General features: G+C 43.7%; 3 protein-coding genes across 7 annotated transcripts; 1 reads left to right on the top strand and 2 right to left on the bottom strand.

Moving 5' to 3' along the window:
* The first annotated feature begins 49,485 nt into the window (after positions 1-49,485).
* Positions 49,486-97,209, top strand: ELF5 (E74 like ETS transcription factor 5). Of its 5 annotated transcripts, none has more exons than XM_043909091.1 (8): positions 49,486-49,564; positions 50,194-50,560; positions 72,137-72,261; positions 83,488-83,721; positions 87,487-87,537; positions 93,985-94,053; positions 95,000-95,195; positions 95,851-97,209. In XM_043909091.1, the coding sequence occupies exons 2-8, from the start codon at positions 50,505-50,507 to the stop codon at positions 95,945-95,947; spliced, it is 828 nt and encodes a 275-aa protein (XP_043765026.1). In that variant the 5' UTR covers positions 49,486-49,564; positions 50,194-50,504; the 3' UTR covers positions 95,948-97,209. The 5 variants fall into 5 exon arrangements, with proteins under 5 accessions (XP_043765026.1, XP_043765015.1, XP_043765056.1 ...); XM_043909112.1 differs by lacking the exons at positions 49,486-49,564; positions 50,194-50,560 and adding exons at positions 64,950-65,047; positions 67,282-67,397; XM_043909102.1 differs by lacking the exons at positions 49,486-49,564; positions 50,194-50,560 and adding exons at positions 64,976-65,047; positions 67,207-67,397.
* Positions 97,210-102,076: 4,867 nt separating this feature from the next.
* LOC122698303 (sterile alpha motif domain-containing protein 12-like) lies at positions 102,077-104,818 on the bottom strand. The gene has a single exon (XM_043909133.1). The coding sequence runs from the start codon at positions 104,389-104,391 to the stop codon at positions 103,906-103,908; it is 486 nt and encodes a 161-aa protein (XP_043765068.1). The 5' UTR covers positions 104,392-104,818; the 3' UTR covers positions 102,077-103,905.
* Positions 104,819-104,970: 152 nt separating this feature from the next.
* On the bottom strand, positions 104,971-140,938 carry CAT (catalase). Its single transcript, XM_043909065.1, has 13 exons — positions 140,781-140,938; positions 127,468-127,639; positions 126,153-126,263; positions 124,962-125,092; positions 124,404-124,508; positions 123,695-123,820; positions 119,245-119,436; positions 118,629-118,781; positions 114,904-115,042; positions 112,108-112,238; positions 108,722-108,829; positions 106,904-106,987; positions 104,971-105,677 (listed from the first exon to the last, which is right to left on the bottom strand). The coding sequence occupies exons 1-13, from the start codon at positions 140,844-140,846 to the stop codon at positions 105,612-105,614; spliced, it is 1,584 nt and encodes a 527-aa protein (XP_043765000.1). The 5' UTR covers positions 140,847-140,938; the 3' UTR covers positions 104,971-105,611.
* Positions 140,939-144,179: the final 3,241 nt, after the last annotated feature.

Raw genomic sequence — 144,179 nt, 5'->3', positions numbered from 1 at the left:
GCTTACTCCTGTTGGTGGTGATGGCTCCAATAGAAGGAAATTCCTGAATCTGAAGAAAGGAGGAATTCATGTTTCCACTGCCTGATCCCCCCAGCCCTAACTCTGACTTTCTTCCTCTGTTATGACCAAAACCACAAAGATCTCTCTCACAAAATCTGGAGGCACTGGGTAGAGAATCCCATAATCTAGAGGAGCCTAAGGAGAAGCATCACACTGGACCCAGAGAGGAGTCAGTCGTGTCTGACTCTTTGCCACCCTGTGGGCTGCAGCCCATCAGGCCCCTCTGTCCATGGGATTCTCCAGGCAAGAATACTGGAGTGGGTTGCTGTGCCCTCCTTCAGGGCATCTTCCCAACCCAGGGATCGAACCCTCATCTCTTGTGTATCCTGAATTGGTGGAAGGGTTCTTTACCACTAGCGCCACCTAGGAAGCTAGATAGAAGTCAGTTCAGTTCAGTTCAGTCACTCAGTCGTGTCCAACTCTTTGCGACCCCATGGACTGTGGCATGCCAGGCCTCCCTGTCCATCACCAACTCCCGGAGTTTACTCAAACTCATGTCCATTGAGTCGGTGATGCCATCCAACTATCACATCCTCTGTCGTCCCCTTCTCCTCCCCACTTCAATCTTTCCCAGAATCAGGGTCTTTTCAAATGAATCAGCTCTTCGCATCAGGTGGCCAAAGCATTGGAGTTTCAATTTCAGCATCAGTCCTTCTAATGAATATTCAGGACTGATTGCCTTTAAGATGGACTGGTTGGATCTTCTTGCTGTCCAAGGAACTTTCAAGAGCCTTCTCCAACACCACAGTTCAAAAGCATCAATTCTTCGTGCTCAGCTTTCTTTACAGTCCAACTCTCACAAGTGGTCTTTTTTTCTGGATTATTGCCTTCCTCCTAGAAGTTACAGCTGATTCATCTAAACAGTCCTTTCTCTCCCCTCCACCGGACCTGGGTTCCTGGTGTCAATAAAGATGGAAGGACAGAGGAGACTCAAAAAATGGAATAAGAATAAACTCTGTAGCCAAAACATAGATAGCCACCCTCCGAAGGTTTTCCACTTGTGTTTCAGTTGGCTTCGTCCCACATAGAGAGATACCCCTCAAAACCTCTCTTCTTCCTCAAAGTGCCAAGGATTGTTATTTCAGAGCAGCTGGCACTGGGTCTCTGTAAGCCCTGTTCAGGTCTCAGAAGCCACTGGGGATGGGAGAAAGGAGACACAGCAGGAGAGGTGGGGGACGGACAGCCAGAGGCCATCTTTCTTCCTTCATCAGGGTAAAAGCTTGGACAAAAGGCAGAAGAACTTAGACAAGGCTTTCTCCTTTTCATGTCCAGGGTAGCACCAAGTCAGGTCCCAAGGGTGAGACTCGGGCTCATAGCTATGAAAACTAGATCCAGCAGAGTGAACTCATGGGAGGAGAGCTCCATCTCTGGTCTTGCCACGCATGCTCACTTTACTCAGGAAACTGAGCGAAGGGTCCTGGATGGTAGTTTACCCTCCCCTTTCTGAACCAAAGGAGTTTATAGGCTGCCCTTACAAACCTCTAGGTCTCTGGACCTACCTCTCTGCTCTCCAAGATAAGCTAAGACATCTAGTAAGTGATGAATAAATCGATGAATCAATAGTTGACTCTGGGTCTTTCAGGCTGCATGGTCCACCCAAGGTTAGGCTTTTCTGAGTAAGTCCCCAGCTGGTGAGGATAAAACGCTGTTCCCCTCAACCATTCCGTGGAGGCAGCTGATCTTACCAAGCCTTATAGCTAAGTCAGCCTCATCTAGGGACACTCTGTAACCCCTGAGCCGATCCTAGTCCACCCAGTCAGGACATGTTTCCTCTACTGGGCCATCTGACCCAGCCCTGCCCTTCCCAGCCTGGTTACCCCTTCACCCCTATACCCCCTGGCACATACTCAGCATGGGTGAATTGCAAGGACTGTAGGTCAGGTCAACTCTAGTATAAATCATAGCTCAGTCATTTTTGGCTGAAAAACTCAGCAGGTTACTTAACCCCTCTGTGTCTCAAACTGTAATAGAAGAATAATAACACTTCACTGGTATTCTATTACCTCCACTAACGGCAGGACTGCCAGGATGCTCAATGCCAGGGCACTCTGTTTGCAAAGTGGCCTATGCATATGGCACCCCCTGGAGTTGTGCTTGGTTAACTGCATGTAACAGCCCTGCAGTGGAGACAGGGGTCTCATCTGTCCTGTCCCTTGATCTGCCGTAAGTGCCCAGAGTAGCACCTGACTCAAAGTAGGAACTCACTGAGTGTATTAATAGGACATTTGTAAGGACTCCATCGCTGATTCAATAGACATTAGTTTGAACAAACTCTGGGAGATTGTGAAGGATAGGGAAGCCTGGTGTGCTATAATACATGGGGTATCAAAGAGTCGGACATGGCTGAGCGATTGAACAACAACAAAGGACTTCAAAAAATGATTTATGTGAAGATTCTGGTTTTGGAATAGATGCTCAGTAAATGGAAGTAGTGACTACTGTTCTTGATGATGTTACTGAGTATAAAAAAAAGTGAAAGCCTCCAGGCCTGGCTTTTACAAGTTCATGGGGTGCTGGGTGTAAATGTGGAGGGCTGTTCTCCGTCAAGCCCTCAGCTCCTGATGAAAGCTGCTTTTCTTACATCCTTCCAAATGGTTGTTGGAGACTTTGCCCTGCTCTCCTGCTTGGCCTAGTCTGTCCTCTTCCTATCCCAGCCCAGCTCTGGCCCAAGGCTGACCCCTAAACCACTGCAGGACGGCAGAGCTGCCATCTGGCTGCCACGAGGATTGCTATCTCACCTTCGGGTAAAAGTCAGAACTTTCCTCTCCTTTGGCTCTTCTTGGCTCCTTCATTTGGCATCAAGACCACTATTCAGTAGCCAGTCCTACTCAAAGGCCACGACTCCTTCTTGGAAACAGCACAGAGCTGAAAACAAGGGGCCCAAACATCTCTGCCAAGAGGGACATTGCACAACAGCAGTGCCATGTTCCGGGTGAAGGGAACCCAGCTTTAGAGAGGAGGGCATGCATTCTCCCCTAATCTTGGTGGTGGTGGAGGGGTGGGGGGTGGTGACGGATGTTTAAGTGCCTCTCATTTAAAGGGCCATTTTGGTTTTGTAAGTCAGATGACTCTGGTTTCACCCTAGATGTGCCTCTCCATATTCACTATCACCACACCCACGGAGATAATCTTTTTTCAAGGGACAATAGGTGGCTGCCACCTTTGTATAATATGAACAATGTCAGGAAGGAACCCACCCCAGAAATATGATCTCCCTGGATGACTGGAATTCCACCATTAATGATTCACTCTTTTGGGGTGAGCACACCCACTGTCTGGCTGTGCTGAAAACACAAATTCTCCTGGGAGAGGTAACACATTAAGTTCCTAACAGCTGGAGTGAATAACTTCATCACTCTCCTATCAGGACTAATATCCTCCTGATAGGAGAGATATGGAGGTGCTGGGCCCATGCGGTTGGGACGAGTCTCGTAGGAATCAGAGAAGAGGGAAGGTTTTGCAGTCAAACTACGTTCTCATCATCCGGTGTCCTGGAGCAGACCTGCCTGCTCCACTAAGGCAGCTGGCTCTGGAGATGTTGATCTTCATGAGTTGTTAGCCAAAGGATTCAAAAAGACAACATACACAAAGGACTAACTCTGTACCCCTACATGTAACTGGTATTCAACTCACGTGGGTCTGTCCTATCCCTACCATGAATGGAAAAATGTATTTGCCTTGGGAGGAGAGGGTTGGTCCTCATCTTCCCCCTCATCTTCTGGGAAAGACAGGTCAAAGAAATCAGGTTTCTCCTCTACTCCTTATTAGAGCAAGGGCTTCCTCTGCCTCACCAACCCATCTGACCCATGGATATTTCACTGCTGTTGTGGGAGAGAAAAGGGGTTGAGTACAGGTGTTTGTTCAGTTCAGTTCAGTCACTCAGTCGTGTCCAATTCTCTGCAACCCCATGGACTTCAGCACGCCAGGCCTCCCTGTCCATCACCAGCTCCCGGAGTTTACTCAAACTCATGTCCCTTGAATCAGTGAACTGCTCAATGGGGACCTGGTTTCTTGGTCCCAAGGCTGTGCGAGTTGGAAGAGCCTCTTGCTTGGTATTGATTCTGCTGTCCTTCCCAGCTCTGTGAATTCTCTCCTGCAGACCAGGCCCTCCTGGGCCTCAAGAGGCCAAGCTCCAAGGACTGCATTGCCAGCCTCCTTTGTCCTCTGCCTTCAAGTTACAGTTGGCCAATGGGAGGTGCCAGAGGAGACTGGGAAGCATGAGGAGAGAGACACAAGTGATTAATTTCTCCCACTCCCTCCTCGCTGGCCAGGGTTGTGGCAATAGCTGAACCCCCAAGCTATGGTCACAGATCCCATGAGGCAGCCCCTCTCACGTGCTTGCAGTGCCCATGGGGATCATCTCCCCAAGAGTGGAAGAGATTGCTGGCTTTTGTTGGTCCCTGGGTGCACTGCCATCTCTACTGGCCATCATTCCTTTACTTGCCATCTACCAGGATAGCTGGAAGGACCACGTGGGATTTCAGATGCTGTTTCTTCACCAGTACTTGCTGAAAGATGACATGCCCAAGAGAAGACGCTCCCCTTTAGGAGAAGCCATGATTATGATAAAAACCAACCTATTGCTCAGCCAGTCCATTCCCAAGACCCCTGGGCTCACCCTGGATGCCCAGATTCACTTTCTCCATCAGCAGAAACACTTTCTCCATTTGGGGCATGGATTTTAAGGAAGATTTCTTTTCCTTTTGGTTTCTCACAATCATTTTCATCACTTCTTTGGTTAGTGGCAATTTTTCCTAAAAGTCTCCTTGGTTGAGCCAAGGAGTTGTCAACCAAAGATGTTAAACTTTCTCAAAGAAAAACAAAACATTACACGGATGCAGGTTTGTCCTCTTTAACCTCTTTCTTTATTGAAATTGTCCAATTCACACTTTAAACCAGAATGTTGGTTGTTCCCCAGTTCTAAAATCTCTACATGACCAAAAAAAAAAATTTGTAAGTGCTATAAGGGCCCATAAAGTTCATCTCATTTCTAAAAGTTGGAAGGGATCTGCCTAAGGTTACATCAATGGCAGAACACGGGCCAAAACCCTAAGATTCCTGAAGCCTAGGATCAGTAGACTTCCTACTAGTCCACATATGTGGGCAGCCCACCTACTGAATCAGAGCCCTTATAGACTATTGAATTGACTTAATTGGTTCCCCAGTAAGACTGTGAGCTCTATGACCCAATCAGAGCCCTCACCCAACTGAATTTACATATCTGTTCCACTTAAAAGACTGAAAGCTCAATAAGGAGGGAGCCAAGCCATGTTCACTATCTTACCTGCAGTCCCTGCTCCTGTGTCTAGAACATTAATTCCAACTTGAATGCATGACATTCTGTGTGCAGATCTCTGCACTTTCAGGCATCAGATGTTCTCAGACACACTCCCCCCAGCTCTCATGAGTGAGCACTGATGAAGAGACCATTGAGAGTCACCAGCCCCTTATAGCAGCTCCTCAAGGCTATCCTCATGCAAATTCCATGACCCTCACTCTTAATATTTGTGCACAGGAGAAATCTAGGTCAAGTGAACATCCAGAGAAGCCTTGGAAAGAAATAAGTGGAAGAGATGGCTTCAAAGAGCATGGTGGGTCTGTTTTCACAGAAGGCAGCCCACTGTTCAGTGACTACTAGCTATTAGCAGCTCCTATTATTGAGTGTTTAATACCTACCAGGCCCAATTTGCATCTCCATGTGTATGTGTGTGTACACATGCTCAGTTGCTCAATCACGTGTGACTCTTTGTGACCCCATGGACTGTAGCCCACCATGTTCCTCTGTCCATGGGATTCTCCAGGCAAGATTACTGGAGGGGGTTGCCATTTTGTATCTCCATATATGCTCTCAGTTGATCCTTATAACTGTCCTATAAGTAAAGTATTATGTTCCTTGGTTTTTAGCTGAGGAAATCCGATTCAGAGAGGTTAAGCCACTTACCAAAAATCACATCACTTCCATGTCTACATCCATCCCTCTTGACCATGATGCTTCTTCCAAGAGAACCCCGGATTTTCTTAAAACACTAGTTCATAACATCACCTGACTACCCCTTTCCCTCGTTCATTACAATCCAGTTCCAAAATTGAAATTCAGGGAAATGTGTTATGCATGTGTGCTTAGTCGCATCTGACTCTGTGACTGTTTGAACTATAGCTCGACAGGCTCCTCTGTCCATGGGATTTTTCAAGCAAGAATACTGGAATGGGTTGCCATTTTCTCCTCCAGGGGAAAGGTGAGGATACTGACAAAGTGGAGGGTTCAAGACAATCCGTCTGGTTTGCTCTGAGAAATGGCTTTGAGCCAAGAGAGGTGCTGGTGTCTAGGGGGCTGTTAGCAAAGTCTAGCCCTCAGTATCATTTTCCCATTCCCACCTCCCACTATAGGATACTATCTGGACTCATCATAGCAGAGCATATTAAAGGTTTTCAATTCATTATATCATTTGCGCTGCTCAACAACCCTGAGGTAAGAAAAGATTACTATCACCATTTTAAGATGAGGAAATATCAGCTCAGGGAGGTTGTTACTTGTCCAAATTTCCACAGCTAGTAAGAGGAGGAGACAAGCTCCAGGACAAGCCTTCTCGCACCAGGATTAGTTCACCTCTCGCTGCCTCTATCCTTGTAGAGAGGAATGTGAGGGATGTGAATTAGATGAAGCCAAAGTAGCCTTGGCATTGACCCAGCCTGCTCCGAACCACAACTTCAGACTCCACCACTGAGTTCCGTGGATGACTTAATTACTCTTTAACACCAGCCAAGATGGCTGCCAAGCTCAAGACACAGCAGGTTGTTCTCTGCCTCTGGTGCCCAGGGGCATCCTGGGAATGCAGGCAGGCTTTGGTGGCAGGGTCTGGGAGGACAGCAGGGCTCCCTTCTGACAACAGAAAGCTGCGAGGCACACGGACTGGCCACAGGACAGAGTTGGGGCACCTATGTTAACTCAAGGAGCTTACCGTGCGGTGACCAATACTGTAGAATCCCATTTGTGCTATATGTCCAGAGAACACAGGGAAAGAAAAAGATAGGGAAATAGAGGCGACAGGTAAATCCCACTTTACAACTCCTTTAGCACTCAGACTAGTTAATATGAAGGGTGATGTTTGGGTTCAAACCCCAGCAACATCATTTTCCAGTTCTTACCTGAGTCTGTTTCCACATCGTCATAGAGTTCCTGGGCAGACCTGAGATGCTGTATGTGGACATAGCTCTGAGCACTTACTATATTCCAGGTACTCAGTACTAGATATTGATTGCACCTTTCGTCTTAAGGGCTCTGTGAGATGGAAACTCTTCTATCGCTTTTTATGATGAGGACAGTGTCTCAAAGAAGGTGAATAATTTGCCCAAGACACATAGCCAAAAAGTAATGGGGCTGGGGTGATGAATGTCAGCTAGTTGCAACAATTCTAATTCTAACTTATGAACTCCTTGAAAGCAGACATCAAAACTTGGATTCAGTTTTTTTAACTATGAAATATTTCCAACAAAGAGGAGTAGTGTAATATTACAAATGTTTGGGTAGCAAAAACTCAGGCTAAGACATAAAATGTTAAAATTGAAGTCTCTGCACATATCCCTAATCCTTTACTCCTCACCCTCCCCAGAGAGAATGAGTCATTCATTCATCCAGCATTGTTTGTTAACTACTTGCTCCATGCCATGACTGGCTTCTAGATGTTGAATTGTTTTCAGCATTTTCCTGAATTAGGAATTCATCATTTCCATCCCTGTTCTATACTTTTACCATAATTCAGATATACGTCTATGTGTGTGTGTATGTGTGTGTGTTAGTCACTCAGTCGTGTCTGACTCTTCATGACCCCATGGACTATAGCCTGCCAGGCTCCTCTGTCCATGGAATTCTCCAGGCAAGAATGCTGGAGTGGGTTGCCATGCCCTTTTCCAGGGGATCTTCCCAAACCAGGGATCAAACCCAGGTGTCCTGAATAGCAGGCAGATTCTTTACTGTTTGAGCTACCCAGGAAGCTCAATTCAGTTATCCATTAGCAATATTTAATATTTGTTTCACGGTCTGAAACTTTGTATAAATAGTAAAGCATTTCTAAATCCTTCAAAAATATCAGTTCAGTTCAGTCACTCAGTCATGTCCGACTCTTTGCAACCCCATAGACTGCAGTATATCAGGACTCCCTGTCCATCACCGACTCCCGGAGTTTACTCAAACTCAAGTCTATTGAGTCGGTGATGCCATCTAACTTTCTAAGATGAAAGAGACAGAAACAGAGAGGGAGCATCCAATATATTAATCATATGTATCATAGCAGTAACAATAAATGCATAAAGTTGAACTGAAAAAATATACTCCTTCTTAAGAAAAGAAAAAACAGGAGCATCTCACTTTATCTTGAGCAATCTCACTTCAAATGACTCAAGACCATCCCCAAGAAAAAGAAAGGCAAAATGGTTGTCTGAGGAGGCCTTACAAATAGCTAAGAAAAGAAGAGAAGCAAAAGGTAAAGGAGAAAAGGAAAGATATACCCATTTGAATGCAGAGTTCTAAAGAATAGCAAGGAGAGATAAGAAAGCCTTCCTCAGTAATCAATGCAAAGAAATAGAGGAAAATAATAGAATGGAAAAGACTAGAGATCTAAGAAAATTAGAGATACCAAGGGAACATTTCATGCAAAAATGGGCACAATAAAGGACAGAAATGGTATGGACCTAACAGAAGCAGAAGATATTAAGAAGATGTGGCAATAATACACAGAACTATATAAAAGAGATCTTCATGACCCAGATAACCACGATGGTGTGATCACTCACCTAGACCCAGACATCCTGGAATGTGAAGTCAAGTGGGCCATAGAAAGCATCACTATGAACAAAGCTAGTGGAGGTGATGGAATTCCAGTTGAGCTATTTCAAATCCTAAAAAATGATGCTGTGAAAGTGCCACACTCAATACAGCAAATTCAGAAAACTCAGCAGTGGCCACAGGACTGGAAAAGGTCAGTTTTCATTCCAATCCCAAAGAAAGGCAATGCCAAAGAATTTTCAAACTACCACACAATTGCACTCATCTCACATGCTAGCAAAGTGATGCTCAAAATCCTCCAAGCAAGGCTTCAACAGTACATGAACCATAAACTTCCAGATGTTCAAGCTGGATTTAGAAAAGGCAAAAGAACCAGAGACAAATTGCCAAAATCCACTGGATCATCAAAAAAGCAAGAGAGTTTCAGAAAAACATCTAATTCTACTTTATTGACTACGCCAAAGACCTTGTGTGGATCACAACAAACTATGGAAAATCCTTAAAAAAATGGGACTAGCAGACCACCTGACCTGCCTCCTGAGAAATCTGAATGCAGGTCAAGAAGCAACAGTTAGAACTGGACATGGAACAATAAACTGGTTCCAAATTAGGGAAGGAGGGCGTCAAGGCTGTATATTGTCACTCTGCTTATTTAACTTATATGCAAAGTACATCATGCAAAATGCCGGGCTGGATGAAGCACAAGCTGAAATCAAGATTGCTGGGAGGAATATCAATAACCTCAGATATACAGATGACACTACCCTTATGGCAGAAAGTGATGAGGAACTAAAGAGCTTCTTGATGATAGTGAAAGAGGAAAGAGAAAAAGTTGGTTTAAAACTCAACATTCAGAAAACAAATGTCATGGCATCCGGTCCCATCACTTCATGGCAAATAGATAGGGAAACAATGGAAACAGTGAGGGCCTTTATTTTCTTGGGCTCCAAAATCACTGCAGATGGTGACTGCAGCCATGAAATTAAAAGACGCTTGCTCCGTGGAAGAAAAGCTATGACCAACCTAGACAGCATATTAAAACACAGAGACATTACATTGCCAGCAAAAGTCTGTCTAGTCAAAGCTATTGTTTCTCCAGTAGTCACGTATGGATGTGAGAGTTGGAGTATAAAGAAAGCTGAGCGCATAAGAATTGATGCTTTTGAACTGTGGTGTTAGAGAAGACTCTTGAGAGTCCCTTGGACTGCAAGGAGATCCAACCAGTCCATCCTAAAGGAAATCAGTCCTGAGTGTTCATTGGAAGGACTGTTGCTGAAACTGCAACACCTTGGCCACCCAATGTGAAGAACTGACCCTGATGCTGGGAAAGATTGAGGGCAGGAGGAGAAGGGGACAACAGAGGATGAGATGGTTGGATGGCATCACCGACTCAATGGACATGAGTTTGAGTAAACTCCGGGAGTTGGTGATGGACAGGGAAGCCTGGTGTGTTGCAGTCCATGGGGTCACAGAGTCAGACACAACTGAGCAACTGATCTGACGGGGGTTATGGAAGCTGATATTGCAATCTATTCTAACCAAATTCTAAACTAAGATCAAATCGGAAAGAGAGACTGATAATAATACAGCATTACGTTTGTATAGTGTGTTGTCATTTTTAAGGTATTTTCAGAAACATTACTCTCCGGATTATAACATGTTAGAAGGAAGAGACTGCAGGAATCCCCTAGTCCACAGAGTTTCAGAGTTCATTTTACCAGTAGAATACATTTTTTCCGAACTAAATCTTACCTAGTATGGCTCTAGCTTAAAATTAGAGTGGATGAACTTTCCCGGTGGTTCAGTGGTTAAGACTTTTTGCCTTCCAATGCAGGGGATATAGGTTCAATCAGGGAACTAAGATTCCACATGCCTCAGGGCAAAACCAAAACATAAAACAGAAGCAATATTACAACAAATCAATAAAAAGAAAGAAAGAAAGTGAAGTCACTCAGTCGTGTCTGACTCTTTGCAACCCCATGGATACCAGGCTCGTCGATCCATGGGATTTTCTAGGCAAGAATACTGGAGTAGGCTGCCATTTTACAGACTTTAAAAATGGTCCACATCAAAAAAAGAATTTTTTTAATAAACAAACAAAATGAGGCTGAAAAGTCCAGAAGATTCCTCCCAATTCAGCCTTCTCCTCACCTCCTCAGATCCTTGAGATGACTGTGGAGACCTAGAGCTCCAGAGAGAGGTCTTGTATACACACTTTATTCTACAGATAGAGAGACCAACATGACCCACAGGGAGGAACACATGGTTCTCTGCTATATGCCTAACATGCATTCCTCATTTAATCCTGCCAGCAGAGGTGCAAAAACATAACTAGCCCATTGCAACATAACATAGTTACATTTTTTTTTAGGTGCCTTTTAAAAGTCCACAGGAGTGACAATAAGTTAAGAGAGTTTAGATTTAAAGTCAATCTTGGGGTGCCAATCCCAGCAGGTCTAGATTTGGAGGCAAAGACCCCATTGCATCCTCACTTGTCTTCACTACAGTCTAGCTGAACAGATCCTCCTGAGTTTATCTTACAAAAGTAGGCTTGGTCCAAAGACATCTTTGTGACCTTATTGGATGTAGCTGGGTGAAGATGTGACCACCCTGAAGGCCGAAATAGGCCAGGCCCTTGGAAAAGGTGTGATATGAATAATCTGCCTAAAACCCCCTTCTACCCTTCCTTGGGGAGCCCAGTCCACTTCCTCCCAGCCCCCTGCCCTGCACCTCCAAGACCCTCTTGCTGATCTGTGGGATTCGCTGATGCCAGTTTTCCTCTCTCTTTCCGCTGGGCATGGCATCAGTCCAATTCTCCCACACCTTGATCCCTGCCCCCTGAAAGAACTCTAGTGTAATCCAAGATTACTTACTGCCTTAACTTATTTAAAATATGCATATCCTTGAGGTAGCACACAAAAAATAATATTAATGGTGGAAATTTTAGGTGCCAGGTTGGGTGAGTAAGAGAGATGCTTATGGAGAAGGAAATCTTCTGATTCCCCAAGAAAGTCACACAGATAACTAGAGTATAGTTCCAAATCCTTTCATATGCAATGTAATTATCTTGGTATTTAAGGAACCCTGGAATCTTTGTCTCCAAGGCCTTTCACAGAGGGAAAGTGTGATTGAAAGGCAGGCTCACCCTGATTTTGAAGCCAAGCACTTCCTTTTTTTAACCACAAGTGATAGCAAGCGTTCATCAAATTTCCATGTCCTCCTACTGTACATTTCCTAGCCTGCTTTGCAGCTAGGCTGCGGCCACGTGACTGCCTCTGGCCACTGATCATGGGCCTAATTGACATGTGCCACTCTTGAGCTGAAGCAGATAGTGGATGATATGTGTCCTCCATTTCTCTCTTCCCCTGTCTCAATGTCTTAAAGGTCATTTGTTCTAGATAGTATATCTAGAAGAAAAAGAGGGCTAACCAGCCTGCGTCAGATACTTAGTGAGTGAGAAATTAATGTTTATTATACTAAATCATCAGAATGTTAGAGTTAACCACAGCACTCAGCTATACCCCAATACAAAGTATTTTTGGTGTTAATAAATAAAATAAAAATTAAAACTTTTCTTTAAAAAAAGTTAGCATTATTTATTATTGCAGCACAGCAAAGCCTATTTTGACTAATACACCAAGTAAAATGACATTTGAACACTGCTTGCGCTGAATAGAATTGTTGGCTTGGCGCTAACTCCCCATTCTCTGTAACTCAGGAGCTAGAAAAGAGAAATCAGCATTTCCCAGACACTCTTGAAGGTATGGTTCTAGAAGCAAATTAGGTTCCCCCAATAATGGCTTTGTGTGAAGCAGCAATATGACTGAAACATGAGTGATTAGAGGCATTTCAGCTACTAGACTCCTCATTCCAGCGTCCAGTCACCAACTGCATGGATGCCAGAACCACTTGTGGTAAAAGTACCTGGGGCATCAGCTTTCTAAACTCTGGATCATAGCTATTGTAGGACGACTTTGAAATAATGTAGTGGTACCCACCAGACTCCTACTCCTCTAGCCTTTACAACAGTTCTATAAGCTCTTAATCCCCTGAATCAAATCCATTTCTGCTTAAAATTCTCAGTCTATTTCCTTCACTGAACTCTGACTGAATGTATGTTGCTTTAAACAGTTTGAATCCCATCAAAAAAAAGATAACAGAGAAGCAAGGAAAATGATGTAGAGTATCCCAAAGACTCAGACCAGGGAAAAAGTAGATTCTCCAAGATGTCAGAAGTTTGGGGTTTGTGGTAGGATGAATTTTCACAAAACCATGACTACATTTTAAAAATATTGCAGCAAATGATTTAATGCAAATCCTTCACATTTTAATTGAAAATGCAAAGGATACAATCTACCAAAACTGAATGATGAAGAAATAGAAAATCTGAGTAAACCAATAGTGAGTAAGAAGATTATATTAGTTATCAAAAAGTCCCATCAAATGAAAGCCAGAACCTGATGAATTTACTGGTGAATTCTACCAAACATTTAAAGACTTAATACTAGTCCTTCTCAAACCATTCCAGAAAACTAAAGAGGAGGAAACACTTTAATTTTTTGATTTGTTTTACAAGACCAGATTGCCCTGATGCCAAAGCCAGACACAGACTTTGTAAGAAATGAAAATCAAGAGCCTAATATCACTGTTAAATATAAATGCAAAAATTACCAACAAAATACCAGCACACAGAAATCAAATAGCACTATGATCAAGTTGGATTTATACCTGGTATGCAAGAATGAGTCAACAAATGCAAATGAATAGATACGATACCTCACACTAACAGAATGAAGAATTAAATAATATAATCATGTCAATAGATGCAGAAAACACATTTGACAAAATTCAAAATCTCATGACTAAAAAAATTCCTAACAAATTAGATATAGGAGAAATGTACCTCAACATAATAAAGGCCATATGTAGCAAGCCCACAGTTAGCATCATACTAAACAGTGAAAAGCTGAAAGTTTTTCCCCTAAGATCCAGAACAAATTACAGATGCCCACTGTTGCCACTTCTATTCAACATAGCCCTGGAAGTCCTAACCAGAGCAATTAGGCAAGAAAAAGAAATAAAATGTATCCAAACAGAAAGGAAGAAGTAAAATTGTCTCTGTTTGCAGATGACATGATCTTATACATACAATATATGTATACCTATGGCTGATTCATGTTGAGGTTTGACAGAAAACAAAATTCTGTAAAGCAATTATCCTTCAATTAAAAAATAAATAAATTTTGAAAAGAAAACACTAATGACTCCACCAAATAGGATAGGATACCAAATGTTCAGCAACAAAAGCAAAAATAAACAAGTGAGACTACATCAAACTAAAAAGCTTCTGCTCAGTAAAGGAAAAATCAGCAAAATGAAATGGCAACATATGGAACTGGTGGAAATACTTGCAAATCATATGTTGACATCCAAAATATATAAGAAACTCCTATAACTTAATAGGGAGAAAAAGAACAGAACAAAACAATGAATCACATACATATACACACACACATACATGCACACACACATATACACAGAATACACTGATTTTAAAAATGCACAAAGGATCTGAATAGACATTTTTCCAAAGAAGGCATGGCCAACAGGTACATAAACCAGTGCATGACATTGCTAATTATCAGGAGAATGCAAATCAAAACCACAAAGATATATATCACCTCACAACAATTAGAATGGCTTTTATCAGGAAGACAAAAGATGTGTTGGAAAGGATGTGAGGAAAAGGAAACCCTTGTGCACTGTGGTTGAAGATGTTAATTGCTATAGCAATTATGAAAAAAATATAAAGATTCCTCAGAAAATTAAAAATAGAACTATCATATGATCCAGCATTCCTACTTCTGGGGATATATCTAAAGGAAATGAAATCAGAATCTCAAAAAATATCTGCACTCCCCTATTCATTGTAGCATTACTCACAGTAGCCAAGATAAGGAAACAATGCTAAGTGTTTAATCAATGGATGAATGGATAAAAAAGATATACTATGCATACACAATGGAATATTATTCAACCATGAGAAAGAAGAAAATCCTACCCATTTGCAACAACCTGGATTTACCTAGAGAACATTATGTTAAGTGAAATTAGTCATACAGAGAAAAATAATGTATGATCTCATTTTTTAAAAGAAGAAGCCAGACATAGAAGCTTAGAAAAATGATGGTTACCAGGGGCCTGGGTGTGGGGTGCGGGGGACGTGGCAGGGAAGAAGTCGGTCAGAGGTTACAAGTCTTCAGTTATACAATGAACAAGCCCTGGGGATCTAACATACTATGACTCTAATAACTATAGCAGGGTAACTATAGTTAGTAAGACGGTGCTGTATATTTGAAGTTGCTAAGAAAGTAGATCTTAAGATCTTGTAGCTCACCACAAAAAAATTACCATATGAGATGATGGATGTATTACCTAACAATATGATAAGTTGCTGAGAAAGTAGATCTTAAGATCTTGTAGCTCACCACAAAAAAATTACCATATGAGATGATGGATGCATTACCTAATAATATTATGATAACTGTTCCACAAAGTTTACATACATGTGTCAAATCATCACATTGTACACTTTAAATACATACAATTTTATTTGTCAATTATACCTCAATAAAGCTGAAAAAATTTGAGGTCCTCTGAGACTCTGACTATAGCTCCTTCCATAACATAAGGCCACCTTTGAGTTCTGAACCACTGGGGACCCACCTGAGTGCTCTAGAGGACAGGTGTGCAACTGACAACTGCTTGGAGCAGAGGAAGTTCTGCCACATCCTGAGAGCATTTAAGATTGTGAAAGACATGCTGGAAATGAAATCTAATGAGTGGTATTCACTTTTATGGCAGGATTTATACAGATATACAGTCCTCATAAAGAGCAGCCATTGCCAACCAAAAGCTTGTTAAGTGCCTGCAGATTTTATTTCAGACCTAACAACCAGAGTTCCTCACATGTCTCCAGTAACGACGCTCCGCGTAACCTCGGGCCTCTAAGCTTAAACATCTTGTGCCTCATTTTCTCTCTGTAAAAGGGAGATAATGACGCTAGCTGCTGGATCTTGTTGGCAGCATGCTTGGAGATCTCCAGATCAAAGGGTCTCTGCCTGGACCAAACAAGCTGATGACAGTGCTTACTATCATTAGTGTTGTTATTATTGTTATTGTTTGGGGTGGCTATGCTGCAGCCCAGGAAGCAGTCATGACTCTCAGGCTGATTCAGCACAAGGGCTGAATGAGGATGCATTTTAGTTTTGCAGAAGCCATTGACGGAACAGCCCATTTCATTGACATCTCATGATAGCACATTCCTAAGGCTCCCCAAACAGTAACCCCATGTGACCGCTCAAAGTAGGACCACACCTACAGCATTTCCCGGAGGTAAATACTTGTCTTTGGAGAAGGAAACAAGTGAGGAAGACCCCATCATTTCTTGGGTTATATGGTCCTGTCATCACACAGTCAGCTAAGGAGCTCTATACCAGATCCCATGATAAGTGGAACTTGGGTTGAATGTCAGTTCCCAAGTGCCTTGGCCAACACTTTTTTCTTTCTTTATTTTTTTTTCCATTTATTTTTATTAGTTGGAGGCTAATTACTTTACAATATTGTAGTGGTTTTTGCCATACATTGACATGAATCAGCCATGGATTTATATGTGTTCTCCATCCCGATCCCGCCTCCCACCTCCCTCTCCATTCCATTCCTCTGGGTCTTCCCAGTGCACCAGCCCTGAGCACTTGTCTCATGCATCCAACCTGGGCTGGTGATCTGTTTCACCCTTGATAGTATATTTGTTTCAATGCTGTTCTCTCTGAACATCCCACCCTCGCCTTCTCCCACAGAGTCTGAAAGTCTGTTCTGTACATCTGTGTCTCTTTTTCTGTTTTGCATATAGGGTTATCGTTACCATCTTTTAAAATTCCATATATATGTGTTAGTATACTATATTTGTCTTTATCTTTCTGGTTTACTTCACTCTGTATAATGGGCTCCAGTTTCATCCATCTCATTAGAACTGATTCAAATGAATTCTTTTTAATGGCTGGGTAATATTCCATAGTGTATATGTACCATAGCTTCCTTATCCATTCATCTGCTGATGGGCATCTAGGTTGCTTCCATGTCCTGGCTATTATAAACAGTGCTGCGATGAACATTGGGGTGCACGTGTCTCTTTCAGATCTGGTTTCCTCAGTGTGTATGCCCAGGAGTGGGATTGCTGGGTCATATGGCAGTTCTATTTCCAGTTTTTTAAGGAATCTCCACACTGTTCTCCATAGTGGCTGTATTAGTTTGCAATCCCACCAAAAGTGTAAGAGGGTTCCCTTTTCTCCACACCCTCTCCAGCATTTATTGCTTGTAGACTTTTGGATAGCAGCCATCCTGACTGGCGTGTAATGGTACTTCATTGAGGTTTTGATTTGCGTTTCTCTGATAATGAGTGATGTTGAGCATCTTTTCATGTGTTTGTTAGCCATCTGTATGTCTTCTTTGGAGAAATGTCTGTTTAGATCTTTGGCCCATTTTTTGATTGGGTCATTTGTTCTCCATCTATATTTCTGGAATTGAGCTTCAGGAGTTGCTTATATATTTTTGAGATTAATCCTCTGTCTGTTTCTTCATTTGCTATTATTTTTCCCATTCTGAAGGCTGTCTTTTCACCTTGCTTATAGTTTCCTTTGTTGTGCAAAAGCTTTTAAGTTTCATTAGGTCCCATTTGTTTATTTTTGCTTTTATTTCCAATATTCTGGGAGGTGGGTCATAGAGGATCTTGCTGTGATTTATGTCAGAGAGTGTTTTGCCTGTGTTCTCCTCTAGGAGTTTTATAGTTTCTGGTCTTACATTTAGATCTTTAATCCATTTTGAGTTTATTTTTGTGTATGGTGTTAGAAAGTGTTCTAGTTTCATTCTTTTACAAGTGGTTGACCAGTTTTCCCAGCACCACTTGTTAAAGAGGTTGTCTTTTTTCCATTGTATATTCTTGCCTCCTTTGTCGAAGATAAGGTATCCGTAAGTATGTGGATTTATCTCTGAGCTTTCTATTTTGTTCCATTGATCTATATTTCTGTCTTTGTGTCAGTTCCATACTGTCTTGATGACAGTGGCTTTGTAGTAGAACCTGAAGTCAGGCAGGTTGATTCCTCCAGTTCCATTCTTCTTTCTCAAGATTGCTTTGGCTATTCAAGGTTTTGGCCAACAATTTTGTGCAGTGTACACACTACACAACTGGACATGGCAATCCTGGATCTGTTGACTCCTCAGGATTCCATTGAGGCCTTTCACTAACTGCAGAGACTTAATGGAAAGCATCCCCCCATCTCACCAACTGATACTTGCTTTATATTGATATTGGCCATTCTTGAAACTTTTCATGTTAACAAAATGGTACATTAAAAAGCTTGATAATCACTATGTATATGTAACATAGAAATAAATAAAAGGAGATTTTTTTGGAGATATCAGTCAGTTCAGTTCAGTCGCTCAGTCATCTCCAACTCTTTGAGACTCTGTGGACTACAGTCCGCCAGGCTTCCCTGTTCATCACCAACTCCCAGAGCTTGCTCAAACTCAAGTCCATCGAGTTGGTGATGCCATCCAACCATCTCATCCTCTGTCATCCCCTTCTCCTCTTGCCTTCAATCTTTTCCAGCATCAGGGTCTTTTCCAATGAGTCAGTTCTTTGCATGAGGTGACCAAAGTATTGGAGCTTCCAATGAATATTCAGGACTGATTTCCTTTAGGATGGACTTCTTGGATCTCCTTGCAGTCCAAGGGACTCTCAAGAATCTTTTCCAACACCATAGCTCAAAAGTATCAATTCTTCGGCACTCAACTTTCTTTATGGTCCAACTCTCATATCCATACATGACTACTGGAAAAACCATAGCTTTGACTAGACCTTTGTCGGCCAAGTAATGTCTCTGCTTTTTAATATGCTGTCTAGGTTGGTCATAGTTTTCTTCCATGGAGCAAGCGTCTTTTAATTTCATGGCTACAGTCACCATCTGCAGTGATTTTGGAGCCTAAGAAAATAGTCTGTCACTGTTTCCATTGTTTCCCCATCTGTTTGCCATGAAGTGATGGGACCAGATGCCATGATCTTCATTTTTTGAATGTGGAGTTTTAAGCCAACTTTTTCACTCTCCTATTTTACTTTCATCAAGAGGCTCTTCAGCTCCTCTTCACTTTTGGAGATATGCAAAGGCTCAAATCTGGAAAACATATTTTATTATGCCATGGTAGTTTAGCAAGTATGTATAGTTGGTAAGAAATTTTCAGTCAACATGAACTTGAAACTGCAGAAATTTCTTTCTTCCCCCTCTTTCTCTAATTGAATGTGCTTTCTGCCTGGGATCCTTATTCTGATCAATGTAAAATTATTAGTCTAGTTACTTTAAAGTAAACTAAGTCAAAATCAGTGTTTTTAACCACCCTTTCAGCTCAGAGTGTGGTTGTGTGTCTGATAGAAATATCACCCAGTGTACAGTGTAAGAAGGAAGTTACCTCTGCTTAGTTAAGTCTGCTTCTGCTTGGTTTCATGCTGGCTTCTGATTTCAAATGTAACTCATGTCATCTGGTCCTTATACCCAAGGTTTGCAAATTCTCTGAGATGCTACTGTCTCCTCCTCAGATATCTGAAGTATCAAATCAGCCTCCTTCCTCAGCTCTGGGGTCCACACATATTCAAGCAAGGAGCTCTTATAGGCCTCCCAACTCTCATTTCTTATTATCTCTGTCTTCCTCTCCCTTCTTTCTTCCTCCTCCCCTTCCCTCTATATCCTTCCTTTCCCTCCCTTCCCACCTGTCTCTCCTCCTCCTCTTTCTCCTCCTCCTCTATATACCAATCTGATGCCATTGAGACATTCAGATGCCCAACCCTCAGAACTCTGAGGCTTTGCAAAAATCAGAAGGCTATGTCTACACTTTTTTCTCCCCACTAGATATACCACCATTTCTATTCTATGGCCGTCTTTCTGTGATGAACAGAAAACTTATCTGAATCTTGAATACTCCTTAGACTGCTCGTTGAGAAGTTGGACACAGGCCATCTTCACTTCAAGGCAGATCCTAGGTGTCCCCTGGCCAAGATTCATCTCTCAGCGTGGAGAGAGGCACAGGGTGGGCCACGCACACTCATCTCCAGCCCTCTGACTTCATCTCTACCTCTCTTCTTCTCCAAATATCAGAGGTTAGTGGTGAGGGAAGGAACTGACTGATTACATCCACTTCCGAAATCTTCTATGTGAACCCTCAGCACATGAACTTAAAACTAAGTACGCACCACCTTAATTTGGAAGTTCCACCGTGGCTTGAATATAAAACAGCCTTCAGGATGTGAACAAGTTGAGTATGGAAGGCATCACAACACATACATTAATGTGTCAGATGTTATCCAGACACAAGCTAGGTGGGGGGTCAGCGGGGGGAGCTAAAGCTAGGACACTGCTAATACTCTATGAAAGAGAAAATTCTAGAGCAGAATGAGAGCCAAGCAATGGCACTAGGACAACAAGCAGGATGGGAAGGCAATGTAAAGATATTTATCAAAAGTTCTTTTAAGAAAAAAACTGTGTCCCTTACAGCCCAGTAATTTCATTTCTCTGGGGTTATCTTAAGGTAACTAGGCAAGTACACAATGATTATCTACAAAGATGTTCCATGCAGAACTGTTTACACTGAAAAGGAATTGGAAATCATCTACATGTTCAACAGTAAGAAATAGATATGTAAATAACTATGTTCTTGCAAAGAAATATTACATAACCACTAAAAACTGATGTTGTTCAGTTGCTAAGTCATGTCTGACTCTATGTGACACCATGGATGCAAAGAATGATGATCTAAACCATGTTTTTTGGAGTAGAAAGATATTAAGATACCTGGTTAAGTGAAAAAACAGATTTCCTAGCAAAATTGATAGCATAATCTCATTTTTAATATATTATATATATTCTGGTGGGAGATTCTCTCTGTTTTACTTATCTTTATTTTCTACAAAGAACAAGTATTACTGACTTAATAAAAGAAAGTAATGGGAAAAAATGGTTGTATTCAGAAGATAAGCTGTGTGTTTAAAGGAAACAGGGAAAATTACTTGCGGGCAAAACAAAGAGTTGCCAATTCTGAAAAACTGTTGACAAGTTCAGTGTGCTCCCTTCGGAGGACAGCTCTTCTCTGGTCCTGCCCTTCCCAAAAGGCACCAATCTGGTTCTTCATGGCAAACCACAGAGCCCACTGGAGCCAGCTTCAGTAAAGAGGGTTTGTTAAATGACATTGGGATTTCCACTTCTAGGAAGGTAGATTTGATGTACTTCTTCTTATTCCTCCCACTAAGTACAAATAAAAATCATAGACATTATATATATAATAATCATAAGAAAATTTTGAAAGTTGGGGAAAAGAAGGCAGACAGGCTGGGAACTAAGGAACGACATGGTGGTAAGTTTTCTGAGTTTTCTTTTTGTCTCATATATCTGAGAATGGGAGCTGAAGAAACCTGTAACCAAGAAACGTAAATAAGCAGGGACATAAATAAGCCGTAATAAAGACCTATTCTCTGTAGCCAAGAGCCAGGAAAGGATGGCAAGATAGAAAACTTTTAGACAATAACTGCTCTATTCCAGCCAAACATAACCAAAAAAAGCAAAATGGTGTCTACTCACACCCAAGCCAGCAAAGGCAAAAATGAGGAACCTACATTTACACCTTCACCAGGCTGTAATGAGGGTCCCAACACTTCTGCCCACACGGTGTCAGAGAGGCCCAAGTAAGGATCTGGGGTCTTCATCCTACCAAATGGTAACAAGCACCTGACTCACCAGGTAGGTATCAGTGGAGCCATCATGGTGAGCATGAACCTCCACCTCCACCTGCAATTATCAATCCACCCTGTCCCCTCCCCACCGGGGTGGTATCAGAGGAGGCCGAGGGAAGACTCGGGACTTTGTCATTACCCAGAGATAATAGGTCACCTCCCTTCACTGTGACATCAATGGAGGATGGGTGGCAAGAAGCAACAAGGCATTCCTACCCCTCCCAGCCAGGGTGGTATCAGCGAAGGCCCAGTAGGGAACCAGAACTCCCACCTCCGCCCTAATAGTGAGAAATCCCTACCCCACTCAGGTGTCAACAGAGGCCAAGCGAGGGCTTGGATTTCTACTCCCCGCTGACAGGAGCAGGGCAGCGCCTCCCCCTTCCTCTAACAGAGAAGAGTCCAAAAATGTCAGTACAATAGAAGATGCGAATAGGATCCAGAGTATCATAACATTTTAACAAAAATGTCCAGTTTCAAAAGACTGTAACTCTTCATCCTAAGAACCAAAAAAATATCAACTTGAATGTACAATCAATAAAGGCCAGCACCGAAATGAGAGAGACATTAGAATTAGCTGACGAGTGTCTTCGAGCAAATATCATACACACAATTCAACGTAAAATTGTGGACATCCCTGAAACAATTGGGAAAAAGGAAGTTTCATCAAAGAATTGGAAAGTTTCAGCAAATAAATAGAAGATATTAGAAAGAACCAAATGGAATTTCAGAACTGAAAAATATAGTAACTGAAGTTAAAAGCTCAGTGGATAAGCTCAACAGTGGAATGGAGGGAACAATGAAAAGAACCAGTAAACTTGAAGACAGAATGATAGAAATAACCCAGCATGAAAAACAGAAATAAATAGATGAGAATGAGAAAATAAATAGAGCCCCAGGGGCCTGTGGAACAAAAATCTAATATCCCTGTCTTCGGAGTCCAAGAAGCAGAGGAGAAAGGGGCAGGATTGGAAAAGCATTCAAAGAGATAATGGCTGAAAATCTCCCAAATTTTCAGAAGACATAAACCTCAGATTCAAGAAGCTGAGCAGCAAGCCCCAACCAGAATAAACCCCAAAAATGATATTCCAGGCATATCATAGTTCAACTTCTGAAAACTAAAGGCAAATTCAAAAATATTTAAAGCAGCTAAAGAGAAACAACACCCTGCCAATAAAAGGAAAAACCATTTATATCACAGTGGATTTCTCATCAGAAACTGTAGACAGCAGAAGGGAGTGGCACCATATCATTAAAGTGTGGAAAGGAAAGATCTGTCCAGTCAGAATCCAGCAGAAATATCCTTCAGGACTGAATGAGAAATCAAGACATTCTCAGATGAAGGACACTGAGAGAATCTGTCACTGGCAGACCTATCCAAAACTAACGGCTAAAAGAAGTTCTCTAAACAGAAAGCAAATGACAGAAGAAGGAATCCTGAGACATTAGAAAGGAAGAAAGAACATTGGAAGAGCAAAACTGGGGGCTAAATACAACAGTCCTTCTGCCCTTCAGTTTTTTAAAATTATGCTTGCTGGTGGAAGCAAAAATTATAACATTATCTGATGTGGTCCTAAATGTATCTGGAGGAAATATACAAGGCAACTGTTTTATAAGTCAGTCAGTCAGTCAGTTCAGTTGCTCAGTCATGTCCGACTCTTTGCAACCCCATGAATCGCAGCACACCAGGCTTCCCTGTCCATCACAAACTCCCGGAGTTTACTCAAACTCATGCCCATCGAGTCGGTGATGCCATCCAGCCATCTCACCCTCTGTCATCCCCTTCTCCTCCTGCCCGCAATCCCTCCCAGCATCACGGTCTTTTCCAATGAGTCAACTCTTCGCATGAGGTGGCCAAAGTACTGGAGTTTCAGTTTCAGCATCAGTCCTTCCAGTGAATACCCAGGACTTATCTCCTTTAGGATGGACTGATTGGATCTCCTTGCAGTCCAAGGGACTCTCAAGAATCTTTTCCAACACCATAGTTCAAAAGCATCAATTTTTGGCACTCAGCTTTCTTCACAGTCCAACTCTCACATCCATACATGACCACTGGAAAAACCATAGCCTTGACCAGACGGACCTTTGTTGGCAAAGTAATGTCTCTGCTTTTTAATATGCTATCTAGGTTGGTCATAACTTTCCTTCCAAGGAGTAAGCATCTTTTAATTTCATTTGAACTGATGAATGTCAATACCAGTAGACTGTGATGTTATGTATATATAATATAATATCTAGAACAGCCACTAAAAAGGCTATCAAAGAGACATAGTCGAAAACATGACAGGTAAGTCAAAATGCAATTCTAAAAAAAAATATTCAGGTAACCCCCAGGAAGGCAAATAAAACAGAGAAATAAACAAAAAACAGAACTAACAGAAAAGAAGAAACAAATTGGTATACTTAAAGATTATGATACCCAAAACTACACTAAGTATAAATGATCTAAAATATAGAGGTTAAACAAGAAAAATCATCAGAGTGAATTTTAAAACATGGCTCAACTATATGCTATGTTACTTCAAATACAATCATATAGGTAGGTTGAAAGTCAAAAAAGATGGGAGAGGATATGTCAGGCAAACTTTAATCAAAAGAAAGCAGGTGGCTATATTAAAATCTGATGAAGTAAACTTCGGCAAAGAAAATTACCAGAGGCAGTGAGGAATATTACACAACGATTTAAAAAGTGTCAGTTCAAAAGAAAGACCCAGCAGTCCTGAAAGGGTATGTACCAATCAACAGTGCAAAATATATGAAGCAAATTACTGATAAAACTTGAAAGGAGAACTAGACAAATCCACAATTGAGGTTGGAAACGTCAGCACCACCCCCCTCAACAATGAATAGAACTAGTGGACAGAATATCAACAATATAGACAAACCCAACAACACTATTAACTGAGGAAATCTAATCCACATTCAGAGAACACTACACCCCACAACAGCAGAATGCATATTCAAGCAGTCACAGAACAAATATTAAGAGAGACCATGTGCTGGGTCATTAGCAAATTTAAAGGACATTGAGGAGGTCACAAATCTCCTGGAGGGAGGCTCAGAGAATCAGACTTAGAAGCTCTGCCACCAAGAAGAACAAGAACACCACTCCGGGCCCTCGGTAGCCCGCCTCTACAGAGATACCTCCACCACCACCACTTCACTGGGCCACATAGCCGGCCACAGGCAACTCGGCCAGGACCCCAACCATTGCTGCCCCTGAAAATAGATCCTTGGCACTTCCATCTTCCTCATATGATCCCCTTCAAGACCAGTGTCTACTGTGGGGGTGTCTTACTGAAGGCGCCTAAGTCATGACAACCCGTTCAGTTGCAAAGGGGAGGCATGGGAAGATTAAAAAAGCAGGCATCTAGCTCCTGCATTGCGGAATTAAGACTCAGAAGGATGAGCCAGCCTAAGAAAGGAAGCCAAAAAAAGCTAGATGCCAAACAAGGGATATGCCCCCCACAGAATGGATGGCACCCAGAGGCCTCTCCTAGCAGCCGTACCCCACCCTCTGCTCCTGGCCCAGAGTCTCGGCTCTCCTGGAGGACTTAGCTGCTTTTCCAGCCTCCCTCATGCACCCCTAGATCCGGACTCCATTTCTCACACATGAGAACTCTTGGGTGGAATAAGTCACCAGTTAAAATGAACTCATTGCAAACTTCACATTATCTCATTCTCCAATCTTGCTTGAGTGAATTCTTATCTTCAGGTCGGGGTTGTTTTTCACTAGAAATGAATCAAATTCAGGCACAGGACCAGCTATCTGTCAGGAGGAGCAGGTAAGGGCAGAACACACGCGTATACACACACATTCACTCATGACAGAGCTGTTCCTGTCAAGCTTCAAGAGACAAGTGACTCATTGACCCTCTGCTTACACTCTGCCCCAGACACGCTGCACCAGACTCCCCGGTCTCAGGTTTAAGAGATCACAGGCACACGGTGTGGGCGCGGAGAAAACAGCAATCAGCCTTACTCCCCTTGTCACCCAAATCATCCAAGTTCTCACCCATCCTGAAGTTTTCAGGCTCAGGATGAACAAAAGGAAAGGTGGGTAAGGAGAGAAGTGGGAGGTTACATGGATAGTGTCTAAGAATTTCAGTGTCAGGGTGACCTGGGCTCAAATCCTAGCTTGGCCACTTCTGACTGTGTGCCTTTGAGCAGATTAATCTCTGCACACTCAGATTGTTCAACCGTAAAAACAGGATAATCACGCCTTCCTCTCGAAATTGTTAAGAGGATTAAAATGAGATGCTTTTTGTAAAGTGTTTGGCACACAGTATGTGCTCAATAAATCACTGCTGCTCATATTATTATTTAGGCAGAGTTTTTTGTTGTAGTCAGTTTTTAAGCGGAGACTACTGAACACAGAAAAAAATGCTACTATGTTTGCACCTTTGTAAAAGTGGCTGCACCTAGAGGTTATCATAGTAAGTGAAGTCAGCCAAACAGAGGAAGACAAATATATGACATTGCTTATATACAGACTCTAAAAAAAGTGATACAGATGAACTTATTTGCAGAACAGAAATAGACTCACAGACATAGAAAACACACTTAAGGCTGCCAACGAGGATAGCAGGAGGTGGGGTGGGGATAAATTAGGAGTTTATACTTAACATGTATGCCCTATGTAGTGTAAGATAGGCAAACAAGGTCTTACTGTGTAGCATAGGGAACTAGTCTCATTATTTTATAATAAGCTATAAGGGTAATGAAGCTAAAAAAACATAGATATGTGTGTATGCATAACTGAATTACTTTGCTATACAACTGAAACTAATGCAAAATTGAAAATCAACTATTCTTCACTGAAATTTTTTTAAAATAAAAAAAAAAGTTTTTATGTGAAAGGATTGAATTAAAGAAAAATCCAGAGTATCCCTTCCCTGAAATAGAAACCCCAGGTGGGTAGTTGTACTGTGACACAGAATGGAGCCCTGTGCCAGAACACTGACCCCCAGGGCCAGAGTGGGCTGGTAGTCTTGGTTGGCCGGAGACACCCAAAGGTTCACCAGCCACCTAAGGCAGGATTTGGACCTGGATCCAAGGTCTGGGGACACAGGGGTGACCTGCAGAGAAGGGTGTGGCCTGAAATAAGGCAAGGAAGCACAGGAGACCCACTTCCTGTAAACGGAGCTCCCCCTCATTGAAGGAAGGTGGGACAGGGCTTGGGAGACCTGAGCGCCCCACTGGGTAAGCGAGTCAGGGCCAAGTTAAATAAACACCAAGTCCATGGAAGCCTACATGCAGAAAAAAGTAAGAGCCGTTTCAAATTCGCTCTGAAACTCCACCCACCAGGAATGGCTGTTTCCCCAAAACGAAGTAAAGAGAAAGCATTTCCCAGAGAACATCCCCCCATTGGAACACTTCTCGAGGCAGCTGCCAATCAGAAGTCAGGTCATCCACAGCATCTACTTCCAGAAAGTTCTGCCAAGTGGTATCTGAGCCCAAGTGCACGGTTCAAATCCCAGCTCCACTGTGACTAGCTGTGTGACCCTAGGCAAGTTGCTGAACTGATCTGAGCCAGTTTCCCATCTGCGAAAACAGGGAGCGTAATAAGTCAACCATATAGGAGTGTCGTGAGGATCAAATGAGATAAGGTCTGGTGAGTTCTTGCAACAGTGTCCGGAACTTATTAAACCCTTGGAACATAATGTTAGTTGTAATTATTGTTAATATTGTGTCAGTGTCACTCTCCTCCCATCAGGGTGCCTAGGAAACCACCCTTTCTGATTATTGCAGGACCTAGGAAATAAGGACGAAATCCACAAGGAAGTGAAAGAATGAGCTGAAAACACACGGATGACCTCATTTCTCAGAGTCACCAGGACACATTCGGGAAGGTTCAAGCAAAAGCAAAACAGTAGTTGCCTCTGAAGCTGGGCTTCCCTGATGGCTCAGACGGTAAAGAATCTGCCTGAAACACAGAAGACCCAGGTTCGATCCCTGGGTTGGGAAGATCCCCTGGAGAAGGAAATGGCGACCCACTCCAACATTCATGCCTGGAGAATTCCACAGACGGAGGAACCTGGCAGGCTACAGTCTATGCGGTCACAAAGAGTTGGACATGACTGAGCAACTAACACTTCCACACTCAAGCCCGACAGACCTTGGTTCAAAGTCCAGCTTCAACACTTAACTCTGTGACATTGGGAATGTTGCTTAACTTCTCTGAGCTTCTGAATCCTCACTTCCAAAATAGGTATGAAAATCCATAAGACTTCCCTTGCAAATTATTCCTGGGAACTAAATAATGCACAAATGTACCCAAAGAGGGTTTGCACAATGCCTAGCACATAGCTGGTGCCAGCAAAAAATGGTTCCTTTTCCCTTGCTCCCTGTAGAAAACTGCAGCTTTTGGCTTAAATGGCATGGCTGTGAATACAACCTCCAAAGTAATTTTTCTAAAGCCTTCCCTATTCTCCAGGTCATCTCTTCTCTCCTCCCATCTGAATTACTAAGCAACATCTGGTAAAACAGCTAACCCACTATTGATGGCTTACCATCTAGCTTCTTTGATAGCTGTGTGACACGGGACACATTTTTTCATTTCTCTGGGCTTCGGTATCCTCATTATAAACTAGAGATAAAAATCTATAACAGCTAGTTTGCTGATTTAATTCTATTTGGGTTCAATTACATATTATGTACAAAAGGGCCTTAACTTTTGCACAGAGAGGTGAAGTCCAGCGCTTGGCCCATCCGTGCAGGTACCCACATTTTACATCCATTATGTCATTTCATCCTCAAAATAATCCTATATCCCTTGTATTTCAGCCTGAAAGTAAAGCTCAGAGAGGTTATGCCACTAACCCAAAGTCACACAGCTAACTACCTTTAAATGGTGGTCTTCAGACTCAGGCTTTTAGTCAGTCACATAGAGGAAAGGGCTTGGCTGCCCCCTGTGGAGAGCAACTCCAGGAGACGCCAACGCAGGCTGGGAAGCTTGGTCACAGCTCTCTCCCCGCCATGGAGAGGGCGGTCCCTTGGTCTCAGGGAGCCTCACACAAGGAGGGGTCCCTGTTTCTCCAGCCGTCAGTGAACATGGTTCATGTTCAGAAGCCAGGTGCCTGCCAGTTTCACGAGGAGATTGCTGGCAGGGCCCGCGGTCTCTGTTACTAGAGACTGAATTGCCGGTGAAAGAAGCCCATTGTGTGTCCTCTGAATGAAGAATACCCCATTTAGAGAAAGAATTCAACTGGTTTTTCACAGAGAAAGAAGACAGACAGGCCTGGTGAACAGAGAGAACAATGTCCATCATTCACCAGATTTTTACTTAACATCAAAGCCAGGTGACCAACCAGGTGAAAGGCCACCCAGGGCCACACAGCGTGGAGCCCACTGGGGCCACCTTGGTGTACAAGGAGAAAGATCAGTGGTTGAGAAGAACGAACACGGAGGCCCAGGCCCAGCTCCCTCACTGTGCGCCTTGGCCAACTTAACTCCTGGCGCCTCCTAGATGATTCGTGGGGAAAGTGCTGGCCCCGAGCTCTGCCATACTGGTTCAGTGGTAAGACTTGAGTGCCCTGGATAGTCTTCATGCAGCTGGTTCTCAAATGTGACTGCACGTTGAAATCACCTGGAGAGGTTTTAAAACTACTGATACTTGGTCCTACTGCCAAGGGATTCTGATTTTATTGGTACGAGGCATTGCCCAGGTGCTGGGAATTTTTCAAAGCTCCCCAGGGTGGTTTTAAAGTACAGCCAAAATTGAGAACCAGTGAGCCCCAGGGGCAGAAACTGTTTTGTCCACAGTTGTATCTGGAGCTGAGCACAGGGCCTGCTGTACATTTGGTGCCCAATAAATATTTGTGGGATGAATGAGTGCATGGACTGCTCCAAGACATTTGAGAGAAGTCGTCCAGTCCCAGCTTCAATGATGGTAGCTCTGTGTTTATCACTCTACCATCTATTGGGATTTGGCACAAGTTTTCTTTAACAAAAAAAGAAAAAGTTTCTTTGCTTAAAAAAAAAAAAAAGCCCACTGGACCATAAAATCGCTGAGATTCTTTCCAACTCCAAAGCACACCGATTCCAAGACCATAAATCCCTTCTTGCCCTTTGAGAGCAGTCATGTTCTTCAGATAAATTATCAGGGCGAGCAAGTCCTGGGCAGGGTCCCTCTGAAGACTGGTCTGCTGAAGCCGAAGACTTTTGTCTCCCATGCTGACCCCTTCCTCAGTGGGCCCCCTGGGGGTCCATGTGCCCCCGCATTCCATTCTTATTTTTCTCTCATTTTAAGTTCCTTCTCTGAGTGAACTCAGCCACTCCCAAAGCTTTAACTCTCATTTATAAATTGGTGACTCCAAATCAATATCTCGAGCCCTGCCCTGTCATTCTGAGCTCCAGACTCGGCCATCCAAGTGGCTACTGAGTATCGCCACCTTGATTCCCTTAGGCACTTCAATTTCAAGCTGTCCCAGAAGTGAACTTATTACCTTCCCCACCCAAACCTGCTCCTCCTCCTGCCTCCCCTATCTTGATGAACAGCATCACCTCCACCCGGTTACCCAAACCAGGAAACTGGAATCATCTTCGACCTCTCCCTCTCTCTTGCCAGGATCACGCCCCACCCCGGGAATTTTATCTCTAAAGCAGCCATTGACTTTACCTTTCTATTAGAAAGGTAAATTAGAAATCCTTCTAATTTCTTTATCTTCCGCAGCACTTTCAGAGTATCTTTCTAAAATCCAGATCCAAAGATATCACTAGGAATAAATGTCTGGTTAGCGAGGCAGACAAACTAGGAAGTCTACATCACGGAGACAGCCATGTTCCAGTTTTTCCCCATCACCTCCCTCTCACCCATACATCCTGACCACGTTGGCTGACCTGAGACACTAATTAATAATAACACATTTGCTGGGGCTTCCCTGGCGGTCCAGTGGTTAAGACTTCATGCTTCCAAAGCCAGTGGTGCAAGTTCAATCCCTGGTCAGAGGGCTAAGATCCCAGCTGCTGCACAGCATAGTCAAAAAGACCACTTATGGTGCCTCTCCTTTATGTTAGGTCCAGACCAGGGGCCTGAATGTATATCTCTCCCTCCTTGCCTTGCTCTCCCCACTGAAATACCCTGGCCCTCTCAAACACTAACTTATTCTTCAAGGCTTAGCTAGAACTGTCTTTCAAATCTTTGCTTCTTCCCTCGTAAGGCATGCCTGATCAAGGGGCTTCCTCTACAGAAGACAGCCAATACTTGGATAAATTTGCTATATGCTAAGCAGTTTTCTAAGCACCTTACATATTTTAAACTAATTTAATTCTCACAGCAACCAGTGATACATGACTGTGTGTCCCCATTTGGCCAGTGAGTAAACTGAGGTACAGAGAGACGAAGTCCAGGAGCCAGGGCTTGAACTCCCTTGGATGAGGCTCTCGGTCACTGCCTCCTAAGAATCTACATCCAGATACCCATTTTACTTGCCGTAAGAAAACCTTCACATTTTTCAGAGGGCTCTTTTCTTAAAAAAAAAAATTCCACCCTGACAGCTAACCTGCTGCATAGAAAATAGGGGCTAAGGGTGGTCAGTGAAGATAATGTAGCTCTGACTTGCGCTTGCTAGCATCAATATTTGAGAGAACACTGAAGAACCTCCAGAGCTCCAAAGAGAAGCGTCTGAAAAGCAGTATCCTAAGACATCTTTTATTCACCGTTCTGTGGTTTATTGGCAAGATGAGCTCCATATCCAAAAGTAGTTATGAGATTGTGGGACTGTCTCCAGATCAGCAATGAAGTTTCTGTGATAAAACATTTAAGGATCGGGATGGGGAATACATGTAAATCCATGGCTGGTTCATGTCAATGTATGACAAAAACCACTACAATATTGTAAAGTAACTAGCCTCCAACTAATAAAAAAAAAAAAAACATTTAAGGAGCAGCTTAATGATCGGTCCCAGACCATTTCCAGGTGGCCTGGTGGCTCAGATGGTAAAGCATCTGCCTGCAATGCAGGAGACCCAGGTTCGATCCCTGGGTCGGGAAGATCCCCTGGAGAAGGAAATGGCAACCCACTCCAGTACTCTTGCCTGGAAAATTCCATGGACGGAAGAGCCTGGTACACTACAGTCCATGGGGTTGCAAAGAGTCGGACACGACCGAGTGACTTCACTTCACTTCACTTCAAAGCTTATACCATTAAAAATCCAATCGATTCCAAATTTGTATTTTGAGGTAGAATATGCAAAGTATCATATTTTCAGTAACTTAGGGCATTCCTTTTGCATGTTGGACAGTGTCAGTATCCCGTGTGACATATCCTGTGTCTACTTGACCACGTTTCAAACAAGTGTACCTATGAGCACCCAGTTGTGTGTTTTATACTTTTTCTGCTCCTATCACCATAAGAGGGTCAAGTGTCATTTCTCTTTTCACATGTTTATCTCCAACAGCTTCTTCCTCACCTCTCCTAATGTGTTCTAACAGCTATGGATTTTCTAAAACTCAAACTTGTTATAATAATGCCCAAAATAGGAACATATATTTGGAAAGAAAATAAGAACAGAGAAGTTTTCCTTGTAGTAAAATGATCTTTTAGTACAGTGACTTTGCTACTTTTCTAGTGAGTTTTTGTGAGATCTTTTCTCATTCTCTTCACTCATTTAACATGTACTAAGCCTGTGTTAGGTACCAAAAAACTGTGCTGGATGCTGAGGACAAAAAATGGATGAAGCATAGTCCCTGGCATCAAGGACTTGCCTGTTTAGAAAGAGAGACAAGTAAATAGAAATAATGAGATTGGCATGGTATAAGCCCTGTGACAATGATGTCTACAAAGCTCATAAAAGCACTTCACTCTGCCTTGGGGAGTGGCAGCAGTCAGGGAAGTCTTCCCGGAGGAGGTGGCATGTGAACCAATTCCTAAAACATTTATTATTACGAGGTCAACCAGCAGCAAAGACAAAGAAAATAGACTGAGGAGAGGGCATGGTAAACAAATGCAAAGACAAGGAAGGATGAGAAAACCCAGCGAGTCTTGGAGCTCCAAAGCATTCAGTCAGGCTGAAGCATGCATATGTCTGTAGGAAGCAATGAGAATAGCAGCTGAATGGGGGAAAAAAGCTTGGCGAGTAAATTGCTCATATATTTTAAATGCTTGAAAGAAAGATAATGCGAACTTCTCAAGGCAGATTAATAATTGACTTTATCACACCCATATGTATTCAATGAGCCAAAACAATTTGCCGCAGGGGAAAAAAAGAAATACTAACACTGGGCAACTCCCACTGGCTGTAGTATTTCACACTTATAATCTCATCAAATTATCCCAACAACCCTATGAGGTGGGAGCAAATATTACATATACACATGAAGAAACACGTCAAGGAGAGGTTAAGTAACTTTCTAAGGACCCAGCATAAGAAAGCAGTAGTCTACTGCACCCATGAAAGCTTTAGCATTTTGGTTTCCTTGAAGTTGAAGCAGGTGAGCTGAGGGGGAAGCAAGGCTGAGAATCTGAAGAAGGGAAGCAGATGGGAGGCGAGAGAGAAAGATTGAGGGAGTGAGAGTAGGGGAGGAGGGCAGGGGTAGACCTGGAGGAGGAAAGGCCTTATGGCTGTGGTTCTATGTGGGAGGCCCTCTGAGCTAAGGTCCAGGGCTGGTGGCCCAAGCCCAGCAGAGTAGATGGATCCAGGATTCCTGTGGGTGGGACCCAGCTACACAGGTAAGGGTAGAGGTGACCAGCAGCCCCAGCAGTGGGCTGGAACAAACCTTCCACCCATGCCTGGAGATGTCAGAGCAGATGGGACTCAAGGATTCTGGGCTGGGAGGACAGCAGCCAAGGCAGACCCCTCATTTGATAGTTGATGAAACTGGGGGGGGGGGGGGGGGGGGGGCGGGCGCTAAGTGATATGTCCACAGATACCCAATGCTCGTGTACATGCTTCCCATCTGGTAAGGAAAGAGACGGGACTAAAATCCAAGTCTCCTGATCTCCTGGAATCCAAACAGCCATTCACCATCCCTTCCTTCCCATTGGGTCATTTGCTCGCCAACATCTGAAAACTAAAAATCAAGTGGGCTCACCTGAATAAAAGGATAGAGCCTCAATGCGAAGACCAAAGGGGCTTAGAAGACATTGTTAGTTGGCGTAATAAACCTTGGCCAGCTTCCTGAGAAACAGGCATCTGTCTCAGTTACGCCCATGCCATGCGAGGTGAATCCCAGTGTTCTTTCTCATTCTTTTCTTGAACAATATAAACGTTCCCTGAGCAAAGAGAAGGGAGAATTCGGGAAAGAAAAAAAAGTAAGTGGTGAAAGTCTGGAAGTCAGAGAAGAACCTTTTGTAAAGAAATTTCACAATATTTGGTCAATGAATGAATAGCTACCAGGGAATCCTGAAAATGTTCTTTATACTGCACTCTACACAATAGCCACTCTGAAGCTTTTCTAACGTATATTCTAGTATTGCCTCGCTAGCTGTTAAAATTTGTTTGACAAAGAGACACTGTGCCCGACTGTTCCTGCTTCCCTGACTCATATTCCTGGCAGCCCCTGGACTGCCCCATGAACCAGCAACTTAAGGGTGCTGTCCTAGCAAGGGGGCCACCAGACTCTCCAGGGTAAGTTCTGATTGGTCAGAACTTGTGCGAGTACTCTTTTTTAAATAATTAAATATCCCCCTCACTTAGAAAAAAAATAAAAACAGACTCTGCACTTCAGTTTGACTAAGTTATGCAAAATGAATGCTATACTATGCAGTCTTTCCACCAACTGGGTGCATTTAACTCTTGAGAATCCACTAAGGGTCAAACCCTGTCATAGGCACCAGAAAACAATAGAGACTAAAACCCACCATGGGTTTGTTTAGGTTTCATGGAGCTTTTAGCCTAGTAGGGAAAGTTCTATGCTCAACTTCACACCATCATCAAATAAGATGACCTACATGCTCCCTGATCCTGTGGTTCACAACAGAAGATGGTGCAGCGCCCCTAGGAGGTTTTGGAAACCAGGATAGGTATTTTCCATAGTTGCAATAGCTAGAAGCAGTGACCAGCTTTTACTGGGAATGCAATGGATAACCCTGCAAAAAAGAATGACTTTTCTACCTCACAAAACCCTGAGATTTGAAAGAGAAAAAATTATAAGCCATCAAGCTCGAACCAGTTTCAGGCAGAATCGGCTGCATGTTGAACCACAGCCTACTAGAATTTTATACGATGCTTATCACTGGGGCCAAAAAGAATTTCAGGAGCAAAGTTCTGATTACAGAATCCTTCTCTATGGTGGGACAAACTGTGGCACATAGCCAGTGACCCTTCACCCAGAGTCAGCCACGGAGTTCTGTATTCTGAACACAGTACCTGAAGGAGCACAAAAGAAAAAGTTTACCAAGAACTATGTTACTACCTGCCAAAGACTGTTTTAAATACTGAACTTCAGCCCAGAACATAAAGAGTTAAGTCCCTTGCTTGTTCCTTTGAAAAAGGGGGGGAGGAGGGAGGGCAGTGTAGCCCCCTAATCCTTGTGGTTTCATTCCTTACCAGCCAGAAAGCATTGTCTGAACCCACACACTTCTCTCTAAAGCTTTCTTTACAGCCCCTCTGTTGCAGAAACAGAGGTATTATTTTCACCCTTGGCATTCCCTTAAAGTAAAGCAAAGATCTCTTGTCCTCCACCACAGGGCTGGGAGCTGACAAAAAAAAAATAGTGAAGAAATCAATAGTCTAGAAGGTTAATTCATCATTCAGTCAAAACTGCAAAGCATGTTCCTGATCTTACTCCTGATTCCCACAAAGCAACCTTGGGGGCTGTACCTTAAAGAGAGTAGATACATAATAGATGGATGGGAAATGTCTGTTGAGTGAACGAATAAAATGACCAAAATAAAGTACAATGGGTCACAGTAAGACCCTGACACTGCTTTAGGTCACCAAGAAGTCAATTCCATGTGAGGCTCAGAGGCTGGAATCTAAAACTCTGGCCTATCTCCTATTAGATATTCAACAGAACTTTATTGAATAATAATAGGAATAACAGCTAACATATGTGGCAAGTACTGTACTAAATGCTGTACCTGGTTCATTTTATTTAATCTTCACATAAATGCTGACTAGTAGGACTCGTCGTTATCACTGTTGCCCAAATAAGGAGAGTCAGGTCATAAGAAGTTCAGCTACATGCCCAAGATCATGCAGCTAGAAAGGAAAGAACAGGTTACCAGTCTTGCTCTCTTGTCTCATGAGTTTAGCCACCTGGCTCTCCAGAGGGGAGTAAGGTGGGTCACTAACTTCCCATTTGTTGGAGCCCATAGGATTTTTTTTTTTACATTTTTTCTTTTTTTTAATTAATTAATTTATTTTAATTAGAGGATAATTACAATACTGTGATGGTTTCTGCAATACGTATGAATTGGCCATAGATATACATGCGTCCCTTCCATCCTGAACCCCCTTCCCACTTCCCTCCCCACCCAATCCCTCCAGGTTGTCACAGAGCACCAGCTTTGGGCACCCTGCTTCATACATCAGACTCACACTGGATTCTAATATGTCCCACTGGGCAATCTTGAGAAGCTGTCTTCGAGAAATAGGGGTTGAAGAAGCTGCTTCTGAAACCTGGAGCATCACCACCAAATACTTAAGGAGCCCTGTGCCAGGCACTGTGCTGAAAACTCATGAACTTAAATGTGTATGAAGAGTGTTCCAAAAGCTTTAAACCTGTAGAAATCAGACGGGCCCGAGTGAGGAAGCAGGGTCAGAGATGGATTCACTGATGAATGAGGTAGCGTTTGACAGCCTTGAGAGGAGACGGGGATTTGGACAACGAGGAGAGTTATGGAGGGAAGACCACAATATCGCTTCCTACTAAAAGATAGAAGAGTCATCTGTCTCAAAGTAAGAATTTGATCCTTCTGGCAATTCATTCCTGCTGTTCAGACCCAGGGGCCAGGTCTAAACATACTGAAAGTAACCAACACAGCCCAGAACCAGATTCTGGGAGGAATTCTTAAGAAGGCACTCCCAGGGTGATAGGAAAAAGCTTGGGGTTGGTCGCCATGATGAGAGGAGTTTCACTCATGCCAAGAATCCAAGGGGCAAGAGTGGGGTGCACAGGTGCTCGGATCAAAAGAGGCTACTCCTCTGCCCCTTTGAATTTAGAGGATTATACAATAGAAGCACATACATCTCTCCAGAGGGTCAGCTTTCACAGGATCCTTTAATCGTTCCAAATTGGCACTGAGTCCCTTCTTAGTTATTCGTGTGTGTTCTAGAGTTTCTCACATAACAACTCCCATGAAGTTCCCAGGCAAACCTGGGACTCTGTTCAAGATGAGTCACTCAGGAGCTCTAAGGGGTTTCCCTGAAGGGCAGGACTGAGTCAGTCCTGCCCTCAGCAAAGGATGCTGAGAACAGCTAGCTGTAGGGTGTTTATTCTTGAGTCAGGACAGCCTTGGGAACTTTAGGGGTCATGAAGGGAAGGTGGCATAAATACCTGATGAAGGTGCCTAGATCATCAAAGCATTGGCATTTTGGATGTGCTCCATTAATACTAAGGTATGGATAAGATCCCCCCACCACCACCTCCTGTCAAGGATATTCTTAGGGAAGTAGGATAACCAATAGCCTTGGTTTTTTATAGTGACAACGAATTTTCAAAGACTAGGTCTGTAAACTGTGCTCTCATGCATATTGTCTAGTATCAGTCTCTGATACAGACAACAGAAACCCCAAATGAACTAGCTTTTAAACAAAAGAAATTATTGGCTTGTCTAACTGAAATCTCTAAAGGGAGTTCAGGCATGGCTGGATCTAGAGGCTCAAACAGTCATCAGGATTTGATTTCTCTCTGGGTCAGCTCTGCTTTCTTGTGTGAGAATTTCACTCTTGACCAGTCTCCTATCACATGATGGACCCTTGGCATCTCCAGGGTTACACCTTTCTTGCTTCAAATCTAGGAGAAAGAAATTATCTTCAATCGCTTCAAGAAAGATCCTGCTGTTAAGTCTCTTCTCAGCCTATTGGCCAAGTTCCAAAAGCAAATTTTTTTTTTAATTGCTTCCACTATAGTAGTGGTCCCACCTAGACTCAGCAGGAGAGAAATAGACCTCATGTCTCTATGGAAGAATGTCAATGTTGCATTATAAAAAGAGAATGTGCAGTGAGATTTCATGTTGAGCCATCTGAAAAAAATACAGTCTTCAGGGCAGGGAACTGGTATGCACATCAAAATTTGAGAAGCCTAGCACAACACCAATGTTAGGCTCACTACTTATTTGATACTTAGCTTTCCAAAGTTCCAAGTGTATACCTCAATCAATGAAATAATATGTCATTTGTGTCATATAAACAATAAGAAATATAGAATATCTTCTAAGTAATGTCCTATTTTCACTCATCTGGTCAACCAGTGAATAGTCAAAGAGTCTCTATTATGGTCAAGTCATGGTCACAGATGCTAAGAATAGAGTGATAAACAGGATAAGACAGGCCCGGTTTTGTAAGGCATCCTCCATTCTTTAAGGTGTCAAGGATCCAGAACCTCTTCATGGAAGTCCCAAAGGGTCCTAGGGGTCTCCCAACTCAGCCCTCTGGAATTCTCCAATAAATTTGAGAAGGGCTCTGCCTTCCTAAAACCTTTGAATTCTTTGCTGGGCTAGCCTTAGTCCCGAAGAGGATTTTGGTCAAAAAAGGACCCAAATCATCACAAGGTGTAGACATCTGAGAGAAAGTGGCCGGCAGAAGCCCATCCTGATGCAAGGTTACCCTGGAGTCTTTCCTGTCCTCTGAGAGGACAGAAGCTGTGACAGACACCACCTCCCCACGACCACCACATCGTCACCCTCCTAAGTGTTCTTACCTGGGAGCCGCTTGCTTTTGGGCAAAGGCAGGCTCCTGAGGACAACGACTAGGTCAGGGCTCATCCAGATGCATACAATCCACCCCAATGCAAAATGTGTAAGAAACAAAATGTATCAGTTTTTATAACTTAAAGGTCCAAGAGCACCTGGATTATTCAGGAACGCTAGATCCTGGAGTTCAAACACTGTCTCCCTACCTTCAGATCGCTCTCTCTCTCCTCTCCATCCATCCATCCAGCTCCATCACTTTCCAACTCTCAGGTTTATTCCTGTTCAAACCTTAGACTTCTTCCCCATCCCAGATGTGGCTTCTTCCATGTAGTCAGGAAAAGTGGCCCCAAGAAGCACGAAGTGTATTATCTTTACTGTTCTTCATCCCAGAGGAACAGAGACCCTCCCTTTCTCAGGATCCGTACCTATGCTTAATGAGAACTCTGACTGGCCCTGATTGGGGCATATACCTGCCGCACCCCCACCCCCACCCCCACCCCCACCAGCCTGGGGAAGGGCAGAGCCATGATTGGAGCAAGGGAGGGGCAACTTTACCAAAGGAAAACTGTTATCCAAGGAAGAGAAAAGAAATGCTGGCCAGGCAAAAATAATGAGAATCCCCACACTACCCAACAACCACTTGCACCTGGGCCAAAGGCAAGAATGTAAGGACTGAGTGTATGTCTTCCTGGGACCAAGATTTTATTGCAAATGGCAGTTTCATGGACCCCTCCTCCTATACCTCTTCCCAATGTGCACATCCTACCCAGCTTGCCTGCCTTAATCCAAATGCCACCACGTCTGCAAGGCCTCACATCATTTCACCAGATCAAGAGTAATCACCCCACTCACAGTTATCAAGCACTTCAGTTCAGTTCAATTCAGTCGCTCAGTCACGTCTGACTCTTTGCGATCCCATGGACTGCAGCACGCCAGGCTTCCCTGTCCATCACCAACTCCCAGAGCTTGCTCACACTCAGGTCCATCAAGTCGGTGATGCCATCCAACCATCTCATCCTCTGTCATCCCCTTCTCCTCTTGCCTTCAATCTTTTCCAACATCAGGATCTTTCCTAAGGAGTCAGTTCTTTGCATCAGGTGGCCAAAGTTATTAGAGCTTCAGCTTCAACATCAGTCTTTTCAATGAATATTCAGCACTAACTTCCTTTAGAATTAACTGGTTTGATCTCCTTGCAGTCCAAAGGACTCTCAAGAGTCTTATCCCACACCACAGTCTTCTCCAGCACCACACTACATACCAAGTACTATGCTAATCACTTTGCTTATTTTATATCCCCTAATCCTCACATCTCCATGAGATAAACACTATTATTGCCCCTATATTAATTTGCTAGGGCTGCCACAACAAAGTACCCCAAACTGTGCAGCTTAAACAACAGAAATGTATCATCTCACAGTTCTGGAGACTAGAGGTCTAAAATCAAGATGTCAAGTTGGTTTCCTCTGAGGGCTACAAGGAAGAATCTGACCCATGTCTCTCCCCTAGGCTTTGGTAGCCCCAGTATTCCTTGACATGTAAGTAGTGCTCTCCTTGTGTCTCTATATCATCTTCCCCCCACTTGTCTGTCTTTGTGCCCCAATTTCTCCTTTATATAAGAACATCAGTCATACTGGCTTAGGACTCACTGTTATAACCTCATCTTAACTTCATCATCAGCAAAGGTTTGTTTGTTTTTCTTTTTTTCAAATAAGGTCACATTCACAGGTACTGGGGGCTAGGACTTCAACATCCTTGGAGACATAATTCAACCCATAAAATAGCTGCCCCACCCCTTTTTTTTACATGAGGAAACTGAGTCTTAGAGGATTATGTGCCAGAGCTATACACCTGTGAAGGCAGACTCTACGCAAAGGTTTGGGATCTGAACAACTCCACTCTATCTGTTTTCTCATCCTTCTCCAGACATCTCATCCCTCTTCAACACTGTCTACCTTGTAACCACTATTCCCTGGATTTGTGTGTAATTTTGCACCACTCTTCCAGACTCTAATTTCCTTAACAATAGGAGTTTATCATATTTATTTCTGTTTGCCCAGCCAACCTACCAAGACTTAATCTTTATCACTCAGATAAATAGAGATGGACATCAAGGTGAGGATCTAAACTGAGCACTGTTCTTCAAAGATCATTTCGTTGATGAACCAGATAAGTCTTGACAAGTTCATTTTTTAAAGCTTTTTCATTGGTCTGTCTGACTTCATTCTTTCAGCAAATTTTTAATAAGCCCCTCCTATGAGTCAGGCACAGTGCTAGGCACTGAGGAAACAGATAAATCAGACTAAGTCCACACCCTCTGAGAGTTTAGAACCTGGTGGACAAGACAGATAAGTCAATAAATCATTGTACTACAATGTCTCGAAATACAAGCTGTCTTGATGTCAGGAGTTCTTAGAAAAGCCAGGAAGGCAGGCAGGCTTGGACATGTACAACTTCTAAGAAGTTGAAAAAGAGACCCTACAAATCAGAGACCATCTTAAAACACTGAATTTTAGTATAAGAGAAAACCAACAAGAGAAACCCTCCTGTTGCTGCAGACGGCTGCACTGAATGAACAGTGTATAAGAAACTGTTCAAAAGCTAGCTTTAGTTTAAGCCAGTAAACCAGAGAAAAACCTCACATGGTTTCCAAATCTAGGCAGACCTGGTTTAAATCCAGGTTCTGCTACCCCTGTAGTTGTTCCGTCACTAAGTTGTGTCCGACTCTGCGACTCCATGAACTCATGTCCATTGAGTCCGTGATGATATCTCACCATCTCATCCTCTGCCACCCGCTTCTCCTTTTGCCTTCAATTTTTCCCAGCATCAGGGTCTGCTCTTTTTAAATATACATAACATAAAATTTCCCATTTTGACCATTTTAGGTGTACAGTTCTGTGGCATTGAGCCTGTTCACATTGTTGTGCAACTATTATCACCATCCATCTCCAGAACTTTTTCATCTTCCCAGTCTGAAACTCAGCACCCATTAAATAAGAATTCCTCCTTCACACCTCTCTTTACCACCCCTGGCCACCACTGTTCTACTTTCTGTTTCTATGAATTTGACCATCTTAGGCACCGCATATGAGTAGAATCCTACTGTATTTGGCCTTTTATGACTAGCTGATTTCACTTAGCATGCTATCCTCAAGGTTCATCTTCATGTTTCATGGTTGTAGCGTGTGTCTGAATTTCATTCCCTGGCCATTTCTTTTCAAGTTCAAGTCCATCTCTTGTTCATTCCTTCAATTTCTGTCACCCTTTCCTCAAAATAGAAACATGGAGACACAATAATGTACAAGACAGTGACTACATTAAAATACACACCAAAGTTTTTCTCCTGATTACAAATGTATTCTTTCTTATGCCACATTTGGTGATGGCTCCAAATTCTGAAGTCATCATCATCACCCATTGCCCTTTTGAGGAGGGATGTGTTTCCCGCAGAAAATGGTTTTGTTTAACTTTGCATCCCATTAGGTGGGGCAGGGCTGAAGCAATAGGCAGCCTCTAAACAATGTTTACTCCAATCGACACTATTGCATAGCTATAAATCTACGTTCACCCGGTCACCTATCTTGCTCTGAATCCAAAGTTGAAAACACTCTCCTGCTCCTCTCATCTGGGTTGTAAATTTTTCCTTAATCCTAGTCATTCAAAAGAAAAGTGTTATGGGTTTTGAAGTCTCTCCTTTGTGCTATTAAGTTTGGCCTGTTCTGCCCCACCACCACCCCTCCACCAAATCTCCAGCCCCAACCCTAAGCCCAACCAGTGACCTCTCAGTCACCAGTTCCCAGGCTCGGCTCTGTGAGGCTCACTCCAGGCGGTGGAGAGGTGCCCTATCCAAGTTGCTACCATCCAAAGGTCTGCAATGGCATGTGTAGCAGTGGAAAACTAGAAATAACCAAAACATCAAACACAAGGATATTGGTTAAATAAATTATAGCACACACATTAGACAGACTAGGATGGAAGTCATTAATATAATGCTTAAAAAAAAGATATGCAAAAGCTTTTAAGTTTAATTAGATCCCATCTGTTTATTTCTGCTTTTGTTTCCTTGGCTTTAGGAGACAGATCTAAAAAAAATCATTGCTACAATATATGTCAAAGAGTGTTCTGCATATGTTCTGTTTTAGGAGTTTTATGGTTTCAGGTCTTATTTTGAGTTTATTTTTATATACAGTATGAGAAGATGTTCTGAGTTCATTCCTTTGCATGTAGTTGTACATTTTTCTAAGAACCCCTTGTTGAAAGACTGTATTTTCTCCATCGCATATTCTTTCCTCCTTTGTCATAGACTAATTGACCATAAATGGGTGGGTTTATTTCTGGACTCTCTACTCTGTTCCATTGATTCCTGTGTCTGTTTTTATGCCAGAGCTATGCTGTTTTAATTACTGTACTTTGTAGTATAGTCTGAAGTCAGAAAGTGTGATTCCTCCAGCTTTGTTCTTTTATCTCAAGATTGCTTTGGCAATTCCAGATCTTTTGTGGTTCTGTATACTGGGGACTACTTGTTCTAATTTTGTGATAAGTGTCATGAGTATTTTGATAGGAATTACATTAAATCTGTAGATTGCTTTAGGTAGTATGGACATTTTAACAGTATTAATTCTTTTAATCCATGAACACAGATATTTTTCTATTTCTTTGTATCATTGTCAATTTCCTTTACCAATGTTTTATACTTTTCAGAGTATAGGTCTTTCATTTCCTTGGTTAAGTTTATTCCCAGGTATTTTATTCTTTCTAATGTGATTTTACATAGAATTGTTTTCTTGCTTTCTCTTTCTGATAATTCATTATTAGTGCATAGAAAAGCAACAGATATTTATATAGTAATCTTATACACTGTTGGTGGCAATGTGAATTAGTACAGTCACTATGGAAAACAGTATGGAGGTGTCTCAACAAACAAAAAATAGAACTACCATATGAGGCAGCAATCCCACTTCTAGAAATATTTCTGAAGAAAGTGAAAACACTAATTCATTAAGATATGTTCACTCTAATATTCATAGCAGCATCATTTATAATAGCCAAGATATGAACGCAACCTAAGTTTTCATCAACAGATGGATGGATAATAAGATGTGATGTGTACACACAATGGAATATTAGTCATTACAAAATGAAATTCTGCCATTTGCCACAATGTGGATGGACTTAGTATTATGCTTAGCAAAGTAAGTCAGACCGAGAAAGATGAATACTCTCCTATCATTTATATGTAGAATCTAAACAATAAAATGATTGTATGTAACAAGACAGACTCACATAGAGAACAAGGTATTAGTGGTTATTAGTGGGGAGAGGGATGGCAGAGGAGCAAGTTAGGAATATGGGAGTAAGAGACACAAACTACTACGTATAAAATAAATAATCAATAAAGATACATTGAACAGTACAGAGAAGTAGCTTATTAATGGGTTGGCCCAAAAGTTCGTTTGGATTTTTCCATCATCTTACAGAAAACCTAAATGAACATTTTGACCTATCCAATATTTTGCAATAACTTTAAATGGAGTACAGTCTATAAAAATATTGAATCACTACGATGTATGCCTGAAATTGACATAATAGTATAAATGATACTTCAACTTAAAAAGAACAATAAAACATGAAAAGATGTTCAGAATAATCCTCGTGTGTGTGTGTGTGTGTGTATGTCCCTTAACTAACGAATTACTTAACTGTGGAATTACCATAACATTTCCTTTTTATGGATTTGCCTGCACTTTCTGCAAAGCATACATATTACTTTCTATATTTAGTCCCTAGACCTGTCATGACAAATGACCACAAGCTTCCTGGCTTACCACAACAGCAATCTATTTTCTCACAGTTCCAGGGGTCAGAAGTCTGAAATCAGCGGCAGAAGCACAGGCTCCGTGGTTCCTTCCAAAGGCTCCGTGGAAGTTAGGCGTCTCCAGCTTCAAGTGGTTGTTGATGTTTCTCGTCTTGAGTCCACATCAACCCACTCTCTGCCTCCACCTCCTTGCCTTCTCCTCTTCTGTGTTTCAGGCCCTAGAAGCCTTCTCTCTTATTCATGTGATCACACTCGGACAATCCAGGATAAACTCTTACTGTCAAGATCCTGAATGGAATCACGTTTTATTTACTCTTAACCATATACAGTAATAGTCACAGCTTCTAGGAATTACAGTGTGGACATATTTGGGAGCAGCTACCTTTCAGTCCACTACATTTTATAATCAACAAAAAGAAATCTTATGTTTTCCCTTTAGATATGTGGTGTTGGAGAAGACTCTTGAGAGTCCCTTGGACTGCAAGGAGATCAAACCAGTCAATTAACACAATTTTTTAAATTGCATTAAAAAAATAAAAAAGCAACCTCAACTAAACACAACAGGGTACAAACAAAGTTCAAGGTATGAGGCAGCAGGAAGCAGTGGCTAAACGCTTCTCCACACACGTCCAGGAAATTACTGCCACAGCACGGAGAAACTAGTGATGCCAGATGTGACTTTTAAAAAGAAATTGGTCATCTGGATTTGCCTATACATTTCCTGATTTTCAAACAAGGCAACTAATTCACTGTAAGAAACAAAACACCACCTCAAACACAAGCAACAAAAATGTGTGTGTATGCAAACCAAACAAAAACACACCTGTAGGCCCCACTGGTCCATGCATTCATGTTGTGAGAACTCTGTCTTCAGAAGGAAAGGTGGTGGGGTAGATCACTCCCCTATATCTCTTACATCTTTGGGGCTCTCTAGGAATCTCCATTTCCTAAATAGTAGGAAATATTAATAGAAGGCCCATCAAAGGCCCATATAGTGAAAGCTATGGTTTTTCCAGTAGACATGTACGGATATGAGAGTCGAACCCTTAAACCATAAAGAAGGCTGAGTGCCCAAGAATTGATGCTTTCCAACACTGATGCTGGAGAAGACTCTCGAGAGTCCTTTGGACAGCAAAGAGATCAAACCAGTCAATCCAAAAGGAAATCAACTCTGAATATTCATTGGAAGGACTGATGCTGAAGTTGAAGCTCTTAATACTCTGGCCACCTAATGCGAACAGCCCACTCAGAAAAGACCTTGGTGCTGGGAAAGATTGAGGACAGGAGGAGAAGGTGACAACAGAGGATGAGATGGTTGGATGGCATCACTGATACAATGGACATGGGTTTGGGTGAACTCCAGGAGTTGTTGATGGACAGAGAGGCCTGGCGTGCTGCAGTTCATGGGGTCTCAAAAAGTCGGACAAGACTGAGCAACTGAAATGAACTGAACTGATGCTGGGAAAGATTGAAGGCAGGAGGAGATGGGGACGACAGAAGATGAGATGGTTGGATGGCATCACCGACTCAATGGACATGAGTTTGAGCAAGCTCCAGGAGCTGGTGATGGACAGGGAAGTCTGGCATGTTGCAGTCCATGGGGGCAGAAAGAGTCGGACACAACTGAGTGACTAAACTGAACTGAACGCACTCGCTACTTTATGCATTGCTTTAGCCCAGAACCCGGCGCCTGATTCATTATGGACACAAAGTAAATATTTGTTGAAGGGATGAATAAACAGCCCAGAGTAGGAACTACATTCAGGATGAGAAATCATAGATGACTTCTTCCTTTTATTTTTTCCTTTGTTATTTTTTTCTTACTATAATTTTCAGATGCCATTAAAAGCTATTTCCTTCTTTCTTTACCCATCTCCAAATAGTTGTACCTCTAAATCTCGGATGCTAAGACCTTCCTATATCCTCATATTATAGTACAGAAGGAGGGGAGTCAAGTTTTCTTGGCTTGAGCTCCATCTTAAGAGGCTGAACAAGTGAAGAGCTTGCCCTCCTTCCATCCCCTCTTATAACAGTTTCTCTTCTGCAGCCACCAAAAGCAACATGGAGCCAGAGACTGACATGTTCAGAAAGGCTCTCTCCTGTCATTTTGCCCTTCTCCCTCCTAGCACAGGGAACCCTGATGGGATCCACATCCAGAGACTGGGCACTGAGAGTGGGTATAGAAACTAGTCTTCTACCTGAGAACTCCTTTAGTCCTACGCACCACTTAAACCCATTTGAGCTAATAACATTGAATCTCTGCAGAGTCTAGCTCAAGAATAGTAAATAGTTGTGCCTATGCTCTGCCCCACCACCCCAAGCACCCTCCTACCCCCCCACCCCACCCCTCCACACACATACACAGAGAAAACATTGCTGATAGGTTGTGGCACTCTTTGCACACTGCATTGGGATTCTTCTAATCCTTCTAAACACAACTCCCCCAGGCAGTCATAGCCATCAGTCCAATTTGGCATGCGAGATAAAAGCCATTTTTCATCCCTCATCTAGTCCATGCTGGAGAATATATTTTTATCATCAGCAAACATTTATTGACTTCCTAATGTGCACAAAGGCTTACGATCTAGATATGAATTCAGGAAAGCCTCCAATAAAAAGAGATACAAGACAAAGCCAGGTAGCCCATGCTAAAGGCAAAACACGTCACGGGTTGACTTGCTGGAGGAACCTAGATGTTGCTGGAGACACATGAGAGCTTCAAGAAGTCTGCTGTAGAAAATCAGACTGTAAGGAATCATTGAAGGAAAAATGGAATCTAGGTAAGTGAAAAAACACGGAGAGAAAAATTCCAGCTTCAAGAAGAATGTGTTCAAGAGCTCAGACACAGACAGGAATACACGGGGTGTTTTTGGGAAATGGAGAACAAACCCACTTAGCTAATACCAAGTCATTCAGGTGACATTCAACTCAAATGCCACTTCCTGGGTGAGGTCTTTCTGGATCAGACTGGTGAAAACAGGGATTTGTTTTTCTTCATGGACCTCCAGACCGTGAGTTCTATAGGACAAGGACCTTGCTTATTCACCTCGGAGTTCCCAGTCACTAGAAGAAAGCTTGGCACACAGTAGGTGCTCAGAAAATATTTACTGGACAAATTAATGAACCAAGGGCTCCCTGTAGGGGAAGTTATAGGTGCTCAGTATGGAGAAATATGTGGGTTTGATTGTTACTGCATTTGAATATCAAACTAAGGACTTTGGCCTATGGAAAAGTATTCCAAAGTGCTTCTCATCTAATCCCATCAAATGTATTAGGTCAAAAAAGAATTTTATTTTAATATTCTTTTGACCTGGATCATTTTTAAAGTTTTTATTGAATTTATTACAGTATTTCTTCTGTTTTATGTTTGGCTTTTTGACCCCAACACATGTGGGATCCCCAACCAGGGATTGAACCTGCATGCCCTGCATTGAAAGGTGAAGTCTTAACCACTGGACCACCAGAGAAGTCCCAAAAACAAGAATTCTAGATTGAATGCATTTTTGGATCACTGGGTTAAACAAAGTTGACCATGTTTATTTTCTGCAATTCTTTCTTTCACGTCTACCATATCTTTCCAGGTGGTGCTAATGCTAAAGAACCTGCCTGCCAATACAAGTAGGCTAGATGTGGATTCAATCACTGGGTTAGCAAGATCCCCTGGAAGAGGATACGGCAACCCACTCCAGTATCCTTGCCTGGAGCATCCCATGGACAGAGGAGCCTGGCAAGCTGCAGTCCATGGGACTGCAGAGTCGCACAAGACTGAAGCAACATGACACGTACACACTATATCTTTGTGGATATTCAGATATTCTCCAAGTGTTATCCCACAGCACTCTTATTTTTGCTTCTTTTTTTCATTAAATGCAGCATACTGAATTTAGTATTTACGTTAATGTGAAGACAATTTGGAAAACGGAGCTGTGGAAGCTTTAAAGATGCTGGAATGGGAGGTTTCTGCATATGCAGTGATATTTTAGGAGGATCAGTGTGGTAGAGTGGATTAGGAGAGGAGAGAGGCTTAAAACAGGGAGCCTCACTTGGGGACGATAGCAGGAATCATCCTCTCAAACATATGCCACAAATAGGATGTGCCAGACATGAGACAGCAAGGATAAAGCAATAAACAAAACAAAGTCTACCCTGCCTGGACAGGGTGCCCATATGTTCTGGTTTGTCCAGGACAGTCCCAACTTCTGTCTGTTGTCTCTATACAATTAGTAAATAGTACCATGTTTATTCAAGGCTTCCCTGGTGGCGTCCCCGCAGGTATTGAATCTGCCTGCAATGCGGGAGACCCGGGTTTGATCCCTGGGTAAGGAAGACCCCCTGCAGAAGGAAAGGGCAACCCACTCCAGTATTATTGCCATGTTTATTCTCAAAATCGCCATGGTTTGGATAGTAAACTATTAGCCCTTCAATCCATGGAGCTCGTGTTATGGAGGAGACCATGAGGTGAGCCCACGTGGCACCTTTGTATAAATCAGAATCCCTTTCTGGGTGGACACAACTTGAATAAAGGCAATTTTGTGGGAAGACACAGGCTCTTACAGGACACTCAGAAGGCAGAGCTCAGGCTGGATGTTTGTCTCCTCTGACTTACTGCATGCAGGGGGTTTTGTAAGCTAGGTGTGGATTCAAGAATGATTTAAAAAAAAAAGCACAAGGTAAAGCCTAGGCCAGCCCTCTTGGGCAGCGAGCCACCTGCCCAACCACCAGTTGGTATCCTGGAGATAATCAGTAAACAAATAATATATAAGTAAATGCAATGTTAAGTGTTGAAAAGTCCTGTGAAGGAAACATGAAGCCAGGGGATCAGGAGTGAAGGGCAGCCCTAGTGCATACTCCAGTGGGCAGCACTGGTGTCCTGGCCTGTGGACAGGGCGCCCCCTGGGGTTGAGCAACTTGGCCACCCGAGAGGCGCTTTGTTAGAAAGGATGGTCAGGAAGTCCTCTCTGTGGAGGCGGTGGGTCATTTGTCACTGACTATAAAGGAAGAGGGATAGACAGGAGACAAATGTCACAGTGGTGTGGAGTCCATGTAACATGGTGGCCAGCCTTGGGAAGGACTTTGAGGAATGAGTGTTAAAGATGACTTCAGGCTTCCACGCCTGAGGAACTAGGAAAACACGGGCACCGCTCAAATCTGCCCGGTTTCCTGAGGCTGCCACGCGTGGGTGATGCAGGGAACACCCCATGGAAAGAGGAGCAGTCCCTTCTCTTGGGGAGTTGACTGCCATCTTCAGAATTTCCCAACCTGTCTGGTGGAACACTAGCTGGGTATGCTAATAGGTGTTACTAGAAAAAGTTGCTCAAGTTTGAGAAAGTCTGGGATAAGCAAAATTAAAGAGTTTTCTTCACTAGATGGATCCTCAGAGATTTTAATATACCCTCGAATGCTTCGTGAATCCGAAGCAGGGCATATAGACGGTAACCTGTCCTGAGTTGGCTGCCCGGAGACATTTTTCTTCACAGGTGTTTCAGGATACCAGTGTTCCCCGGGGAGGATGGGGCCGGGGGCAGGAGCTGAGCTGTCTACAAATGCCAAACGAGCCAGAATAGAAGGCAGAGTCAGGTTAGGGTTCAGGAGGAGCGGGGAGACAGAGCTGCCAGAGATAAGGGATCCCCGCCTAGGAGGACAGAGACCTCACATCTGTTGGGGCCCGCGGTTGCCATGGCGCAGTGACAACCTCTGAGTCAGCCCCCCTCAGGGCCAAGATTAGCCTCTGACTGACTGGCTAAAAGCAGTTGTGTAACCTCCTTGGGCCTCCACTTACCCTTCTATAAAATGGGGATAAAGATATCGCCCTCCCTCTCCTGGGTGGCACGAGGCACTGGTAATTACTATTTGGCCAGCTGCTGAGGTGCCGATGAGCTCTGTCTGACACATTTCTTCGTGCCTCCTCCAGACGCCGTGCCTCGCCTCCCCAGACACAGCCCTGCTGCTCGCTCAGACCTCAGCCACGTCGGGCAAGGCGGCAGGTGTCTCTCTCCTTCGTCTCTCCCGTCAAAACAGGAGACTCGGCTGACCTCCGGCTCCCACCTGGGCATTGTGGAGGTGGGAGGGCCACCTGCCGGCTGCCATTCTGGGGCCCTGCTGCACGTGGGAGGCTGTTCGGGGCTGGGGCACCCCGAGGGGGTGTCACCGGCCTGGAGGCAGCCATGCGGTATCCTTGTCGCTGAGGAGCCCAGCCAGCTGGGGCCTTCGCGGGGCCAAGCAATGACCACGTCGGAGGACCAGAGCCCGGCCCAGCCTGGCGGGACGAACGAGCAGAGGTGGGTGCTGCGTGTCTAAGGGTGCAGGGAGAGGAAGGGGCACCTGATGGGAGAGGAGACAGCCCGTGGGCAGGTCTAGCCTTGCTCCAATCCTTCTACCAAGGGTGGGGAAAGGGGGTGCTGAGAAAACTCGGAGGTTCCTATATATCCACTGAGCCTGCACACAGACTCTATCACCATGCCTCGGGGGTAGGACAAGCATCCTCATGAAGCACGGTGGCCTTTTGTAGTTACTTTTCGCTCTTTAGTCTGAGACGTGCAATTCATTTTTACCCAATTTCATTCAGATAGGAAATGTTGGGGAGTCAGAAAAGGAACACGTGGCACCCCTAAGTCGAGGCTGTAGTCACTTGGAACAGCTCTGCAGGTGACTAAAATAATGCCTGGCCCTGAGTAGAAGGATGGAAAAGGAGTGGTTGTTGGATCTCCCTGGGTAATTTTGAAATGCCAGTGTGCATCTGCAGAACGGGATCATAATAATATTAAGTTCCTTCAGTAGGCTGGTATCAGGACTCATTCCTGTGTGCTGGGCATTCTCCTGTGATCCAGTGGTTCATTTTGATGCACATCTTGCTTATTCGTACCGATATGCCTTCTGCTCAGCAGAAAAGCATCCCATTGGATAGTAGGCTCTTACTTTCATCCTCAGCTAAATTCAGCTGCTCTAAAATGTGTGAGAGAGAGCTGAGACCCAAGCGGATGGCAGTCCCCATCTCCAGGCCCATGGTATCGAATGCCAGTTGAAAATCAAGATCTCTTAATTCTTGGAAATGGAGGGGAGGGGCACACGGGGTCTAGTCCCAGGGGAGGGACTAAATTAGGGAATGACATCAGGGGCCTGTCTAACTCAATTTCTAGCCCCCACCTTCTTTAAAAGCCATCAGTGTCTTTAGCCCTAGCATGTTACCAAATGACTTGTCAATGTCAGAGGAGCCATGCAAAGAATATTCAGCACGTCATTAACCTCATTCCAACATGTAATTAGCCTAAAAGGCCTCTTCGCTGCCTCCATTCAGCGTTACATCATAAAGAATCAGATATTTTCAGGACATCATGAAGACTTTAAAGAGTTAATTATGGCTCAGTGGAGCCCATCCCCGACAGCCTAAGATCCAGGAATTAAACTGTTTATTTTCAAGTGTCAGTCCTCCAGACAGCATTCACAGTCACTTCCTCCAAGGAACCTGAGACTGACACTGGTTTGGACGTAGAGCCACCAGAGTATGCAGTGGGGAGTTGGAGGAGGTAACTGAATTCAGACCTTCCTCCTACTTTGGGCCATGTGTTTTCAGAGATACCATCTGTATAGTCTCAGAGAGAAAAGAGAACCAAGGCGAGCTGGAATTCTACTTACCCTCCTAGTTCCATGGGGCGAATCCAGCTAAAGCCATTTGTAATCTCTGAGCTGGAGAGACCAACAGTGTGTCCGGAGTTCAAAGGGAGTTCAGTCCTAATCTGGATGTTACCATCTGAGCCAATCTAACCATGCAGGCTCTGAGGACATTATTATCAGTCAAGTGTAATTATAGATAAAATAGTTTTATTAATCAGCTTCCTAAGGAGACTGTGTTTATCTGATGGCTGTGCATGGCGTGGGAGGATCTGTGCTGTGTGTGGTGGGTCGCTGGGGAGGACAGGGTGTCTAGAGGAGAGCATGGAAGATATAAAAGGGGGTGTGATTGGGAGTTGTGTCTAAGACTGTACATGACGGATGGGAGTTCAAGCAGTAGAATTTTGCCTGTTCTCCCCTCTATGTTGAATCTGTCATAACTCTTTTCCTCCGAAAAAATAGGCCTTTCTATATTTCTATTTAGCTAAGGTCTCTGGAGCTCCTGATAGCTATCCAATAGCTATCAGCTTTCCCTGATAGCTCAGTTTGTAAAGAATCTGCCTGCAACGCAGGAGACCCCAGCTCAATTCCTGAATCAGGAAGATCCTCTGGAGAAGGGATAGGCTACCCACTCCAGGATTCTTGGGCTTCCCTTGTGGCTCAGTTGATAAAGAATCCACCTGCAATGCAGGAGACCTGGGTTTGATCCCTAGGCTGGGAAGATCTCCTGGAGAAGGGAAGGGCTACCCACTCCAGTATTCTTACTTGAAGAATTCCATGGACTGTGTAGTCCATGGGGTCGCAAAGAGTTGGACACGATTGAGCGACTTTTACTTTCATGGAGCTCCTAATTGCCAATTCTACCTGCAAGTGCCCTCTTTAGCCACTGTCTGCCACATTTTCAAATCTTACCTATCCAGACCTATCTTGGCTTGTCTTCAATGTCTATCACCTTAAACTAGTTTGTAAGTTGCAAGGGTTCCTGAGAGAGTACAGCTCCTTCTGAATACTGTGTGGCCTGCCTGGAGTCAACTCTACTCACCTCTGGTCAGGATAAATGAACTCCTCAAGGCCCAATACTAAATGGGTCCTCCAGAAAGTCTCCGATTCTGATTTAAACTCGATTAAACATCAGTGGTTTCCTAAAGGAAATCAACCCTGCATATTCATTGGAAGCACTGTTGCTGAAACTGAAGGTCCTATACTTTGGCCACCTGATGGAAGAGCCAATTCATTGGAAAAGACACTGATGCTGGGAAAGATTGAGGGCAAAAGGAGAAGGGGGCAGTAGAGGATGAGATGGTTAGAGAGCATCATTGACTCAATGGACGTGAATTTGAGCAAACTGGGAGATAGTGAAGGACAGAGGAGCCTGGCATGCTGCAGTCTATGGGGTTGCCAAGAGGCGGATATGACTTAGCAACTAAACAACAATAACAAACATCAGTGGTCAGATGGGTGTAAGGTAACATTTCAAGGCTAGGTTCCCCGCTCACAGCAAGGGCTGAGCATCTATCCCCATGTGGGCCAGGCCCAGAGCCAGCCTGGTCATCTCCACCCTTCTCCCCACAGCCTTAAATACTTGAATGACTTCTTTTAGCACAGCCATGGTCTGCTGGTCAATTGTGCAACTCACCGCTTGCTTTGGCTGGAGCACTTGACCCTAGTTGGTTATTTCCTCCCTCAGATGGCCTTGTGCAAAATCTCCATCTGCCTTAATGCCGCCTGAACTTTACTCAAAGTGACAGCTGCAGCCTGGTGTGGATACAAACCCCAAATCAAAGAGACCCTGCGCCTGTTTCCCTCCCATAAAGGCAGGTGGCATCCATTCTTCCCTAGGTACTGCAGAAGGGGAACTTGCCAAAGCCCACCCATAGGGCTTGTGCAGAAAGATGGAGAGTGGGCCATGGCCAGGTGGCAGAACTGTTGGCCACTCTATAAAGTGAGTTGTTGGGATTCTTGGAGCTTCTCTGTTCCCAGAAGGGCACATACGAGGTCAGGACAAAAAAGTGTGGGTCAGGGAATGAACATCTTATAAAAGTATGAGATGTATAAAGTGGTATAAGTATAAAAGTATATCTTATAACATCTTATAAAAGTATGGCTCTATTTAAGACAATTAATAACTGTTGGCCAGATATGCTGGTCTTCTCCTAACTCCCAAGGTTAGTACACTTTTGACAGCCACCAGGTAAGAGACTGAAAATGAATAAATGGATGGATGAATATCAACTAACTAACAGGTGTGTGCCAGGTGCACACACCTGCATTATTTCAATTAATCTAGTGAATAGCTAACATTATTCTCATTTTGCTGATTAGGAAATTGAGGGGTGGATAAGTTTAATAACAACAGCAGCAGCAGCAAAAATAATAATATAGTAAGAAGTATAACCATCATTTACTGAGTATTTAATAAATGCCAGGCATTGAGCTAAGTACTTCTTGTTTTATATTATTGCATTTAATCCTTACCAGAACTCTATGAAGTAACAATTTATTTATCCAGGTTTTTATATGAAGAAACTGTGTCTTAGGGAGACAATTATCACTGGCTACAAGTGATAGCACCAAGCTTTGAACCTACATCTATCAGATTCAAAACCTAGTGTCCTTTCTTGTTCTTGTTTTTCCTTTGCTACCTTCTTATCTGGTTTTTGCTTTTAGCAACACCACAGTTGTCTGTTTAGTTACTGTATCATTTAAAAAACTGTTCAGTCAATTTGCACAGCAAAGGAAACCATAAACAAAACGAAAAGACAACCCACAGATTGGGAGAAAATATTTGCAAACGATGCAGCCAACAAGGGATTAATCTCCAAAATATGCAAACAGCTCATGCAGCTCAATACCAGAAAAACAAACAAGCCTATCAAATAATGGGAAGAAGACCTAAATAGACATTTCTCCAAAGAAGACATACAGATGGCCAAGAGGCACATGAAAAGATTCTCAACATCACTAATTATTAGAGAAAAGTAAATCAAAACTACAGTGAGATATCACCTCACACCAGTCAGAATGTGTGTTCTTAGTCACTCAGTCGTGTCCAACTCTTTGTGACCCCATGGACTATAGCCCGCCTGTCTCCTCTGTCCATGGGGATTCTCCAGGCAAAAATAATGGAGTGGGTTGCCATGCCCTCCTACAGGGGATCTTCCCACCCCAGGGACTGAACCCAGGTTTCCCTCATTGCAGGCGAATTCTTTACCATCTGAGCTACCAGGGAAGCCCATGAATACTTAAGTGGGTAGCCTATCCCTTCTCCGGAGGATCTTCCCAACCCAGGAATCAAACTGAGGTCTCAAGCATTGCAGGTGGATTCTTTGCCAGCTGAGCTACCAGGAAGCTCTCATTCAGAATAGCTATCATCAAAAAGTCCACAAACAATAAATGCTGGAGAGGGTGTGGAGAAAAGAGAACACTCCTACACTCTTGGTGGGAATGTAAATGGTACAGTCACCATGGAGAGCAGTATGGAGGTTCCTTTAAAAGCCAAAAATAGAGCTATGATATGATCCAGCAATTCCACACCTGGACATATATCTAGAGAAAAACATAATTTGAAAAGATACATGCACCTCAATGTTTATTGGAGCACTATTTACAATAGCCAAGACATGGAAACAATCTAAATGTCCATCAACTGAGGAATGGATAAAGAAGATGTGATACATGTATATAATGGAACATTGCTGTTGTTTAGTCACTAAGTCATGTCTGACTCTGAGATGTGTGTCTCACTGTAGCCCACCAGGCTCCTCTGTCCATGGGATTTACCAGGCAAGAATACTAGAGTGGGTTGTCGTTTCCTCTCCAAAGGATCTTCCCAACTCCAGGATCAAACCCATGTCTCCTGCATTGGCAGGCAGATTCTTTACGGCTGAGTCATAGGGAAGCCCAGTGGAATATTACTCAGCCGTAAAAAAGAATGAAATAATGCCATTTGCAGCAACATGAATGGACCTAGAGATTATCATACTATGTGAAGTAAGTCAGACAGAGAATGACAGATATCAGATGATATTGCTTATATGGAGAATCTTTAAAAAATGATACAAATGAACTTATTTACAAAGCAGAAATGGAAAACAAATTTATGGTTAACAAAGGGGAAGGGAAGAGATAAATCAGGAGTTTGGGATTAACCTATACACATTACTATATATAAAATAGATAACCAACAAGGACTATAGTATAGCAAAAGGAACTTTACTCAATATTCTGCAATAATATGAAGGGGGAAAGAAAACATTCCTAAAAAGGAATAGATATATCTGTATACATAGCTGAATCACTTTTCTGTTCATCTGAAACTAACATAGCACTGTAAACCAACTATACTTCAATACAAAATAAAAATTAAAAAAGGAAAAGAAATAAAATGTTCAGCCAACTCCCATATTTCATATTGGTTCTTTGGAACCAAAGGATAACCATTGACTCAGAATGAAACTGAATCCTACCTACCTGCTTTTGTACTTTGAGAGGAATTAAAACATCATTTCACGAAAAGAGATGAGGGCAAGTGATGTCCAGGACCAAACAAGACACTTGTCTTCTCTTTAACTCCAACAGCTCAGTGATAACTTTCCCAAATGTGGACCCTAGACAAACACCTTGGGGAGTGACAAATGCCCCATTGGAACCTCCCCGGGTTTGCAAGTTCAAGGCACAAACCAGTTAACGTTGATGTGAAATTCTCAATGAGGCCAAACAGCTTCCCAAATTTGAAGGCTCACCCCTCAGATTTATAAGTAAGTACTAGAATTGTTGGATTCCAGTTAGCATATGATGACACACTCTGGAATAAGGTGATAAATCAGAAAAGTTCATAACAATGAAAGACTGAAATTTTGTAAAAGCACAGTGCCTGAGTTCTTACACCATCCTGTGTTTACAACTGAGACTGTTTCTCTAAATGAGTCTCCAACAAAACCAAACTCAGGAAATTTCAGAGTGCAGTCCAGACCTTTGTACTTTTCAATGGCAAATTAAATTGTGGGAGATAGTAGAAGATTGCAAGGAAACAACTTAAGAAAGCAGTATTAGTTTAAAATTAGTGGAAGAAGAAAACCCAGCAGTAACCTCCATAAGAAATACAGTGTAATCCTGGGAAAACTCACAGACAGAGTAAGAGAAAAATCAAAGTTGTTGACCAAGCATCATCGCTGACCTGCAAAAATCTGACCCTGAAGAGCAGACAAAATCTGAGACCTCCTCAAATTCAAAACCCCTCATCAACTAGCCAGAGAGCCCTGCTAGTTCATAGTGGTTGATGTCCCAGGTGCCTCCAGGACTGCCGTGTGGTGGCATGTGTTAGACTTGAGCCAAACTTCCATGAGCTCCTGGGCCATCCCAAGCTCATTCTCTCTGCACACACCTCTTGTTTGAAAGGGCCTGTCCTTCTGGCCATCCCAGACACCACAGAGCATGGTGGACCATGGCCCGAGCTCTGAATCAGGAAATGGGACCCTGGCTCTGCTGCTTGTTAGCTATATGACCTCGGGCAAATTCCTGAAGCTCTTTGAGCCTCAGTTTCCCCTTCTGTAAAATGGGGATAATAACAGGCCCAACTTCTATAGTTGTTGTACTTGGCACATAATGAGCAACCATTTTTAGCAAGTCATTCCCATTTTTCATAACCCAACTCACATGCCACATCCCACAAGAAGTGTTTTCTGACTGTTTCAGCCCTTATTGACCTCCCGCTCCCTGAAGTTCTACAGTCCCTAACTCAAAATTAGACTTGGGCTTCTATACCAGCTCTAAATGTCTCTTTTTGAATTCCCTGCTAAAGTGTTTGTTACTTGAAGGATGCAACTAGATCTTGATTTTTTTTTTTTAATATTCCTGAAAATACTGGCCTATTATATATTTTTTATTACTATATTTACCAAGTTCACATTTTAACATTTCTGAAATCAGGATAAGCTTTACCATCTACCTATACATTTAATATAATGTTTTCTGCCCACAAAGTTTACCTAAATCAGTGTTGTCTATTATAATCAACAGCATCTTAGAAATAAGAATTGCTTGACTAATAAAGAGTAGATCTACATGGATCCACAGCAGATTTCCCCTAGCATCCCCCCTCAGGCCAGCCTCCATCCTCATAGCCACCATCGCCCCCCAGTCCCTTGACGATAGACATGATTTTTGATGACAGCTGACAGAAGAGTTCAGTGTGGAGACATGGATATCAGTGTGAAGACATGCAATATCAAACGACATGTGTGGTCATTTCTACCGACGGAAGAGGAAACTGAAGTTCAGGTAAATTTAGCCAGCAAGTGTCATTTCACCTGTAGGAAGATTAAGTCTTCAATGATTGATTGACCGATAGGCTCATGATAGGCTGTCATGAATGTGGCTCCTGAATTAACGAAGTGAATGAGCCATAGCTGAAGGGACTGGTCCATTCAATGCCAGTCAATGGCAGCACCGTTAGCACCACACCATCCTCCAACCAACATCATGAACTGGCCACAGGAGTCAATGGCATCCATTCTCTGAATTGTCGTCCCCAGCAATTCTCTCAGGAAGCAAGCTCATGCCTGCCAGGGGACTGATGTTTGGTAGGAAAGCAGCTAAAGAAAACACTCTTTAAGAATTCTTCCTGTGAGAAGGCTTCCCTTAGCTGGGCCTCTCAGATGCATTCAATGTATAGCCATTATGGCTTCAGATTCAGCTGCTGCTGCTGCTGCTAAGTCACATCAGTCATGTCCAACTCTGTGCGGCCCCATAGACGGCAGCCCACCAGGCTCCCGTCCCTGGGATTCTCCAGGCAAGAACACTGGAGTAGGTTGCCATTTCCTCCTCCAGTGCATGAAAGTGAAAAGTGAAAGTGAAGTCGTTCAGTCATGTCCGATTCTTAGCGACCCCATGGACTGCAGCCTACCAGGCTCCTCTGTCCATGGGATTTCCCAGGCAAGAGTACTGGAGTGGGGTGCCATTGCCTTCTCCCCAGATTCAGCGGGGTTCACCTAAAACATAGCACTGAGCTAGATGGCACTAGCAGTAAAGAACTCCTGCCAATGCAGGAGAGGTAAGAGATGCAGGATCAATCCCTGGGTCGGAAAGATCCCCTGGAGGAGGGCATGGCAACCCACTCCAGTATTCTCACCTGTAGAACCCCATGGACAGAGGAGCCTGGTGGGCTACAGTCCATGGGGTCGCACAGAGTCAGACATGACTAAAGCAACTCAGCATGCTCCAGTATCTCTACAGAGAGAAAGGAAACCAAAAATACAGTCATGCAATTGTGTCTGCTGTTTCATAAACGTTACCATAATTCAACCTTAAAATGACAACATCAGTATACCTACCCTCATTTTCATTATGCTTCAGCCAGCCATTGTCTTTGCTATTGTTTAACCTCCACGATGCCTTCTGTGGTGGAAATCACACAAAGATCCATTTCTTCCATGAGGCTCATAGCCATGGAAGGATTATCAAGGGAGCTACCTCTCTGCTGCTCTCTGCTGAGTTGGGAATGGACAGCATGAATAGCTAAAAGATGAACTGGATATAGGAGACTGGGGAAAGACAACCAAAGAGGAAATAAAGCAAATATACAACCAGCAACAAGAGTTGCTTCAGCACTTATTTGTGCTTAAATGCATCCTGGGTGTTTCCGTGGACAATAGGTTTATAATCCTTATCCTTGATTTTCATCCCAGCAACCTGAGACGCCTAAGAAATTGATATCAGGACTTCCCTTGTAGTCCAGTGGTTAAGACTCCTCCTTCCAATGCAGAGGATGCAGGTTCGATCACTGGTCAGGGAACTAAGATCCCACATGCTGCAGGGCAACTAAGCAGGCATACTGCAACAAGAGAAACCACAACAAAGACCCACACAGCCAAAAAATAAAAAATAAAATTGTCTCCACAACTTAGCTGCTGCCTCCTCCAGAGGTACCAAATGAGAGCCTAATGGGGAAGCTTGTGAATCTAGTGGCACCTGTGTGCATGCTAAGTCACTCAGTTGTGACAGACTCTTTGTGACCCCATGGACTGTAGCCCATCAGGCTCCTCTTGGGATTCTCCCACATACCTAGACTCAAATCCTGCTTCATGTTCTACCAGCTGGGTGATATTGGGCAAGTCCCTTGAACTTTCTATGCCTGCTTCCTCATTAGTAAATTTTAGATAATAATAATGGTACCTTCCTCACAGGAGAGATGCAAAGATTAAATGATTTAATACATGGAGCATGCCTAGGCAATGTCTGGCAATTAGTAAATGCCAGATAAATGGTAGCGATTGTGATTATTCATTGCAGAAGGGCAACATTATCCTACTTGGAGTGGTAATCCTCAAAGGTGGGTGATCTCAATCAACATCTACATTTCTCTCCATAGACCATAGGAGTCACCGTTCAGTGAGAACTTAATGGGCACCAGGAATCAGAGTAGGTATGTCCAGACGAGGAAACTGAAGCCTTGCAGTCTGATGCCTCATCCAATGGCTCCCAGGTGGCAGGTGGCAGGAGCTTGTTATCATACATATCCACGAACAGAAAACTTTTCATTCTTAAATATTTAAACCAATAGAGCGTAGAAAATGTAATTTCTCCAACAGTCTCTTTTCTTAAAAAAAAAAAAATGGGTTAAGATAATAGAGACAGAGATCCTAATCCATAGGTCATATATTTTATCTTCACCCTGAAAATCTGTTCCTGCTAATGGCCTCATCTCTGAATTTACCTAAATGTATTTTTTAACTCACTTTTGTTTTCAGCCTGGGCTGCCCCTTGGGTGATGAGGGTGACAGATTGAGGGAGAGAAAAATGACTAAAGAAATGCTGGCTCAGGTTAACCAGAGTCAGGATCGAGGAGAATAAGGGAACCCATTACATCTAGTGAAAGGAACTGGGTAGGAACCGCCAGCCTTATGTCAGGAGGCTTGCCTTTTAATGCACTCCCATGATACATGCATGTATTGAGCGTCTTCTTTGTCCCAAGAACCATACTAGACACCAGAGAATCAAGGAGGTAACCGGATTTCTATTCTACTCTGAGAGACAGACTGTGCATGCAACAGTCATGAGACTCAGGGATCTTAAACCAACCAAGAGGGAAGGACCCCCTCTGAGACCAGACCCCCTCTGAGACCAACTTGAACTCTCATGTCTACACTGTGGTTTTAACAGTGAGCAGCCTTGAGTTCAACCCAGGCTTGGCCACTGCCCAGCTGGATGACACCCAACAAGCCTGGCAACTCTGATTCTTCAGCCTTTAAAAGAAGGTAGTCATAGCTACTTCCCAGGATTACAGTGAAAAATAATCACGGGACAACAGGTGAGCGGTTCTAGAACAATTCTTGGCATGTGGTAGATTCCCTCCTCCTGTCCCCCCCTCAACCACCCCAGGAGCACCCAGGGACTGGTTAGCATGGTGGTTAAGAGGATGGGTTCTGGAGGCAGAAACTACTCCTCTGCCACTTACTAGCTGTGTGACCATGGGCAAGTTACTTCACTTCTCTATGCCTCAGTTCCTTCATCTGTAAAATGGGGATAATAAGTAGCATCCTGATCAGAGAGTTATGAGAATTTAAAGTAGTGAATGTATTAAAAGATAAGGCACATGAAAGTTATCAAGTGTCTATTTGAGCAAACATCAATTCCAATCTGACATCACCAAACTGCAAGTGATTAGGAGTTAGGAGCACTACACCAACAAGAGCCAGGGGAGTGACTTTTTTTTTTCTTCTATTTTCTGGTCACACCATGTGGCATGAGGGATCTTAGTTCCCCGACCAGGAATCCAACCTGTGCCCCCTGCAGTGGAAGCATCCTGTCTTAACCATTGGACCACCAGGGAAGTCCCGGGAATGGCTTTTATAGTGCAGACATGGAAGAAAGCAAGGAAATTATTTGATTGACTTTAGCTTAAGCAGTTGCTTTATCTGGGAAATCTTAGTTGGCTGTCTGTGATCCGTTGTTTTGAATTTCTTTTTTTTGGACCTGAGTGCATTTACAATCAACTTTGGCCAAGGCATCAGTTTGCTTGTGTAGGCTAACTGGGGATTAAAGGAACCCCAATCAAACAGCCCCCTTGTTTAATTACTTTAACAAATGTAACAGGCCTGCATGTACATAGGGTCTTTCGTGGTGGCTCAGAGGTAAAGAGTGCATGCAATGCAGAAGACACAGGAGACATGAGCTCTATCCATGGGTCGTGAAGATCCCCTGGAGGAGGGCATGGCAGCCCACTCCAGTATTCCTGCCTGGAGAATCCCTTGGACAGAGAGGAGCCTGGTGGGCTACAATCCTTAAGGTGGCAAAGAGTCAGACACGACTGAACACACGCACACACAGCCCGTAGAAAACAGAGTTCATTCTAGGGCTCTCACCTCTTCTCAGCTTGTAATTCATTTAGTTCACCCAACACCCTACAAGGGGTGCATTCTTTTCCCCCCACTTTACACATGAGGGAACTAGGTTGTAAGGAATTTAAGGAAGTTTCCCAGACTCACTCAGCCAGAAAATGGCAAAGTCAAGATTCAAACCTATAAAGTCTCTCTGCAAAATCCGGGCTTAGGAATTTCACTGGTGGTCCAGGGGTTAAGGCTTCACCTTCCAATGCAAGGGGTATGGGTTCAATCCTTGGCTGGGAAACTAAGATCCCACATGCCTCATGGCCAAAAATCCAAAACATAAAACAGAAGCAATATTGTAACAATTTCCATTAAAAAAAAAAAAAAACTTTAAAAATGATCCACACCAAAAAATCTTTTTAAAAAATAGAATCCAGGCTTAGTCACTCTATGGCTCTTGTAAGCCTAATTCATGCTACCTGTTTTGCTATGTGGTTGAGACAGCAGAGGGAGGATGGGCTGGAAAGTCTAAAATGCCTCATTCCTTCGGTCCTCCTCTGACATTCAAATACAGGTTTTATGAGCTTAGTGTTTGATATCATTCAAGATCTCTACTCCAATCAAATTTAGGTTCAGTGTGATAGTTAGATTTAATTAGAGTCAAATTCCTCTTTTATTTTGGTTTTATCTTAATCACCCCTTTTATTCACTAGCCCAGAAGCCTGTAATTTCCCACACAGGCACCCAGATATGCTGTATTACACACTCGGGACCAGGAGACAAACAGTTTGCTGTCATACATGTTTACTGCCAGAAACTTTTCACTCTGAAATAGCTGAGCCAAGACAGCACAGAAACAAATGTAATTTCTCCAAAGACTCTTTTCTAAAAACAATATCATAATACGATGTTTTCCATGAAACTCTCTCCGCTAAGAAGAACATGTGTGGGCAGATATAAACATAAGGAGACTTTCCGAGACTAGTGACAAGATGGGAAAGTACTCAACAGTGGGAAACTGTGTATGACCAACCAGATCCCCTAGACACAGAGGAGAAAGAGGCAAATCACAGAACTTTAAAGCTTAAAGGAATCTCAATGACCACCTAATCCCATTCTCTGCAAACTCTTTTCAAGTGCGGATTCTTTTGTTCAAGAGAAATCTTATCCTGAAGATTGATATAAAAGCCAAGATGCTCTTACTGAATCAGGGAGGAGCCGCCTGGAGCCTAACCCATGCTAATCCCATTCTCTCACCACCCCCACCACCACCCAGCAGCTCTTATGAGGGCTCCAGGGAACCCCAGGGTTCCTCAGAGCACAGTTTGAAAATCGCTATTCTAACCCAACCTCCTCCTTCTACCATCAGGGGATATAAAGCCCAGAGAAGCTACCTGATGTGCCTGAGGTTACACAGCAAGTCAGAATCCTCGGCAATCCTCTTATCTTCCTTCAACAATTTTTCCATGATGACACTTGAGTCCTCTAATGAACTGCCTTTTGTCTCCCCAGACTGTATGTGTGTTTGTATTTGTGTGTTTGCACCCATGCCTGGTGTTCCCAAGAAAACCTAACAAACCAGTCCCTGCTTTCACTCTGAAGCTTAGAGTCTGCAGTTTGGACACAGGTCTCGGCTGCCCAGGAGAGCTGGAAGCACGGGGCAAAAAGGCAGGGGGCCGTCAGTGCTGTCCTGCAGGTGACCGGGGACTTCTGTTTTTAGCCTGACTTGGGTCCAGTTTCTGCTCTTACAGGGATGCAGGTAGTTCTCACAAAGACGCCTGAGAGCTGACGTCCAAGTCAGACCCCAGCCTAGTAGCTGTGGTCACCTGACTGAGCCCCTAAACCTCTTCCTTTCTCCATCTGTAAAGGGGAAGGTGAGGGAAAATTCCACCACGCGGCATGTTATGTCCCAAGAGGTTAGAAGTTGAGTAAGTTAATGTGTCCGATGGCCGGTTCCGCTGTGAGTGAAAAAGTAGAAGCAAGGACCCAACATTGGTTCTACAAACTGGCTGCTCCCTTCAATCTGCTGGGAAGGCATGAGTTTAGAGGAATCAGTGGAGAAGGGCTTTCTGATTAATGTGCTCTGTCAAAGAAAACACTATAATCAGAATGAAACAAAGAGCTCACGTGGTGCTTCACTCGCAGGACCTCATATGAGGATAGGTCCTGTTATTTGCATTAGAGTGACTTAAGTTATTAACTAACTAGTTCAATGGTTCAAGGTGACATGACTAGAAAATGATGCACCTAGATTTGAATTCAGTCATCTAACTGCAAAAAAAAAGAAAAAAATCGTCTAACTGCAAAGTCTGTGTTCTTAACCACTGCCCTATCCTACCCTTCCACCTTACTGCTGGGGATGCGGGAGGGGGAGGGCGACGGGATCCACAGGAGGATGACTCCGCCGGGGCTGCAGAGATGGGCACCACGGCTAGATTCCTGTTTCCCCTCCAGTTTGCCCAAAAGAGAGTTCCCAGCAAACGCAGCATCCAGCCAAGCTCCCAGAGGCGAGAATTCTCAGCTTGTTTACTGACTCCCCGGGTGGAGAGCGGGGGAGCCGGGGTGGGGGGTGAGCTGGGCACAAAAGCAGGATAAAGGTAAACTTTCTGTGTGTGAGAACTGTTCCCCCTCCAAGGAGCCGTGTCACACTCTATGACACCGTCATCAAAGGGGTTGTGCATAAACCTGAAAAACCAAACGGACCTGTCTGTAGGTGTTACTTATATCACAAGGCTACAGGTGCCTGTATTTCCACCGTACGCCGGTGCTGGGAGTGCCTGCCTTCTCTTGCCTTGAAAGCCTCCTCTTTGGACCCAGCACCGCCGTCCTCACGTAAGCACCTTTTCTTTGCTCTTTTGGATAAATCATAAGGGGCATCAGGGCTTCATGGCTCTGGTGGGGGGCCTGGGTCTGTGAGTCCGTCCCCAGCTCCAGAAGGCCAAGCCTCCTGCCACGTCCATCAGTCACAGTACCTCCCCGGAGCTGTTTGACTGGGATTTAACTGCTGGCCTGAGAAAGACGTTTTTGCTTCTTCAGGCTGCGTAGCCACCCAACTCCTTCGTGGCAGCCCCTGCTCCTCTGGGTCACTTGACTAAACCAAGGGGAACTCATGGAGAGAGAATGCGTACGGGCACGCCATTCTCTACCCTTCTTCAAGCTAACCTGAGGAAGGGAAGCTGGATTTTACACCAAAAAATATTCAGCTTCAAGAAAAGCCCACCTCCTCCTGCCTAAGTGCCTCCTTTTCCCCATTGGCCTGCTCATGGAGCACCCCACCTTGAAACAGGAAAAATAGTTGCCTTATTACAGTTTGGGGCATTTTTCAGGAGATTGTCTGAACATAATAGCTTAAAGGAAACCCGTTCTGCACTCTCACACCTCCTCAGTATAGAATGCTTCCAGAAAAGCAATGGTTAGGGTTTTTCCACTGTATTCTCAGACCTTTTCAGACTCTGCGCTTTGTGAGGTTCTTGAGCGTTTGCCCCCTGCTGGCAGACTGGTGTAGCACATGCTTCCTTCTCCAGCAAGAGTTGAGGACCCACGTTCATTCTGATGTGCTGAGAATTTTACAAATTGGAAAGGCTGTCAGAGGTCATTAGGGGCAATGATCCCTAATTGTCTTTACAGAGGAGGAAACTGAAGCCTAGCAAGGTAAAGTGATTGAGGGAGATAGCTTCATGTTTTAGTCTAAAGACCCAGAAGAAGAGGTTGTTTGCCCTTCTGAGTGAAAGCTTAATTCTTTTGTCCTCATGTTCTCTGTTAGAGGGTTTTTTGGTGATTCAAACTGTTCTTGATAAGAGTTTTCACAGGTTTGTTGTCTGCTTTTCTCAGAAGCTTTTCTCAGAAGCTTTTCTCACCTAAGTATCAACCTTTAGAATATTGATGACAATTAATTCCCCCATCCCCTGCTGGGATGGACATATGTGTTATGCCCGCTCATCTATATATATTACCTAATTTTATTAAATCTTTGGGTTATCCTGAGTATTGTATGTTAAAATTTCCATTTGAGAGATAAGCTCAGAGAGTGTCGTAGATTTTGACCCAACACACCTTATGTGAAACAAAAATAAAGAATAAAAACTAAAATTTCAGCAGACTGAATAGTAAGAAGTGTGTCCCATATCCCTTTCCTTGTGGGTGGCAGAGGTAGGATTTAAACCCCAATGAATTTAACCCAGCTTCCCAGGTAGCTCAGTGGGTAAAGAATCCACCTGCAATGCAAGAGCTGCAGGAAATGCAGGTTCCATCCCCAAGGTGGGAAGATCCCCTGGAGAAGGGCATGGAAACCCACTCCAGTATTCTTGCCTGGAGAATCTCATGGACTGAGGAGCTTGGCAGACTCCAGTCCACAACATTGCAGAGTTTGGACAAGACTGAAACGACTGAGCACACATACATGGGTTTAACCCAAACCCAGTGAGCCTTGTATGGGAGCCCATGGTAAACTACTCAGCACAACTCCTATGAGTCTATGCGGCACCTTCAGAAAAACAACTAAAAAATGAACAAACTCGCAAACTTCTGATACAAGCCAAAGGAAGATGAAGAATCACTCGGCAAGACATCAGCAAAGCGGTCTCATAGCTGCTCTGGTTTTTCCCAAAAGAGCAAACACTCAAGCACCCAACCCACAATCCTTTAGCAGAAAGCATTGAAATAGTTCAACCAATGGGTTTTCCTCCATGAGTCTCTTCTGAGGGAAGTCCAAAAGGTAGGACGTGGACCCTGCCTTGCCTGTAGGGCTCGGGACCTGGTGGGCATTGGGGTATCACTGGGACTTTAGAGGAGGAAAAGCATTATTCTTCCCAGAGAGATGGCCCCAATGGTGGGATCAAGGAAGGCCCTCCCTAGCCCCCTTTACCGTGGTTTACACCTTCACAGCCCATTCTGCACAGTGATGCTTTGGTGCATAAAAAGCCAATGTGTAGGTGCTTAACTGGGTGAATTTTTGGTCACATGCCCGGAGTGAAGTTGATGATCTCTGCCAGGGTCAGGAAGGAATTTTCCTCGTCTGGCAGACTGGCCAAGGCTGGGTGGTTTGCGCCTTCCGCTCTCTCTGGAAGGCTGAACAGAGGTGCCATGGACACCACACCTGTGACTGCCGCCTCTGACTCGTGTGAGGGCAAGAAGCCCACAGGCCTGTCTCTCTGACCGTGTGGACCCTCCCGGTGCACCCTTGGTGAGTGAACCAAACTCTCAGAAGGGTTAGGAAGCCCCTGGAGGCACCAGGGACCTGAGCGTCCATGCCATTTCCAAAGGTCCAGCCAGCCTTTCTCGTGCATGAAAGAGAACCCACTTGATTCTCCCCTCTTGTGCTGAAAGCGCTTGATTCTTTCCTACTTACTAGGCAGCTAAAGTGCTGACTACACTTTGGGGAGACTGAATTCCACCACCATGGGTCTGTAGACGGGCAGTGAGTGAGGGTTCAGAATACTTAAGAGGTCTGGCTACCCCAGGCAAAGAATGTCCAGAGGTCACAGCTGAAAGTGGGTATGGGAGGAAAAGAAGAAGAGAAAATCAGGGGAATTTTTTAGAGCTAAAAGTTTCGTCTCTGTATGATTGAATCGTACTCCAATTTAGTGAGTGTACTTGACTGCAATATGCAACTATAACCATCATATATGCCTATGTATATGCATGCACATGTGTGGCTGTGTCAGCCAAATCGGGTGGGTTCCTGAAGACAATCACACAGCTAGGGTATGTGTTAGAGTCCATCTCATTGTTGTGTTCATGCAGATGATGAAGTATTGAGGCTCTGAGAAAAGCAAGAGGCAGAATCATGACAATGCTCCTTCTATGAGGACAAGTCAGCCAGCCTCTCAAAAAACAAAAATGTGGGGTTACAACAGCAGGCCTAGGACCCTCCCTAGGCTTCCCCTACTTGTCCTGCTGCTGACTCTAAGTCTAACCCAATGCTTCTCAACCTTTTTTTTTCCAGTATCACCCCCTTTTTCGTTCATTTCTTTTAAGAATTTTTTAAGGTGGACAATTTTTAAAAGTCTTCATTGAATTCTTTGCAATATTGCTTCTGTTTTATGTTTTGGTTTTTTGGCCGCATATTGGGTCTTAGCTCCCCAGTCAGGGATTGAACCCACTCTCCCCTGCACTGGGAGGTGAAATCTTAACCACTGAGCCACCAGGGAAGTCCCCTAGATCACTGTTTCTTAATCTTACCTCCTCCATGAAATGTTAATATCACAGATTTACCATTCATAAGTTATGTACTGTGGGCTTTATAGAGTCATAAGTCATAATGATGGCTAAGATTTTTTTGACCCCAAGACCAATTTTTTTTTTTACCAATTTTTCCCCTCTATAGTCACTGTCCCCCGCCGTGGGAATACATATTCTAACTTCAGGCCTAAAACTATATATCACTGGGCCTCTGTCCTCACTGAGAAGAGGGAACCCAAAAGCTATTGTTGCCCACCACCCTCTTCTACCTACATTAAAGAAATCCAAAGATCTAAAATGTTCAGTTATTGCAAGGACTGTAGAAGGCCTAAGAAGCTGGGCTGCTGAATACAAAGCAGCCACTATTCCTGAACTTTCACACCTAGGGCCTGCTGGTTAAGTGGCCAAGGTCTTTTGTGGAGAGTCTAAGAGTTAACAATATCCACTCCTCCCACTGCAACAGAAAAAAGAAAAGCTGCTGCCCCTTATAAAACACATTTTTCCACAAAGCAAAAAATAATTATAGAAGAAAAACAGCACGCTGTATACCAGAAACAGCCTTTTAAGAAAACTTAATGGATATAATTTGCCACAGAGGGAAGTCCCAAAGGGAATCAGATACAGACATCACCGAGTACAGCCTTGAAAAGATCACAGTGCCAGTGAGTAGGCTGGTGCAAAGAGAAAAAAAAGAAATCTTTCTAAGAGGTAAATATTGTACTAGTCAAAAAGATTCCTAATTTTTCTGTGATCAAATTCAATTTACCGAATGACTTTTGAGAGCTTTGTCAGGCAGAGATGAAGAAGCATGTTCCTACTGTTGCATCCTATATCTGGAAAATTTCTAATTAACACCAGAGACCTGGGAACTGTTCTTCGTGTGGAGGCCACCTCTGCTTTCTCCAAGCCCACCCGTGAAGGTCATGTCAGAGGTCTGCCACCCTCTTCTCCCATTTTCTGAGCCTCCGACCCAGAGGGGTAGGGGGTATTTTTACCTTGAAGCGTCACTTAGGAGAACTTTTCTGGGGTCAAGTCCAGAAAGCAGAAAGGGCTTTGGGCTCCCACCAAGCCTCTTCCTCCCCCATAACCTCCCACCCCCATCCCTCCTCATCCAGCCATCTGCTCAGGGATATAAAACCAGTCAATCCGTGGGAAAATCAGAGTCCAGACCCAGGCAGCCTTGACCTCTGTTTGATACGGCTCCCAGGGGGAGATCCAGGAACATGATAATCTGCTGGGCACGTTAACCCTCTCCGGGAATCAGGAAGGAGACTTCCTAGTGAGGCCTGGCAACTTTCCAGCGATGCCTGGGGAAGGTACCTACACGTGAGGATCTGAATTCAGTTATTTCTCCGTCTGGAGCAGAGTTCTTGTGCATATCTGAGAGTGATGATGGTGACAGATTTGCAAACATCCCCAAAGAATCGATCTCCGGTTCTGGAGTCACACAGTCCCTGACCCTCTCGGGATTGAGATCCTGTTTGCCCTGGTAGTGAGCCTGGGATATGCCTGTGAGCAGATGAGGCTGTGAGGATTTGTAGAAAGGAAAGCAGATGGGTTGAAAATTGGAAAAAAAACTTAATTCCCTACACTGTAGGGTATGTGACTTGGACAAAGTTTCACAGATTTCTTGGGCCGTAATTTTCACAATTATAAAATGTCTGGATGCGGGAAAAGATTGCACTGACAGTAATTTCCAACATGCCAGACCACTCATGATACGTGATATAAATCCAGTCACGGGTAGGCAGACATTTTCTTGAAGCACCAGACAGTAAATATTTTAGAATTTGCACGCCTAAAGGCGAAATCAAGTACATTATGTACGTATTATATAACCATTTAATATGTAACCATTTAAAAATGTAAAATCATTTTCATCTGTGAGCCATTCAAAAACAGGTGGTGGACTAGACTGTGCCTAGACCCTCTGATCTAGGTGATGCATGGATGACTAATTTTTATTTCAATGCTTATGTCTTTTTTTATGTATATTAAATGAATACTGGCTTTCCATTTATAGTAGTGATATAAAGTTTTCCTTTTAAGTAAATGCAATTATGTTAAACAATAAGGGAGGTGATTTTTTTTAATAAATTAAGTTATCATGGGGCAGGCAAATGACTACAGTTTGGGAAGCACTGGACTAGGTGATTTATAAGTTCCTGACCATCTTAAAATTCCACGCACTTAATAACCCAAGACCTGGAATCTAGTCTTTGCTTTGCCACTTCCCAGCAGTGTGATCTTGAGCTGCCGTGTCCTCCTTGCTGAAGGGGTAGAACCAAGTATCTCGTCAATATTATTGCAATAATAATAAGAGAATTTGGGTGAACAGATTTTTCTAATTCACCAAGAATGATTTTTTTTTTCCTGAACTGTGGGAATATGGAAAACAGCAAAGGGAAATTTGAAAGAGGAGACTAATGTGGGTAAGAATGCTTGCCCCTTCTTTTCTATCCCCTCTCCAACCTCAATCAGACATCTTTTCCCAAAGCTTCCCACTTGCTGGTGTGCAGAGAAACTAGGATCATGACTTCTTAAATAGACCAACCTGAGTTGTCATTCAAACTCCATCACCTACCACCTGGGTGGTATGGGGTGCATCATCTGGAATCTCAGAGCTCCCATCCCTCATCTATAAGACAGAACACCTACCAGATCCTGACTCAGAGTAGTTGTTCTGGGGACACCACGAATAATAAACTTAAACTGCTCAGCCCAGGGCACTCAGTGAAGCAAATGTGTTACAGTGATCACAAGTCCCCACTCTCTTATCCAAAACCCTGGGGTGGGAGGTGCTACAGAATTCAGAATTCTTCAAGTGTCAGGAAGCGACCCAGGGTATATATTGCGGAGCAGATTACTCCTCTCAAGGTATTGCCTGCTTGGGCTGCCTAAATGCATCAATATTTTCTGCAGTGTATCATATGAATATTCATCAAGTAGAACAAATGAAACTATAGCTACAGATATAAAACTGTATGGCATACTATAGTTATATATGTTTAATAAATGCATGGTTTAGTTTACATACATATATGGAAGTATAGGCATAATTATATATAAAAGTTTTATAACAATCAATTCAGGACTGCTTTTGCTGGGAATTAAGTTGGCGTCAAACACATACAAATATACTTTCTGTTTCAGAGCTTTCAGATTTCAGAATTGTGGATTTGTATTTATGGGCATATTCAGTTATAGTCATTCTTTCCCTGTTTTCAGAAGTATATTTTTAGACATTATAATCCCGAGTTCAGGGGCCAGGTGAGAGAGAACAGGAAAAGTAAAGAACAAGGCATTATTGCACAACTAAAGCCTTCATCCTCAAATCCCAGGTTTGCCACTTACTGGCCTTGTTACCTGGGCAATTGTCTCAACCTCTCTGCCTCAGTTTTCTCATCTATAAAATGGGGATGGACACACAAACCTCACAGGATGTGGCAAGGATTAAATAATGTCGCCGTGGAAGGCACTTAGAGGAGTGCCCGGCTCCTGGGAGGCTGCATGTTGGTGTTTGCTGTCATAATGAAAAGCCAAGCGTAGGGACTTCCCTGGCAGTCCAGTGGTTAAGACGCTATGCTTCTACTACATGGGGCATGGGTTCAATCCCCAGGTGGGGAACTAAGATCCCTTATGCCAGTGATGCAGTCAAAAAATAAATAAACAAGTATTGCCCTGCTGGGGTCTCCTGCAGTGTGGCTTGCTGCCTCCTCACAGCCTCTTCTGCTATTACAGGGTGATGTTGGACTCAGTGACACACAGTACCTTCCTGCCCAACACGTCCTTCTGCGACCCCCTGATGTCGTGGACTGACCTGTTCAGCAATGAAGAGTATTACCCCGCCTTTGAGCATCAGACAGGTGTGTATGACTGGAGAAGCCCATCTGAGCTGGGACAGGCTGGGGCCAGAAATGGTGCTGGCCTCAGGCGGGCGGCAAGGCCATGATGGCCTGGAAAGGCCAGCTCTCACCGGTATTCAGGACAGAGGGTTGCCAGAGTCCGAGGCAGGGGGAAGAGCCACTTCTGTACAGAAGAAAGCCCTGGAATCCTCACTGTAACCTCTTCCCAACTCTGTGGCCTTGGGAAACTCCACTAACCTCTCTGAGCTTATTTTGCTAATGGGTAAAATGGAGATAACATCAATCTCCTGGAGCAATTATATTTAAACAAAACAGTAGAAACCCTTAGGCCGAAGCCTAGGACATTGTGATTGCTTGAGCAACCTGGCTTTAGCCAACATTTGCTAAATACTTACTAGCCATGCCCCAGACCCTGTGCCAAAAACCCATCTCATCCTTACAGAAACCCTAAGAGAAATTAGTAATTATTATTCCCATTTTATAGATGAAGAAACTGAGGCACAGAGAGGTTTCAGGACCCACCCAAGGTCCAACAGTTAACGAAGTCTCCTGCACATTGACTTGAGCTCTGTGCCCTTAACTATCCTACAAGGTCAACTTACAAATGATGGAATGCTGTGGTTATCAGTATTAATATTATAGCTATTTGAACTTTTATTTCCTTATCCCTAGAGCAGGGAAGAGGAGTTCTATAAGAATCAAGAGAGCGAATCAATATACGTGTGAGAATCAATATATATGTGAAATATATAACCTGGCAACCAAGGAAGTGCTAAGTAAAGAGGGGTCCCCTCGTTGTCCCTCCAGGCCACCCTCCCCCCACATCCTCCTCTCCTAGTCCAGCTCTCTCCACCTAAGAAGGAAGCACGGGGCCTTGTGCAGGCCATAAGCCAAAGCGAGGCCAGCTGAGCTTTGCCCCAGAAACCCTCTGAGGGCCTCTATCCCAAGGTGCCGGGTGACTGCACTTCACGGCAAGCCTGGCTGACTGCTGGCACAGCAGGTACACGCCCCGCGGTGGGGGTGATGCAAGCGCCGATCCAGCCCTCAGGCCTCACCACCCAGCCTTGACCCTGTGTGTTCCAGCCCAGCGGGGCTCACACTCAGGGTCAGAAAGCAGGTGGCCTCCAGGAGAGGGTGAGTCTCCGAGGACACTGTGAAATGCTCCCCCTCTAGGAGTCCCTGCCTCCAGGCCAGACACCAGAACTGCACAGACAGACCTGAGGCCCATGCTTACACAGACCAGTCCCGCACCCTCCCCTAACCCTACACGTGACACACACGTACCGTGACATGGTTCACTCTCACCAGGGTCCAGATCATTGCACGGGGACCCGATTCATCCAGCTGCACAGGAATGTTCTTCAAGCCTAAAGAGCGCCTTGTTCCCAGAAAGACCATGAGAAATGTATTCAGTCTCTCCCTGCCCTCCCACCCTGTATTTGGTCAAGAGGCTAAATCTGCAGGAGGAAAACGGAGCTTTCCGAGTCCCCGTCTCTTCCCTGTGTGTCCCATGATGGTGGAGCCCAGCCCCACCCACACATAACCCAGACCTGCCATCCAGGGAGCCCCCTCTTCCCTCCTTTTCTACCAGGTGGTGTCAGAGTGGGATGGGAGAGGGTAACCTCAGGTGCCTACCCCGTGCGATGTTCCAGGAGCTTCTGCAGTTGTCAAGAGCTCAGACTTTGGCCAAGAGTGGCCCAGCTTCTGCCATTACCAAGGGAAGGGGCTTGCCCCCTGGCACTCGCATTTCAGAAGGAGCTGAGTGTTTCTGAGCTTATAAAGGTCAAGTTTGTGTGTGAAACAGTCCCCAGTGAGGACTGGGCTCCCTTGGGTCCCTACTGGTGGGAAGAATGCCCTGCAGGGCCTTCTGTCTTTTTGTCTCCCAGGAGGTGACACATGGGTCTGAGTGTCTGCAAAACCCTTCTGAGAGGGATGTCTCAGGAGACAGCCGAGTTCTCCTCCAGACACTGCTCTGCCAGCTTGCCACCTGAGTGGCCATCTCTTCTGAGGTCCTTGCCTACCTCCTAGGAAATTCCAGCTTGAAGTCAGGGTTGTCCAAATGGCAGCTTCCTGTTTGGGTCCAAGGTCACCGGGCTGGGGCTGGCACTGACTGGCCCCATGACCTTGGCCAGTTTTCCCTAACATCTCTGAGATATGTTTTCCTCGGCTAAAATAGCATCTGCCTCCCGGTGTTGGGAGGGCTGACTGAGATTCCACACGTGATGTGTTTAGCAAAGTGCTGGGCATTTGGCAGGTCATCACTGCAGCCAAGACATGACCTGGAAAAACAGCTTTCTCTCTCCTTGCCTCACTCTTCATATTGAACAAAAGTGACACAGGTCTCTATCTCAACCTATCCAATTCAGAACTGTTGGCAGCTTAGACACTTTGAGACAAAAAGGAGAGGAAGGGAGAGAGAAATGGTGTGCCTGCTGGGTAAATGATGTACAAGAATGAAAAGTGCAGGGAGGAATAAGCAACATGGTCAGGAGAACCAGCTGTTTATGCCTCTTAAATGGCTCTAGCAGAGGCAGCCAAACATGCACCCTCCGTGTGTTAAGAGCTCAGGACCTCGCCTCTCTTAAAACCAGCACTTAGAGGCTGCCCTGCAGGCTGGCGAGTGGACGGTCACAGATTGCAAAATGCTCTCAAATGTCATGAGTTCACCCTGACCTTCCCTTCAGCTCTTTTAAAATAAAGAATTACAGATACTGGAAAATTTCATCCAAGGTGGAGAGTGGGGAGCTGTGTATATTTCACTAGCAGGTGATATTTTTAAAAGATGATTTCTCCAATCGAGTTCCAGTAGCCAAGCATCTGATAAGTCATGGAATATCCTGACTTACCTCTACTTTCTGGAACTCTATCCTGACCCTCCACACACCCACACACCCCTACCCTGATGGCCAAGGTGGCCAGGCCAATGTGCTTGGCTTTGGGATCTTGCTCATACTTCGCAGCAGAGCTTTCTAGGTTGGGGCAGCTCTAGGGGTTCCTTGGAGGTCCCTTGGGGACCTGGAGTGACAGCTGAGAAGGACAAGCTTTAGACCCCCCTCTCCATCTCCACCCTCATTTTTTTTCCACCCTCATTTTGATTCCAAAGACAGTACAGCATAGTGGGGCTTGGCTGGGTTATACCTATATGACCTCCTCGTTGGGCTTCCCTTGTGGCTCAGCTGGTAAAGAATCCACCTGCAATGTGGGAGACCTGGGTTCGATCTCTGGGATGGTAAGATCCCCTGGAGAAGGGAATGGCTACCCACTCTAGTATTCTGGCCTGGAGAATTCCATAGACTGTATAGCCCATAGGGTCGCAAAGAACCAGACACGACTGAGTGACTTTCACTTTCACTTTTCGCCTTGCTGGGCCACTTACTCGTTGCGTGACCTCAAGAAGGGCTTTCACATTTCTCTGTCTTTCTTTCTTCATTGACTTTGTAAAGTAGGCTACATGATCTAGGACCTCAAGTTGAGGATGGAATGAGAAAACTCAAGAGTGTAGCAGAGTAACTGGCATGTACTAAGTGCTCAACAAATACGTTAGCTATAGGAGATTTTATGGCTTCCCTGGTGACTCAGCAGTAAAGAATCCACCTGCAATGCAGGAGGCGCAGCACCTCGGGTTCAGTCCCTGTGTTGGGAAGATACCCTGGATGAGGGCATGGAAACCCACTCCAGTATTCTTGCCCTGGGAAATCCCATAGACAGAGGAACCTGGCGGGCCACACTCCATGGGGCTACAAGCAGTCAGATACAACTGAAGCGACTGAGCATAAGCACAAGGAGATTTTATTTGACGGGAAAAAAAAATTATTTTAAGGTGCAAAATGCTGATCTTGGGTATTAACATCCAGATAATCAGAGAGAGAGGCATCTGGGTTCCATGGAGGCTTTTCTTAAGTAAGATTCCTATTCCAGGTAGAGATGTTTGAGATCAGATACCCAAGAGAGTCTAGGAATTTTTAAATCAAAACCAAACAGTGAAATATAAAATCATCAGAAAGCCTAAGGTGAGCCCCGTGGCGGTGGTCACACCCCAGGACACTCCCAAGGAGAGACCTCACTGTTGGCCACCTCTAGCCTCTCCCGCACACATCTGAGCCTTTGGGCAGCTGTAGCCTGGGACCACTTAGGGCCTGGTGCTCTATCCTTTCTAACCACACGTTCATGGCCTCGGCTTTTGGATGATACCCAGCCGGCCTTCTCATCTCTTCCCCATCCAGTTTCTTACACTGCTCCAGGCTCTTTTTTTGTTTTTTTTTTTTTCCCATCTCATGGTCTAAATCACTCCACAGGCTTAGAAGGAAAGTCAACAAAGACTATTGGATGGGGCTAGACCAACTCTGGAGGGAAATCGGGAAGCCACATATCATTTCAGGTCCCTCCTTGTAAAGTCCTTCCTTTCAGGGACAAACCACAATTGACGGTGCCCTGTGCTACTTAGTCCATTCACTGGCCCTCTTCAGTGCTGCTCCAGGCAACAGACTTTCCCAATTTCTGATGCTAATAAATCATGCTAATTATGGTCCAGGCCGGCTAACTCAGGTCTCCTCTGACCCAGACTGTCTGCCTCCCTCTCACTGGGTCCTTGGGTTCCTTTGTTCTGCGTGTCCCTCAGTTAGACTGAGGCCCTGGTGGAGACAGCCTCATTTCCCTGAGGACAAATGTCATCCCCAAATAATAACTAATTACAAGTGACACGGGGAACTGTTGATTTGAATTGTCATCCAGATCACTGGACTAAGTTCTTTATATCCATCTTTTCTCTTCCGTTTCACAGCAAGCTTCCTAAAAGATAGACACTACTAGTATTCCTGTTTTAGAAATGAAGGCAACTGAGGTCCAGAGAGGTTAGGAAACTTTACTAGGATTGCACAGCTAACAAGTGGAGGAAATGCAATTAACATAGTGGTATGGGGTGACCCTGATATTAACAACTACGTTAATATTTAACATTAGTGGCATTGAATAAGCGCTTACTCTCTGCCTATCCTGTTCCAAGTGCTTTACATGCATTGATTCACTTAATCTTTTTAACAGCATGGAGAGGTAGATCCTATTATTCCCGTTTTGCTCACAAATTCTAGGAGGCAGGCCCCCTAAATGTGAGATAACACACACTTTCAGTTTTAAGGGATAATTCAAGTAACGAGCTCCAGAACAGTAATTTTTCAAGGAGCCTTCTGATGCTAAGAAGGGGAAGCCATCTAGTACCTTCCCCTTAACTCCCAGCAGAGCAGCACTGCTTTTTTCCAGATAAATTCCAAGTTGAAGAAAATACTATTCAGCTAAAAATAAAAAATAAAAATTCTGCCTCAACCAACCCCAAATTCCCAGTCCATCCCTCTCCCTCCCCAAACTATTTAGAACGGATAAACAAGATCATACTGTATGCACAAGGAACTATGTCCAATCTCCCAGGATAAACCAAGATGGAAAAGAATATTTTTAAAAGAATGTGTATATATGCAAAACTGAGTCACTTTGGGTTTCCCTGGCAGCTGATGGTAAATAATCTGCCTGCAATGAGGGAGACCTAGGTTCGATCCCTAGGTCAGGAAGAGCCCCTGGAGAAGGGAATGGCAACCCACTCCAGTATTCTTGCCTGGAGAATTCCATGAACAGAGGGTTATAGGCCATGGGATCAGGAAGAGTTGGACACAATGAGCAACTAACACTCTCACTTTCATAGATTAGCATAGCATTGTAAATCAACTATACTTCAATAAAAATAAATACAATCTTAGCATGCCCACTCTAAACGATAGTCTGGAAAGAGACAACTATCCAGAAGCTTGTGAAGTTCTCCCTCAAAAGTTATCACGAGGAGGGAGCCAGCCTGTGGAAGAGTTCTAACTGCCCCTAGGAGTGATTTTTAAAAACTAAATAAGTCAGCACTTAAAAATTGTGAGATTTCACATAACAATCTGGTCCTGGCAACACAGGGCCTACCTTCCTGCCTGGCAACAGCCAACTAGCAGAGCTGGGCCACAAGTGTGTACTTGGCATGAACTTGCCCATTCTCACTGTCCCCGTCGGGGGCCACTTTTGGGCATGGGCATCACCTGCTGACCCTGTGGGCATCTGAGTGCACTGGCCCAGCTCTAAAAGCTTAAGCCCTCCCTCTGAATTTGAATGCATCCCAGGTTATAGCATTGTCTCTGAGAATGTCACCGCAGAATTGCTGAAAACTCCCTTTAGCCCCATAAGTCTTCTTCCCAGTGCAGCTAACCCTTTAAACAGGTGTCCTGACCTAGTTCCAACTTCAAAGGAGCTGGCCAAGCCTGCTGTGTAATCATGGCCTGGGGACCTTTGGATTAAGTCTACCAGACAGGGGATGTCATCTGTCCCCAACTGGTAAACATAGGCAGAAGTGCCTCATGGCACAGTTTCTCTATAAAGTCTAGATTATTTTGTGAATGGTACACATGTTGAGGAAAACACATTTCTAGACAGTACAACCTGTTGAAGATAATATATTCTCTGGGTGAATTACCCTGTCTTTTATTTTCTCTGGGTTCATTTCTTCCAAGTAGTAAAATGGTCTTCATGTCATTCAAACAGTGTTATCATCAGTCTCTCTATCCTTCCTCTGATTTTTCAAACCTAGGTTATATATATACATTATATATATATAAGTATATATGTGAAACATAAAATATATAAATATACATACATACACTGTACTATATAAGTATTTATATAAACTATGTACATATATTTTAATTATATTTATATATATATATGTGTGCATGCATGCCCAGTCACTCAGTTGTGTCTGACTCTTTGAGATTCCATGGACTATAGCCTACCAGGCTCCTCTGTCCATGGAATTTTCCAGGCAAGAATACTGGAGGGAGTTGCCATTTCCTACTTCAGGAGATCTTCCCCATCCAGGGATTGAACCCGCATCTCTTACTTCTCCTGCATTGACAGGCAGATTCTTGATCACGGCACCACCTGGGAAGCCCCTTCTATGTATATACCTTCATCCAAATTGTTTAGCCTGTGTGTCCAGTTTGGGCCCTGTCAACCAAGAAGAGGGAGGCAAATATGATGCAAACTTCCCACGTGCAAAGATGGAAGAGTTTAGCGGGGCCTAATTCCCTTACTGACCAGCCATGCGGCCTTAGTAGAGTCGCGTAACCTCCTAGGCCTTCAGTTTCCTCCCTGTGAAGTGATGACAATAGCTATCCGGCCCCAGGCTGGCCATTTCACTCCCCAAGCACCCACAGGGGGCTAGGCCAGCTCCCAGCCCACCCGACTCAGCTTGAACAAAGCAGAGCTGACCCCGAGGAGGGAGGTGACAGGAGGACCCCTGAGTCGGGGTGAGGACAGCGGGCCTCCCTCAGAGGGGCAGTGAGTTGTGCTCTTGAGGATGAGCAGGAATTAGAAGACAGGTTGATGCCATCCCAAGTGACCAGAAGTGCCTGTGGAAAGACCTGGGGCCGGAGGCAATGCTGAGGGAGGGGTGGGGACGGACAGAGTGAGGAGGAGGAAGACAGGATGGCACAAACACCCCACAACCAAGAGTCTTCCCACCATCTTGGCTCTTCGCCCTCCACAGGGCCGAGAACAGCCACTTCTCTCTCCACTCTGGGGGCCGTGGGAGGCACTCAGCCGGTGACGAGAGCCGCCATGTTGGCCCCGGCCCCGGCCTCCCTCCAGGGGCGGGAGCCACACAAAGCCCGCTCTGTGGGGAGCTTCGGGGCAGACAGAGCCAGCGGAAGAAGGCGGAGCCAGCAATACCTTCCCAGTGTCCATGACACTTCTCTGAATCCTTCAGGCCTCGCTGGCCTCCAGAAATAACATGGCCATGGCCATCTCCCAGAGCCAAAGAAAATAACACGGGGGTGGAGGTGAGGAGCGGGGAGGGGCCTGGAGACTTACACCTTCCTTGGAAAGAAAGAAAGTGTGTCCTCCAAGGGCAGCGCCTAGATAGGTACCCTCGGCGGGGTTCAGCTCAGGACTCTGGGAAGAATTCCAATCTTCATAAAAGTCTCTCATGCTAATACCAGGGAGGTGAGGCCCCGGGTTTACTCCAGCCAGAACTCAGCACATGCAAACACAGGCTAGATGGGACACGGCCACCAGAGATTTTTCCCAGGAGACCCTGGAGACCCACCCCCCACCCCATGACTGATAGGGGTCTCTCCTCATCCAGTAACATCAGCCTCCGCCATCCTGGCCAGGTGTCAACTCTGATTAAAAACTTAAATTTAAACAAACCTAAGATCTGGGACCCTTTGCTGTAGTGCTTACACCCAGACAAACATCTCCAACATAAAATACCAAAAAAAAAAAAAAAACCTATTAAGGGACTAAAAATAACTGCAGGCATGCATACTTGGGGCAAATGGGAAAGTGAAAGTCGTTCAATGCTGTCTGACTCTTTGTGACCCCATGGACTGCAACCCAAGCCCACCAGGCCCCTCTGTCCATGGAATTTTTTAGGCAAGAAAACGAGTGGGTAGCCATTCTCTTCTCCAGGGGATCTTCCCGACCCAGGGATCAAAGCCGTGTCTCCTGCATTGCAGGGAGATGCTTTACTGCCTGAGCCACCAGGGAAGCCCTAAATGATAAACAATAAAATGCAAAAAGGCCAAACCCAACCACCATTTCTGAGGCACCGTGCGTGATCCCTGGGCTCAGCTCCTACAAGGGAGGAGTTGTGGCAGGCCACCTAAACCACCCCTCCATCCTGACCCACCAATTCGCCCCCTTCCTCACCCCACTTAAGAGACCAGGTTGACCCTCCTCCAGCATCTAGCAGGGACACCTGTTTCTTGTTCTCATTCCGTAGTGCTGCAGCACAAATCATAAGAAAACCTTGCCTGAATTCCTGGTCTGGTCTCTTATCAATTTCTATTGATTAAAGAGTCCAAAGACCCGAGTCTATAACAAACCTAACGTTAAGTTTGATCTCAATCCACTTCATGGTAGGAAAAGAAATTTCTGGAAGGGCTCTGAGTTAAGGGGAGCCTCAGTTTATTCCTATTACCCATGTGAGAGGATTTGAGGAAGCAAAGCTGGTGTAGCTCAGGGCACATAGCAACCTGACCAACACAAATGGGTGCTTAGGGGCAGAGAAGCCATCTCCTGCCTGATATTAGAATTGCCACAGTTCATTTGGGGATAGTGGCAGCAAATTCATTATTTAAAGGGAGAATCATAACAGCCTTGCTGCCGTTTACTGTGGGGTCTAACTCATGAGAGACACTCTGTCATCCACACAGCCTACACCAGTCACCTTTGCCTGACTCTGCCCGCTCCTTTCTCCTCAGCCCTCTCCTTCTCTCTGGCTCTCCTCCAGCCTCCAATTCTCCTTCCATGTTTCATCGCTTCTCTGTACTGACCTCTGAACACCAGCATGATAGAACGGGAAGAGCACTGGCTTTTGAGTTCAGACTGGGGTTCATATCCCAACTCTGCCCACCACTGGCTGTGAGATATTCAGCAGGTTCTTTGTGACCCTCAGGTTTCTCATCTGTGACCTCCTGGGGGACAGGAACCAAACCTCCTATTCATCATGAATCCTTAGCTCGCAATTTGTTGTTTCATACATAGCAGCTGTTCAGTGATAATCTTTGTTGTTGTTAAGTCACAAAGTTGTGTCCATTTCTCTGCCACCCCATGAACTGCAGCACACCAGGCTTCCCTGTCCTTCACTGTCCCCTGGAGTTAACTCAAACTCTTGTCCATTGAGTCGATGATGCCATCCAACCATCTTACTCTCTGTCACCTGCCTTCTGCTCCTGCCCTCACTCTTTCCCAGCATCAGGTTCTTTGCCATGAGTCAGCTTGTCACCTCAGGTGGCCAAAGTGTTGGAGCTTCAGCTTTAACATCAGTCCTTCCAATGAATATTCAGGGTTGATTTCCTTTAGGATTGACTGGTTTGATCTCCTTGCTGTTAAGGGACTCTCAAGTGTCTTCTCCAGCACCACAGTTCAAAAACATAAATTCTTTGGTGCTCAGCCTTCTTTATGGTCCAACTCTCACATTTGTACATGGCTACTGGATAACCACCATAGCTTTGACTATATGGGCCTTTATCTTAATAATAGCATTAAAAAATCTTCTAGACTCTTTTCTAAGTACTTTTATATGTATTAACTCATTTAATCCACAGAATGACCATATGATATAGGGGCTATCATTATCCCCATTTTACTGATGAGAAAGTTGAAGCTTTTTGAATGAATGAGCAAATGAATGAATGAGTACCATGATAATTGCAAGGTTTGCCAAAGTGCCTGACCAAGAACCTGGTCCCTCACCTCTTCCACACCTGATCTGTCAACCTTTTAGTTTCTCCTGGCATTGGGACAGTCTGTTGAGCACCCATCTGTGCCCCTGGGTCAGGCACAGCCACCTCTCAGCCTCTTGGACCGGATGGTGCCCACCTCTGTCTGGGAGCACAGGGGGCTTCAATGAAGGAGTGAAGGGGATCTGGCCTTGGGATAGAAATTCCTCAAAACACCACCAAAAACACAAGAACAGCAATACAATCAATACTTCCACCTCCCCCATCCCCTAGAGAAACCTGCTCTGGTGATCCATGGTCTGCCAAACACTTGGGCAACATCTCAGCAACCCAAGACGGCCAGAGACAACACACAAACCAGTAGCCAGTGTGGGGCAGCTGTCCATAAAAGCAGAGGGAATCAAATCAGCTTCAAATGGTGCCTGGCACACCACAGGTATTTAATAAGTATTGATCGATAATGCTCCATATAGTCCACATTAACCACAAACTCCAGAACAGCCCTGTGAGAGCATATTATCCCCATTTTACAGATAAGGAAACTGAGGCTTAAATATCTGTGGACCTTGCCCAAATGGAAAGCCTTGGAACCGGGATTAAAACCCAGGCTTGTCAGGCTCTAAAGTCTGTACTCTTGATGTCATGTTGTCTGAAATCAAATACCTGAATGGCCTTTTTCTTTCCTTCTCCCCTAGTGACCCCCCTCTTCAAGGTACTCCCAAGCCATAATCAGGTTTCTCACCCCTCATTCTCTCTTCTGCCGATAAGCCTACACACAGGATGCCTCTGGTTTTCACTGCAGGATAGAAGGTTACTAGGGTCCCAGGAAAACACCCCAGGACTGGAGGCCCCTTTGACTCACCGGACAGAGGATGAGGATGTTAACAAAACCAGAGCCTCCTTTGGGGGGCTTCTAATCCTCTCCCAGCTGCCATCTCTCACTTGTCTCTTCCTGGTGCAGCTTGCGACTCCTACTGGACATCCGTCCACCCCGAGTACTGGACAAAGCGCCACGTCTGGGAATGGCTCCAGTTCTGCTGTGACCAGTACAAGCTGGATGCCAACTGCATCTCTTTCTGCCATTTCAACATCAGTGGCCTACAGCTGTGTGGCATGACGCAGGAGGAGTTCATGGAGGCTGCCGGCGTCTGCGGGGAGTATCTATACTTTATCCTCCAGAGCATCCGCTCACAAGGTCAGTGTCCAGAGCATGGGGCCTCAAGGTCAGGGGCTCGGGATTGGGACCAAATGACCTCTGAGGTCCTGCCCCACCACAGGACTCACGTGGTGATATTTTATTAACCGCAACTGTTAACCCAGATCCTCTACTAACCAGGCCTTTCCATACCTAGAATCTCTAGCACACTAGAATCAGAGATTGGAGGTAAAATAGAGTGAGTACCAAGAAAGTAAGTTGAGTCCACTTTTTTCAAAAAATAAAGAAAGAAAAAGAAAACTAAAACATCTTCAGGGATTGCCCAGGAACCAGGCTGATACAACAAAATATTATGTTCATAAAGACTGGTAGCCATAAAAAGTGAACAGAAAGAGACTTCGTCTTAACCTTTCATTAAGCAGTGGAAGAAAATTAACTAGACCCTTTACCTTCCCTGTTTCCAGGGAGGCTCAACTAATTGCACTTTCATCACATTCCTAATGGTCAAGGATCAAATGGCCACAAGGTGGCGCCACTATCTTTATTTAACACATCACTTGCCCTGAAAGGGGGTCTTCCCTGATAGCTGTTGGTAAAGAATCTGCCTGCAGTAAGGGAGACCCCAGTTCGATCCCTGGGTCGGGAAGATTCCCTGGAGAAGGGATAGATTACCCACTCCAGTATTATACCCACTTCAATATCCTGGCCTGGAGAATTCCATGGACTGTATAGTCCATGGGGTCACAATGAGTTGGACACGACTGAGCGACTTTCACTTCATGCCCTGAAAGGGGCTTCCCAGGTGATGCTAGTGGTAAAGAACACTCTTGCCTATACAGGAGACATAGGAGATGGGAGTTCAATCCTTGGGTTGGGAAGATCCCCTGGAGGAGGGCATGGCAACCCACTCCAGTATTCTTGCTTGGACAATCCCATGGAGAGAGTAGCCTGGTGGGCTACAGTCCATGGGGCTGTGCAGAGTCAGACACAACTAAAGAGACTTAACATGCACACACATGCCCTGAAAGAGTAGAATGTATATGGACAGGTTTTTTTTAAATCTGGAAAGGCCTTTTGAGAACATATAATTCTGTTTCCCCATATCGCAGATAAAGGGACTGAGGTCCCAAGTGGTTAAGTAACTTCTCCAGGGTCACACAGAAAACAAGGCTGACTCATGGAAAGTCAGCACCAAGCAAGGGCTGCGAGATCAGAAAGACCTTTGTTCCTACCCTGGCTCTAATACATCAGAGCCACAGGACCTCTGGCACATGGTTAAACCTCTGTGAATCTCCATTGTCTCACCTCTAGGGTGGGGTAATGATACACACATCCTTAGCCTTCTTGACAGGATTCAGTGAAACATTACCTGGCATAAGCAGTTAAGGAAGCAAATATAGTGAATGACACCTGCTTTTGTCATCATGAGTATAACCAAGAAGCAAAAATAACCTAATAAATAAAGGAAACACATTTCAGCTCAATTTAAGGAGACACTTCTAAAAGCACCTTCTTTTGTTTCATGGATGGTCAAGTCCCTTCGCTGTTCACCTGAAACTATAACAACATTTTTAATCAGTTATACTCCATTACAAAATGTTTTGGGTGTTTAAAAAAAATAAAAATCAAATTAAAAAATAATAAAAAGGCTGTTTCAAAGTTATCATAGGTAGGAAGCTCCCCATCACTGGAGGTAATCAAGCAACCTAAGGGTCCCTTACTTGATGGAGGTGCTGTGACAGGGATTCCTATGTGGGCAGAAACCCAAAGAGGACCTCTCAGCTCTAAGATTCTTTGCCCCCACCTTGATCTCCCCCATCATGAGTGCCCAAGGGAACAAAAGCCCAGGACGGGGGCCCTCAGGCACTGCTTGGCTTCTGCCCCAGGAACCATGGCCTCTTGAGGGCAAGGAAGGGACAAACAGACCTGCTGTCCCTTGATTTCCAGTCCGTACTTGACTGTTGCCAGTGCCAGTGACCTACCAGGATCAGTGGTCTGCACGGAATGGGCCTTCCTGGAAACAAGGCAAATCTGAGCAAATCACAGAATCTCAGGGAGGAGGTAGGCTCCGTTCGGAACCCTCCCAAGGGATCAGCCTTGCACAAAAATCCCAGAACCACAGAGAAGAGTATCCCATCCTAGGAGAAGATGCAGATTGGCACTGCCAGCCTCAGTCAAAGGTCAAGTCAATCACGTTCGTCTCCAGGCCCCTGCAGGTCCTGTGCTGGGATCTCCCCTCTGGGGCCCTTCTGTTCCAGGCAATTATTACATCAAAACGTTCCTGTCCCTGGTCCCATCACCTCAAGGTCTGTGCAAAATGGATACGTGAAAAACCAGCTGGTTTTTAAACAGGCCACAAGTTGCCTTTTCTTATTCTAAAGGATCCTAGGAGCCCCAAAGCCACCCCCAGTGATGGACTTTCAGGCAGCCTGCAGGCCAGGGTGCTTATTGTGTTGAGCAGTGAGATTACTCCATCAGCCTGCTCTGTTCTCAGATCTCTATTTAATGTTCCTTGGGCGGGAATGTGTACAGTGTATTGAAATGCAGGTACTGTGACCAAAGTTTCCAGTGTCCCAATCTGCCCAGGACATAGTGTCTTCACCTGTTATCCTGTTTTTCATTCTCAGAAGAGTCCCTGTTTGGACTATAAGTTATATGTTAAACTGGTTATTACCTAGGTTAGGCCTTGCATGCATATATGCATGCTAAGTCACTTCAGTTGTGTCTGACTCTGTGCAACCCTGTAGACTGTAGCCTGCCAGGCTCCCCTGTCCATGGGATTCTCCAGGCAAGAATACAGGAGTGGGTTGCATGCTCTCCACCAGGCCATCTTCCCAACCCAGGTTTCGAACTCACATCTCATGTCTCCTGCATTGGCAGGCGGGTTCCTTACCTCTAGCACCACTTGAGAAGGCCAGTTTAGGCCTTATCTGACCCCACAGATTAGGGCTCTGACAGAAAAGAACACGGACCAAGTTTTGGCAGGGAGAGGAGTCAAAGGGGGGGCTCTATGCCCAGTGTGTGGTCTGGCTCCACAGGTACTGCAGTGGGATTTAAGGGCCCAGAATCAGAGGGACCCTGGTCCCTGAGGGTGGGGTCCGTGGGGAGGGAGGAGGAAGGAGGCGGCTCCCCAGCACAGGAGAGGAAGATCCCCTGGCAGCCCCGCCTGTTCTTGGGAAGAAGGGACAGTGCATGGCTGACCAGAACCAGTCATTCCGAGAACCAGCGGCCCTAGGAGTCAGCAGTCACAGCTGTGCCCTGTTCCCGTCTTCTCAGCAAACGGAAACTGGCCCTCACATTGGATGCCACGTTAGAAAATGGATGTCCTCCGGCCTGTGGTGCCGCGTGAAAACGTGATCTGAAAGTCCTGATCCATCCCCAACCCACCCCACCCTTCAGAGGAGAACACCAGTCTGCAGACTCCTTTTTGAATCGTCACGTTGGGTTTCTTAAGGCCTCCTGTGTCCATTCTTGGCCAGCATGTCACATCCCAGATCATAGACAGAGCCAATAGGGTGGTCAGGGTGGTTTTGTCACATGTTGCCAGGACGGGACACAAGCCTGGAGGCTGGGTGACTGGCAAGTCTGCACAAGGGTCAATGACTCAGACCAGTGCAGAGCTCAGGCCTCCCGACCCCGAGCCAGGACCTATAAGGGCCGGGTGGTCTCCAAGTTTCCTTCTGAAATAAAACTACCTTGCAGAGGATAAAATCACCCCCCTTCTCCCCAGCACCTCCCCTTCTGGCCTGGCCACAGAAACCAAGGTTGTATGCCATGGTTAATGGATTTCTTTTTCTTTCCCAGGTTACTCCTTTTTTAATGATCCTGATGAGACCAAGGCCACCCTCAAAGACTGTGAGTAACCAAGTTCATACTGTTGTGCCGTGGGTGTTGTAGTGCACGTGGGCTTGATGGTCCTTGTAGGACTTCACTCAAAGGCTGATAACCTGAAATAGTGGGAGACCAAGAGAAGATGGCGGAAGAAACATGGTGGACAGGGCATGGGGCTTGGGTCTGTGGCTTCTTCATCCTCCCCCAGACTCAGTTTCTTTGTCTATAAAACAGTCGGACCCTCACTGGGTCATGATGAGTTCAAGTAACAGTGCATATAAAGTGCCTAACCTATGCCAGCAGAATAGTTGCTCCAAATACTGGTACCCATTAGCAGTAAAAATCATAATTACAAATTACCAACCGTTAGAGGCCTTGTGGTTGATAATGTCTAAAAATCAGAGCTCATTAAGCAGATCACATTTATAACTATAAGGCAATGGAGAATCTCAAATGGCCTTGTTGACTGAAAATTAACCCTCATGGTTTCACTTCTGCAGATGGAGAAGGTTTAGGAAAGGGAACTTTTGGGGCTTTCATTTTTGAAAGCTAATGATGATGAAGATTGATCTTGGTTACTGAGACCCATGCAAAGGTCCTGGTCTGGGGGCTTGACCAACCGGGACAAAGTGGCATCCAGGGGCTTCAGGCAATGTTCCCATCCATCTTCAATAACTATAAGATTAAATTAATAGCTATGGTGGCCATTTGTGAAGCCCTTACTATGTGCCCAGCATGCTGCCAAGCCAAGTATCCTATGTACATTAAGTTATTTCAGTTCAGTTCAGTTCAGTCTCTCAGTCGTGTCCAACTCTTTGCAACCCCATGGACTGCAGCATGACAGGCTTCCCTGTCCATCACCAACTCCCAGAGCTTGCTCAAATTCATGTCCATTGAGCCACTGATGCCATCCAATCATCTCATCCTCTGTCGTCCCCTTCTCCTCCCGCCTTCAATCTTTTCCAGCATCAGGGTCTTTTCCAGTGAGTCAGTTCTTCCCATCAGGTGGCCAAAGTATTGGAGCTTCAGCTTCAGCACCAGTCCTTCCAATGAATATTCAGGACTGACTTCCTTTAGGATTGACTGGTTTGATCTCCTTGCAGTCCAAGAGACTCTCAAGAGTCTTCTCCAACACCACAACTCCTCATAATTTCACTATATTTTTATATTTATTTTTATTTTTTAATTGTTATTGGAGTATAGTAGCTTTACAGTGCTGTGTTAGTTTCTACTGTACCACAAAGTGAATCCTCTATATGTAGACATATATCCCCTCTTTTATTTTGGATTTCCTCCCCCTTGAGGTCACCACAGAGCACTGAGTAGGGTTCCCTGAGCTGTACAATAGCTCCTCATTAGTTATTTATTTTACACTTAGTATCAGTGGTGTATGTATGCCAATCCCAATCTCCCAATTCATCCCATCCCCCACTTTCCTCCTTTGGTATCCATATGTTTGATCCCTACATCTGTGTCTCTATTTCTGTTTTGCAAATAAGATCATCTATACTAGTTTTCTAGATTCTACACGTATGTGTTAATATATGACATTTGTTTTCCTCTTTCTGACTTACTTCACTCTGTGTGATAGTCTCTTGGCCCATCCACATCTCTACCAATGAGTAACTTCACTAGATAGTAGCATTATCTCCATTTGCTGCTGAGGAAACTGGAAGTGCTGGAACTCGCAAGTCACAAGTCATTGCAGAACTGAGATTCCCACTCATCTCCTCAAGGTCCATGCTGTTATACGCTGCGCTCTGTACCACACGCCCACAGGTGCACACACATGCACGCAGACGTGCCCCCAGACCCTTGTGCTCACTTTGCTGTCCACTCAGTTGAGACCTGGGACTCAGGATTCCTCTGAGTCTGGGCCCAGTGCCACAATGATCCAGAGGACAAGGGATATTTGACTTACACCCAGCAAGCTAGGAAACCGTCAGAAGGGGCCCAAGGGATGCACCCCAGCCCTTCTCCACTTGTTCTCTCCTCTCCCCGGCCCTGCCCCACCCCCGCCTCAGAAGAGCCAGTGAACCAAGCCTGCAGGCCCAGCCTTGCTGCCGGGCACCTCCTGTGCTGGCCCAAGATGCAGGCTTTGTGACTGGACGGATGGCCTCTTGGGGACGTGTGTGTGACAAGCTCAGTGTAGACACTGCCCCTCCAGTCTCTATCCCAGCTTCTGGAGGACAGTGAGCATGATTTCAGTCAACAACAGGGAACATATCCTCTGGCCACACTTTACCAGTCTCCAGTTTTCAAGGCAAGCAAACCTCTCCAAATCCCACAGACAACAGATAGCCTGGGCCCTGTTCCCATTGGCCCGTGTCAGGCACAGCCCTGCTGCAGGGACACATTCAAGATAAAGGCCAGTGTGAGGCAGGGAGAGCGACCCTCAAACGCTGCAGACCTCTGCAGAGAAGCTGGGGGTGGGAGTGGGGTTCACCATGCTGCTGCCCCTGCTGTCGCCTTGGGGAGTTTTGGATGTGGGAACCTCCCTCAACGTGGCCACCCAGTGATGGCTTCAGCCCCTCCATCCCCACCCCCAGCCAAGTGGGCCTCCAGCCTAGCTGACCCTTGACGACTGCCAAATCCACCGCTGAGCAGTAGGAATGGATACAGCAGGACTGTTTATCTCTGGCAAGACCCACAGGTGGAAACACCCACCATCCCACCCACCCCGCCTCTTGCTGATCAATCCTGCATCCATCCCATCCAGCCACATAGCTTCTGTCCAAAGCACATGGGAGAAATCTTAAGAATTAAAAGCATGACTCTCTTCCACCTGTTCTTGCCATTTGGGCCTTTCAGTGAAAGCTGTTGTCCAGCTAATAGTTCACCTTTGTTTATCTTGACCGCTCCGTTTGTTTTCTCTCTTCCTGAAAGATTAAATTAAAACAAAGGCCAGGTCTGCTCTGCAGGCGATGCCGCAGAGCATGGCACCGATCTGAGAGGAGGGTGAAACCCTTTCTCCGTCTTGATCAACTGACCATCAGCCCTGCTCACCTAAGTTCACCTCTCTCCATTTGGCAGCATCTCCACTGTCAGCTGATCTCTCCTGAGCGTTCGTTGTGGTTTGGCCTGTGCGCTCAGGCCTATTTTCCCACAGTGATACACTCCTAGGCTGTAACGTAGGAAATAGCAGAGGGGAGGCCGAAGGGGCCCCGAACACTGAAGTCACGCGCTCATGTCATTGTTCGTTCCAGTGAACGATGTGCTGCAGTTACTTGAGCCGAGGGCTCCGATGCCAGAAAATTAGACGTGATCTCAGCTCCGCTGTTAGGCAGGCTCCCCAAACGTCTCCAGGGCTCACTCCATCCTGCTCAGCTGTCTTCTTGTCCAAGAGCTTTCTCTGTTGGCTCTTGTTAGGATTGCAGCGTCGCTCAGCCCCTTCACCACTGCCTCGATCCTTTCACACTACTACTGCATCTTTCTCCACTGCATTTATCACCAATATGGGTTTGTTCACTGGCTGTTCCCTCCCACTTGGGTCTAAGTCCCCTGAGAGGAGAGACTGGGACCTGTTTCGTGTGGTCCCTCAGGAGCCTGTGAGTGAGGGACCTCCAGTGAGACACCTGTGTCTTCTTATATGTAAAGTGGGAAAAGTAAGAAACATGCATCATAAGGGTGGGTGAGATTGGGTGACCAGCTGGCCACAGCAGATGTTGAACAGACTTTAATAACTATTCATTAAGTATCTGTTGAACACTTGCCATGAGAGACACGCTGAAGCAGTAGTTGTGAACATCCGCTTTGGAACAGAACTGCTTTAGGTCCGAGTCCTGGCTCCACCTCTCTGGGTGAAACTCTTAAACTCTCTGGGCTTCAGTTGCTCCTCAATAAAGGGAAAAAGCAATAATACCTCAAGGGGTTTTGGCAAAGATGAAATGAGATACTGTCTGTGAAGTCCTCACCAAGCACTTGGCATTTAGTAAGCACTCATCTGCTCGCAATGCAGGAACCCAGGTTCGATCCCTGGGTCAGGAAGATCCCCTAGAGAAGGGAATGGCAACCCACTCCAGTATTCTTGCCTGGCGATCCCCATGGACAGAGGAACCTAGCAGGCTGCAGTTCACGGGGTTGAAAAGAGTCAGACACGACCGAGCGGCTAACACTTTCCACTTTCCATGAATATCAGCCGTCAGTTCAGGTGACCGATAGTCGAGGTGGACCTTTACAGTCGAGAGATGGTGGGACCAGTGCTGGACACTGAGGAACCCACAGGTGCTGTGGGACAGGGAAGGGTAGGTTCCAAGAAGACTTCCTGAAGAGTTTTGTGAAAACAGAGTCAGTTGGGTGGAAGTGGGAGGCAGGGAACCTGTGCAAAGGCCCTGAGGCAGGAGAGAATCAAGCCCTATTGGGACCATCTGACCCAAGAGGAGGGATGGAGTTGAGGAGCAGCAAGAGATAAACCTGGAGAACCAAGCGGAGGTCTGGGTGTGAAAGGCCTGACTAACATGGCAGCCTCTGCCCGGGAGACCACAGGGCAGCCCTGAAGACTGTCACCCCTCAGAGTGACAAGACCCACGGTCACTGGGGCCAGCCGCCCTGGGCAGTGGTGTGGTGCACGGGACACCATTCCCTCCCTGGACAGCATACTTATTTTGTCATGTAGGAGTTACAGCATCGCCTCCCTACAGCAGGGATGGTGAAAATAGTGCAGTACAGTACATGACTGTGCCACAGCACTTATTGAGCACCTACTGTATGCCCCGCACTGTGCTAGGTTCTGGGGATACACATGGGAACACAAACCCCTGCCCTCTAGTGGGGAGAGTCAGCCAGTGAACAAAATAAATACATAATATGTTCCATGGCGACATATACGGCAGCAAAAAATAGAACTAGGACATGGGGTGTTGAGTAGGATGAGTGTGTGCACTTCCGGCTCAGGCAGTCAGAGAGGGCCTCCCTGAAACGGTGACTTTGAGCAAAGATGGAGGTGAGAGCGTGAGCCCGTGGACACCCCAGGGAAGAGCACTCGGGGCCAAGGGAGCGTGTGCCCCGAGGCAGGAGGTACCTGTGAGTTTCAGAAAGAGGTGGGAGGCCACTGCGGCTGGAGTGGAGGGAGCAAGGCGGTGTGGGGGTGGGGAGGGGTGGTCTGCTGCCACCTTTCAGATTTTAATCATGTACACTTCTTTTTTTAATTTTATTTTTGTGGCTCAAACAACATTTATTATTCACATACAAACAGGCAATTTGGGCAGAGCTCTGCATGGGAGGCTTGCATAACATGCAAGGCATCCACATCCTGTGTTTGAGGAGGGGGAGGGGAGACCCTGGAGAAGGGAGGTGGGGATGGGAGGGGGAAGGGAGGCCAGAGGAGAGGTGTGGAGGATCCTCTTCCAAGACTCCACTTGCAGGGCTGGCCGTTGGACCCAGCTGTGACCTGGGCTGTGACGTCTTCCTGCCAGCCTTGGGAGTCTCAGAGCGTGAATTCTGGGCTCCGTTCACCGCCCACATTGGAGGTGTGGGAACCACAAACTCTACCTGTTGACAGGAGAAGGACCACCCCCTGCTAGAAACCTCTGTGGGCCTGTAGCTGTGGCTTCTAAATGGAAGGCCAGATTTTTTATTTTATGTTGGCGTATAGTTGATAAACAATGTTGTGTTCAGCAAAGTGACTCAGTTATACCTATGCATATACCTCTCCTTTTTCAAATTCTTTTCCCATTTAGGTTGTTACATAATTATGAAACTATACCCCTGTCTCAAACTGCTACAGCCTGAGTTCTAATCTCACCCTGCATTGATTTCATGCTTTGCTTTCTGCTCTTCATAAGCTTTAGTCTCTTTGCTTTTCCCCGTACCCCTTTCTGGTCTGTTCTCCACAGGCTAGCCAGAGGGATCTTCTTAAAGTGTGGATCTTGTCAAAGTCCTAAGTCTTCACTGGTTGAATAAAATCCCTCGCCCTCACCAGGTGCCCACGTGACTTGTCAGCAGCCCGCTGGCCCTGAGGCAACACCTCCCTCCATCCCTAGCACCCCGCGGTCCTCTTGGCTTTGCACTGCTGCTCCTCCCCTCTGAAACCCTCTCCCACCTCCTGATATTAGCATGAATGTGTCCCCTCCAGGAGACACACCCTGGCCACCCCATCTAGATGCAGCAGGGGCTTTCGCCTGCCTCCATTCTCTGTCTAATGCCTCGTTCCTTCATAACACTTACAACAGAGGCGATTTGTGTTTCACTTGTATTTTCCTTGCCCTATAGTCCTCAGCCTCTACCTGAGCAAGGACCAAGCCTGCCTTGTTCATTTTCTGTTTCCAGCTCAGAGCCTGGAATCTGACACACAGTTGGGCCCCAGAGTTGAATGCAGATTCTCCTGAAACCTACTAATTATCCCCAGAACACCCAGCACCAGCTGTCTCCTGCCACGAAGGTGTCCAGTTAATAGCTGCTCATTTGTTGTGACTTAAGGTCAGAATGTGGCCTCTAGATTTCTTCCTGCAGCTGTAAATCACTCTGTTGCAGATGCTGATTCCAGTTGCTTGAAAACAGGTGGCATCAAAAGTCAAGACTGTCACAGTCATAGTCGAACAAGTAAGTGTACTGATGTCATTTGTCATTGCTAATTTCTTGAAACCATTCATGAGACAACGTTATCTACTTCAGTAAGCTTTGAAACCCAGTGTTTGAGCAGGACTAGCTACTTCCCAAATAAGACAGAGAAACTGATGATTACTTTTATAAGTGTTATCAAATTTTTCTTTTCCCTTGGAAATGGTAATAGGAGAATTAAAGTAAGTAAATGTTTTAGCCAGATTGAATCTTTAAACAAGGGTTTTTTCTCCTGGTCTATTGTGGATCCTTCTCTCAAAGATACTCCAGGATAATAGCAATTCTGTTAGCTTTCCCAGCACGGAGACAGATCTACAAGGTCAATCCTGCTGGCCTTGGGTCTACCATTTAACACATTAAATCATGACCCTCTAACCTGTGCTATGAGATAGGTACTCTTACTAACCCATTTGAGAGAGACAGTAACTAGAGAGATTTGGTTACCGAGCAAGAAGAGGTAAATTCAGGACCCAAACCCAGGCTCCAGAGTCAGTTTTAACTATGATACAATGGAACAAGAGAAATACCAGTTCTTCATGAAAAACACAGCTGTAGGATTAGTCCAGCCAGATGGCTGTAGCTGTGGGGCCTCAGTAGAACCATACTGCTTGTCAGAAAGAAGAATGAAAGCATCATTCGAATGCCATGCCATTAATTCCATAAGAATTGGTCGGGAGTTCCATAGAGCAGGGAAGCTTTGTGAACCAATGTCGCTGGTCGCTGTAAATTTGGTGTCTCTGTGGGTGTTTTGTAATTGTTTTAGCAGAAGAGAACATTTCACAGCTCAGTAAGTCTCCAAGTAGAGTGCTCGGTCATAACTTTGGGACATAACTCCATGAAGGAGCAATTCTCATGGTTTCATAAGAAGTTGTATGACTCAAAAAAATTTTTTTTAATTTTTTCACTTTTTTTTTTTGCTTCCCTAAAGGCCTCCAGAGTTCTCATCTATGGGAATTTGTGCGAGACCTGCTTCTATCTCCTGAGGAAAACTGTGGCATTCTGGAATGGGAAGATAGGGAACAAGGTATTTTTCGGGTGGTTAAATCAGAAGCCCTGGCGAAGATGTGGGGACAAAGGAAGAAAAATGACAGAATGACATATGAAAAGCTGAGCAGAGCTCTGAGGTAAGAGAACTGCACGAAATGCCATGAATCTGCCGCCACAGATGCATAAAATGGTCAGCCGTAGAAAATTGGGCTTCCCAGGTGGCGCTAGTGGTGAAGAACCCACTTGCCAATGTAGGGGACGTAAGAGATGCGGGTTAGATCCCGGGGTCAGGAAGATCCCCTGGAGGACGGCATGGCAACCCATCCCAGTATTCTTGCCTGGAGAATCCCATGGACAGAAGAGCCTGGCGGGCCACAGCCCACAGGATTGCAGAAGAGTCAGACACGCCTGAAGCAACAGCACGCAGATAGAAAATTACACGGCTCTTTTTGCCTGATAACCAAAAGGTCATGAGGCTACACTTTGGGTCTGAGTTTCAGGTGGGATTAGGGTTTGTAAACTGATACGCCATCCTTGCCTTTCTTGGCAGTGTTCCCCGGGGATCACTCTGAGGCCATCATACACACACACACACATTTTGAACTGCATGTGGTGAGGTTCAGTCTTCAAGATGTCTGGGAAAGGTTTAAGTATAAGTTGATAAGAGGGTGTGAAAATACCAGGGTAACCACGGACTGGCCTCGTCACCTGAGAGGAATGAGGGGAGTGCTTGTGGTGTTGTTTTCCCGCGGTGTGACGCCTCCCCATGTTTCTCTTCTGCTGTCTTCACAGGTACTACTATAAAACTGGAATTTTGGAACGGGTTGATCGAAGATTAGTGTACAAATTTGGAAAAAACGCACATGGATGGCAGGAAGACAAGCTATGATCTGCTCCATCATCCAGCTCATTTAATGGATTTCTGTCTTTTCAAGCAATAGATTGCAATAGACATTGGAAAGTCCTTTAAAAAAAAAAAAAACACCTGCCAACGTGCTGATAAAATTTCTCCACATCTCAGCTTACGTTTGGATTCAGAGTTGTTGTTGTCTATTTGGGGGTAATGGCCGCAACCCTTAAGCAATTCTTTTTTTTTTAAACCCAAGGCAAGGAGGGAATGACCTTTTGTGGTACCCTAATCAAACATCACTTCCCTAGTGAAGAGTTGCAGAACCACAAGGCCCAGGGCCATCAGTGCTGCTCAGAGAAAAAGGATCCAATTCTGCCACTTAGAGTCTTATCCGGTGCTCCCACTCCAAAGGCTCCAAAGTTTTCACATAGGTAACTGTAGCAGCTCACAAAGCAAAAAAAAATAGTGATTAGTTTGTAGTTAACATAGTAGGAGGGGGTGAGATGTGATAAGATAAACAGATTTTAAATCGTTAAAGTCAAATTCCATAGTAAAGTTTCTTAATTAGTGAAAGAGCTAAGCCATCAAGCTGAACATAATTGAATTTAGCATAGTAACTTTCTTAACCAGAATATCTTTTTAGCAAAACCCCCATGGCCGTCTATCCGGGCTAACACACTTAAAATTAGGCACATTCTTAATTCTTGCTGAATTTATTGCCCCTCTTCTCCAGGGTAGGGAGCATCAGATGTGCAAAGAGTTAATCAACAGACACTTGCATCAGTTTCCAAACCACTGCTGTTTCTACGGTTCAAGCTGTCAACACAATAAAGTCATAATTCACTGATTCTGTCTGTGGGCAAGACATTAAACCTTTATAGAGCCAGGAATTTCCTGATGGCTCTGTAATAGCCAATTAAACTATGAGTCTCTTGTTTTGTTTTCCTACCTGATGGGTATACAGGCTCTAAAACGCATGTTTCCTTGACAAAAGTAGTGGCAGTGGATTTACACCAGTGAATGCTCTGCACTGATGTCTTCTCATCAGTCACTGTAGGTGAACCATTAGTGACTCCAGCTACGTGGACTGCCCTCAGGACCCCTTCCCCAGAGCAGGAAGCTTCATGTGACGAGGCACTGAACCACAAGATGGACTGAAGGCCTCCACCTTAGAGTTTCACATCAAAAGTAACTTGTTTTTTAAAAATGTGAATGACTGTAAAATAATCTATTTTTTTGATTCATGTGTTTCCCAGGTGGATACAGTTTATAAACAATGTGAATAAAATATTTAACATGTTGCACTGTCTCTGGATTGTTCAGTTAAGCAAGGCCAACTCAGCAAAGGTTGCTCAGAGGCTAATTTGTGTCCAATTCTTTGTGACCCCATGAACTGCAGCATGCCAGGCTTCCCTGTCCTTAACCATCTCCTGGAATTTGCTGAAACTCACGTTCACTGAGTTGGCGATGCCAGCCAACCATTTCATACTCTGTCACCCACTTCTCCTCTTGCCCTCAATCTTTCCCAGCATCAGGGTCTTTTCCAATGAGTAGCCAAAGTTGCATCAGGTAGCCAAAGTATTGGAGTTTCAGATTCAGCATTAGTCCATCCAATTAATATTCAGGGTTGATTTCCTTTACAATTGACTGGTTTGATCTCCTTGCTGTCTAAGTGATTCTCAAGAGTCTTCTGCAGCACCACAGTTCGAAAGCATCAATTCTTGGGTGCTCAGCCTTCTTCACGGTTCAATAGTTCAACTCTCACATCCATACCTGTCTACTGGAAAAACCATAACTTGACTGTATGGACCTTTGATGACCCTTCTATTAATATTTCCTACTATTTAGGAAATGGAGATTCCTAGAGAGCCCCAAAGATGTAAGAGATATAAGGGAGTGATCTATCCCACCACCTTTCCTTCTGAAGACCGAGTCCTCACAAGATGGAATGCATGGACCAGTGGGGCCTAGGGGTATGTTTTTGTTTGGTTTGCAAACAAACACACATTTTGTTGCTTGTATTTGAGGTGGTGTTTTGTTTCTTACTGTGAATTAGTTGCCTTATTTGAAAATCAGGAAATGTATAGGCAAATCCAGATGACCAATTTCTTTTTAAAAGTCAGATCTGGCATCACTAGTTTCTCAGTGCTGTGGCAGTGATTTCCTGGCCCTGGGTGGAAGAGCATTTGGCCACCACTTCATGCTGCCTCATACCTTGAACTTTGTTTGTACCCTGTTTAGTGTGAGGTGGTTGTTTTTTTAATTTTTTAATACAATTTTTAAAGGTTACACTCCATTTACAGTTATTACAAAATGCTGACTGTATTCCCCCTGTTGCACAATACATCCTTGTACCCTATTTTACACCCAATAGTTGGTTCTTCCCATTCCTCCACCTCTGTTTTGCCCCCTCCCCCACTAGCAACCACTAGTCTGTTCTCTCGGACCTGTAAGTCTGCTTATTATATTCACTAGTTGGTTGTATTATTTAGATTCCACAAGTAAGTGATATCATACAGTACTTGTCATTCTCTGACTTATTTTACTAAGCATAATGATCTCCAGGGCCATCCATGTTGCTGCTAATGGCAAAATTTCATTCTTTTTATGGCTGAGTAATACTCCATTGTACATATGCACCACATCTTTATCCACTCTTCTGTCAATGGACACTTAGGTTGCTTCCATATCTTGGCAATTGTAAACAATGCTGCTTTGAACACTGAGGCGCATGCATCTTTTTGAGCCAGTGTTTTTGTTTTTTTCAGATATATATGTAGGAGTGGAATTGCTGGGTCACATAGTAATTTTCTTTTATTTATTTATTTATTTTTTTGAGAAGCCTCCATACTGTTTTCCATGATGGCTGTACCAATTCACTTTTTTTTTTTTCCATATAACCAGATGGTTTTATATTTTGAAATTGGGACCCCTGTCCAAGCCAGGTGAAGAGGAAAGTACCATGTTGATGCACTGGACCAAACCTCTCATTCCAGTAGAAAGAAGAGACTGTCCAGGAAATTGGCAGTTATCTAACAGGAGGGGAGCTAGGAGCTTTCAGGCTATGGGCTTGGCAGTGAAAAAGCAGAGCCAAATACCTCCGGGGAATGACAAGGACCTAGGTGGGGGCCCGGCAGGAAGCAGTGGACTATACACTCACCACCTAAGAGATTCTGTCCCCCCACCACAGGTGGGCCTCAGGTCATTCAAAGAACAAAAAAATGAATCCTTCTGCTACTCAAAAAGTTCTCCTTCTGTAAAACCATTAAACTAGCTCTATCTCTGTATGAGTTTCCAAGGCTGCCTAAAAGTTAACAAATTCGGTGACTCAAAACTACAGAAATTCATTCTCTAACAATTCTGGGGGATGAGCCCAAAATGAAGGCATCGGCAGGGCCACGCACTCTCCATAAGCTCTAAGGAAGACCCCTTCCTTGCCCCTTCCAGCTTCTACAGTCTCCAGGGGTTCCTTCACTTGTGGCTGTAAAAACGCAATCTCTGCCTCCATCTACATAGGAGTTGCCCATTCTCCTCTCTTTTGGTCTCTTAAAAGCTGACCTTGGAGTTTAGGACCCAGTCTGGGATGATCTCACCTGGCCATGCCATGCATGCGTGCTCAATCATGTCTGACTCTTTGTGACCCCAGAGACAGTAGCCCACCAGGCTCCTCTGTCCATGGGATTCTCCAGGCAAGAATATTGGAGTGCATTGCCATTTCCTTCTCCAAGGGATCTTTCCGACCCAAGAATCGAACCTACATAGGAGAAGTCTCTTATGTCTCCTGCATTGGTAGGCAGATTCTTTACGCTGTGCCACCTGGGAAGCCAGATCTCATCTGGAGATATTTGCAAAAACCTTTTCTCCAAATAAAGTCACCTTCACAGGTTCCAGAGGTTAGGATATGGATAGATTATTTTAGGGACCATCATTCAATCCACTGTACTCCTTAAAATGTGAGTTTTACTTAAACATAGATTTTCATAATGTAATTCATCCCAGAGCAGAAAATATAAGGGATATTTAAAACACCACATTTAAACAAACAATAACAAAGCAAAACAACAAAAATCAAAATGACAATGCAAAAATCACTTACCAAACAGCCAAATGTTAAAAAAAAAAAAAAGACCACAGTGGAGCTTTCTATATGCGCGTGATTAAAATTCTCAAAAACTCAAAAGTACACAGAACTTTTTGAGTTCACATCTATTAACCTTTCACATCTTTAAAAGCTCTGATGAGGATTTTAAAGCCTTCAGTGTGCCCTATAAGATTGTTTAAAATAGAATCTGGCCCTTTGCCTTTATCATGAGCTAAGAGGCAAAGAAATGGCCAAGAAGCTTGCCCATTGTTTTTCTTTCAGGAAAGCAAGTGCTAAGAAATTTTGAAAACTCATTTCTATAGCAGGGCTTACAATTAGAGTCCTGTCCTTTTACCTGGGGAAGGGAAGAAATTAATGTACTTTAAACTAAAATTCTGACATTGAATTTGAAAGCAACAAGACGATTCTTCAACGTTTCCCTAAGTCCAGACCAACCCTCCTTTTCGAACAGTAAATAACAGATTTTAAATTACCAGCAGATTTTTAGAGAGTGGTGCGTCAGAAGCTAAGTGAAAATGTCTTTTAAGGTGAGAATGTGAGAAACAAAAAGACATGTCCATACAAAAACACATACACAAATGTTCATAGCAGCATTATTCATAGTAGCCAAAACAGTGTAAACCACCCAAATGTCTGTCAATGGATGAATGGATCACTAAAACACAGTTTATCCATACAATGGGATATTATTTAGCAACAGAAGACAATGAAGTACAGATACATGATAAAACATCTAAGAATCTTGATAACATTATACTAAGTGAAAGAAGCCAGCCACTGCAGATCACATGTTGTTATGATTCCATTTAGATAAAATGTGCAATGTAGGCAAATCTATAGACAGATCCGTGATGGCCAAGGGTTAGCGGGCAGGATTAAGTTGGTGGGGGGGATGGTGCATGACTGCTAATGAGTACAGAGATTTTTAGGGGGTGACAGAGATGTTCTAAAATTTATTGTGATGTTGACTGCGTAACTCTGTGCATATGCTAAAAACCATTGAATCATACACTTTAAAGGGATGGTATGTGAAGTCTATCACCAAAAAACAGCTGGGTTTCTTTTTTTAAAGAAAGTGTCAATGATCAACTGTGTCAAACACAGCCGAGAGGCTATGGAAGGTAAGGATGAGAATGGACTTTGAGCTTTGGGCCTGTGTGTGTATGTGTGTTGTGTGGCAAAACACACATAAAATTTACCATTTTTTAACTGCTTTTAAGTATACAGTTCAGGGGCAAATATATTCACGCTGTTATGTTACCATCACCACCATCCACCTCCATAACTTTTTCATCTTCCAAATGAAACTCTGTACCTATTAAATAAGAATTCCCCACTCCCCTCTCCCCCAGTCCCTGGAAACCACCATTCTATTTTCTGTCTTTGTGAATTTGACTATTCACTATTATACCTCGTATAAGTAGAATCATACCACACTTGTCCATCTGTATCAGACTTATTTCACTTAGCATGTCTTCAAGATTCAGCCACGTTGCAGCTGAATTTCCTTCCTTCTTAAGGCTGAATAATATTCCACTATCTGGATATACATCTTGTTTATCCATTCACCACCTATTAATGAACCCTGAAGTTGTTTCACCTTTTGACCCTGATGAATAATACTTCACATCATACACATATCTCTTCAAGTCCCTGCTTCCACCCCTTTGGGGGATATACCCAGAAGTGGGACTCCTGGATGGGACCATTATCGGATTTTAGTGGTACGGAAGTCACTGGTGAACTTGACAAGGGCAGTCTGCTTGTAGGTTCAAGAAAGGACAGAGAGAGTGAAGATAGCAAGTAAAGGCAGTTCTTAAAAGACATTTTTTCAATAAAAGGGAGCAGAATAAAGGGAACAATAACAATAAATGTCATTAACACTGCTGTATGCTATATATGAAAGCTGTTGAGAGTAAATCCTAAGAGCTCTCCTCATGAGAAAAAAAAGTTTTTTTTTATTTCTTTAGTGTTGGATCTATATGAGATGACGAATGTTAACTAAAATTATTAGGTTGGTGCAAACATAACTGCAGTTTCGGACTGTGATTTTTAAATCATTATAATTAGGCTCAAACATACCTTTATTAATCAAAATAAGAACCACTACAATCAACACATTTTTGCCAATGAAAAATGTTTGCTTCTTCCTGTAATGTAAAAATCCATGCTACAGGATTCAACAAACTCTTGGAAGGCATTTTCTGCATTCTGCTGGCTATGGAAGCATTTTCCCTGCAAAAAGTTGTCCCTGCAAAATGCAGATTTCAGTGCATCTCACCGATTTGCTGAGCATACTTCTCAGATGTAATGATTTTGCTGGGATTCAGAAAGCTGTAGTGGATCTGACCAGCAGTAGACCACTGAACAGTGACCAGGACCTTTTTTTGGTACAAATTTGGCTTTGGGAAGTGCTTTAGAGCTGTTTCTTGATCCAACCACTGAGCTGGTTGTTTGTCACTGGCTGTCATATAAAATCCACTTTTAGTCACATGTCACAGTCCAATCCAGAAATGGTTGTTGTTGTGAAGAATAAGACAACACTTCAAAATGATGATTTTTTTTAAATTTTAAGTCAGCTCATGAGGCACCCTCTTATTAATTAGGCCTTTTTACCTTTCTAATTTGCTTCAATGCTGAACGACCACAGCGTGGCTGACATTGAGTTCTTTAGCAACTTCTCGGGTAGTTGTAAGAGGATCAGCTTCGATGATCCTTCCAATCGGTAGTTGTCAACTTCTGATGGCTGGCTGCTACGCTCATCTTCAAGGCTCTCATCTCCTTTGCAAAACTTTGCAAAACCACTGCTGCACTGTACATTTGTTAGCAGTTCCTGGGTCAAGTGCGTTACTCATGTTGCGAGCTGTCTCTGCTGCTTTGCAACCCGTTTTGAACTCAAATAAGAAAATAGCTCAAATTTGCTTTTTGCCTAACATTATTTCCATAGTCTAATGTAAATATAAAATAAACAGCAAGTAATAAGTCATTATCAAAAAATAAAGTGAGAAATGCACATTAAAATTATGTATAACATAATCACATTAGGAATGTATCCCAACATCAAACGGCAAATTTCAACAATGCAAAAAACCACAATTACATTTGCACTAATGTAATATTATTTTGACCTCACCACACAACATATGGAATCCTAGTTTCCCAATCAAGGATCAAACCTGGGCCCATGACTAGAGCATCAAGTCCTAACCACTGGACTGCCAGGGAATTCCCATTAATTAAACTTATTGTGATAACGATTTCATTATTTATGTGAGTTGAATCATTATACTGTACACCTTAAATTTATACAGTGCTCTATGCCAATTACATATCAATAAAACTGGAAAGAAAGAAAGGGAAAAATAAAATTCAAAGAAGTTAAAACTCATAATCAGATAGAAGCAAGCTAATGAACAGGAGATCTAAGTAACTTTTTTTTTAACACAATCAAGACATGTTTATACTCCTACCAGGGCATAATATTGTGAACACTTACACTGAGATTGCAGGACTGCTGTAATTTTTTTTTCTAACACATCATGCCATCTGCACACGTAATAAAATAATCCAGTAGCTAACATGCTAAACAGGACCTGTAGTGAAGGGCACAGACAGCTCCCCAAAGGGAGCCTCAGTTATGCACAGTGATGAAAACTGGAAGCAATTTTCCAGCTAATGGTCTGCCAATGACCACTTGGAACAAGTTGGCACTGTATATCATGCACCTCATTTAAAAATCCAGAGCAAACTAAGATTTTCCAAAGCCGGTAATCTTGACTGAATGGGTGGTTTTCCAGTTAATCTGGTTAATCTGTCAATGCAGTTAGTCTTTCTGTGAGGAACAGGCCATGTTTGTATCGACTGGCAGGACAGCAGCTTGGAAGGCTAACTGCATTTATGGAGAACCCTCAGCTGAGGCTTGCGTGAGTAACTGTAGGTTTCTGACTTCTTCACGCACCTTCAGCTGGAGCACCTGTTGCAAGATGAGCTGCCGGAGGTTCTCCTGGGCGATCCCCACTCGCTCAAGCTGTTTGTCTGTAAGTCTAGGCAGGGCTCGCCCAGTTATGTCACGCTGTTTGAATGACTCACTGTAGATCTGATACTGATTCGGACAATGTTTCTTCAGCCACTTGCAGACATCCTGCTGGGTCCACAGAGCCACTGGTTTTGGCAGCTTCACCGTAGCCGACTTAGTTGTCTCGGCTTCCGTCTGCAGTCGCTTGGGGGTTCCTTTTTGGTCAAGCACCTTCTGGAAAGTTTTATTTTTAATGGATTGAGACTCAACACCTTTGCCTTCAATTTGTAGTTTAATACCTTCACCATGGGCAGGGTGATCAATTCCCCGTGGATTCAAACCACAGCGGAGAGCTTCCACAGCCATTCTCTCAGAGCTTCCCTAACGCATGCATAATTTTCTTGGCGGAGATACTCCTCCTGCCCCGCGATCCCACCCCCTCCTCGTGTTTTCGCCTAAATATTCTGAGCTCATCTGCTCCAGGACCCCTAAGTAACTTTCAAAACTGGGAAATTTGCTGTTTTTCCCAATAGAATAAAGTTCTGGTCCCCTGTACCTCAGAAGCTGTATATAAAGGCTATTGGTTTAAATAAATAATACACTGTCCTTGTGAAACCAGTATTTTCAATTTTAAGGGTAAGTATCTGGTAACAGGGGGCATCCCTGGTGGCTCAGCAGTAAAGAATCTGCCTGCCAATGCAGGAGACACAGGTTCAATCCCTGGGTCAGAAAGATCCCCTAAGAAGGAAATGGCAACCCATTCCAGTATTCTTGCCTGGGAAATCCCATTGACAGAGGAGTCTGGCTACCGTCCATGGGGTCACAAAAGAGTTGGACATGACTAAGCAACTAAACAACAATCTAATAACATGATATTCAGATTAAGAATCTTGAGACACTTCAAGTTATATATGGAGACTAAAGAAATCAAACACCAGTCTTCTATTTTTATTTACAGATTATTTTATTGGAAAAAGAAAAGCAATTACAAATAGGCCTACTGCAAAATCAGTGCTGTATCAGGATAAATGTAATTCAAGTTTTAAAAAATCTGATTAATTCAAAGCAGGAATAAACATCAAGCCATGATGGTGCTGAAGTTATTTTCAAAAGACACCAATGTGTCCTTCCTCATGGGAACCTAGAAAAATTAAACTTTCTCAGTAAGTTATCTTTATCTTTTCTTCTTATATAATTACAGTCATATTTTTATAAAATAGGCCATGAGATGATATGTAAACATTAATGTCACCAAGACTTTTTCTTGTCAAATAAAATCATATTTCTGCTAGAAACTTTCATTCTAGTCATTTTAAGTGAATAATCAGCTGTCAAAAGCAAATACATGTTTCTTTTAAATGACTGTTAAGCCCTAACCTTCATTCACCCACAGGAAAGTAGTATTAAAAGCCATTGCTACATCATTTGCTATAGAAATCTGGATTATCATTTTACAGACACAAACTTGCATTTGCATGTCTGGCGCAGGAGAATCTTCATCCAGCGATCAGTGGGCACAGGTGTGAACAGCATGCTTTGCTTCATAAGCGGACGGCAATGTGGTGCAGGATCAGGGCCCCCGACCCTCAGAGATTAGCTTTCTCCCTTGCAGACAAGTGAGACCCATGCTGCACATAGGTGTGAACTGCGTTCTGTTTCAAAAGGGCAAGACCAGCAGGTTAATTAACTCACTCGGGCAGAGACTCAGTACTTATTTCTGCTTTCATCTGTGCTCAAGTGAAAGTAACAAGGCAGAATTTGTCCACCTTAGATTGTCTTATAAGCATATGTGCTAAGTCGCTTCAATTGTGTCCAACTCTTTGCGACCCTATGGACTATAGCTCCTGTGGAGTAGGAGATGACAACCCACTCCAATATCCTTGCCTGGAGAATCCCATGGACAGAGGAACCTGGTGGGGTCGCAAAGAGTTGGACGTCACACACACACACACACACATACACACCAGAATCTTTTATGGACACACACACACACCAGAATCTTATATGGACACATACACACACAGACACACACATATACACCAGAATCTTTTATGGACACACACACAGACACACATATAGACACACACACACACACACACACACACCAGAATCTTATATGGACACATACACACACAGACACACACATATACACCAGAATCTTTTATGGACACACACACAGACACACATACAGACACACACACACACACACCAGAATCTTACATGGACACACACACACACCCCAGAATCTTATATGGACACACACACACACACACACCAGAATCTTATATGGACACACACACACACACACACCAGAATCTAACATGGACACACACACACACCAGAATCTAACATGGACACACACACAGACACACATACAGACACACACACACACACACACACACCAGAAACTTACATGGACACACACACACACACACCAGAATCTTACATGGACACACACACACACCAGAATCTTACATGGAAACACACACACATACACACACACACACACACACACACCAGAATCTTACATGGACACACACACACACACCAGAATCTTATATGGACACACACACACATACAGACACACACACACACACACACCAGAATCTTACATGGACGGACACACACACACACACACCAGAATCTTACATCACACACACACACCCCCCAGAACCTTATATGGCCCAGGGCTTAAATGAAGAGGTTGCGCTTTCCAGGTGAGCTCTTTATGTCTCAGCTGAGACTGTGAACAGCTGCTTCAGAAACTGAATGGCTGCCCTGAGGAGAATCACTGTCAGAGAAAACCCCACTGTGCCTCTCCATGACACACACCCTCTGTGTATCACACACACACACAGCCGGGCTGCTCTGGGCTCACCTTAGGTTTCTCCTCATTGTATTTGTCCAAAAGAGCCTGGATGCGCGAGCCATATTCAGGATGGACATCACTGAAGTTCTTAACCTGAAACCAAATGAAGACCATGTGAACATCACCCTAGCCCCCTACCACACCAGCCCCTAGTGTCTGCTTCACGGGACTTACTCCAGAGGGGACGAGGGACGCGTCCACAGGAGGCAGAGCCACACAGCATTTCACAACACGGAGCAGGACTTAGGTCCAGGGTGTGTACTGGCTGAGCAACCCTGAATAAGTCATTCGCCTGAGCTTCAACACCCACGCCTCATGGAATAGGTGAGACAGTCAAGTCTACCTCATGGAGTTCAGTATCCACTCCCATAAAAACAAATGAGTCGATTAAATCTACCTCGTATGGTGAGAAAAATGCATTAGGAGGTGAGCTATATTTACAGCAGGTAAAGAGCGGACCTCGGAGGAATGCAACAAGTTATAGTGATTTGTATTAGCAAACGGGCCCCAACACTGCCTGAATTTACAGTTAGCTGTATACACCAGGTATAGGGTAGATAGCTGGGGGGAAGCTACGGTCCAGCATGGGGAGCTCAGCTCATTGCTGACCTAGACGGGAAGGATGGGGGCCAGGGTTGGGGGGGTGGCTGAAGAAGGAGGGGATGTATGCATCCATCCCTTTGTATGTATGTATGCATCCAATCCCATTCGCTTTGTTGTACAGCAGAAACGAACACAACGTTGTAGAGCAGTTATATGCCAATAAAAAATAAAGTGAGGTGTACAAACACTGGCCCGTGCTGGGCAGCTCTGCACACTTCAGGAAAGAATTCCTGACCAGGGGCTGATCCCTAGCAGACAGCAGGAGGTAGGACATCAAGAACCCACAGAGGCCAGGCAGCTTTAGCGTACGTGAGAGGAGAAGGCCAAGAGTTTGAGCCCAATTCTCTGCTTACAAACAGTCTTACTCGTTCTTCTAAGAAAGATGAGAAAAAACCTGGCCCATCTATCTCAAAGAGCAACTGTCAGGCTCTCTGCCTGAGTGAGACAGTGAGAAGTACCAGTGTGCAGGGAATTAAAGGGTTATCTTTCATACACATACTCATCAAACATGGTTTATAGCGCCCTGCCTGCAGAGAAAGCGCCTAGAACACGCCCCAGACAGCTACCCTTATGAACAGAGAAGCGGCAGCCAAGAGCCAAGGGAAGGGCAGCAGCGGTTCCGAAATTTATGAGAGGCTGACCCCGGGGCAGCCAGGAAACCAACGGTCAGCACACAGCACAACGAGCTACCATCAGGAGTGCCCTGGGACACCTTCGCTCAAAAGGTCAGCCTGAGCCTTGGAAGCAGCTCAGTTTTTACCCCAGAAAACTGCATGTTTCTAGTTGCTTCTGAAGGCAGTTTGGGTATCATAACATCAAGTCGTCAGGCAGACTTCAAACCACAAAGATGTAATCTATATTTCTTATCATCTAAAGTCTAAGCAAAACTGTGGCAGGACCCACATTTTGAAACTGGACATTACTCTCTTAACATGGAACTTGGCTACAGTCAGATTGAATAGCATTAGGAGATGATCGGCCCTAAACTAAATTATTACACACTGGACAAAGAGTAAACGATTAACGGATATGGTGTATCTACTGGAGGTAAGCCACAGAAAGAACAGAATCAGAGGTTGATTGAGGAGTCATACTCATTTTTTTTAAGTTTGCTTAACTCAAGTAAAATAGAAATGACACTTGTTTTGAAGGTTTTTCTCCCACAGCGGCACTCTCCCATCCTGCCAGCAGGTGACACTGTTTGGCTTACAAAGTATCACTCACCGCTTTCTTCTGGATAAAAAGTTGTGCATCTTTGAGATGGCCTGCAATGTTCTCACACAGGCGTTTCCTCTGCTCCTCATTCAGTACTTTCAAATAGAAATCCCGCACCTGCTCATTGAAAACAAGAGGGCAGGGAATCAGATAACTATTTTATCACAAACAAAACTGACCCCAAATCCCACTTCTGAAATGAAGATGCAAGATTTCTCATTGCTATAAGAATGAAAAAAGGCTTTGCAATTTAAGAAGAATTTGAAACTATTGATGAAACTGTCACATGTTGAGTTCCTCACTTTTTGTTTTAAGTCAATCAGGAAGATAACAGGGAACTTCCCTGGCCGTCCAGTGGTTAAGACTCCACGCTTCCAATGTAGCAGGCATGGGTTCAATCCCTGGTCGGGGAACTGAGAGCCCATATACTGCGGGGCATGGCCAAAAAAAAAGGAAGATAATAGCTCATAACTTCTTTTTAATGTCTTTTGTGGTCACTGCCTATAAATCTCTTATAAATAAAAGGCAGTGTAGCCTACAATTAAAAATGCCACCACACCCTAATACAGACAAGGACAGAATGTGCTGTCATCAAATGCAAGCTGAGCACAATACAACCTCTGTTCAGTTCACCAAGAACCAAAGAGGACACACCCTAACTCATTAATTAGGTTTGTAGCTACTCAGAAGCCAAGATTTCTTAGAGAAGACAGATGTTAATAGTGGTATTTCGCTTACATTACTGAGTTTACTTCTAAAATGAATATCAGAAGGTTAAAATTAAAAGTTAGAGCAAAGTAATACGTGTGAGTCCTAACAGCCTCTGCTCATTTCTGAAATCAGCCATTCCTCAGTTATCGCTCTGACTCTATTCAACATTTCATTCATTCATTCACTGAGCAAATATTTATTACTCACATACCTATAATGCACCAGACACTATTCTATGTACTGTTCTACTAATGTTTATAAAGTCCAAAAACATCAAATTATCCAAGGTAGCAAATTTATAAAATATCAAAACTTTACAGTTTTTATAAGTTACCAAATATCAGAATATAATACTATTTTTAAAATTTGAGCAAACTTTAAATCTTATATTAAAGTTTAAAAATCTTTAGAGTTTTAGGTATTAACATAATCCAATCAAAGTACTGCATGTGGAAAGATCTAATTAGACACTTCTTTAAAGAAGATATATGGATGGCCAACAGACACGAAACAAATGCTGAACATTGCTAATTATTAGAGAAATACAGATCAAAACTACAATGAGGTATCACCCCACTCCAGTCTGAATGGCCACATCATAAACTCTAGTGACTCAAATAGTAGAGAATCTGCCTGCAACTTGGGAGACCCAGGTTCGATCCCTGGGCCGGGAAGATCTCCTGGAGTAGCAAACGGCAACCCACTCCAGTATTTCTGCCTGGAGAGTCCCATGGACAAAGGAGCCTGGTGGGCTGCAGCCCATGGGGTCGCAAAGAGTCGGACACGACTGAGCGACTAAGCCCAGCACAGCACATGCGTGGCCAACCACCACCAATCACACACAGCTCGGCTGCTCGCTACAGGAGGGCATGGACTCCAGAAGGGAGACAGCTGTTCCACTCTATAACCAGATGAGGATGCTGAGCTAATCTACCCACTCCAACACTTTAACCACAGACCTTTAAGAGCACGACCAAATTCCTATTAACGAAAAAGTGACATTTTTAATAGTCTATACAAAGAGAGAATGACTTTTTTTTTCTTTTTAAGTGTAATATGTCTGCAGTAAGGGTACCAAACGTAAGTGTGAAGTTCACTGTGATTTTTCAGGGGACACTGATGTGTCACAACCACCCAGATCAAGAGAGAACACCACTCACATCTCAGAAATGCCCCTACCATACCCCTCCTCCCAGTCCCCCTTCTCCAACTGACTCCCCAGTCGTTTTACTTCTATTATTATAAATGTTTTTCTTTACTTCTCTTGGAAATGTACACAAATGGAATCACGTGGTCTATATTCTCATTCTATTGTTCAATTTCATGTTTGTAAGATTCATCTGTGTTACTGCTTGTTGGAATACTTCATTAGGTTTCGCTTCTGTACACTGTGGGAATATACTACGGTTTATTTATCCAAGCTTTCGTTGATGAACACTTAGATGATATGAACAAACTGTTGTACCTGTCTCCTGCTGCGCATATGTACACATTTCTATTTGGAATCTATGTTTAAGAGTGCACTTACTAGGTCAAAAGACACGTACATGTTTAGCTTCAGTGGATACTGACAACCAGGTCTCCAAAACACCTGAACCAATTTACACTTATGTGAGAGCTGTTTCTTATTTTGCAAATACTTGGTACACAGTCTTTTTAAGTCTCATCATTCTTGTGCATTTGTAGTAGTGCCTCTTTTTAGTTTTACTTTGTATATTCCTGATGACTAGTGAAATAAATGACCTTTCTATATGTTTTCCAGTCATTTGGATACTTCTTTTGTGAAGTGCCTATTCAAGTCTTTTGCCCACTTTTCTTTATATTCATTTGTCTGACTTTTTCTTACTGCTGTGTGGGAGTTCCTTATATGTACTATACGTGTGTTGTTTGTTATTTAGAGGAAAGCAAACTGTGGCTTGCATTCTCAATCTCTAAATGGTTTCTCATAATGAAGGGAAGTTCTTTTTTTCTCCCTTCATGAGTGAGTCTTAATAACATCTACTGCTCTGTCTGCCAGTTCAGTAATCCTCTCTTCAGTTATGTTTAATGACCTTTTAAACTCATTTACTAAATGCTTAACTTTAGTTGTTCATTTTCCAGTTCAGTATGTCCATTCAATTTTTTAATTTTATTTTATTGGCCGCACTGCACAGCTTGAGGGATCTTAGTTCCCCAACCAGGGATCGAACCTACACCCCCTGCAGTAGAAATGCAGAGTCTTAACTACTGGGCTGCTAGGGATGTTCTCTCAATTCTTTTTTTATAGATTAAAGTTCTCAATAATGCTCCATGTTGTCATCTCTTTTCTATTTTCCTAAAAATATTATTTGCAGTTATTTTAAAACCTGTATCTGACAATTTCACTATCTGGATCTCTAGCAGGTTTGCTTCTATTGCCAATTTTGTTTTGTTTTTTTCTCCCTCTTGATTTTTCAGATGTAAGGTCTTAAGTGTTGGGTATGCCTGACAATTTAGTACTGTACGCTGGATATCTGCATATGAAAAAATAAAGAGATAATCTGAGACTCTATTTTCAACTCCATCTAATATGGGAACTGAGTTATGAATAAAGATGTTGTCCCTGAATTCAATTTGAGACAAATTAGACACTTTAAAAGGGGAAAACATGCAGACATTGAGAAGAATGACCAAGCAACTCTCACAGAAGACAAAGGAGCCATTACCTGAGTGACATTGTCATCACTGGCACTGTTGAAGCGCTGTATATCCCCAGAAAAGTGGGTCCTATGTTCCAGGGCAGAAGGCTGATGCTCGGGAGCACTAAAGCTATTGGGGTAGTAATTTGGAGCCCCACCTTTAAAGGAAAACCACATACATTCACTTGGGGAGATGAAAAATGAAGTCTACAAATAGTCAACAAAATAAGAAACAAATTCAAGTGACAATTATATATGTGTGTGTGTGTGCGCACATGCGTGTGTGCACATGCCATGCACATATTGTTTTTAACTCCCCATATTTAGCTATAAACAGCACCCAAATTCTTAAGAGAATACTGTCATCTGCTCGGATGTCCGTCTCCCTCTGCATCTTACAGGAGAGATCCCAAGTTCCCTTTGAACACTCAGATGGCCCCATCTCTACAATCTTCTGATGCTTACCAGGACAAATACATGTATATAAGTTTGGTTTGGCCCCCATAGAAGATGACACCCAAAGACAGATTTCAAATTGGAGGGTTTCAATCGGGCCTGGGCGTAGTTCAAACATGGAACCACGGAATTCCTGGGAGCAGCTCAAAGTTCCAGCTCTGCTTTTTCAGTCACCAGACACACGGACTGAGCCCTGAGACGCTCGCTGACTGCTGCAGGGTGATGTCGTGGTCAGTGCTGGGTCCGGAATCTGGAATTTTTGACTTCTCTATTCCAGCACATACTACATTCACATCACAGGACTCTACTTCACTATTTCTTAAAGGTGTTTAAGATGCTTGGGGTATCTTTCCTTTATTGACTACGACTTTATTTAATTCTATTGGGCTCGCCAGAAAAGCTTGTTTGGGTTCTCCGTTTAACATCTTACAGAAAAACCCAAACAAACTTTTTGGCCAACCAACCCAACAGCTTCACTCTTGCTTCTCTCTACAGATACATTTTTAAAATACTTTTTTTTAACTTTGATATTTCTAATATGTCACCACTGATTTCTCTGGACTTAGGAAAAATAATGACAAATGCAATCAAAACATGTATTAAGACTTCCGGAATAAATTATAAGGCTTTTTTTTTCTTTTTGGCATGTTTATTTTCCCAACTATACTCTGCTTCAGCTGATGTTAACAGAAACTTGCGTTATCTGAGTACACACTGCCTAAACAGAAAGGATGGCTTGAAAAAAACATAGCAAGTGGTTTGAACAAACCAGTCTGGGTTTAGAATTTTACCCAGGTCCCTGCTGAAATAGACAATTCTGGGTGGATACATCACACTGTACATCACACTGACAAAGGAACCAAAAGCACATAGGAAGACAGGGGCACCACTCCCATGGAGTCCAGTTACCAGCCCAAGAAATTAATTCCAGGTCAGCCATGTCCATGTGAAAAGCAAAGTTCTCCAATAACGAGCCATCACAGTGATTTTCTGTACTAAGAATTAGTTCTTTGAACTGTGCCAGTTTGAGTAACTTTAAAATTTTACTTCCAAATAAGCTCTGACCTTTACTCAAAGTCGGAGTTGGCCTCAAGTCACTGACTATTGTGAAAGATTAAGCTTTTTCATTAAACTGCAAGGGGACAGTTCAAACGCTCTACTTTTAAAATTAGGCAAAAGGTGTGTCCAAGTAGTTTTTCATATGTACACCACTGTAATAGTAAACAAGAACAGTAAGCACGAAGCAATTACTTATTAATGACATCCCAAAATATATATGAACCACTTTAATACGGCCAGGCTTCCCTGATAGCTCAGTTGGTAAAGAATCCACCTGCAATGCGGGAGACCTGGGTTCAATCCCTGGGTTGGGAAGATTCCCTGGAGAAGGGAAAGGCTATCCACTCCAGTATTCTGGCCTGGAGAATTCCATGGACTGCACAGTCCATGGGGTAGCAAAGAGTCAGACACGACTGAGCGACTTTCACTTAAATCTACCAGTCTCAATAACAAAATAATCAAGGAATATTAGTGAAAAAAAAATCACTTTAGGATAAAAACAGAAGACAGACAGAGAAGTACCAATTACTTTGGGCAATTATACATGAACATGTTAAGCCTCAGAGCACAGAAATACTGCAACCACCCAATACACTCAGTTAGTGAACATGTAAACTTGTTGAATACTTGGAAGAGGCTTAATGATAATAATTGTAACAAAATGCAAGGCACAAAATTATATATATATAAGCTAATCTTGTGTGTTAGTTGCTCAGTCATGTCCAACTCTTTGCAATCCCATGGACTGTAGCCAACCAGGGTCCTCTGTCCATGGAATTCTCCAGGCAAGAAGACTGGAGTGGGTTGCCATTTCCTTCTCCAGGGGATCCTCCCAACCCAGGGATTGAACACAGGTCTCCTGCATCGCAGGCAGGCTCTTTACCATCTGAGCCACCCGGGAAGCTAATCTTAAATGTGTAACAAATATTCTCAGAAAAGACTGGCAAGAAACACAGCAAAATCAATGTCAGTGATAAAATTAATTAATTAAAAAAAAAAAACCTGCTCCATAAGTTGCATGATACCCTGCCAAGAGCCAGTGTGAAAGATCTGTCTCCCTGCCTTTCACTGTCAGATGGACAGCAAGTAAAATCTGAGGTGGGAACTCTCAATAAAACATATAAAATAGATAAAAGTAGAGAGGGTCCTCAGGCAGCTGAAACCTTCACTGCTGGGCAAGAGATACGTGGTGGGCACAAGCAGCATGTCCCTGGGGCAGCAGAAAACCCCTGGGCTGACGGGGCGCCCCAACCCCTGCCCGGCAGCGCCCCCCGGCACCCTCAGAGCGAGCCACCTTCTGAGGCGTACCCTGATTGTCCATCATGCACATGGGGCCGTCACGTTGGTAGTTGGCCACTCGAGCACGGTAGGGACAGTTCACAGGGATCTGGAGATAGTTGGGTCCCAGGCGGTGGCGGTGAGTGTCAGGATAGGCGAAAAGGCGGCCCTGCAGGTACAAAGGGAACAGACGCTGACAATGCGCAGTAACAGACAAAAGAGAAACTGCCCATGAACTTCACTGGCAAGCGTCAAACACAGAGCACCCCAGAGCCCTGACTGTCCGCCCAGTGAAGACAAGGTTTCTTCTCTCTCACGAAATGAGTGCTCCCAACTGAATGGTCCTTAATCTTCCACATCGTGCAGCCAAAGAGCCACAAATCTTCACATCTCTTCTCGATCGTAACTCCTTTTTCCCTCAAACAATAAGTTAGTGCCCAGGCTTGAATTATTTCTTATTCCGGGGACTTCCCTGGCAACCCAGGGGTTAAGACTCCAATGCAAGGGGGACAGGTGTGACCCCTGGTTGGGGAACTAGGATCCCACATGGTAAGTGGTGCAGCCAAAATATAAAAAAATAAACAAGAAATAAAAATGATTTCTTGTTTACAAGAACACATTACACTGCAAAACAAACTTGCTAGAACCCGACTAACTGGACTCATAAACTAACTCCATTCCTCCCCACTCTCTCACTCCAGGGGAGGAGTCAACCACTTGCGCTTAACAAAAAGAAGCAGATTTCTGCAAAATCAACTGTACGGGAAATTATTTAAAAAAAAAAAAACAACACCTTTTGTGTTGCAGCCTGGTTTATGTCAGATACACTGTGAGCTCTGAGACTTTCTAGATATTAACAAGGTACCACACAAAGAAAGTCATGGTATGGGACGATGGCCCTACAATGACACAAGGCCCTGAATCAAGATTAAACTAAATCACATATTTACCAAGGCAGGAGGTTGTGCAATTTCTTTCAATTAGTGTTGAAACAAAATGCTTGATGATTAACTCCATATAAATCTTAGTATCCAATTATTTAAATATTCTCATTATTCAAAGCTCTACTCACAAGCAGGTTTCTTTAATTGACTTTATTATTGGCCTTGAATCTGAAAGAATATTCAAGCATGCGTGTGTGCTAAGTCACTTGAGTCATGTCTGACTCTTTGCAATCCCATGGACTGTAGCCTGCCAGGCTCCTGTGTCCATGGAATTCTCCAGGCAAGAAAACTGGAGTGGGTACCCATTCCCTTCTCCAGGGGATCTTCCCAACCCGGGCCTCGAACCTAGGTCCTCCCACATTACAGGCAGATTCTTTACCATCTGAGCCACCAGGGAAGCCTGAAAGAATATTCTTATATCACTAATTCTATGGGCCAGCAAAAATACAAATCAAGTTGAACAGGGCCACTGATGTGATTATTTTGTACCAAATCACTCAGGCCAACATGCTTAGTCCAGTCTTGCTATTCCGTCCATAATCTGCTCTTGGCTGTGTGGCTCTACCTCCTATAATCATGAGGCTAAAGTAATATTCAGGGGCTTCCCCAGCAGTCTAGTGAAGACTTCACCTTTCAATGCAGAGGGTGCAGGTTCGATCCCTGGTTGGGGAGCTATTAAGATCCCATACGCCTCTCGACCAAAAAAACCAAAACAGAACACAGAAGCAATACTGTAACAAATTCAATAAAGACTTCAAAAATGGTTCACGTAAAAAAAAAATCTTTAAAAATATTAAAAATAAAGTAATATTCAGATGACTGGCCATGCAACCATGAACAAAAGCACCTCTAGTCGGGATGCTGGTTGCCTCCTCCTACCCAAAGCGGACTAATCTATGCTCTAGCTATACCAATGGGACAGAAGATACGGCTGAGCCATCAGCAGCTCCTGGATATAGCCTCTGTTTTATTCTGGTTTCGTGTCACCTTGTGTTTATAAGGCATCCCCATCCCACCTGCAGGTAGAGACCTGCCAAGCCAAGGCTGAGAAATAGCAAGGACACACCCTGACCCCAACTTGAATGAAGGCCTTCCCCAGGGCCCTGTGCCCGAGCTCCTTGCTGGGCTGGGGTGAGAAAACAGAGCCAAGCCCTCCCACTCCAGCAGTCAGCTTCTCCACTCCTGATAAACTGTGAAGCACGGGAGGGAAGAAGGGCTGCCCCTGCATCCCCAGGCACTCAGGGGACAGCCTCTGGGACTCACGTTATACTACTGACTGCTTTTCACCATGCATCCCAAAGGTTTAAAATTTAATAATGTGTTGCCTTTCAACAATAACGTTGAAAGGCAACGGAAAACACTGTCCATTACTGTACAATGACTACCACCTGGTCATGCGTTAGTTCCCATCAGAGTAATTTCCAAGCCCTCCTCGCTGGCCCTCCTTTTCCAAGCCATCCTCCAACAACATTACCCTACACATTCCTGCCAAAAGACTCTTTCTAAGGCCCCACGCAGACTCTATTACTAACCTACTCAAAAAACCTTGGACAATTCCTCAATGCTCATCAAAAGGCTGACTAAGTACAACAGTCCTTCCCTGTTGTATGGCCTCCTGTTACAGCGGCCACGACAATCTATCAGTAGACAGGTATTCAACTCACAGCAGTCATGTTAAATTAAAAATTAATATAAATTTATTTTCTATAAAAGGTTCAAATGTTCCCAATGTCAAAGCAAAAAAATTACTATTTTAAAAAAACAAAGGAAACTTAATTCACCTCCATGGACAGTGACACCTGAATTGGAATTGGATGCTTACATAAGAAATAGCTGTCAAGTCACTGTGGTCTGATCTAGGGTAAAAACTTTAACCTTTGTACCATGATCATAGTCGAAAAACACAAAAGATTGACTTACTCAATAATTATTAAGCCAGTTATTTCCCCATTAATTTCTGATCCAGATAAGAATTTTTCACTCTTTGTACTCTTGAAAAAACATACTGGAAAGAGGTGAAAAAATACTGAAAGCCTAGGAACATTACCAGAGAAGGCAACAGCAACCCACTCCAGTACTCTCGCCTGAAAAATCCCATGGATGGAGGAGCCTGGTGGGCTGCAGTCCATGGGGTCGCTAAGAGTCAGACACGACTGAGTGACTTCACTTTCACTTTTCCTTTCATGCGGTGGAGAAGGAAATGGCAAACCACTCCAGTGTTCTTGCCTGGAGAATCCCAGGGATGGGGAAGCCTGGTGGGCTTCTGTCTATGGGGTCGCACAGAGTCGGACACAACTGAAGCGACTTAGCAGCAGCAGCAGCAGGAACATTACCAAAACAAACAGGAAAACCCACTGCCTTTAATCAATGGGAACATAAACTGAGCTTGTAAAAATCACCTCTGGGTCTCTTTTAACACATGCCATCATCTTCTCTTTACATGAGAAATACCAATTAATGGTAGTCCCCATCCTTGATTACAGACTGAAAAAGAATATCCCACAAATACCTAAGGTATTTCTACTACAACCTCTTTTAAATTAAGAGCCTAAATATCAAAGTTACCATATTGAGGGACTCACTATGAAATTTGTTTTATCCTGTTAACACTCATTTAAGGATGTTTCATTCAGTCCCACAGGAACTAAAGACCCAGACCAAGGTTTAAGTGATGTCCTAGTTAATTCTTCATATAAAGATCAGGCCAAATTACACTCTGTGTGTGTGTGTGTATTAACACACACCCGTGCAAGGGCACACAGGCATGTACACACAGTCCTGCCTCAGAACCTCTTGATCAACTAGGTTTACCTGAAGCATTTTGTCAGGGCTGGGCTCGATGCCGGGCGGCATGTTGCTTGGGTCAAAAGCCAACTGTTCAACCTCAGCAAAGTAATTAACTGGGTTCCGGTTTAAGACCAGTTTACCAACTGGGATAAGAGGGTAGTCGCCGTGAGGCCAAACCTAAAAATAATGTCATATTCACAATTACCAGACAACCAACAGAAGGAAATTAAAGTACTCATAAAAATATCAGCTTTCAAATACAACGAAGCAAATGATATTAAGTGAAAATAACATTGTGAATCTAATAAAATGGTAAGAACTTAAGGTAAGTGCATTGGTTGATTCTTTTGCAACAGTAAACAGGAGTAAATATTGACATTTTCCCTGGGCAAAAGTACATCACCTCATCAAAATTTGATCCCTGCTAATAACAATGTATCAGGCCACCCAGATGAACTCAATAAAGTTATCAAACAGTAACTGGAAGGGAGATGCTGGTGAGCCCTCATTCACAGGCTAGGAAACTCTTAGGTGACATCAACTGTTTTGTACACAATTTATAAATGCTTGACTACAAATTTTTTAAATTAGGTGTGAAGACACTTTAAAAAGAAAACAATTTAGTTGTTAACTGACTCACCTTGGTAAGATCAAATGGATTAAATGGAAAATTTTCTGCCTCCCTAAATGTCATGACCTGGATGTATAAAGTCCAGGATGGGTAGTTGCCTGTGGCAATGGCATTGAAAAGATCGCGGAGGCCATAGTCAGGATCTTCGTGGGCAAGTCTTGCTGCATCTTCAACAGAAAGGTTTTTGATGCCCTGGTCAGTCTACAGGAGAAAACAAAGAAGCTCAAACTGAAACTTACTGGCAAAGTTATCAAACTTCAATCAGTAATTCATTGAGGGATTATGAGTGACACTATTCAAAGACTGGATTTTCCTTGAAACAGTAACTCCCCTCTTCAAATCTGACACAAGTATGAATTTATCAATAAGAAATTCTATTTGCTTATCCTGATTCTTTTCAATGTTCAGGGAATCTGTCTACACATTTTATATTTAAAATTAGTCTTTCTTTCCCTTTATGTATTCCACATTATTTGAATTTTTTTTTGAATTTTTTAAATTGCTGACATATGGTTCACTTTCAATGTTTCGCTCATATAGAAAATGCTACATTACTGTCTTCAGACAAGCCAAAACAATTTTTGCTATAAAGTATACATAACATATAATTTATCATTTTAACCATTTTAAAGTGTTCAAGTCGGTGGATTTCTCTGAGTACATATCATAAATGGAGTTGTTGGGTCATATGGTAATTCTATGTTTAATTTCTCAAGGAATTTCAAAACTGTTTTCCAGAGTGGCTACTATTTGAATGTTTATACTCATGCTATTTCAGATCAGAGAAAAAAAAATCAAAATATATTTTAAAAGTAAGCAAATGGTTAATAAAATTAAAGGACTTTCCTCCTTTTTTTGCATGAAGTAATTTTTTAAATTCCCTGTCTTATAATATCTCAAATCAACTACTGAGATTGTGCTCAGCTAGTATCCCTCTAGTCCAACTCTCTTCCTTTTTTAACTTTTTTTAAAGAAATCATAGAATCACAGTTTATAGAGCTGAAAAGAAATTCAGTATAGCCACTCAAAGCAGTTCACCAACTATGAGAAACCAAAAGTACTGGGTTGGCCATAAAGTTTATTCAAGTCTTTCCATAAGATGAACCCAACTGAACTTTTTGGTCAACTCAATAGTATTAATATTCTGACTTTCAAACAAACCATTAAGACCCAAAGACATTAAGTCACTTTCACCAGAGCTCCTATTATCATCCCATCCTGCTCTTCAATAGAGTTCCCACTGCTATCTTATTTTGAAAGATCTCCCAACAAGTCAGATACCACGTAAATATTTCCTTTGCAAAAGTCACCTCTAGAAGGCTGGCCAATGTCTACCACGGAAATCCCAGCTCTCTCTAGCCGGTGGCAAGATTTTTTTCAGCCTGTTATATCTTCAGAATTAGAAAATGGAAGTCACCATCTGCAGATCACCCAGCTAATACACTAAATTGTACAATATTATTGCAATACCTTTCTGATTTTAACTGAATCCCCTGGGTTTAGAAAAGCATGACCTTAGGTCAGAATAATCCAAACTGATGAATCTATTAGATCCCATGCTACCTCAGAGCCCTTGGCTGAACAGACCCGTAAGCAACCCAATCTTTCCAGGGCCACAGACAGCTGGCACTATTACCCAGTTTCACCATGACTAAACTGGAGCTCAAAGAACCTTTAATAATGTGCCAAGAGACAATTATCTAGAAGAAAGAAGATGGGAGTTCAGATTGTTCTAACTGCAAAGCCACGACCACACTAGTTGTCCCAGATACAATCACTTAGTCTTGCTCTAAGTGACACTACGCTTCTTCTTTTGGCAATTACAAGCCAATGGGTTAACCGTTTCCTGTAACTGTTCCTTGCCAAAGATTATAGATCCAAGTCATAAATATAAACAGGGATGACAGTTTTCCTGTTCGATACACCCACCTAAGCTGTTCAGATAATGGTTAAATAGGACAGAAGAAAATAGGTCCTTGGGATATCATTAAGTGGGAGCCTATATATGTCATGAGTCCACTTTTGTCTCTGCTTATTTTAGCAGCAGTATTTGGAAACAAGTTCTTAAGCAACCAGAGGTTTTTAAAATAACCTCCTAGAGTTCTCTGGCAATATTACTTATTCTAACCAACACCAAAGTCATACTATGAGAACCCGTGAAATACCTCAATTAAAAGATTCTCAAAATATTCCCCCAAAGTAACTGATATGATCTGATTGTATGAAAGCAAATGAAAAAAAAAACAGAAATTTTGGGCTGGAGGAGCAGCAGCAGCCAGGGGGCGCAGCACACCTCCCCAGCTCCCACTGCTGCCATGAGGAAGGTCAGCTCAGAAGTCGGGGAGCGGTGGGGAGAATGAGAAGCCCAAGAGGAGATCTGCAAGGCTGTCAGCTAACCCTGCTCCTGCAAAAGTGGAAATGAAGCCCCAAAAGGCAGCAGAAAAGGATAAATCTTCAGACAAAAACGTGCCAACAAAAGGCTAACGGGGAGGAGCAAAGGGAAAACAGGACAAAGTGGCTAACCAAGAAACTAAAGATGATTTACCTGCAGAAAACGGAGACACTAAAAAATGAGGAGAGCCCAGCCCCTGATGCAGCAGGAGAGAGAGAAGCCAAGTCTGATTAATATCACACATCCAGTCCCATCAGTGGTCCCTGTCTCCCTTCTTGTACAATCCAGAGGGATTTTTTTTAATCAACTATTTGGTAAATGCAAGTTTTTTAGTAGCTTTAGAAATAGTTTTAAGAAAGAGGGAATCTTGGGACTTCCCTGGTGGTCCAGTATTTAAGAATTCACCTCACAATGCAGGGGACGTGGGTTCAATTCTTGATCGGGGAACTAAGATCCCACATGCTGTGGGGCAACTAAGTCCATCTGCCACAACTAGTGGGCCCATGCGCCACAACAAAGACCCAGCACGGCCAAAGAAGTAAATAGATATTTAAAAAAAAAAAAAGAGGAAAGTATCCCACCTCATCCAATTTTTTTAAGTGTAAATGCTTTTTAAAAAAAAAAAATAAGATCATTTGCTGGTTGGTTATTTTTTGGTACGACCAGAAAATAGTGGGGTATTGAATACGGGAGGCCTTGATTGTCTTGGGTGTCAGCTTACCAACTCCATAAATGGGGATAGCTTTTCTATCCTATAATGCAAAGCATACTATATAGCACTTTGGAGTTAGTTGTGCACTTAATGTCTTGAACACCTTAAATTACCTCTCCTATGTTGTTTCTGGTAGAACTGTTCCCTAAATAAAGCAAACCACTCCTTGATCTTGGCTCTCCTTGTCAGAATCTTATGCACCCTATAACATCTTTGGTTGTGGAAGTCCAGTTTTCCCAGTAACTTTGTTAACGTGAATGACTGAAAATTCAAGTATGTAGTATATGACATTAAATTGTGAATTAGTGGGACTTATGATATAACAGCATATTAACATTTGAAGATATTGGTACTTGACATCCCGTTAAGGAAAATTTGCCTCCAAATTTTAAGCCAGAAAATCAATGAAACATTTAGAAAAGAATCACAACTACATGATTTTTTTAGATTTTTGGTACATATGTTACAATTGTGTACAAACTGAAATGTCTGTGTACTAATCCTCAAAACAACCAATAAAAATCTCATGTATGAAAGAAAAAAACAATTTTTGTTCCCTGAAATTTGTAACTGATTTTTTTATGTGTGGTGTTCACAATAAATCCTTTAACAAAAATAGATGGATGAATTTAAAAGTGAGGAGAAATATTTTTGGAAAGAACAGCATCAGATGTTGAAAATTAGAAAGAGACTGCTATTACAAACAAGAATGTCCCAATTCTGTCTTAAAGCCCTCCTGGACCCCAAAAGTATCTGTACTCAGAACAATGTACTCAGGGCTAGCAAAGGTAAAGCAAAAACGTAACACTTGACTATTTACTAACACCTGACTCTAAACTCCAACAAAGAACTCTAGGCTAAACCAGGGAGGAATTTCCTTCTACCTAGCTTGGAGGCCTCTATTATCTCTTTATCTTTGATCTAAAACCTTAGATCTTCCTTCTCCAGGGGAAAAAATATATATATCAGTATGCGCCTGCCAGCACCAGAAATGTTAAACTATAGACAGCCAGCACAAAATGAGCACTTGCCCATATATTTATGGCAGAGCTCCCAGGGTCCGAAAAGAAAAAGCCTGACTATTGATAGCCTCTGTCTGCTCTGACCCTCCGCCACATGAAGAGACCAGAGAGAGACTACTTTGTTCTAACTGGGCAGCCTGAGTGTTTACTCAGGCAGTGGCCAATAAGATAATCACAGTCCTAATCAACTAGATCGATACTTGTCATTCTTAGGGGTAGAGGTAAGGGGAAGGTGGAGAAGGCCAGGCCTTGATCCTTGCCCAATCCTCAGGAGAAGTAAGGAGATGTGGGTGGTAGGAGCCTTCCACCCTCTTCGCCAAAGGTGACCTGTACCTTATAATGGAATTTGCAATAAACTGCCTCTCCATTTGCATTAACCAGCTTGAAAGTATGCGATCCATATCCATTCATGTGCCTGTGTCCATCTGGAATCCCTCGATCACTGAACAGGAAGGAAACCTAAGGAATAGAAAAATCAAGGGTCAAATTGTTCAGTTTAAATCAAAACATAATTTTAAGACAGTCCTAAGTTTCCAGAAAGATCTCTTAATGACATGGAACATACCAGCTCACAGGAAGGGTTGCCATTTGAAAAAAATATCAAACAGAAGAATTTTAAAGCAGAAAGATTAAACATAAGTCACTAATGTCCTGACTCAAAATTCTATACAGAAAAGCTAAAACAAATCTGAAAACTAGCCTGACTTGTTCACATTCTAATTTAACAGAAAATTTGTTGGGTACTACTTTCCCCTCATTTCCCTAATATAAAGAGCTTGACTTCCTACAAGAAACATTAATCCTTAATACTGTTAAATATCAATTGATAATGGTTCTAGTATCATGTAAGGTCCATGAATGGGGAAAGATGAATAAAATCATCATTATAAAACTCTTCAAGGACCAAGAAATCTGAGGAAGGCTCCCCAAAAGAAAGTCAAAAATCAATTCCAATAAAATATCCAAAACTGGAGAAAACTATATGAGGCAAAATTAACAGTTCCTTATCCGGCGACATAGTGAAAAAAAGAGGCCTTCCCACCTGATGCAGAGACTCAGGACGCAGGCTCCAGAAGTCCCAGACCATGTCCGGATCCTTCAGGTGTGTTTGAGGGTTTCTCTTCTGGCTGTGGATAAAGGACGGAAACTAAATGGAAAAAGAGAGGAAAAAAATCCAAAAATTAAGCTTACAGGAATTATAGTGTCATACATTGCCTATTGTTAGGTTTACAGATTATCATTTTGAACAATACAATTTTAAAATTTTAAGCTGCAAAACCCTAAAATGAAATTTACTCTCTACACGTTTTTGAGCAGACTGCCTCTTTTTATTCATTTTCCAAGTGCTGTAAGGAAAACTGGATCATTCCCATCAAGTCAGTGAACCCCAAAATGCCCAACTAAGACTAATGATAATTGTTGTAATCTGACCTTATAAAAAAAGATACTAAAAACAGAAAAAAATGTAAAAGGCAATCCAGCCAACCCCAATCCATGTTCCCTTCTTTCTGCTTTCCCTCAAATGCCAATCTATATGGAGTATTTGAAATCAATTTAAATCAACAAATATCTGCAGCGTGTGAAATAATTCATCACCTACCAATAGGGCATCCCTGATGAAGAAAATAGGGGTGTTATTTCCAACAAGATCCCAATTACCATCTTCTGTGTAAAATTTCACTGCAAAGCCACGAGGGTCACGCACTGTGTCAGCTGAGCCCGATTCTCCAGCTAGAAGATTCAAATGGGGAAAATCAAGCCTCCACTACAGTACTCTGCAACCAGGAAGCCTCAAGTCATAAAAACACTGGGATCTATCCTCCCCAACTTCTAGAAGTACATTAGGCATTTAAGTGCCTGGGTTATTATTTCTACTACCCACCAGCTAATTTAGACTGAAAAAGTAAACAAAGAAATTAGCTGGGAGAAATAAGAAAGTATATATAATAATAGCTGAAAAGATTATCCATTTAATAAGATAACTTTGTTCAAACAGGTAATTAAAATTTAAATTAAAATAACAGAAGATAGCTTTGTTCAAACAGGTAATTAAAAATTGAAGTAAAATAAGGGAAGAGAATAATTATGAAGATTAAGGCAGTGAACAAAGAGAATAAGCGAGTTGTCAAAATTATGAGGTTAATATTAAGAAAATGAGTCAAGACAAAAATTTTTATCCTTAATTTCATTTCCTTTTGCATTTCACAGTATTATAAAAATGCACAAACACAGACTCATGCAGGGGCAGAATTACTCAGGCATTGTGGTATGCTGAGATGCAATTTGATAGCTCTCACTTCTGACTAGCTCTGTAACATGAGAAAAATCACTCTCTCAGAAACAGAAATAACCCCACCATGCAAAGCATTAATACATCTAGAGATTATAAGCAGTATCAGTACTAATATCTAGTATTATAACACTAACCATGGACGGCACAGAGTTAACCCTCAATAAAGGGAAGTTGTTCTCATGGCTATTGAGTAAGACTACCACTTCATGTTCTGTTTGAGGCAACCACTCATAGGAAAAACTCTTTCCAAATGTCACAGAGTTGCAGGCGTGAGCTCTGCATAAGTGTGATTTCCTAAGACCTCTCAACAAACAGAATTATAAGTAGTTTTCTACATGTCTTAAAATATTTTTTCTACTCTAAAATGTTGCTATACTTTGGAGAAGTGCTTGTTTCCTATTGTCTAGTAAGTTTTTTCTGGAAACTAAGCTATAAATGCCTCAGATAAAATACAGGGTTGAGTCAAGCAACACCAGTAATGCAAACAGACCAACTTACCAACAGTGGAGAAGCGAACTGCAATGGGCGTCCTCTTTCCCACATGCTCAAACACCTTCGCCTTGGAGTATCTGGTAATGTCATGTGTGACCTCAAAGTAGCCAAAAGCCCCTAAGGAGAAAGCCACAGAAATCGGCATCACAAGACTATCACTCAGGTTGCCAGGCCCTCAATAGGTATCTGGGTGACAAGAGAAGCCGTTGATTTAGCCCTGGCTTTCTGGGAGCTTCCAATGATGGGAGAAGGGGAGATCACCAAACATAAAATGATGAGAGCAAAATGCAAAGCCCTACATCACTCAGGGCTAAGCTGAGAGCTACAGAGCCGGAGCCAAAGAGGAGTGGAGTGGAGCCAGAAGGAACTAGTCAGGGTTGCCAGAAGAACACAGGGTCTGAGATGAGAGGCCCTTCAGGTACAAGTAGGACCTAGGAGAGAAAGAACAGAGAAGAGAGGAGGAGAAAACACACGGAAAGGCTACGCACTTAGGAAGCTCGCCACACAGCCAAACAACAAACCGAACAGTATATCAAAGTCATGAAGGAACAGCCCCACAAAAAAAGCTGGAGAAGATAGAAGAGGAAATAAAGAAATTGAGAAGTCCTAAAGGGGAGTCCAGCAAAACTTCTTCTTTTCTATCAAACTTTGTTTTTCCTATTGAGTTGTTTTTTTTTTTTAAGATTCACAATATTTAAGTAATTTATTTATTTATTGGCTATGCCATGTGCCATGTGAGATCTTGGCTCCCCAGCCAGGGATGGAACCCAGACCTCCTGCATTGGAAGCTTGGAGTCCTAACTACTGGACTGCCAGGGAAGTCCCTCCTTGTGAGTTTTTAGCTTTCTTTTAAATATCATCTACATCTTTTGTTTCTGTAATAAAAGCAAGATAAAAGTTTTACAGAAGCCTTGGACAAAATGGAAAAATCACTACAAACCCAGCACACTTACACAACTGTCATTGACTTTGCAGTTAATTCCAGTATTTATCCAGTTAAGTGCACCATCTTAATCCAGTTATAATTACAGTATGTCTATGTCTGTATTTCCATATTTTTCATTCTTTACTAAATTGCATAAAGGACTAAAAGGAAGATTACTTTTGTTTTCAGCCAAATTAAGTATTTTACATGGAAGGTACAATCCAGGGAAATAACCGTCATTTAATTACTGACTCCTCTATTGATGGACATTTTTGCCTTTCTCCAAGGAATGGAAATTTGGCACTTCTCTTAAAGGAACTCTGACCCTTTGAGAAGTAATTTTTAACCCAGGTGTTATGAAACAGTCCTTTCACAGCAAATGAACACAGGTCTCACCTGCTCCTTTGGCGTGCACAACTCTCTCAGGAATTCTCTCCCGGTCAAAGTGAGCCATTTCATCAGTGAAAACCACATCCTGAACAAGAAGGGGCCCTCGGGGCCCTACCGTAAGAATATTGAGTTTGTCTCCTACTGGATTACCGGCTCCAGTGGTCAGGACATCAGGTTTCTAAGTGAACAGGAGAGGAAAAGAGTGCAAGAGGGTCAATACCATCATACCCTCCGTTTCCACTGTCAGAGGGCATATCATTTTGCATCTTTACATCTTCTACTCAAACTCTTTTTAAATTTCCTGTGTGAAAAGTACTGAAATCTTACAAAATATGCCAATGCCATATGCCATTGTAACTGAGTCGCAGAAATCCTAAGAAATGCTAAGAGATCTGCTCTCAGGAGCAGGACGATGTCTAGATTACTCACCAACTTGCTCCCCCTCTGTTCTAGGTATAGCCACCAGGCTCCACACAGGAAACCCCAGGCAGAGATCCCCCTAAAAGGGATTATATGTCACATGCGTTTAACACCAAATGTCCAAACTCATAACGAGAGATGGTCCCCGGGGAAGCTATGGATCCACCCTGTACAGTGTGCTCATTTCTCTCAAGCAGTCTGTACCAGCCATCCGCAGCATCTCTTCTCAATTCCAAAACAGTCACCAAAAATAAAGTTACTGGTAAGATGGATTACAGTATTAATTTTCTAAAGACGCCAAATGTCTATAAGATGAGATAGGTTGTTTTACTGTAATTAAAAATTAGATCCACCCAATTTTCCCATTTCTGTTACATCAGGAGCCCTTCAGCTGTCCCTTCTCTAGGATGGGAGCAGCGTTTTTAAGCCTCACGTGATCCCGGGCAGCTTCATCTTGCTCCGTGGTCACATGCTGCTTTTGACAGCAGCCAACTGCCTCTCCCACGACCTTCCCCAGCCCTCCCCTGGCTACTAGCAAGTTAGTCGATTTTTCATCTACAGAAAAAAAAAAAAAAAGAAATGGCAGAGGAGGTGGGCTGGCGTCGGGCGGCGGGGGGACTTCCCACAAAGGAGAAAAGGAGAAGAGTATGTGAGAGGAAGGACATCAAGCTCGGTGAAAGGAACGGTAAACAGGTCAGAGGGTCATTTCCATCTTTGCATCCCTAATAGGAAGGCGCTGCTGCTGAGAAACTAACGAGACCACATCACAAGACTCCTCCTCAGGACCAGGTCAGGGTGATAAGTCAAGAATAAAAACTACGCCCAGAGGAGGCACAAGCAGAGCCAGCAGGATGAGGGGATGCGCGAGTTGAAGGACTAAAGAACGAGATGGTCTCGCCTTGTGACAGCGAATCATGGAATCTGAGTGTGGCAATGCTGGAACGCTGCCATCACTGGGCCTCCTGCCCACCCAATGTAGGAATCTCCTCCATGACATCCAGCCCCCCGAGAAATGAAACCTGGGTTTCATTCACTAGCATTCAGCATCTCTTCTAATTCCCTGGTCTAATAGATCAACTGTCCTCTCTTTTAACACCTTTCCAAGCCAATGGATAGGCAATTTGTCTTTAAAACAAGTGTGGCAGGAAAAGCGTCAACAGTCAGCAAGATAGAATGGAGGCCATGGTCAAAGATCAGGGAGGAAAAGGCCCCTGACTTCAGGCAGTGTTGAGGGCAATCAAAAAAGAGATGCTGAATTTAAACAAAGACAGAGTGTTCACTAGATGAAACGAAGGACACAGTATATTCACTGAGATGGTGAGAATTAACAGAGTTAATGCAATGAAGCTTTACTAAATAAAGTGAAGGTGAAGCTGGGAAGTGGACCATCAAAAGCAAAATTTTAAAAGTCATTTCTGAAAAAAAGCCAGTTCCATGCAGTGAGCACTGCAATTAACCCCAGAATAGATATAATTTGTTTTGATTTTTGTTTAAATCAAACTTCCAGCATCCTCAAACATTTAGAATAATTTTGAACCTGATGCTAGGAAAGATTGAAGGCAGGAGGAGAAGGGGAGGACAGAGGATGAGATGGTTGGATGGCATCACCGACCCGATGGCCATGAGTTTGAGCAAGCTCCTGGAGTTGGTGATGGACAGGGAAGCCTGGCATGCTGCAATCCGTGGGGGGCTGCAAAGAGTCGGACATGACTGAACGACTGAACTGAACTGAACTGAACTTAAAGTAGAAAGCAGTGAAAACCAGCCCTCCTGGGCTACAGGCAATGACAAAAATGTCCCAGAAAAGCAAGACCTGGGAGATGGTACCTGTTTAGATGAGTACGGTCAGATGAAGCCATTCCCCACATGTGCTGAGAAAGGCAGAGGTGATGACAGGGGAGGGGAGTGGTAAAGGAAAAAGAGACGAAAAATGAAAAGCCTACAAATGGCAGAGGCAGCAACTGTCTGGCAGTGGTGATGAGAGCAACGGGTCAGCAGACTTCAGCCAGAGGCCGGGAAAGACAAGGCAGGAGGGAAAAATAAGCGGGAGCTTGCCTGTCGGTCAAGGACATAAAAAGCAGCCACAGCGCACAGGGTCACATCAGAAGTTCAACAGTCCCAAGGCGGACCCCTCTGCAGGCTGGATGGTAGGGGCGGAGCAGTAGGGGAGTGGATTTAGCACAAGGGCCCCTCAGGTGACTCATTTCAAGTCACTCATTCACCAGCCATGGTCCCTGTCCTCCCGGTCCCCACAGACCACAAAGCCTGGCAGGATGTCTCCCTGTGACCTGCACACACAAGGGTAGAGGTCTGCCCACTCGGAAGAGGGTAGACAGAGGGCTCCTGAGGACAGTGAGTGCCAGTGAAACCATAATATAACCACACCCTGTAGCCTGTGCCCCTGTTTGTCACAAGCATCAAACAAAAGAAACAACATCCTGTGACGCAAGTTCTGGGCTTTCTCTAGGGATATGATGGAGGGTGGTTATCGCTGGTCCAAAGCTAAGCAGAAAGGACAAACACACAGAGTCAGTACAGCTGATGGAACTATACCTAGTTTCTCATTTCCCTTTGTAAATACCACTGCTCGAGCACTTTGCCACATGCAAGGTTTTTTTTTTTCTAGCTATCTTCATTCAAGCCTCCCAACAACCAGTGAGACGAATGTCATTACCTGTTTAGTGGTCGATGCCACATGCTCAGATTATTTAACTTTACGCAGATACCTGTGTGGCACCACACGTGAACGTATGGAAGGGCAAAGATATGTCTGCCGACTTCCTCGTTATAGGGTTTTTTTTTTTTTAAGTTTTTGGCCACTCCTCGTGACATGTGGCATCTCAGTTCCCCAACAGGGACTGAACCTGTGCCCCCTGCATCAGAAGCGAGGAGTCTTAACCACTGGACTGCCAGGGAAGGGCCTGTTTTGTTTAACTCAGTGCAAGATCACTTTAGAACTAGAATTTTTTTAAGGACAGAAGAGCTCTTCTGTTGCTAGATAATTCTAAGAGCTCCCACTCTGGGAAAGCAGCATCAGTACCTGTTGATGTGTTTAACATCTTTCTGGCTGCCAATTCTTCATGACAATTGTACATGCTTCTCCTGGACCACTCTTCCTGCCCCACCCATGGCACCTCACAAGCTGGGCCAAGGGCATCCTCCTGTGCCCCACAGAACCAATAATCTCATCGCCTTAGTGCTTCATGGTTTTTCCTCTCGAGACGGTATACTCTTTCTGCATCTAGAGCCCTGCCACAAGTGCACAACCAAGGCTGAGGATTCAACAAGGGAATGAATTAAACTATGGACCGCTATGGAATGGCCAAGAAAGATTATTTCTAAAAAGGAGGAGGAGGTAACAAGGGCCTACGCGTCTCCCTGCACCTTCCCTCCAAAAGACAAAAGGGAAATATCTGAACTTATAGCTTCAAATTCTTTTCTTATTAATTTTTTATTTATTTTTATTTTAGATGATGCTGGGTTTTCACTGTTGTACAGGGCCTTTCTCTAGCTGTGGCAAGTGGGGGCTACTCTCTAGTTGTGGTACGTAGGCTTCTCTAGGTGCAGAGAAAGGTCTCTAGGCATTCAGACTTCAGGAGTGGTGACACACAGGCTTATCTGCCTCGTTGCATATAGAATCTTCCCAGATGAGGGATGGAAGCCACATCCCCTGTCTTGGCAGGTGGATTCCTAACCACTGGACCACCAGGGAAGTCCTGTAACTTCAAATTCTGATGAGAAACCATTAAAGAATCTTGTCATAAAAACTGCTGCAGCAATCGGCAAGAAGTACTTCGGCCTGGTTTAAAGGCCAGCACCATGATTAGAGAGAGAGGCTCAAGATTAAAGTGAAATTCCACTTTGGCTTTGCTGTTTGTATTTTTTGGCTCAAACTAAGACAGGATGAAGAAATTTTCCTGGGAGGGGTCAAGATGGCTTTCTCTGGTGAAATATTTTGTCAACATAGTTGCCCCTGGTAAGCGCCCTCTGCTCACAAAATTTCCAAGAACTCGCTAACTATCGTAGCCTTCTTTTTTTTTTAAATGAAAAAGAAGAAAAATAAAATGAAAAAGAGGGGTCATACAAACTGTCCCCAGCTTTCAATCCCAATAGAGTCATAATGTCAGCTTTATATTCTCAGAGATCAGTACAGAATATACCTAGCATTTTCTAGCAAATCACTGCCTACGATGCACCCCGTTCAAAAAACCAAAGACTGCCTTGGTCCTCATGTTTCCTGGTGGGGGGAGTTGGGGTGACAGTGGGGTGGTGTTCCAGGCCTCCTGCCCTGATGCACAGAAATGGGGAGACTTCCCCTTGTGGGACAGTTTGGGAAAGGGACCCAGGCCTACACAGGGCCCCAAGCTCTTCCCTTTGGAAGCCAGTGGCCACATGCATCATCTACCCTCTGGTAGTCTCAAGAGTTGCCTTAACACAGGGTGTAAATAAATTCAAATCAGGGGAGCAGTCTCAGCAGGCCCTCTTTGCCAAAACTCCTAAGCCACATTCTCCACTTAAGCCTCAGCTTATAATGAAGATGATGCCCGCATCTCCTGTCATCCCACTGATTCTTGCCTCTCTCTGTTTAGGTGTGAAAGGCCTTACTAGACACACTCAAGCTTCAGAACAACAAATATCAGCTTGCTCTGCGGGCACTGTTCTACACTCTACTCAGGTTATCACATTTAGTCCACCTCTCCAAGGTAAGGACTGTGATAATCTCCACTATATAGCAGAGGAAACTGAGGCATGGAGAAGTTATATAACCGGCTCAAAGTTACCCACCTAAAGTGGGGCAGAAGCAGAGTTTGAACCCAAGCAGACTGGCTCAAGCACCCAAATCTAAAGCACAAACTACAGCGCCTCTCAGAACAGCACAGGTCATATCTCCTGCACATACCCTACAGGCTGGGTAATGGACATGTGTTAGTTCACACACGTTTTACATAAATTAATTCTCACAGCAATACTGCAAGGTAAGGAGAACTGTTATCCCATTTTCAATATGGGAAACCAAAGGGGAGGGAGGTGAGGTAACCTGCCCAGCGGTCAAGCCTCAAGTTGAACCCTGTTTGATTGTAAAGCTTGACCCCTCACTGATTCACGAAACCACTGTAAACTTCATTTTTAAAACCACCCTAAGGAAGAGACAGATGGACTTAAGAGACATACCAATCAAGGCCATGTGTGAACCTTATTTGCATCTAGATTTGAACAAAGTGTTTTAAAAAAAGAGAGATGGACAATGTCAGGGATCCTCAAGACCTCCCCTGGGTGGTGATTCTCTAGAACTCACAGAACTTAGCTTCTAGCTATCCTCAGGCCATAATTTATTACGGCATTTAGATACGAAACAAAATAAGCAAGGAGAAAAGGCTCCTTAAGTCAGAGGAAACCAGCAGAAGTTTCCAAGAGTCCACTCCCAGTGGAGCCACACAAGACATGCCTAACTCCCCCAGCAAGTCGTGGCAACTCACATGAACTCCTGTTCTGTAGGGGAGCTCGTTAGCGGGGAGAGTCGGTGGGACCAAAATTCATTATTGAAGCTGACAGACAAAAGCTTGGAGCTTCATTATACCATCTTTCCTGTTCAGCTCTGGTTTGAAATTTTCCACAATATAAAGTGTGGGTTGTTTTTTGTTTTTCTGTTTTTTCATGAAGAATCAAAGAGCAATGTTGTAGAAAAGAAACAAGGGAGAAGCTGAAACAAGGGACAGAAATAGAGGGCTGCATCACACATGAGTGGTACCCTGGGCAGGCTCTGTGTTAAATACTCCTACATCAACACATTCGGTCAAGACAAACAGGCAAGCTCAGTACTGTACTGAAAATATACAACTGACCAGCTGATTAACGCTGGCTTCTTCCTGTTGGTGCTTTAGTCACTAAGTTGTCTCCGACTCTTGCAACCCTGCAGACGGCAGCCCATCAGGCTGTTCATGGGATTTTCCAAGAACACTGGAGTGGGCTGCCATTCCCTTCTCCAGGGGATCTTCCCAACCCACAAATCAAACCCATGTCTCCTGCATTGCAGGCAGATTTTTTACTGAGCCACAGGCTCCTGCCCAGAGAGGGCTTATTGTCACTGGAAAACATGGAGAATCCTAACTTCCATGCAGGTCATTTACTCCTAAATTCTGAATTCAATAGGATGTGCTTTTTTTTTTGTCTTAAAACATCAGAAGCATTAGAGAGTGACTCACCTCAATACCACATCACACTGAGGGGGTTCTCTAGCACAAAAATCAGTGAACTCACAACACTGGGAAACGTTTCTGACTGCCTTAAAGACTAAAAACTATGCTTTCTGGGCTCCAAGTGGTGACTTCATCACCAGGATATACTTCATCTTGTACGCTGACTTCACCATGATTAAGCCACCAGGTGCCTCAGTATAAGTCAAGAACTGTTGGTCATTCTAAGTGTAAGAGGCAAGAATGAGTTCTTGTCCTACTTTACTCATTGTCTAAGTTATTCTATACCAGCCACCTCTAGAAGTGCCATTCAATAAAAAATTGAATTATACTGGGAAAAAATGAAATTCAATACATCTAAGAAAAAATCAAAATGTATTCTTCATTAAGAACCAAATGGGCCCTGCTGGTACTAAACAAAGTATACTAAAGTGTCAGCGAGAGTGACAATAGGCATCTCAACACTGTGCTAACTGCTATGGAATACGGCCTTAGGCTGAGAACAATGCACTGGGCAAGGAACAATAAGATCTCACAGGCAAGCAAAGAATTGCCCTTCCCTGGTAGCTCAGATGGTAAAGAATCTACCTGCAATTCAGGAGACCTGGGTTCGATCCTTGGGTTAGGAAGATCCCCTGGAGAAGGGAATGGCAGCCCACTCCAGTATTCTTGCCTGGAGAATTCTATAGACAGACCATGGACTCGCAAGAAGTCAGACAAGACTAAGCGACTTTCATAAACAAGGCCGTTGGTGTCAAAGTGAACCCTGGGAAGGCAGAGGGAGCAAATGCCTGAAGAAAATTAAAAAATGATTCCAAGGATCCCAGGGAAGACAACAAGTGGGTAGTTCTTTTGTTCTTTTTTGTAGATATTAATCCAACTTTATCAGTAATCACTTTTTTTTTAAGTAGGTCTGGATGAGCTCTATCAGCTGTTTTTTTAAAAAAAACAAAATTTATTGAAACAGCTGATTTACAGTGTTGTGTTAGTTTCAGGTATATAGCGAAGTGATCCAGATAGATATTTTAGATTCCTTTCCATTAATCATTATTACATGAAACTGTGTATAGTTCCCTTATGCTGTACGGTAGGTTCTTGTTGGTTACCTGTTTTATTTACAGTAGTGTGTATATGTAATCCCAAACTCCCTATTTATCCCTCCCCCACTACTTTCCCCTTTGTTAACCATAAATTTGCTTTCTATGTCTGTGAGTCTATTACTGTTTTGTAAATAAGTTCATCTGTAACATTTATTTTTAGATTCTAGTGGACAGTTTTTATTCCAGGAAAAAAAAAAATAAATTGCCTTTTAGAAGGAAGATAAATGTCAGACTTCAAGGTCACATGGTTGGACCGTTAAGCACAGACTGACTGAACACACCTCCTCCCTCACCCTAATGGGAAATGTTTACTTTTCAAGCAAGGTTCTTTTGTATTATTTTGTACAAGAGGAAACATGTCCCAGTAGCTCCTCACATTTTTTTCTTTTCTTCTTGGTGAGTTGTCTATGTTTCCAGATATGGTCAAAATACACTGCTACTGGTTTTCAATAATCAGCAAACAATTAGAATAATCCTACTGAGAATAAAGCCTTGAAAATACACGGAAGAGCTACTGAAAAAGAGGTTTTTCTCTGTCTTGAAAATGACTTTACTAAATAAGTCTGACAGCACTAAGAATTGCTCTAACCCTTTAATTAAAAAAAAAAAGAGTAGGGAGTAAGAGGAGAGAAAGGCTCAAAAAATGAAGGATGACTGATCCACTAAGTAAAAGATTCCTTTACTCTTAGCAGTAGAAACTACAGCAGTCACAGTGCTAGAAAGAAAATGAACAAAAAAGGTGGTTTCCACAAGAAATGAAAACACATGTGCACAAGAAGTTATTCAGTCACCTCTTCTCCAGCCCCCTGAATGTTGGCAATGTTACATCATTGCAGCTATTACCAAGTTTACCCTAAAAAAATACATAAACCCTCAAAGGTTCTGTCTTATGACTCATTGACAGGAATGGATGGTCTAAAACCCAACTTCTCTTCTAAGTAATAAGGAACTGTTTAAAAAGGTAAGGCTCGAAATGCTCAAATTCTCCAGTTTTAAGGGATCAGAGGCTACTAATTACCTTAAGTTTCCCACAGGAAGAACCAATGGCATTCTAAGCAATAAACAAAGTTTCCATCAAGTTCCATTGAGAGGGACTGGGAATACCTGGAGAATCACCTCCCTCCCCTAAACCTACTTTGAGCGAAAGAAAAATAAAGATTTTTAAGAAGATTGAAGTCATACCTATGAATGTATTTGATTTGTCATTGCTTATTAAATTTCACAAAGGTCTCAATTCACTTGTCAGCAACGAAACATGCCCACAAGGAGAGACGCCCCATAAATTGTCTTCATGCTGGCTGACCTGGGTTCCAAAGGAGGAGACGCCCAGCACGACATTCAGCATCCGGTTTTTGAGGGAGGAGACTGCAGGGTGCCCTCCAGCAGCAGTTCCATAACTTAAAGCGCTCACAGTCCAGAATAAATATAAACGAAGTGGGTGGTGGAAGGCAAGATACTGATGCAGACCTGCCCACTTATTTTTTAAAAAATCACTTGCCAAGCAAGTGAAGATTTGAAAAAAATAAATACTACACTTTACTGTCATAAATTTCTAACAGAAAGAATATTTTAAAAGTCCAACATACCCTTTTAAAAGAGATTATGCCTGTTTGCCCATCACCACATCAGAAGAAAATGGCTAGAGAGATTGTCACCACATGGAAAGTATGTTTGGACACAATGTAGAAGGGTTGGCGACCTGGGTGCAGAGGGAGACTGTCATCCAGCCTCGCTCACAGCGGGTGCAGCCATGTGACAGGGTTCTAGACAAAGGAGAGCAGGTAGAAGTGACATACACCACTTCCAGCCTGGCGTCTAAACCTCCCACATACTCTCCTCCATGTTCTTAATCGTCTGTGACTAGACAGTGATGTGGAGGGCAACATTAAGAAACCATGTGTTGACACAGAAGAAGCCTCCTTCAGCCTGCAGCCTTGGGTAACTGTGGGCCGCCGAGGACTCACCACCTCCTCCTTCAACCTCAATCCATTTTGGCTGATCATGTGAGAGAGAAATAAACTTCTAATATGTTTATGCCATTATACACTTTGGGATGTATTATTACAGCACATAGCCCATGCGTGACTGTACTTAAAACATGGGCTATGAATCAAGGATAGTAAAACAAACAATCCAATGTTTTAAAGGACAAAAGATTTGAACAAATCTATTAAAGAAATACATGTGTGTGTATTAGTCAGTCATGTCTGACTCTTTCCGATCCCGTGGACTGTAGCCTGCTAGACTCTTCTGTCCATGAATTCTCCAGGCAAGAATACTGGAGTGGGTTGTCCTTTCCTCCTCCAGGGGATCTTCCTGACCCAGGGATCGAACCCAGATCTCCTGCATTGTGGGCAGATTCTTTAGCATCTGAGCCACCAAGGAAGAAATACTGTATACCAATGGTCAAATATGCACATGAAAAGATGCATCACTGGTCATCAGGGCAATGCAAATATCACTTCTTATTCACCAGAAAGGCTAAACTTAAAAGAACGACAATCCCAAAGGATGGCAGGATGTGGACCAATGTAACTCTCAAACACTGTTGATAGAAGTGTAAAATGGTAAACCACATCAGAAGACGACTTAGGAATTTCTCAGAAGACATTCACTTACCTTATTACTTACTTGGCAATTCTTTTCACAGGCATGTTTTAAGAGAAATAAAAGCATATGTGCACAAAAAGACTTGTATAAGACTCTTCATAGAAACTTAATTCATAACAGCCACACACTGGGAATAGCCTAGGTGCCCAACAACAGGATAAGCACACGGTGCTCTAATCTGACAACGGACTACTACTAGTAGCACTAGTATTACTACTACTCAGCAATACATGCAATGACAGGAATGAATCCTAAAACATTTTTTTAATCTTAAAACATATTTGCTGAATGAAAGCAGCATTACACAAAAAGTACCTAAATCAATGGTTAAAAAGCAAAATCATCAGTGGTTGCCTGGAGCAGGACTGCAGGAGAAGCAGGGAAAGATGGGAAACAGCATGAGGGAACATTCCAGGGTGATGAGAATCTTCTACATCTTGATAAAAGAACCGGATTTGCAGGTGTTTATATTTATTAAAGAAGCACAGACTGGTGCACTTCATATTGGGATATTTTTGTATATAAATTTTGCCTTAAAAACATAAATAATGAACTCTGGTAATTTGCATCAAGTCTATTGATGGCTACAACATACTCTGAAGTGCCCCTCCAAAACATAGGTCAAGGGATGTATGAAGGGACAGACAGATATGGAATTACATGTTAAAAGAAATTTTTTAAAATGTGGTGGGTATATAGGCATATACGACACAATTTTTCTCACTTTTCTGAATGTTTGAAAATTTTCCAAAGAAAGCATTGGAAAATTACAAAGAGTATGTGACAGATGCAAAATTCCTTTGGGAAGTGGGCAGTCTCCTCATAAAAATAAGCAGTTTTCACTCAGAGCAGCTCAAGTAAGGAAAAACAAGACACCAATGTGACCGCCAATCAGGTCAGTGTAAACAGTGCACTGAGATGCATGGGCAGAGGAGATAGAAGTATTTCAACCAGGAGTCGCCAGATTATAGATGTGCTTTGCAGGCCAGCTGTTTCTCACATGGGTGACCATGTAGGGCAAGTCACCAGCAAGATCTTAATGATTTAACAACAGCTACTCATTCTCCCAAACAGTGATGAGGCAAGCTAGTCTCAAGGGAGTCCTTTCAAAAGAATGAATTTTGTTTTATGAGAAACTCATTTGCCCATATTTTTTCCAATTCACTAAGTATTCATGAAAGCCTCCATGTGAACCAAGATGCGGCAACCACTGGGTATACAGACAGTCCTGGCTCCAGGAGGCAGGGTTCTAATCTTGACTCTGCCACTGACTAGCCACTTGTCCTTGACTGATAAGATGCTAAGTCTCTCTGGTTCATTTTGACTGAGAACTCAAGAAAAGCCAAATACCCTAGGAGCACATAATAAGGAACAAAATGAGAAAAGAGATTTTCCAGGCCCTCTAAAGAGAATGGCAGCCTTCTCACAAACAGGGAACTACAAAGCAATCCATGAGCACTCAGCATTAATACTAGCTCATGAACACTAACCCGGTTTTAAGGAAGAGCAGTAACCGAGTACTCTGTCACTACCTAGACGGGTGGCAAGAGGTGGGAGGGAGGCTCAGGAGGGGAGGGACATATGTTTGCCTATGGCTGATTCATGTTGATGTATGGTAGAAACCAACACAATATCGTAAAGCAATTAGCCTCCAGTTAAAAATAAATTTTAAAAAGAAGAAAAAGCACTAGATAAGATAAGGAAAGCATGACTCTAGTCCTCTCTCTGCCATTAACCAGCCGCCATGGGAACTGGGCAAGTCCCGAAGGCTCTCTAGGTCAATTTGACAAAAGAAGACTCAAAACAGAACTGCTCCCATCCCACCCAACCTGCTCAGAAATGCCCTTTAATGCTCTGCATCTTAGGGGTACAGGCCAGGAATGACTGGCCAACCACTCCTGGGCTGAATTCCTACTCAGCTGTAAAGTTCTCGTTCAGATGTCACCTGCTTTGAGAAGCCTGCCAACAGGGTCAGTCACTCCCCTTACACTCAGCAGATAACCTGTATTAGTGCTCTGGCCACGTTGGAAGGTAACCATCTATTTACCTGTCTTGACGCCCAAACTTGACTTTGAGCTTTCAGCCTCACTGGAATTTGTTCCACTTGCCCCAGTGCTGTGCCTAGCACGCGCTGGCACTCAAAGTATAGGTGTAAATAAATGTATTAATTATTCACTAAGGTCACTTCTAGCTCTAAAATGCTAGACAATGTTTTTAAGTGCAAAAGAAATCATGGGTGTACAAATCTTTTTATTTAGCTGTTTAATGCTGTATGTGTGCTTCCCTGGAGGCCCAGATGGTAAAGAATCTGCCTGCAACACGGGAGACCTGGGTTCCACCCCTGAGTCCGGAAGATCCCCTGGATAAGGGAATGGCAACCAACTCCAGCATTCTTGCCTGGATAAGTCCATGGACAGAGCAGTCTGGTGGGCTATAGTTCATGGGGTTACAGAGAGTCGGACACGACTGAGCAACTAACACACAAACAATGCTTTATGTTCAGTTCTGGGGACATGGAGATGATAAAACACGTCCCCTGCCCCCAAGACACCCTCCACCCCAAATACGAATGCTGGTAGTTATTGTCTGAGCGAGGGCAAAGCTAGAGCCTGCTCCCACTTCCCCCGTCACTTCCCTTCTTGCAGCTGCAGCTCTCTGCCTCTTTCCCCATAAGCCTTCACTGCTGCCTCAAACTGCGACCTCTGTCCCAGCTGGCAAAGATGCAAAAATGTAAGCCAACCACCCACGACCTGCAGCCTACCACAAACCCTGCAGGACCGCTGCCCCCGGGCCCAGAACCCTCTCCCCTCCCGCCCGCGAATGTAACAGTCTAACCAGACCGAAAGGAAGCGCACGCACACCCCTAGCCCCCCGCGATCGGTGGTACAGCCCTCCCTCCCCGGAACCTCCGCGCTGGGGCAGCAGGGGCCGTTACTCGAGGACACCCAGCTCCCTACGCGGACCGCAGGGCCGGCTCAGAAAGCGCAGGGTGTACCTGCGCGGCCCTCTCCTCCTTCCAGTGTTTCATCTGGTCGCTGGCTGGATCCCGGTTGTCCGCCATGGTGTCTGAGTGGCGCTGCAGAACTTTGCAAGTGGGCTCGGCTCACGCGGCTCCAGCGCGGCAGCTGAAATAGGCGACTTCAGACTCCGCCACTCAGCTCCGCCCCCCTCGTCCCGCCCCCTCGGCAGAACCGCCACCTGATTGGCCGCTTGAGCTCCAGGCGGAATGGGATTGGAAGCCAAATAGGGGCGGGGCTGAGGGGCAGGGACTCCGGGAGAGGAGAGGCTGGGGAGAGATAGGAAAAAGAGCGGCTCCTCGGCACCTCCGCAGCTCCGACCCGCAAACCCCAGATTAACTAATTTAGGGTTGGACCCCGCGTACCCCGATGTGACTGTCTCCTCAGCTTATCAGTATCCTTCAGGGTGTCCTGGGAGGTGGCGGTTGGTGGCCTGCCAGTTTTTTTGAGGGAACGCTTAGGCCCTGCTGGGTGGGGCTTTGAACTCTTGACGTGCTCTCAGCCCTTAAAAAAAGAGAAAGAAATCCAGGGTTGAGTTCCTCTGTGCAAAATGAAGTTTTGTCATGCTCTAATGTTAATAATTTTGTTTACAACTGAAAGGATTGGTGGAATTTGGAATAAATGCAAACACTGATTCTACATTTAAGTATGACCAGTGATCACATTCTCAAATGTCGCATAATTTTTTCTTTTGTCAAAGAGTAGCGATGACATGTATACACTGCTATACAATGACATGAATACATTTAAAAATGGTTAACCAACAAGGATCTGCTGTATAGCCCAGGGAACTCTGCTCAATGTTATGTGGCAGCCTAGATGGGCCGGTAATCTGGGGGAGAATGGATAGGTGTGTGTGTATGGCTGAAACTCTTTGCTGTCCACCTTAAACTATCACAACATTGTTGGTTGGCTATACTCCTATATAAAATAAAAAGTTTTTAAAAATAAAAATAAAAAACACAGAAAAGCGAAATATTTGCAAGTTCTAAATCTTAATAGTCCTTTAGATTCCCTTTTTGGTTTAGAAGTTCCCCTTTTTTGAATGTCTGCTATGTGCAGGACACTGCTGATGGTTGCCAAACTATACCACTTAATCTTCACAACAAAAAGAATATAAAGGTCAGTGAAGTCTCACCACCATGACAGAGTATAAACAAGCATGAAAAGGTTGGCTTACTCCTGATGTAGAATAATTAACTAAGTTAAATAAGATGTCCACACCCACTGTTTATTAACAGAAATGCTGCCTTAGAGTTTATAAAATGTCTTCCGTAAGTCAATGTGACTAATTTTTGAGGTGTTTGAGCAATGCATTTTAATAAGTGAAATAACAATATATTTTGTGATATTCCAGAGGAAAATTTCTCAAGAGTTCAACAGTGCAAAAATGGCTTATTCCATGAAAATATCTTCAATTGGCGTTTTACTCTTGTCAAGACATTTAAATTGGATAAAGTGTGAAAAGAGACTTGTTTGTACCCAGCTAGAGAGATTGTCTACAAAGTCTGAGACTTGGCGTATTAAAGCTGGGGGAAAATGGTCCTCCTAGACCTCAACAGAGATCTGTACTCCTACAACTTCTCATCCTGAGGCCACGTTATAGATCTTTTCTTCTGCTGTGTGAACCTCCCACTCATAGGTCATCACATTTGTTCTTCGGGTCTTCCCTTCCCCTAGTCGTTTCCCTCCTCTTGTGGTCAGGAGTTGCCTTATTCCAGATAGGCTGCCTTTCTTTTCTTTTACTTCTGGTTCATATCACTTTTTATGCTTGAGCTTGGTCTTGGAAGTGTTTGCATACTCTTGGGAGTCTAGTTCAGTCAATTTGTATGAAAAAAAGGATTTTTGTGGTTAGAACTGGAAATCTAACCACTGTCTATAACATTATTTGCATGAGAGTAAATCTTTCAAGCTTAAATTAAGTAGAAGGAGCTAGGGAGGGCTACCAAAAATTTTTTGCCAAGTCATGTTATGATCATTGAATCTATTAAAAGACCCTAAGGATGGACAGGGAGGCCTGGCGTGCTGAGATTCATGGGGTCGCAAAGAGTCGGACACGACTGAGCGACTGAACTGAACTGAAGGAAGAAAAGAAAACACAGTGCCCATAGAGAACTTTCAAGTATTTATGTCCATGATTTATGGAATGATGTACACGATTCCTCCAGTGGGTCTATGTAAGCTCATCTCCTGTGCCTGCTGATTTATGTGTCCCCTTATGCTAAAGGCCCTTTGTTTGCTGGGCCTCCGCTGCTTAGTGGCAGGACTTTTCTTCCTATTTCTCTTTTGGCTGCACCACATGCCCTTAGTTCCCCAACCAGGGATCAAACCTACACAGTGTCTTAAAGTGGTAGGACTTTTGATTCTTTCTCGTTTTCCCTGGGAATTGGATCAAATGCAATCTCTCTCCAGGTCATCACTTTGCTTATCTGCTTCTCTTGAAAAACAGGCATTTTGTTTGTTTGTTTGTTTGTTTGTTTGTTACTCCAGATTTACTCTCCATCCTTCTTGATTCTAATCTGTACTCCAGGAATCTTGATTTTTATCATCTGCTTGGCCCCACGATACCCTGCCTTCTTATTGAGTTCAGCCAGTGGTGGTCTGGCATGAAATCAGAGCTTAGGCAGAAAGAGGGACTAAGTTACTCGTTACATTAGCTCCAAAGTTAGATTTACCACAAAGTTAATGAAGCTTAATTTTAGAAATCCTCACCTACACATGTTCCTTCCAAAGTTTTGGGAGGAGTCCTCACAAAGTGCTTATGTGCACTTTTATGAGTCTTCATAAAATGAGTGAGATATTTAACCACAATTGATATAACCATCATCCTTTCAAATCCGAATTCCCTTTCACCATATTACCTTTCTTATCAAGTGTCATTAGAGTGACTGTGGTTATTTTTGACATTCTGCTAAGGAGACATTGAGTTGGGGATTATTTACTTGAGTTTAGTGGAATACAATTGACTTGCAGTCTCTTCCGTGTGTAGTTAGTTATTGTTCATAAAGTTTCGCAAGCTAGAGAGTGGCAGAGTTATGTCTGACTCTGATACCAAGTATTTCTGTAGTCTTTCCTCTGTCTGGCGAGCATCACTGAGGCTTTGATTCCTCTTTCTAATGCACAGAAACCCATGCTCAGCCTCTTGCCAACATCTGACTCTCTCTTCTCACCTCCCCTATCAAACTCCAGCACTTTGTTGTCACTCGGTTTTATCTCCCATCACTGCCTTACCTGTTCTCCTCACTCCACTAAGCGAAGATTCTTTTTTGTTTGTTTGTTTTTTTGGCCATGCTGCATGGCTTTCAGGATCTTAGTTCCCTGACCAGGGATTGAACCCAGGCTGCGGCAGTGAAAATGTGGAGTCCTAACTACTGGAT

Source organism: Cervus elaphus, chromosome 1 (assembly GCF_910594005.1).
Source record: "Cervus elaphus chromosome 1, mCerEla1.1, whole genome shotgun sequence".
Classification (NCBI taxonomy): Eukaryota; Metazoa; Chordata; class Mammalia; order Artiodactyla; family Cervidae; genus Cervus; species Cervus elaphus.
Note: the sequence above shows the minus strand (reverse complement) of the source record. Positions and strands in the feature narration are given on the sequence as shown.

Excerpts from the sequence above, each read along its gene's own strand:
- ELF5 (XM_043909091.1), top strand. The coding sequence starts at position 50,505 with ATGACCACGTCGGAGGACCAGAGCCCGGCCCAGCCTGGCGGGACGAAC. Across the intron at positions 50,561-72,136 it reads GGCGGGACGAACGAGCAGAG|GGTGATGTTGGACTCAGTGA; the intron begins GTGGGTGCTGCG and ends CTGCTATTACAG. Across the intron at positions 87,538-93,984 it reads CAAGGCCACCCTCAAAGACT|ATGCTGATTCCAGTTGCTTG; the intron begins GTGAGTAACCAA and ends ACTCTGTTGCAG.
- LOC122698303 (XM_043909133.1), bottom strand. The coding sequence starts at position 104,391 with ATGGCTGTGGAAGCTCTCCGCTGTGGTTTGAATCCACGGGGAATTGAT.
- CAT (XM_043909065.1), bottom strand. The coding sequence starts at position 140,846 with ATGGCGGACAACCGGGATCCAGCCAGCGACCAGATGAAACACTGGAAG. Across the intron at positions 124,509-124,961 it reads TCATCAGGGATGCCCTATTG|TTTCCGTCCTTTATCCACAG; the intron begins GTAGGTGATGAA and ends TTTTCCATTTAG. Across the intron at positions 106,988-108,721 it reads TTTTTATCCAGAAGAAAGCG|GTTAAGAACTTCAGTGATGT; the intron begins GTGAGTGATACT and ends ATTTGGTTTCAG.